This window comes from Perca fluviatilis, chromosome 9, assembly GCF_010015445.1.
Source record: "Perca fluviatilis chromosome 9, GENO_Pfluv_1.0, whole genome shotgun sequence".
NCBI lineage: Eukaryota > Metazoa > Chordata > Actinopteri > Perciformes > Percidae > Perca > Perca fluviatilis.
The window spans coordinates 28084851-28195322 of record NC_053120.1 but is presented as its reverse complement, the minus strand read 5'-3'; the positions used below and the strand labels follow the sequence as shown (position 1 = coordinate 28195322).

At 39.7% G+C, this 110472-nt stretch overlaps 9 protein-coding genes and 1 long non-coding RNA gene across 21 annotated transcripts; 4 read left to right on the top strand and 6 right to left on the bottom strand.

Annotated features, from left to right (window-relative positions):
- Positions 1-3192: 3192 nt before the first annotated feature.
- chaf1a (chromatin assembly factor 1, subunit A (p150)) lies at positions 3193-15855 on the bottom strand. The gene is made up of 16 exons (XM_039810323.1): positions 15551-15855; positions 14083-14130; positions 13083-13720; positions 12404-12466; positions 11997-12241; positions 11765-11846; positions 11596-11664; positions 11126-11343; positions 10573-10738; positions 10214-10294; positions 8686-8784; positions 8143-8392; positions 6236-6392; positions 5769-6090; positions 5493-5577; positions 3193-4112 (listed from the first exon to the last, which is right to left on the bottom strand). The coding sequence occupies exons 1-16, from the start codon at positions 15615-15617 to the stop codon at positions 4000-4002; spliced, it is 2703 nt and encodes a 900-aa protein (XP_039666257.1). The 5' UTR covers positions 15618-15855; the 3' UTR covers positions 3193-3999.
- Positions 15856-17894: 2039 nt separating this feature from the next.
- Positions 17895-23537, top strand: scamp4 (secretory carrier membrane protein 4). 2 transcript variants are annotated; one of them, XM_039812121.1, is made up of 7 exons: positions 17896-18008; positions 18642-18668; positions 18838-18966; positions 19107-19263; positions 20812-20913; positions 21595-21712; positions 21860-23537. In XM_039812121.1, exons 2-7 carry the CDS (start codon positions 18662-18664, stop codon positions 22037-22039), a joined length of 693 nt encoding a protein of 230 aa, XP_039668055.1. In that variant the 5' UTR covers positions 17896-18008; positions 18642-18661; the 3' UTR covers positions 22040-23537. The 2 variants fall into 2 exon arrangements, with proteins under 2 accessions (XP_039668056.1, XP_039668055.1); XM_039812122.1 differs by lacking the exon at positions 18642-18668 and having other exon boundaries at positions 17895-18008.
- A 2130-nt stretch (positions 23538-25667) lies between these two features.
- On the bottom strand, positions 25668-48670 carry si:ch211-129c21.1 (uncharacterized protein LOC563087 homolog). Of its 2 annotated transcripts, XM_039811751.1 has the most exons (15): positions 48538-48667; positions 40520-40694; positions 38475-38987; positions 36971-37113; positions 35837-35899; positions 35374-35472; positions 30835-30934; positions 30398-30508; positions 30061-30212; positions 29670-29842; positions 29242-29398; positions 28909-29131; positions 27729-27844; positions 27181-27400; positions 25668-27086 (listed from the first exon to the last, which is right to left on the bottom strand). In XM_039811751.1, the coding sequence occupies exons 3-15, from the start codon at positions 38581-38583 to the stop codon at positions 26317-26319; spliced, it is 2436 nt and encodes an 811-aa protein (XP_039667685.1). In that variant the 5' UTR covers positions 38584-38987; positions 40520-40694; positions 48538-48667; the 3' UTR covers positions 25668-26316. The 2 variants fall into 2 exon arrangements, with proteins under 2 accessions (XP_039667685.1, XP_039667684.1); XM_039811750.1 differs by lacking the exon at positions 40520-40694 and having other exon boundaries at positions 48538-48670.
- Positions 48671-48997: 327 nt separating this feature from the next.
- LOC120564865 lies at positions 48998-58054 on the bottom strand. 7 transcript variants are annotated; one of them, XR_005640167.1, is made up of 7 exons: positions 57951-58054; positions 54587-54705; positions 53905-54261; positions 53436-53492; positions 52811-52945; positions 52457-52521; positions 48998-49567 (listed from the first exon to the last, which is right to left on the bottom strand). XR_005640167.1 is itself a non-coding variant. In XM_039810108.1 (7 exons), the coding sequence occupies exons 1-6, from the start codon at positions 57965-57967 to the stop codon at positions 52488-52490; spliced, it is 492 nt and encodes a 163-aa protein (XP_039666042.1). In that variant the 5' UTR covers positions 57968-58054; the 3' UTR covers positions 48998-49567; positions 52457-52487. The 7 variants fall into 7 exon arrangements, 6 of the variants coding, with proteins under 6 accessions (XP_039666042.1, XP_039666039.1, XP_039666037.1 ...); XM_039810108.1 differs by having other exon boundaries at positions 54132-54261; XM_039810105.1 differs by lacking the exon at positions 52457-52521 and adding an exon at positions 56251-56299 and having other exon boundaries at positions 57951-58050.
- A 22-nt stretch (positions 58055-58076) lies between these two features.
- fsd1 (fibronectin type III and SPRY domain containing 1) lies at positions 58077-68042 on the top strand. 2 transcript variants are annotated; one of them, XM_039810101.1, is made up of 13 exons: positions 58077-58190; positions 59049-59144; positions 59249-59380; positions 60240-60341; positions 60598-60620; positions 61083-61204; positions 62732-62941; positions 63035-63133; positions 63288-63435; positions 63561-63643; positions 64883-65134; positions 65846-65934; positions 66419-68042. In XM_039810101.1, exons 1-13 carry the CDS (start codon positions 58176-58178, stop codon positions 66527-66529), a joined length of 1482 nt encoding a protein of 493 aa, XP_039666035.1. In that variant the 5' UTR covers positions 58077-58175; the 3' UTR covers positions 66530-68042. The 2 variants fall into 2 exon arrangements, with proteins under 2 accessions (XP_039666035.1, XP_039666036.1); XM_039810102.1 differs by lacking the exon at positions 58077-58190 and adding an exon at positions 58255-58367.
- A 49-nt stretch (positions 68043-68091) lies between these two features.
- On the bottom strand, positions 68092-83738 carry LOC120564863 (signal-transducing adaptor protein 1-like). 2 transcript variants are annotated; one of them, XM_039810099.1, is made up of 14 exons: positions 83665-83738; positions 74961-75075; positions 73136-73207; positions 72892-73011; positions 72742-72798; positions 72461-72612; positions 71687-71818; positions 70721-70790; positions 70311-70413; positions 70035-70124; positions 69389-69463; positions 69198-69248; positions 68930-69106; positions 68576-68770 (listed from the first exon to the last, which is right to left on the bottom strand). In XM_039810099.1, exons 1-14 carry the CDS (start codon positions 83718-83720, stop codon positions 68724-68726), a joined length of 1317 nt encoding a protein of 438 aa, XP_039666033.1. In that variant the 5' UTR covers positions 83721-83738; the 3' UTR covers positions 68576-68723. The 2 variants fall into 2 exon arrangements, with proteins under 2 accessions (XP_039666032.1, XP_039666033.1); XM_039810098.1 differs by having other exon boundaries at positions 68092-68770; positions 68930-69248.
- On the top strand, positions 75962-80759 carry LOC120564868. The gene is made up of 3 exons (XR_005640168.1): positions 75962-76110; positions 80282-80350; positions 80548-80759. It is a non-coding gene; the product is annotated as an uncharacterized LOC120564868 (long non-coding RNA).
- LOC120564867 (ras-related protein Rab-11B-like) lies at positions 83084-92837 on the top strand. Its single transcript, XM_039810113.1, has 5 exons — positions 83084-83237; positions 85684-85879; positions 87645-87838; positions 88658-88738; positions 92103-92837. The coding sequence occupies exons 1-5, from the start codon at positions 83198-83200 to the stop codon at positions 92246-92248; spliced, it is 657 nt and encodes a 218-aa protein (XP_039666047.1). The 5' UTR covers positions 83084-83197; the 3' UTR covers positions 92249-92837.
- Positions 92838-96517: 3680 nt separating this feature from the next.
- On the bottom strand, positions 96518-104618 carry march2 (membrane-associated ring finger (C3HC4) 2). Of its 2 annotated transcripts, none has more exons than XM_039810095.1 (5): positions 104239-104618; positions 100886-101169; positions 98924-99128; positions 98411-98620; positions 96518-98054 (listed from the first exon to the last, which is right to left on the bottom strand). In XM_039810095.1, exons 2-5 carry the CDS (start codon positions 101065-101067, stop codon positions 97896-97898), a joined length of 756 nt encoding a protein of 251 aa, XP_039666029.1. In that variant the 5' UTR covers positions 101068-101169; positions 104239-104618; the 3' UTR covers positions 96518-97895. The 2 variants fall into 2 exon arrangements, with proteins under 2 accessions (XP_039666029.1, XP_039666030.1); XM_039810096.1 differs by having other exon boundaries at positions 98933-99128; positions 104239-104615.
- A 120-nt stretch (positions 104619-104738) lies between these two features.
- Positions 104739-109433, bottom strand: LOC120564862 (ras-related protein Rab-11B-like). The gene is made up of 5 exons (XM_039810097.1): positions 109280-109433; positions 107986-108181; positions 107207-107400; positions 106989-107069; positions 104739-106885 (listed from the first exon to the last, which is right to left on the bottom strand). Exons 1-5 carry the CDS (start codon positions 109317-109319, stop codon positions 106740-106742), a joined length of 657 nt encoding a protein of 218 aa, XP_039666031.1. The 5' UTR covers positions 109320-109433; the 3' UTR covers positions 104739-106739.
- Positions 109434-110472: the final 1039 nt, after the last annotated feature.

Genomic DNA, 110472 nt, shown 5'->3' with positions numbered 1-110472 from the left:
AGGCGAGGTACGGTAAACGGTTCTATGGTAACAGCGTGTTGGACCAATCGGAGACGTTGCTGTTATGCTTAGGATTGTGAGTAGTGTAGTTTTTCTCCATAAGATCGCGGATAAAACATGTTTTTCTTAAAACAAGGTTGATTTCATACAGATTTCTAGCTTCTACAGGAGCAGAAACCTTCGTTTCACAACCACATAGCTCGGGGTCAGTCTACCTCAGATGGTATAGACATTATGACTGATATTCTAAATCCTTATGGAGAAAATCAATGTGATTTTTACTTCCGGAGTCGGCTGTGGGCGGGACGCGAAATTACCTATCCCACTCTGGCCACGCCAAGACCCGCCCTACGAAGCAGCTCGATTGGTTGGGGTTAGGCATTTCACCTCGAGTGGTTTAGGTTAGGATAGCTGATTGGTCAGGGGATAGGACCTGAACAAATGGGGTTACGTTACCTTGCGTTCTCATGGACGCCTGGCCAAAAAATGCTATTGAAGGACAGGTCTTGGCGTGGCCATAGTGGGATTTGTAATATTGCCGGCCAGACTGTTGAGGTCTATGTGCGCAGTGCCGTGAAGTAATTCGTTACATCGCAAGAACTGATATTACGCGATACTTCCGACGCTGAGGCCGGCGGGAAGCAATATCTTTTTTCCCCACTATGGCCACGCTAAGACCCGCCCTTCAATAGCATTCACACACTATTGGCCAGGCGTACATGCTTACATGTACAGGTCCTATCCCCTGACCAATTGGCTATCCTAACCTTAACCACTTGAGGTCAAATGCCTAACCCCAGCCAATCGAGCTGCTTCATAGGGCGATTCGTAATTTTGCCGGCGGGAAAGGGTGTTTTTTCCGCTCACAGGCGCCAGGGGGGTGTGAGACAACCACCATTCAACTTGGAAAAAAAGTCATAACCATTCCAATGACTCCGAAGCTGTTCAGTTAAAGTTAAGGCAAATTAAGCTAAAAAAAAACTGCATAGTTCCCCTTTAAAATTGAGGTTCAAAACAGACATGATTTACAAGTGATAGCCATGTGCTGACAATGTGATGGTGGATTCTATACAGAAATATTTTCTTGTATGTTACCAATTTTTTCGGGATTATTTAAAACTTTATAAAACACTAAAAGATGCCCTAAATGTAAAATGACACAATAACAAAAAAAACTTGTATTATTTTATCCACACTACTAATTGCAGAGGCTCACTGCAGAAATGTCATGTAACCCACCTGCTCTGGCATGCAGGCAGGCATGAATTACATTTCTGCAACATGGACGTGTTGTTTTGATAACGGTAGTTTTAATTAATCTTGAGTCTTGTATTTTGTTTGCATCAAACACATTTCCTTGAGATAAAAAGGGTCTATATGGTGGGAGTACATGAAAATGCAGTTCATGGCACATACGTACCAGTCCATTGAATGCAATGAGAAATCAAAGTTTTAATCCCATGATTGTGTTACAGTTAGTGTTTTAGATCAACCCTTTCCCTCAAAACACCCCCACTGAAGGTTAATACATTTATTTTGGTAGTGGTTTTGCTGTACATTAATCTATACCAGGTAAATCTGTAAAAGCTAATTATAGTCGCTTGTGGTTGGTTAGGATGACAACGACCTACCTCTCATTGCTTATCTGTTTAATACATCCCAAGTGAGTTGTACACAAATAGATCTCAAGTGTTTATAACTGAAAAAATGTTCACCACTTTAAACCTGTACTATTAGTGGCACACCAAAAAACACAACACGTAACTGCCGGGTTATAATTTAATGTGCGTTTTTTGAGGCCAAGGTGGCCATAAGCAACATTTCTGCACTTCTCTGCCGTCTCGTTCAGCCTGTCCACCAGTATTCAATGGAAGGGCTTAAATGGTTTATCAGCATTGTAACCTTATTCAAAATAGTTAGCAGTTGTGATCTGTCCAGATGGTCTGACTTGTATTCTGTTGCTTTTTAACCTGCCTGTACTAGAGATTGCTTGCATTGCGTCATTACTTTTGTTTAATAAAAAGAATTATGAGGCAAGTCAGTGTTTCACTTCAATCTTTACCTGAAGGAAAGCTGCTTTACAACTAACACACAACATAGTGAATATACAAGAACCATTACAATGCTTACTTCCCCAAATAGCCCTTTGACTGAAAGATGTTTTGTGTTCTAGGGTATTTAAATGTTTTATTGAAAACAATGCAAGACTTTCAACACTTGCAAATTAAACGAGGTTTCAGTGCATGACATTTGACACGACACAAAAAGACTGAACTTGAAAAAAAGGTAAAATTTGGTCTACTATCTGAAAATGAACACAATTGACAGCATGACATTAAGTGTGGACAGTCTTCTAAAGTGGAAAATGGTTCTACTGTATGATTAGATTATTTTTGAGCTTTTCTAAGCTTAAAGTAGTTTGTTGTTACTCTACACATCAGCAGGAACACACCATTTCCACCATGGATCCCAGTGGTGACTGCTTTGTGTGAAAGCTTCCGTGTAGCCGGCCCTGCCCCACCACACTCACCGTAATACGAGTGGCAGAGGAAACCATGAGATGGGAGATTTCGAAACAATTGTATAGACCTTTTTCACAGCAGACATGTTGACATGTCCTAGTAGGAGGAGAAGCACAGGTGTATTCAAACCCATTAATGATGGCTGCATTCCACTTAGGAGAGGTCCTGGTATTGTACACGCTGATTCACTGAAATAGCTTACTGGGACACTTGATGGAACTGAGCCATCGTTGAGGTTATCAATCTCAGCCGTGCTTTTCCTACTGTGACAAGTCAAAATGTCTGCTGTGAAAAAGGTCCATAGTCCTGGTCCTGGAGCAGTAATCCAGCAAACCAATCAAGATTTGTCACAGGACCTTAAAAAAAATTTAAAATAAAAAGCCGACCTTTCGCATCCCAAATCACTTGAGCAGCTCTTTCAAGAAAAAAAAAAATATATATATATATATATATATATATATCTTCCCTTTAATTAGTACCAAATGTCAAATTGCCAATATTGCAAGATGCCTTTACTAAATATTGACGTCACGGGTTGAATACTTCTTGTTGGACAGTCTTCGATTGTGGTAAAAAAATGACCTTATTACACCTGCAGTAACTGTTGTTTTCACCTTAGGCACTACAGCATCTCCTATATTCTTAAATAGTAGGAGGAATGAGTGGAATATAAAAGTGCGGTACTTTTATTCATGTTTAATGAATTTATCCTGTTCAAGTATTCTTGAAAAAAATACAGAAAATACATATTTATAAAACATTGTGACAGTGGACCTAACTGTACAAGTACAGATCTAGCAACTACTCCAGTGAGTTGTCAAAGTTAGAAATTGCAGAATAAATGCACCCATTGAAATCAAAGGGAAATGTACAGAGGACTTCAGCCTCTCATTTCCTTACTCTTAATTCTGGTGAACTATATACATTTAGACTAGAAGATATCCAATAATGTCATATATTCAACATTTCAAGAACCGTAAATAATGCTGTTTTTGATGTCTTGGATGCTTCTTCTCATGAACATTGGGCATTTCAATGTTGCTCTTGCTCGCTCTCTCTGTTCAACCCAATCTGCTGTAGTTAAAGCAGCGCCAGAGAGACTTTAAAGAGACCCATGTTGAACACACCTGACTGAAACTTCAAGGCAAAAATCAATCAGACGGATAGTTAATTAACAATGGACAAAACTGCCCTCAATAATCAAGTCAGACACTCCTCATTGCACAACATTTAACAGGCAAGATGACTCCCGACTCCTTTAAAAAAAAAAAAAAAAAAAATTAAGGTGAGAGGGAACTCATAATACTGAGCAGAGGCCACCAGCTGTGAGTTGCCTGTACCAGAGTGTGCTGCTTTGCTGCTCCATCTTGATTGAAGACTTGATTCTGTCTTGGACACAGTAGAGTTCAGAATCAGGAAGGAGATATTTAGGAGGATAACGGGGTAGCTTGGTGAGAGGAGACGGCCTATCCTGTCCTCAGGCAGTGGCGAGTGTAGGAGCAGCGCAGGCCACGGGGAGAGCAGCTGTGTCAGAGGGGGTGACCTCCATCAGACAGTCTCCCTCGCTGGAGGAGTTCTTTCTCGTTGGGACTAGAATAATAGTAAGAGTAATAATTAATTAGGTATCATTTAGATAATGAATAAATTCATTAAAAAAAAAAAAAAAACCTGCATACATTATAAACCGGATACTATCAAGAGTTCGAACCTTAGGGCTCCTGCACGCTGCCTGCGTGGCGTTTTCTGTCTTTGCACACCAGAAGCGTGTCTGACGCGGCGCTGCTGCTACACGTCTTTCTCATTGATTAACTGGACTCAAGCAGTAGTATACTTCATGTTAAACATAAATATATACTGATGGGATTACAGCAAAGACAACGTCAGCAGTATTGACGGCAAAATAGGCTACAGAATATTTGGTTCTAAAATAAAATCGATTATTTTATTTTATTTTTTATTACATTTATGTCAAAACCTAGAGACTTTCAAACATCAAAATGTCATTTATTAAATGCATTTGTGTCAAAATTACATATAAACTTCTTTTTATATTCTTTTGCCTGGAAACATTTCCAATACGAATGCGTGTCGCGTGACAAATATACGTTGGCCTATTTCTAGCATGAATGCGTGTGCAACGTCTAACCTGTTAACATGGGAACCAAAATAAAAACGGACACGCCACGCAGCTGACACGCTCACGCCACGCAGGCAGTGTGCAGGGGCCCTTAGCCAAACTTTTAACTGGAATCTGCCGGAATACTGCCATTGTATCTGTATATTAATAAAAGCTCGCAGGGGCGATTAGCGTAGCCAAAGATACTCTGCACAATAGTACACTTAAGATGTGCTGGTAGGCGGATTTTTTTTACTTTGGACAGTCTCCCAGTCCTTGTACAAAGACATGACAGGGGTATCAATCCAAATGTCTAATGAGAGGAACATGGTTCCCCAAGTTTAGGCAATTGTGCAGAGATGTTATTGTGGCTGTTTGTTTTATACTTGTACTCTTCATTACGCACTACTATAACATTTCTTTCTTTTTTCCCTGGTGTTTTGAACCCACCTCCCGACAGTAGGTGGATTAACTAATCAGCTTGCTTGACATGCAAGTCAGCCGAACACATTATTGAGATTTTAGGAGGTGCACATTGGCTCCTCCTCGACCTAAAGTTAACCACAACACCCTTTTCTGCGCACGTTCAGAGATGTATACATGCATCGCCACAGAAGCATACGTACATCAAGCTTAACTCTCAGTAAACAAAGTGAATGAGAGTAACTATTAATAACGATGACAACACAAACATATCTGTATTAGGAAAATATGTCTAATTTATTTTGTATGCGTCTAGCTGGTCTAAGTAATATGAGCTTGGGCATGAGTCTTAAAAATCATGAAAAATTGTTTGAATCTGAGTAAACATTACAAGTTGACAATCAACTTTTTATTGCTCCTGTTTAACTCACTATTCTGTGTGGTGATGATGACACAGTCTTCCTCGTCGTCTTCCTCAGTGTCAGCTTGAAAACCGTCTGCCTCTGTTGCTTCCATCTGCCAAATACAGGGATTTAAGACCATTTGAGATCATAACAGGCTACAATCAGCATGTGAAACGCTTATTTCCATGAGATGATAGTCTTTGAAGAAAAAAATAAATAACAAAAAGGGTGCGCAAAGAACAAAAATATGGCAGTAAAGTCTGCATGGTAAGTTAAAAACATGTTAAGAGTGTGTTTCTCTACCTGCTCAGGGTCAGTACATCTCTTCATGAACTTGGTGATTGACATGCTGCCTGTGCTCTTTCTTTTGTTGGAGGATGAAGACGTGGTGGAGGAGGTCTGTGGTGTAGTGGGAGAGTTTCCCTGAGAGCCAGTGGCTGCCTGGGGTTCTTCACGGGACTCTTCTCGAGCTCCTGTGGTGAGGTAGGTCCACTGGCAGGGCACAGGAAGAGCCTCCTGCCCAAAACGGGACAGGACCTCTGTGTGCACATACCAGCAGCAGCGTCTGTAGGTTGATCGCTTCTCATAAACAGCGTTGCTCTTGATAAGGCGCTTCACCTGTATTCTGATGAGAAAGGGGGATATTAGAAATAATGGACATGGCATCAGTGACATCACCCCCTGGTCGTTGTGGTCAGTAATTGATGAATATTACTTAGATATTGATAATACTGTGTTTTGTTTTTTATCACCAAATAGTGTGGCTTCACCTGGTAGGGATGTTTTCTGCTGGGCTCTGAGGGCTGGACAGTTCAGGAGCAGATGACGAGGAGGAGGTCTGCTGACGACAGAACTCCTGAAACTCCGTGATGATCACTTTGCTGCTGTTGAGGTTACCGTGCAGCAGAGGCAGCAGCTGGCCGAGTACTGTGGTAGAAACCGCATTAGGTTTTTTTAGAATGCATTATTAGCTCATGAATAAGACAGTGTTTCCCACACAGACTATTGTGTGGCGCTCCGCCTCACTATCAACACCGGCCGCCGCACATTGCGCTTCGTCATTTTATTTTTATTTTTTTAAACACTATTTAAAATACGTTCTTCTGCATTTCCTTTCCCTGCTCTCCTCCGTCTCTCTGTCACTTGTATCTCGCTCACATACACAGCTCCTCCCACCATGTGTTTTTTTTAAAGCCCCCAAACATCACCTTCCAGGTACCGCGGCAATGGTTATGTTTAAGGTTACGGTGAGGGTTAGTTGTCCCACTGTGCACACAGCGTCTGTCTCCATCAAGGAGAGGAGACGGCTGGCGCAATTCACGAAAGGTTGGTATCCATCTCGTGAACATCTTTACACAATCACACATTCACAATCACTGACCCGACTCTTAGCAAACAAGCGATTGTGCCCGCTTTAGAAAGTTAACTAGTCGCAAGTTTGCGGTAAAATTCACGTGAATCAAATAAACGTATTATAAATAATGTTATGTAATTTTTTACTCTTACACTGAATGTTTGCTGCTTCAATCCAGCTGAGTATTGAAAAGTATTTTCCGCGACTGAAAAAGGCAAGTGTTGAGGATAAGGACCAGCCTGAACCGGAGGTATCAGTCTGAAACTCAACAGTCCGACCAGTGGAATTAATTATGTTATTAAATTTGTTTTACAGTATTTTCAGGCTTCAACCAGTGAAAGACAGGGGAGAGAAAGAGATAGATTTGTTAGGCATTGAAGTAGGAGATGAGGTCTCTCTCTCTCTCTCATTTGTGGGAAACACATTAAAGTAATTGTTAGAAACCCTAAATAACTAACTATACAAAGTATCCCAACTTCCACAGAATTTAATTTGATTCCTCTATACAGAGGGTTATCATTTATACAGGTGTACTTTTTCAACCAAACTGCAAATGCTTGTTATTAACAATAAACTCAGATTATCTATAGAAAAAAGGGCCCAATGAGATTTGTATAATTAGAATTATTATTATGTAATTATAATAGTGACAAATGATAGTGATTGTAATAGTCATAGGTGGGTTGTAATTTAACCAGTGTCTCATACTTTAGCACCACCATTCCACTACCAAAAGTGGATAGCAACTATTTTAGCATACATTATACATAACTGTAGTACACATCTTTGGAATTTGTAACACCATAATACACAGGATTTCTGAGAAAAATCACTATAAGTTACCCCCAATTCAGATATCCCACATCAAGACAAACCAACTTAACATTTTCAAGACAATGTGAATTGGATAAAAAAAATGTCTGGTCAAATACTCAATATACAAATTGAAAATGTCAGGGGGGAAAAGCTGCAACTGGCACTGTAAAGTTTTAAGAGAAAGACAACCCACAAAAACTCCAGGCATTCACAGCCCAACATGGCATCATGACTTTGCATAAACATACATGCCACTTTCCTAAAGCCAAATGGTGTGTTATCTGTACGCGTTTTGAGCGATCCACGTGTAGGTCTACGCTGTATACAGCAGATGTAAACATACACCACGTGGCGTCTTATCGCAAGAACGTGCCGTACTATCGCGAGAATGTCACACACGCGTAAAAAACGACACCTTTAACACGACTGTCGACTCCCCAATGGATCATCACCTATGGTCATCATTTTCCAACTTGAATCAAAGTGAATCACATCACACACACTTACATTGTGCTTCTCTCTGACTCTTCCGTGAAAGCTCCTCTGGGCTGGGGCTGGTGTCTGCCTTGGGTAAAGGCTCGACCAGACACAGAGCAAAAGGCTGGAAGAGCTGCAAACCAGGTCCTTCTCCCTCCCAGACGCAGCCCCTCACCACTGGGTCCAGCACCTTCATCTTCTTCTTGGTGGACATCAGCTCATCCCACTCCCTTGCTTTCACTTTTTGACGTAGTTTCTGCTTCTCCAGGTCACCACCCTCCTGGAAGGTTGAATGTGTATTAATAGTGGTGCAAACAGGAAACAAAACGTACAAATAGTATTTAAAAATGAGAAAATTCCAGTCTGTCAGATTAAAGTTTCGCTCCCTCTGATCTTAGATTTTCTAAAGCCTGTAAACTAGTTTTCTTTCAGACCACTTGAATTACAATATGCTGAAAGGTTACAATGGAATGTTTGCACAACAATGCCCAAAATATACTGCCTACCACAGCCTTTAGGAGACCCAATGAAAAATGTATTGAAAAACAACCAATATAGCAGCTCCCTTCATACCTCTTCTTCTAGAGCCCCCTCATCATCTGAAAGGTAGCCATGAGGAACAAAGAAGCCGTCATCATCATCATCATCTTCACCTCCTTCCTCCTCATCTTCCTGAAATTGATAAGTTCAGTCTTTTTAAATAAAAAAAACAACAACTAAAATCATCATCATCTTCTCTCATACCAATTTCCTTGTTGGGAAGATGCAAGCTAAATATGATACTGAAACAGTGTGTACTTTGTAGCCTGCACAAGTTAACAAAAATTCTAAAAGCCAATTTCCCTCTATATTGTTTTTGTTCAACACTCTTAAAATCCTTAGTGATAGGCTTTAATTATTCAGATATTACATTTCATTCGACTACTTGGTGTGATGCAGATTCACTAACAAAGGTCAGCCATACTTAGAGTAAAATCACTTTAAAAGGTACCAATTCAAACTCAAAGCTTTTAAAGAGTATCATGCCAATGTTGTTGCATTTTTTAAGTATTCAAAAAACATTTTTTTTTAGGTTTTTTGTTGTCCAAGTTACATTAGTATTACATGCAGATGCAACCAGGGACTGTTTTAATCAACTCTTTGTTGGTTTTGATGTGTTTAAAGTTCTAGAGTCGGCAGCCAAATAGCAACTTTTTCAATGGACCAACCAAGTCCTCACTGTCCTTTTCAAAATATCCATGTTTGGCAATTGGTTATTCTATAAAATGGTCACTGCTTACAAGTTCATTTTCGTGTACTGATAGAAATGGAAACTGGTGGCTGCCTGAGACATGGGAAATCTAAAAGTGTATGCTTTGGTTGGCAATAGTGCTGATTACATACCATTTGTAGATGCAAGTGTACATAGAGGTACTTCTGCATGTGTTTTAAACTATAATACAAGACAATGATGTAGATATTATGTAATGGCAACAATTACATTTAAGCATGATTCCTTATCTTCATATGTTTTTATTTGTGCTTTGCATTTTCTCACAATACTGAAAGAGAGTTTACCTCATTCCCACATGTTGTTTCTGATTCTGCTTAACAAACTTAAGCACAGACATCAAGTCTGGAGACAAATACGTATGGGCTTTGTTTGAACCGATAAAGGTACAAGGTCACCCTAAAACTATCTCTAGTTTTCCCATGCCAGTTGAGATGTAACTTGGGGGGGGGGGATTAGATAAAGTGGCTCCATGACGTCTCTTGAGATTTAGTAGTATCTAGCAGTGTTTTTATCTTTATATTGCCTGTGAGGAAATGTAAAGTCAGAACATGTGTGATTGTCACTCCCTTTTACTCATTGTGCATATAAGCTCAGTGTTTCTGTTCACTCATTTGAAGAACCTTTCCACACTGAGCTGATGTGTTTTTTGTGAAACTGTGTTCCTCCTATATTTGCAAATATATCTTAATAAAATACAAAAACCTAACTTGGTTTAGTCTTCGACTGTCTTATTTGTTTCACTTAACTAAACTTTGAAAACTTTAATCCTGCTCCACTACATAGAGGAAATGTTACATGCATGCGTTTTGACCCTTCAATGAAACTCACCCCTTCACTATGTGACAGGGATTCTCCTGGTTCTTCTTCCTCCCATTCTTCATCACTGTCCACCTCATAGTCTAACAAATCCTGTGGTGACAGAAAACAGTGATTAGTGTCACAGCTATGCAAATACAACACTTGGATATAGTCAAAAAAATTCAAGCCCAAATCTTTAAAGTAATTGAAAAAGTTTAGCTATGTAATCTGGGTTCAGTTGATACAGACTTTTGGGTTACATTTAAATTCATGTCAATATAATCCATTTCATCTAGCCTTAAAAAAGTAGGTTATCTTTAGTACAGTTGGAATCTCTTGAAGGGGGACTAGTAAACCGAACAGATTAATGCCTTTCAAATTAGTTTTACCTTGTCTTGTCTGATGGGGCATCGAGGTGAAATGTGTAAACTCTTCTTACTCCAGGTGCCCCAGTAGGCTGGACGGTAGTTTGCATGGAACTGCAGAAGCTTCATGGATCCATAACGTTTACGATCTGGCACACCATCTGGTGGCCCTTCTACTGTTATACACTCACTGAGAAAACAGTAGATATTTTATAAAAGGATTAACAAAGCTTGATAAATGAGAACAGCTGAGAAAAAGGACGACTGATGTTTTAATGAAGATCTAATCACTATAGAGAAGCTATAATGTTTATCATTTTATCAGCTATGATGTTTAGTTGTGCATACTGTACATACAGATTTTAAATCTGGTGGAAAAGGGCTCCAGAATCAGCCGATACACTGAGTTTGGGAGTCGGGATTCAATGGTAATTTGATTCAGCTCATACTGGTATTTCCTAGTAATTATATTAACGTCATGTATCATTATTTATCAACAAAACAAAAAAATAACACAAAACCGGACACTGGCAAAACAGAATGCACAAATTTGAATTGCCACTATTACCAGTTTTACCTGAGTGAGTTTCTCTTTCTGGGTTTGGTGGGTCCTGAGCTGCGGGGTCCCTGACTGATCCAGTCTTTAAGTCCATTCAAGTTATCCCCAGGGTTCAACAAAAAACGGTCCAGTTCCTCCAGAACAGAGTCCTCACACTGAACGCGACATAGTGGTGCCAGAGCCATGTGTTCTTTTATCTCAAATGGTGCAAACTTCCCACATGCAGCTGCAAGTGTCTGTAACAGCAAAGTTGCAGTGATGTATTATATAATTCAATTGACTATCTTTAGTTAAGTAGGGTGTAGAAGTGACAACATGTGTTGCAACTCAAGCAAACAACCTTTAAGCTAATTTTAGTTATGCAGTAAAAGTTATGTTAAGATAATTGCAAGCTCCAATGAGCACTGTAGTTATGAACAAAACTGTTTGTAGAGGGATAAACCCACCTGAATAACAAAAATAAAAATTATAGTGTGATATCTACTAACCTTTGGAGCCTGTTGGATCTTGGGTTTCTGCAGAAAACGTGTAATTTCAGCTTTCTCAGCTTTGAGGCGCTGTAAACAGATACACAACCGGCTATTCAGTAAAATGGTCCATTACAAATTGGAAACACAAAAGTCCTAGCTTCTACCTAGCTCTACTACATAAACTTACATCCTTCTCTTCTTTCAACCGTTTTTCTTCTTCCTTAATTTGCTTCTCCTCTTCTTTTTTCCGCTTTTCTTCAAGCTTTGCCCTGGAGCAAATTTAAGCGAAACACTTAGCATTAAAAAAATAAATAAAATCTATGTGTATGTAATTGCATTTTTAACCAACTCTGACTTGGAACTGAAAACATCAAAACTGGATAATTCTTGACCTAAGAGCAACATGAACCAGTACTCACTCTAGCTTTGATTTCCTTAGCTCCTCTTTTGCTTTTAACCTGTCTGCCTTTTCCTTCTCCTCCTTCTCTTTTTTCTCTCGTTTCTCTCGCTCATCTTTTTCTTTCTTCTCTCGTTTTTCCCTTTCTCGCTCATCCTTTAGTCTGCGGGCCTCTTCTTTCTTTTTCTCTTTTGCAGCTTTGGCCTCTTCCTTCTGCCGTTCTTTCTCCCGTTGCAGCAGAAGTCTCTCCTCTTGTTCTTGTAAACTCTATAAATTGCAAAACTTTCATCAGTTTCTCTCTTCTACTTATAAATGACAAAGTTTGTGAGAAGTACAACACATTACACATCAGGTTGTATTTAAAACTATGTAAATAAATAGACACCTAAAAAAACAGTGTACTTGCAGTGTATATATCAAAAGTCCCACCTTCAATGAGCGTCTTTTGATCTGTTTCTGATCTGATGGTATCTTGGGGGTGGTCTTTGGCTCCTATATGGATAGGGAAACATTTTAAAAATAAAACTGATAATCATTGTCAATTGTGTTTGACAAAATGTCATCAAACCTTATCACTGATTAGCATTATAGCTGACGAATTATTGCACTGGCATTGTACTATACAGTTTCACAAATATTCTTGTGAGCGAATATCTACAATATATAGACATCCTCAAAAATTATCACATTATTAACAGCGGTACCTGTCTCAGTTTAACAGATATTTGACTATGTCTAATGTGATAAGAGGAGGGGGGGAAATAATCTAAAGCATTAACTAATTTTGATCAATCAATTGTTATGTTTAGAAATTATGATCAAGTAAACATGTTACAAATGTTATTAATAGTAGAAAGGAAATGCTAATCAAAATCTCTAATCACTAAACCACTAAGAGCTTATAATTTAAAAAACTACTACTTCCATCACATTTTGTATTACCATGCTGTAATTTGTGATAAACCATTTGTGTGTGTGTGATGTATCCAGATAAATTACCAAACTCTTAGGAATAATGATAAATGTGATGCAATGATATTGCATCAGTTAATACTACACAGCCCTAAGAGGGATTTAATAAAAAGCAAGCAATGGGAGATGTACATACTGTAGGTGTACTAGTGGGTGTAGGGTCATCAGTCTTGGGCATCTCTGGTGAGCTTTCAGATGTGGAGCTGACAGATGAAGCTGACAGCATAGACCTGTTTCCTAAACTGGAAACATTCTCTGACTCATCCTGCTCCTCTGGCTCACTTTCAGAATCCTGCGTTGTATCAAGCTGTGAAATAGATGCCGTCTGATTACCATCTTCTTCCTCCACATCTTCTTCCTCATCCTGATCTTCGCTGTCTACTGTGCAGTCTGAAGTGTCTGTTTTAGGAGTGTGATCAACGTTGTTGGATTTCCCAAAAGATGCAGTTTTGTCTTTGCCCTGATGCTTGTCTTTTGTTGGGAGACAGGGAGAGGCGGGAGTAGGTGACACAATGCCCTTTACGGGAGATGAAGTGTTGTCCTCAGTCAGATCTATAACCATGTTCTCATCTGAGGGGACAGGGCGCCTACGGCTCAGGAAACCATCAAGGGGACCGCGACCATTAACCAAGGGTGGTCCATTGTGAACAGGGAGTGCAGAGGACTCATTCTCCCTGTCTGAGACTCCTGATTCAGGGCAGGCATGTGCACAGGGGCGTTTAGGCAGCTGGTTCTCTTTAGGTTCAGGGTTCAGGCGCTTGAACGGTAGACGAGCTGAAGGAAAAGTAAAAAACAAACTGTGTCACTATAATGGCTGTTGTGTTGTATCTGTCTGCATAATGAAGAACAGATGATGGATCTATCACAAAGATGTTCATCAAAATGCAATCTGAGCGCATCAAAAATGAGAAATATTTGTAAAAGTTCATGAATGTGTTAATTGATCAAAATAACGTTAGTGACGACACAGATTTGAAGGGTTTAACAAATGTAGGTCTCTTGCAGTAGAGGGCAACTATAGCCATATGAGAAGGCAAAGCAATCATTAATAGGCAATATAAATGTATGTTATGTAAGAAATGGATAGTATTCAAATGATCAGTGACATTTGAGTGTCAAAAATTAAACATATTTACCTTGGATAAGTTTCTTCTTAGCAGTCTTACTCGACTTACAATCCATGCCTGAAAAGAACAAATAACATAATTATATACTTTACGGCAAAATTTAACTTCGAAATAATGTCCGGGCTGTTATATTGGTCACAGCAAATCCATCAAGAACAAGTTTCGACAACCGTGGAACTGATAACAACTGAAGTTTGTTTGTAGCTGATGAAAACACAAAGCGGACTTAAAATAACAACAACTGTCAATAAAGCTTTCGGTTTACAACTCATTTGAATTATTATCTTCAAAATAACAACAACAACAACAACATAGGCCCGGAGCACACATTTAATGCATTAACAACCAAGCCACTTTTTTACGGTTAAGACTCCGCTTACAGCAACCTGATATTAGTTTACTACTGTAATAACCCCCATGCCATAGTATATCGAGCAATCACCCTGTATTGATGTGAAAGTCTATCGAACAGCATAAACGCACAGAGTATTATTGGTTAAGGTGTTGCATTAAATGTCCCATTAGTTTGCAACGTCGGTGTGCTAACGTTACAGTGTTACAATACATTTAATGGTTGTGTTTGGTTTGCTCTCCCGCCAACCGGTGTGTTAGTAGGTGCTGTAGGCCCGGTCGAGTCCGCAGAGCAGACACTTTATAGGGCTGTCAGGCAAAGGGTGCATGCCCGACAACAATACTTAAAACTTCGCACTGGGAAGAATTTGTTGCATTTACGTTAAGTTACTATAACCACAAGAAACGTGGGTCTGTGAAAGAACTAGCTAAGACAACAAAGCAGCTCTGGAGTTCCACCTCAGAAAACAGCTTTCATGTGAGGTGCTACTGTTAACCAACTCACGAATGCTAATGCGACTAGCTTGTCTGCTAACCTAACAAAATGAGCTACTGCTAGGCACCTCTCGGGGCAGAGCCTATGGGCCATAGCTATGACATAGCAACGGTACGTTGTAGCCAAGTTTGCCACTAACGTTAGGTCAACAAGCTAAAGTCTCTCTAACCGTAACTTAATGTTAAGGCCACAGCCTTGTGACGGGAGAACCATGGTAGTTTGAGGACTAACCTACTTTAACATAACGTTAGTGGTTCTCATTTGACGTTCAAGTTACCGACTTAGCGTTGGTAACATGATAACATTAGCAAACCGGGGGCAGCAAGTTAGCTGTACATAGCTATCTGTAATGTTTGGAAAGTTATCGCTGACTTAATATTAATTAGTTAACGTTTGCCTCGTAACAATGTCACTAACTTAACTAGCTAGCTAGCTAACGTTAACTGATGTCGGTAGGAAAACGAGGTTGCAAAATCAGCAGACATATTTGTCTTTGTCATCATTTTGTGGACACTAACTTGTAGTTCAAACTAAGCTGCGTCCATAATATAATAACAGACATTTAGGCAAGCTGATAGAACCATCTGTAAGCTTGCTAAAAAAAATGGCATTAGCTAGCATTAAAGTTACCTCTTCTGCGGGGAGTCGATGCTGCCAGATGTCCGTCCACAGATGGGTGGTTTTCCGCCGCCAACATCCCAACCACTAAGCCGGGGCTCCTCTAGTTTGCGATATTCTACGGTAAAACGGTAGAGGTTGCGAGAATGCCCCAATAACGAACCAAAATAGTATGCGGTTATTTAAACGACATGTATTTCTTATTTATTTCACATAAAACATAACGCATTCTCTTTCCGCATCTCCCACATACTCCAGTGTACCCCGCTGCCTGTCTCGCGCTCCCTAGTCGGAATTGGCGGGAGTGTGTCACTTGCATCAATAGCCGTCGCTGATTGGTCAAAGGGAAGTCTCTTCTCACCCGGTGGAGGCGTTTGTTTTTAGCATCTGCGTTGCACGTTGCCGTTGTTTCGTATAGTAAAGCGTCTTGGAACATAATGCAATAGCACTAGAGTTTGAAATGTGGCGTTATACTTGAAATTTTCCTTAGAAAGACGAAATGTTGTGAGCTCATATCATTCAGTGGTCTAAATCTTTTCTTTAATAAACATACTATCCACCCTGTTCGGGACACCCTGTGCTATAAACCAAAGGATGTCAGCTGTATTTTACAGGGCACGCCTTCTGTCCGATGTTGGGCTTTGTGATTGGCCGCGGAGTTTGACTTTCAGAAGTCAGGGTTGCCATGTTGATTGTGGGATAGTAAAAAGAAAGGAGTCAGAACGTCAGATTAGGCTGCTGCTTTCTGGACGACTGTTTACTCAACAATACTTATCATGCATAGCACATGTTATCCCCAATACATTTGTAGATAATGTATTCTAATACTACTTTTACACATTTTGAAAGTCTAAAAACATGGATATGTCACTCACTCGCTCTCTCTCACCACCCATAGTTTTGTTAGTATCAGTGATATATGTTTATTTACGGCAAAAAAATTCCACATGCTCCAAGATGATAATGGCCTGTCCTGAACTGTTTTTTTCTTTATACACAAGAGATACAAACATATATATAGATAGTAGAAATCAAGAACAATAGAAAAGACAAGAGCATATTATATATATTACATTTTTTTATGCCAGAGTCTGTGTTATGTGCATCATATTAACATAATTTAAATTTAATCATCTAATTGAATGGCTTTTTTGTTTTTTAGATATGATGGTGCTATAACTGCTGAAATTCATTAATAAAGTGCAAGAAAGTTGGCTTGGTCCCTGACCATTAGTTGTATGGTATACAGCACGTTATTTTCAAATAAAATTAAACAATATAATTATAATATAGCATCACATATTTATTCCAACATTCATCTGAAGTATCTTTTTTAGAAAGTTGTCTACATCCATCCAGAACATGACAAATACTCAAATACTCTTCTTCTAGGATCCACGGGTGTATATAATGTTGGAGTCACGCGTTTCCCGTTTACCGCTCACATTAATCCTGGGACTTGTAGTTCTTTAGGCTCCCGAGTGCGTTGAATATAAACATATGAGAACTACAAATTGTTACGGTGGGGCGCAGCCGCAGTATGTTCGATAGGGTCAAAGCCGGTCTACGGAAAGCAGTTCCACTATATGTCAATGATTCAGCCCCATTGTACCGAATTTGGTTGCAGTTCCACCAGAGTTCCACTGGGGGTGATCGCGGTCCAGTCCAAAATGAATGGGACTCTATGGAGCTAGACGGCTAAATGTGTCTCTTTCACCCGATTGTCGTTGAGAAACCTCAGATTTGATTGTAGTTTTTGCAAGTTCAACATGGGTTATAGGTCGAAAGTTGAATGAACGAGTACTTATGTCCTTTTGATTTCTTACAGGGGGAGTCGTTGTTGCCCATAACACGCTAGCATTCTGCTAATGAATGCTGATTGGTCAGTGAAGGTCTGATTACGCTCGGAGATCCCGCTTGACGGCATCCGAAGCAGAGCCTGAATGTCAGAGTAAATATTTCGGCGTAGTCTTTAAAACATCAGCAAACCTCTTTCTAGCATGTGTATTAACAGGGAAAGCCGAACCTGTTAGCTGTGTTGTCGATGCCTCGAGAGAAAAAAGGAAGCGACTCAGAGCTTGCCGTAAAGCAGTATCTCCGGCCGTATATGTGTATGACGTCATTGACATTTTAAAAGGCTTTTTAGAACAAAAAAACGACTTTAAAGAAATCTAACATCCAGCAGTGTGTATTTTCTTTGCCTCCCCTTTCGAATGCAGCATTTAAATTACTAGACAAAAAATTATATCCTGAGAAAAGTGGATTTTGAGGGGTATAGCTCCATAGAGTCCCATTCATTCTGCACTGGCCTGTGAGCTCTCCCTGGAACTGCAACCAGTCCAGAAGCCGGAAGTAACGAGGGAGTGGGACTTCTTCCTATATTAGAAATTCTTTGATAGGGTCGAGAAAGCGCATCCTGAAAGATTCTTGCTGTTGTCGACGGTAACGTGAGGAGATAAACGCTATCCCGGTAATATTGACATATCTATTTAACGCTTTACGTTGACTCGTTAGCTGTAACAACCTTTCACTCCTCATCAACTGCCAGCCAAGTTACCTAGTCAAATGAAGCAACAGCGTCAACGTTATACAAAGAGACACTAAGCTTACCTCTGCTTCTGTTAACGTTAACGTTACTGGGCTGCCGACGCGCTTTAGCTAGTTCTCTGACATTAATGTTACTGTAGCTATAATATCACACATAAAGTAAATACATGATAACTTCACACATGTATAGTTACAAAGAAAACTGGATAATTTCATGTTTTTTGATGAGCATTAGTTTGACCAAAGTTGGAATGTGCAGCCGGGGAAAGCCACCGGTTTACCGTTAGTCACTAAACTGGTTGACGGTTAATGATAGTATGCTAATCAATGTTAGCAAGGTTCTTTAGCCGTTAAGCAAATAAACACAAACTATACGGAGTATTATCTATTCTAGCTGTATAGCAAAGAGACACGTGAAATTGGTTTATAAAAAAAGTCTCCTGACTATACTACCTTAATTTCCTAAGGGATTAATAAAGTATATCTATCTATATATCTATAATTGTATCAAAATATGGGTGTTAAGTGCTTATTTCTGTATATTCTTATTATCCAGGAAAGAATTGGGATTTCAAAATGGCAGGTTTGTCACTTTTTTTTCTTTTTTTTTTTAAATCTATCTAGCTATCTAGCTATACACTCCACTTTTCCACATTCCTCTCTCCTCTGCCCTGAAATAAAGCATGTAAAATACTCAAATGTAAAATGGTAAGAAAGTATTATTATGATGACACTTTCCTTCCTCTTTTCAGAAAGGGTGAATAACTTTCCTCCACTGCCTCAGTTCATGAGAATAAAGCCATGCTTTTACCACAACATTGAAGAGGAAATTCCTGCACCCCACCAGCAGTTGGTTCGCAGAGTCTACACACTTTGGATGAGTGCGTGTTTTCACATAGACGTCCTAACTTTGTGTCATTTTTTTTGGAAGAAGAACATGCACTGTTAATGTGGAAACATTAATCACTATCCTTCCTCTCCCTTTCTCGTCTGTCCACTTTCCTCTCTCTCCCCCCCGCAGTGTATTCTGGCACACTGTGCATAAATGTGATCTCCTGTATTGCTTGGTGGGCTGGGGGTGGAAATGCCACAAACTTCGGCTTTTCCCTACTCTGGCTCATCCTCTTCAGCCCGTGCAGTTACACCTGCTGGTTCAGACCACTCTACAAAGCCTTTAGGTTAGTTCCCATCTAGTGAAAGTAAAAAATAAAATCTAAAATATAATATCAGACACACAAGTATGAGACATCACTTGTAAAAAAATACACACACGCATACGGGTAGAATACCAAACATAATTGGCAATGTTAATATAACAACAAGATTTAGGCAATTTAAAAAAAAAAAAAAAAAAAATCATATTGCAAGAGTAACAGAATTGAGGAAACAAAAATTGGTTTTAGGCCTAAATTTGAAAATTTCATCAGTCTGCCTTGCGACTTTGCATGTGGAGTTTATTTTAAAAAAAGTGGAGCTCAATGAGCTTTTGCTCTATTCCCAAAATATTTAAAGTTAAAGCTAGAAACAGTTAAATAACCAGCATCAAGAGAATGTGAAAGACGTAAGGGAGTATACAAAGCGAAGAGAAGACAAAAGATGTATGAGTTAGTCAATCCATTCAAAGCAGGATTTTGTAAATCAGCCTTCACTTGTATTGGTAGCTAATGCAAAGAGATCCAGAGAAGTGTTTAATGATCCGACTTCTTAGATCTTGTAGGGCCTCTCGCTGCTGTCATGGGTAGGCGAGAGAGAGAAGAGCATCACAGTAGGGGGAAGATGCGACTGACAGGAAGACCACATAGTAGAAGTAGGTCGATGGCGTTGGTTCAGAGACAGCCTGAGAAAACTCTGCGTCCGTGATTGTTATGAAAAGCTCTATTTAGCGCATTTGATGTCTTTGAAATTGACATAAAAAAATCCCCAGTTATAATTATGCAGTCAGCACCATTCCACAAGATCTGATACGGAATTACTGTCAGAGTGTTGGAATGCGTAAAATGAATGATTTATCATTCTGTAACTTAAGGAGTATGGATTTCTGTCAGATAATTAATTACCGATACATTACCTACCCTCCATTTTATGCCAGCTTTTTTTTCAACATTGTTAGGGTATCTGCAGGTCTTCAAAAGTCTTTTAAAATCATTGAATTTTGTTTTAACATTTAATACGCAAAACGTCAGGAGTAATGTCAGCTATGAAATGTGTTTGTGTCCGATTAAGGGCTGCCGGGAAGCGTCACACACCTATAAACTAAAAGTGGGATTGTTCAGACAGTGTTTGAGTCAGGCCTATTAAAAGCACTGTCACTACTGGGGACCACAGGAGCTTGGAGGTTCATCACCTCATAATCGACAAGGGTCAATTTTAGGAAAGACTTCAGGCCTATCTGGGTCCAGGCTGTGTTATTCAGTAATATCATTAGGAATTCTTGTTATATAATGCTGGGAAGTATTGGAAATGATGTGATATAATGATAAATGGTTCTAAGCCAGATCCCCTCTACTGATTTGATTTTTCCATTGTACTTTTAATACTTTGGACAGTATGATTTGTGAAACAAGTTTGAAGTTGTGTTCTATGTGGTATTAAAGACCAACATGGTAGCCACATGTTGACAACTAGTAGGAGGAAGCAGAATTTCAACAAAAATAAAGCAACTCTCGGCCTGTTTGTGTTCTGCTGTATCACCCTTTTTTTTTTTTTTTCTTCATGTTTTTTCATAGGGCTGATAGCTCGTTCAACTTCATGGCCTTCTTCTTCATCTTCTTCCTTCAGTGTGTCTTGGCCCTCATCCAGACTATAGGTATCTCTGGTTGGGGAACATGGTGAGTTGAACCAAATCCGCTTTGAAGACTTTGCACATGTGAACTGCCAGTTTTATTTTTACCAGTGAGTGGGTTTATAAGGGCTTCTGTCAAATGATCAAGGCCGCTGGAAAATGTGTTTTCTATCAGACTTGCATTTTCACTCATGATGAATCGAGTAGTCATACACTATTTGCAGCTTTTTTACATTTTTGTTTCTATTAATTGCTGTTTCTGACTTGGCAATTAAATGTAAATGGTGGAGGAAAGCTTTTAGCCATAACCTTAAAACTAGGTGAGGCATTCTTTAGGTTACGGTATGTCTAATATTTAGGTACAATTGAGTTGCAGAAAAACTCAACTCCGTAAACACTGAGGTTTCTAAATTCTGTGTCACACTCTTACTCAAAATAGTTTTTGAAGTGTTTTTCTTAAAACTGTTCTAAAAGATTATTCACATTTGTACAAACAGGCTGACCTTAATTCTGAGTTTTGAATAACACTGTTCACTCATGATACAATGTCATCTAAATTCAGTTTTACACCGATCATCACAGTAGGCTGTTAGCCCCTGCATCTGTTTCCTCACTGCTTCGTGGCTGATTAGTAACTTGTAAATGTTTGTATTAAATCCACTTTGCTAGTTGCATACTGTACATGATACACTAACCCGTACTACTCCATCTCACCAACACATCAAAGCGGCTGGATTGCAACAGTGATGTTTTTCAGCACAAATGTGGGCTCCGCTATAGTGATGCTTATCACAACTCTGCTCTTCACTGTGGTGACTGCTTTAATGGCACTGGTTCTCATTAAGGTGAGTGAACCCATACGCTGAAAACACACATTTGCATTTCGATTTGATCCCTCACAGTGTATAAACCCACACCCAATGCTGGATGGAAACGGACACAAATGCACATTACAAACTTCTTTTTTCTCCCGCTTTTCTTTCTTGTGGCAGGTGCACAGAATGTACCGTGGCGGCGGCGGTAGTTTGGAGCGCGCTCAGGAAGAGTGGAGCACCGGGTTGTGGAAGAGTGCACCAGTGAGGGAAGCAGGGTTTAACGCTGTTGCCCAGGGCCCAAGCTTGCCCCAGTACCCTGCCGCAGTGCCCAGCTATCCCGACAACAGTCACTGGTGATAGCGGAGAGTCGCCTCTAGATGGAGACAGATAGCTGGTCGTTTCTGTGGTGCACAAGAACGCACTTCAAAAGCACCAGCATCTCTCTCTTACATCACAAAATGCATAGAAATGTTTTTTTTGAATGAGAGGATTGGATTGCTATGAAAAAAATGTGTTTCCACTAAAGCTCATTACTACACTTGTCGTAGAGGGTTATCTACAAACTATGCCATTCCATTTCAACTTTTGTTTACATATAGTTTATTAAAAATGAATAAGAGAGAGAACTACAAATTTTATGCTCTAAAGTCTTGCGACTATGCACGTGGAAACGCGAAGAGAGTGAACTGTTTCAGGATAGCAGTATGTGAAGGACGTGTGCCTTATGGATAGAATGCTAGAAACCGTAGTGTACTGAAGAACAGGGTGTTTTTTTTCTTTCGCAACAAGAGAACGTCTGCAAACTGCATGATTTTTAATCTGGTGGAATTCTTTTCTGTGTATGAGTTGTTTATTTTTAATACGCTGTGCTTGGAATTTCCATGCTTGCCTGCTTCGGCTGTACTTTCTTGAAATGCGCCTTAATACTACTCACAGATTTTGTATGAGAAAAATATCTTGCTTGACTTTAGCCTTAACAAATGCTGTTTTTTTGTTAAACTGGACTTATGCTTCAATGAAGCAACATGTGGAAACATTTTTCAAGTTGTTGTGTTGGTGCGTAATCCTCCTCTGTGATTTCTCACTGAGCACTGATGTGCCAAAAACACTTCAGCCTCTTTCCATTATTTTTGAAACTGGAAAAAGTCACACCCAAAGTATCGCGTTGTACTCAGTTTCTGTAGTTCCAAAGCTACACTGTTTGCTTTTAGTAGTCAGCGCCCGGCCCTGAAAGAACCTTATCTGCTGTTGTCGATGTTTTAGTCCCTTTTACTTTCCCACAGATAGATTGAATTTCTGTGTTTGGTGACTGCCGTGTGCTTGCATGCAGCCTATCATGGGAGTGGGACTAAACAGGATTCTCTTATTTCAAATGAACTGACCTCATGTAACCAATACAAACAACTCAACTGGCTGGCTGAAAGATTTACTGCAAATGGATCAGCGGTGAAGTGAAATATTGCATTAGAGTAGTCACAGTGTGTTTAAAACATGACTGATATTCAAAGTGTGAACTAATTTAATGTCATTCCAACAAACTTTGGGAAATAATCTTATTAAACCCATTGAATGTGGCTTTTTAATGCAGGTAATCTACTGTAGCAGCCCAAATTTTACTTTTGGCTTAATGATCCAAAAAGTCTATATGAAGTATATAAGCACCGAGCGGCAGTAAAAGCTGCTTCACCGGTTGATTTATTTTCATTTTCTTGTTACAAAAGTGTCCTTCATGGCCAACTGCCAAGATTATTATTTAGATTTTTCTCTGTTATTTGATAAGTGACCAGATAAAATGGATAGAAGTTGAAGTAACCTTCAAATATTGCAACATTTCAATAAATACTATTATTCCCAACGTGTCTGTCTGTCCTAGGATACATTTTAATGGTTGGAATTTGTGATGATAATCTGAAAAACAGCCACAAAAGTATGGAATATAGCAGATCAGATCTGTGTTTGACTTCAGAACTCAAAACTGTACATCCTACTATCCAGTCGTGTTCAGTAATCTTAGCACATCCGGTTTCACGGTACGATGGTTAAGTGTTAAAGGTTAAATTTACTTTACTTTACTTACTTACTTTAGAAGTTAAATATGTCCTCTGTGGCATTAGACAACTATTTCCAAGCTCTGTTAAAACAAACCGTAGCGCTGCACAGATTAATCGATTAGTTGTCAACTATTAAATTAATCACCAATTATTTTGCTAATCGGTTTGAGTCATTTTTTATGAGCAAAAAATTAAAAAATAAGAATTCTCTGATTCCAGCTTCTTAAATGTTTACTCCTCTATGACAGTAAAAGGTATATATTTCAGTTGTGGACAAAATACATTTATAGACTTCATTTTGGGCTATGGAAGATCAACATTTTTCACACAACTAAAACACCTAATCGATTAATCGACAATGAAAATAATCGTTAGCCTGAAATACAAGGCTTCAACGTCAACCAGCTGCCAGCCGGTTCTGTGTGCCACTTGGCCCATGTGTGGTCTGGTTGTCCATTTTGGGGCCTACTTTTGCGGTGTTTCGTTTTCTGTATCTCGTCTCCTTAGTGTAAAATATCTTACCCTGGCAAAGAGATGCTGCTGTCGTATTGATTTATTCAGAAAAGTAAGTAAGAACTGTTCAAAGAAACTGTGTGCGCGATAAAGAAGCCTGTGAGCGGTAACGTACCAGACAGCCTGAACTAAAAGTAAGAGCTCATTAAATGTCAGGAGGAAAAGTAGGGCTAATGAACTGGAGAGAGGGCAGCTAAAAAACTTCAACAACTCAGTATAAGCTCACTGGCTCTTTTTTTTTTTTTTTTAGAACAAAGAAACTGAAAACAATCATTGGCAAGTGGTTTGCCTTAATTCCACAGTGTGTGTGTGTGTATGTGTATGTATGTATGTATGTGTGTATATATATATATATATATATATATATATATATATATATATATATTATATGCCCATGCTAGGCATGAAAACACTTTTTTCTGCATCAGCAATATTCTATTAATTTATCACCTGATAAGGTCAATATATAACCTCTTCCTTATAAACTGCTGAATAATTGAGCAGAGACCCACTTCAACCCTTTCATTTCTACAGTACTTGTTTGAGATAAAACATAAAGCGGCTCCGAGCACTGTTAATGACGGAGTGTGAAAAACAGCAGATTCAGGCTACGTTCCTGTAATTTAGTTTGGTCTCAGACTTTTTCGACAAAAAAAAACACGCCTGAGGTAACTGAAGTCGGTGTGTGTCTTTCTGTTGATATCATCCCGTCACACAACCCACAGGAGTATCTGTTGGAAACCTCAAGAAAGGAAGCGTGTCAGTTGAACTTCCAGCATCACTTACACATTCACTGCTCAGCTGTGTTAAAGAGAAGGTAATCATTACTGACAGCTAGACAGTCAAACTCCCAATAAAGTTTTTTTAATAATCAACAAGGGCAGCATTTTTCAAAAGGTTGACACCAAAAACCCAAATTATTATCTGTGCTGTCTCTGATGCAAAAAGTTAATTCACTGACGCCCACACTTCTACATTCCAATGACACGCTAGTTCACGCTCAATGATGAATATATAACGTTTACTGTTAAGTGAGTGAAATAATCTCATGTTTTTGTTATGGAAGATAAAGGTATGGAGTTCACTCAGAGGTAAATCTGTAGTCCATTTTTTTAACAGCAACTCTGAAATAAGCAGTAGGCTATTGATCAATCATTAGTCTCGCTTTACCAGACCTTCCTCCACGGCGCCGCGGAAGAGGGTCTGGCTAGTCCACGCAGCATTCCGGGATGGGAGAAAAACGTGCTCTGGTTTATTGGCATTTCTTTACACCAATCACAATCGTCTTGGGCGGCGCTAAGCACCGGACAGAGCCCCGGTGCCACTCCAAAATAGCCTCGGGAAGGAACTTGTTTTAGTGGAACGTGTGTACGTTCAAAAGTTGTTTTAGTCGTGCAACAGAAAACTCAGATAGTCTAGCTAGCTGTCTGGATTTACCCTGCAGAGATCTGAGGAGCAGTTAACCATAGTCCTCATAAATCCACCGGAGTTTAGAATTCCAACACAAAGAAAGTGGAAGGTGATGGACATCCGGCCGAAAAGAGTCAATCATTACCCCCACAGCCAAAGACCGGACAGTATGCTCTCTGGCTGATGAATGTTGTCTTGAATAAAACAGTCCATAAAATGAAATCTGCCTGTAAATTAGAGGTCAAAGTGTTTGCTACTTGTTCACTGTTGCTGACACTATTTACAAGATCTTATTTACAGTAGTATGATTGCTGAAATAAAAACTTTGTTCATAATAAATAGTAGTTGGAAAAAAAAGCTCTTACCTGTACACAATATATTACACAGTGTATATGATTGTACAAAAAATACATACAGTATATAAAAAAAATGACTTTTCAACTAATTCCTGGAGTGAAATTCCACCAGAAATCCTGATAAGTCTCATCATCATCATCCAGAGAACAGAAATGATAGACAGTGGAGGAAATTGGCAAGGAGAAACATGACGCCAATCAAAAGAATTTATAATGTGAAGACCTTTTCTACAGCAGCACATCTATAGGAAGATAATTAGTGCACTGTTGTAGGCCTTTGGCTGAATTCTATACCTCAGCAGAGTCAAATCTCTGACTCATCATTTATGTATCCCAGCCCGTCCAGACTTGAAATGTTGGCCATAGGTGTGAAGTGGTGCTCCCCGTTCCCTTTGAAGTCAACAGCAGAGTGATTATTATTGGCACTGCAAGGTCTTCCAGACTCAGGCCCCAGGAGCTTAATCTCTGAAGTTCTATTCGGGATGTGCATGTATTCGGCTGACTGCCTTTTCCGCTCGCTTTCACTGGGGCGCTGCGCAAACTTGAAGCATCCCCATCGTCCCTGACTCCAGACCCAAAATAAGACCCCCATCAGGGAGATACAAAGCAGCGAGAGCAGAGCCACCGCCACCTCTAAATTAGTTACCCTGCTAGTGTTGCTTAGGCTCTCGGGAGACAACGGGTCCTCGCTGACCACGTCTGGCAGAGGTACCAGCCCTGGTGTAGCTGTAGTCAGACTGTGAATAGAGTTTGTGGAATTTGTCACCTGATTGCCAGGAGTAGTGTGGTCCCCCGCTCCAGCCCCAGAGTAGAGCTGTAATTGATAAACCGCCGCAGTCCGGTTGTATGCTCTGCCGTTGATCAGCTCTACCGAGTCACAGGTGTACAGGCCAGCGTCCGATTCAGAGGCACTCAGGATGAGGAGGCCCCCGCTGTAGATATAGTATTTGTTGTTGGAGTGAAGTGTTTGGTCAGAGAATCGCCACAGGACCTGCGCCAAGTTGGAGTGGAGCTGGCAAGGCAGCTGGATATTGTTTTCTGGAACTAGGGTAACGTCCACAGCTGCTACTGGATCTAAAAAAAAAAAAAACACAGACACACATGGGGTTGGTCTCCCCGCACACTAATGAATAAGACTGGGCTGGGAAGCTGTTTGTTGTAAATGTACCTGGCTGGGGACATTGTGCGACGTTTCCCTCCTTCAGACTCTGTATTGCATTACTTGAGGGGGGTGATAAGCTGTAGACTGAGGAGCACTGCTGGGTGTCAAGGTCCCAGGCACAGTAAGGATCCCTGGCCAGGATGCAGTCCACACAGGTGTCGTAGCGGCTGCAGTTACTGACCGGCATCTGGATAGCACCGAACTCTGATCCTGCATACAGTTGGCCCTATGTTTATATAACACACACACACAACACACACACACACACACACACACACACACACACACACACACACACACACACACACACACACACACACACACACACACACACACACACACACACACACAATTTCATCTTTATTACCACTGAAGCCTCTCTACTGCCTGTCAGAAGCACTATAGTGACAACATATTTAAATTGAGATATAAATGCAAAATAAAGCTCATTGTACAATATTTGCCAAGAAAAAACATCAGTAAATGACCATAACCTATGATAATGATGAGCTAACAAACCGTATTGCCACTGTATTGAACCTGTTAAGAGTCACCTTGCTGGATGAGAGGCGCAGAATGCTAATAGCAACTGGGTTTTCATACAGTTGAATTTCCTCAATGATGAACATCTCTCCAGCGTAGCTGACAGCCTTCTGAACGTAACCGTTTTCTATCAGGAGACAAAAAAAGGGCCATACAATACCCACATAATAAGCACATTACACAAAATGTGTGTCTAAAAAGGTACTGATTAAACACATGTTGTGGTGGCTTTAAAAGTTTCCCATTAAAAAGATCCCCAAAAGACATTTTCTCAATCAGATTCTTACTATAACCAATGGGTTCCTACGTGAAAAAACTATTTTGTGTCCAAGTCTGAACAGTTTTGTGTTTTTCACAAGACAATCAGAATTTGAATAAAAACAAGATGACAGTTGTGGGGTTGTTTGCTTACGTTGTCAGCACTGCCGATCAAACTGGAACAAACTACACAGTCCTAATTTAAATAAATAAGTTAAATTTGTAAGTTTTAAACAGTTGGCTTTAACCCAACATTTTACATTATAGAGAATTTAAGAGTTAAAGGTCCCATGACATTGTGCTCTTTGGATGCTTTTGTACAGACCTCAGTGGTCCCCTAATACTATATCTGAAGTCTCTTTCCCGAAATTCAGCCTTGGTGCAGAATTACAGCCACTAGAGCCAGTCCCATAATGAGCTTTGCTTAGGATGTGCCATTTCTGTGTCTGTAGCTACTGAGGAGGAGAGAGGGGGCAAGGTAGAGGGTGGGTGTGTGGCCTTGACCAACTGCCACTTTGCTCGTTTGAAAGCCATGGTGTCTCTCTCTCATGGGTGAGCTTATTCTCTGGGCGGGCAAAGCAGAGAAAGGGGAGGTAACCTTGCTCCTTATGACCTCATAAGGAGCAAGATTCCAGATCGGCCCATCTGAGCTTTCATTTTCTCAAAGGCAGAGCAGGATACCCAGAGCTCGGTTTACACCTATCACCATTTCTAGCCACTGGGGGACCATAGGCAGGCTGGGGGAACGCATATTAATGTTAAAAAACCTCATAAAGTGAAGTTTTCAGGGGCTTTAAGTTTAATCAACCAGAACAATCATTCAGAAAACTAAACTGAGAAAGAAGCTTATAATAGCCCCAACATCTGATCAGGTCTACGTTCATCTTTGTAAAATTATACCTACTTTGTTACACATCCCATTCCATAGTTTACCTGTGCCAATGAACATGACGGCGTATCTCTGTCTGTCCAGCGCCAACACATTGTCCACGACAATCCGAGTCAGCAAAGCTCCCCTCTTGAGCAGAAGCGGCCCTCCCGTCAGCGGGCGAACAGCCTCGTCCATAAGGGGGCGGTCCCTAATGAACTGGAGGGTTTTGTCTGGAAGGTCCAGAGAGCGATTCATACCCATTTGACGTGCCACACTATTGATGCACTGAAATACAAAACGTCAATTCAGAATTGTGGGTTTTTCAGATTTGCTTGTAGGCTTTAATATCCAGAAGCACTTCTGGCTGCAACAAACGTCTTCGTCTTTAGACTCACCGCTCCTGGTCTGGGGACTGGCACCTCTCCAGTGTACATCACCCACTTGACGTGAGATGTCTCCACAGCGACGGGTGTCTTAAACTTGCCCTCATTAAAAATATCTCGAATGGCCGACACACTATATGCACATACTGCAGAGACTTGGGACAAGCTCCTGGAAACCAAATCAATCAAATCAAACACATTTATTCAAGCAAACTGCCAAATGTTTGTGGAGAGTAATTTAGAAATGTCAAATGTCAAATAAAAAATATGAACTTCTAAATGCCTTATATTAACATATTGTATCAGACAAATGACAAATTTATTCTGACCAATAATTGTGTGAATATAGACACCTTTTTCATTAGCTTACTTCCTACCTTGATGCACATCAACACCCGCCCTAAGCCATAAAACTACAGGATTTGATTGTATGTACTTACGACTGCGGAGTGAAGACAGCGTAGAAGACGCTCTTCCTCCAGTCGTCGTCCTTAAGCAGGAAGACATCCTGGACAATGGGGGGCAGGCTGGGTTCAGGGAGGGAACAATCCAGACGAGCTTTCAGGAACGACGTCCATTTCCTCTGCAGTGTCCGCTGGCCGCCCATATCCCCCTAAACACAGAGACAGAGGCACTCGGTCATGTGCAGTTCTGCAGACATTCCTCTCAACCACAACAATCAGACCAGCGTCAGACAGGCGGCGTGAGGCCAAACACAAAGTTTGCACATTTTCAAACAGCAATGTTATTAAACCTACTCTCTCTCTCTCTCTCTGAAAATGCCAAAGGTCTTGCAGAGACTGCAAGTTTTTATATAGTACTTAATTATACCTTGCAGACACGGGCCACTCGGGACACTGCAACTTTGCTGTAGAAGTCGTACTCCATGGCATTCTCGCTGAAGAACATGTACACCTTATCATCATCACCATCCGGACTACCAAAACTCTCACCCACAAAGTCCATGTAGACAAAGTTTGGCTCTGAAATCACACAAAAAAAATGAAATAAATGCTTAGGACCGATGCAGAAAAATCTAAAAACGTCCTGCCTCAGTTAGATTAAAGCATTATACATAAGTAATGTGGCTGTTGCTTCAACTATACACACCTTTATATAAAACTTTAAATGGGCAGTTGTTGTTTTTTTTTCATGAGGAGGAACTCACCACTGAGCCAGGAGCTCTTAAACGCAGTGCGGAGAGCCAAGTCTGAGCTGCGCAGAACCACCGGCTCAGAGCCCAAGAAGTTGATGGATGTAGCAGAATACAGGTCATTTCCTGTTGGACAGGAACAAGAGGTGAGGAAAAATTCCTGGAAATCCATTATTCATATTAAGCTAGAACAATATCTAATTTATATGTGCACTAATGGACACAGCCGACCTGCTTGTTCTGACTAATTAGTACATATTTTGAGTGAGCAGGTAGCACTAGTGGAGATATTGGGTGACATTTGTAACTGCATTCGGTGCTCATGTCTTGTGGCCTCGTATAAATTTGCACACAGTTATCATACGCTGCTCTTTTCTGTTGGCGCACTTTGAACACTCGGCCGCACTCTGTGCTTTGTTCCCGTTGGCAGCAAATCTGACTCAGACACTCACCAACCATGAGGGAGGAGTATCTCTGGAAGGGATCAAAAGGACACTTCCCCTTTCCCTCCTCCTGCTTTCCCTCCAGCCTCAGCTGTCCATTAACAAATGTCTGTCGGAAACAAAGGCAGAGGGAGAGAGAGAGAGAGAGAGAGAGAGATAGAGAGAAAGAGAGAGAGAGAGGAAAAATAAAGACAAACGCTGCAATTTTATTGAGGAACAGTATTGGGACTAGCATGCTTTAGCCAATGAACTCCAACTTGCATATATTTACATTATGACTCACCATTTTCCCAATTATATATAAGACAATACAAGTTTTTAAATTGATCTCCAACCTTCAACACGGCAATTGTTTTATATTCTTGTTCAAATGATATCTTGCTAAATAATTATTGAGATAGACTATCCCCTAAAGTAAACATATACCATGTTATTTTTTATATAAAAGTTGTGGTTCTGAACATAGAAACCATTTAATTTTCCTTGGTGATGCGTTCAGAAGACTCAGCCCTCTGAGATTTGAGTTCCTTGCCAAAATACACTGCATTCATAAGCTAATGGATGTTGTTGAACAATCAAACTCAACAAAGAAAATAAATAAGCAAACGCCATTATGAAGCGATAAGCTTTTTCTTTTTTCGCTTTAATCGCAAGCAAGACGCACATTAGAAGAAGGAAATGTAAACCACGGCCTCTTGCTGAGAAAATGTGTTGACTCTGTATTACAAGACAAGGGAGTTTTCTTAATTGAATGCAATTGGAGTTTTTCAGAACAAGCACAGTGGTCATTAAAGGAACTGCATCTTAAGGCCTTTGTACTTTATATTACCTGAAATATCCATCCACAATGATTGCGGTTTGGCTTAAAGGATGAGTCAGGTGATGTTCTATATTTCTCTTTTCGTAAACTAATTCCATGAAAAATATGATATAGCTTATGAGCCACAGGCCTCCATTGTTGCCCAAAACGCATCAATGAGCCACACTGTTGCATTGGCTGACATGTTGACATTGACATTTTGAGTCAATTTTACATATGCTGTCCTGCAGCTGTAAATACTCACTAAAATAAATTGTAAATAAATAATAAAATAGTCCCCAACAAATGCACTATTTACCCTGTACGAGAAATGTCTACTACAGTGATGAGGCGTTTTAGAAAATCACTGAGACTTAAAAAATAATAAATAAAATAAACTATACTTTGTAACCCGTTTCTATAGACTTTTCAGTAGGAACAAATGGGCTTGGAATGCCACATACAGGGTAGTGAGGTAGGGAAGTATAGGTTTGATCTTTTCAATGGATTTGCTGACAATAAAAAAAATATAGAATGCCAACCTCATCCTTTAATCATGCAAAACCACCTGTATGGACCTTAAAGAAGCATTACTACCATTAGTTTAAAGAAATACTTTGGATTTTTTGAAGTGGGGTTGTATGAAGTATCTTTTCATAGTCAGTGTGGTACCTACAGTAGATGGCGGTCGGCACGCCCCCAGTTTAGAGAAGCAGGCAATGTACTGCTGTTGACGGGGGGCAGCAGCTAAATGTAAAAAAAGGCAAAATCTGTTTAAGTATATGCTATATTTCGAATCCATCCATATTCATCTATGCTCTCTTCAAAGCCACCAGACTCCTTTGACAAAAACTGCAATTTTACCTTGCAGAACACTGGAGTTGCTGGTCTATTGCTGCCTCGATCGGTTAGTACAGTAGGAGTCTAACTTTGAAAAGAGCAATACAACGGCTTCAGTTCCCCGTCGTAAAAGGCGCTGTTTGACAGCAAGTTAAAGTGGTGAATATAGGGTACACTTTAACAGATATTGATTTTTTTTTAGGTGACTAAAGTATGTTTTACTATGTGGCTATGTCTACAGCAGTAAATTGCTTAGCTCCCGTGTCAAAGCGCTGTCTGCTTCTCCAAACAGGGGGGTTGCCGACCGCCATCTTCTGTAGATAAAAAAACTGACTATGGATAAGTATCTCGTAGGACAGACAGGAGCTAAGGAAGGTACAGCCGAACTGCGGGAGAAACTGAGGGAGTGTAAAGACCCCTACAGGAAGAAGCTGGAGGCCAGACTGCAACAGAACAATATCAGGGAGGTGTGGACGGGGATGAAAGAGATCACCGGGTGTGGGGGTAGAAGACGACAAACACCAGGCAGCCGCGAGAGAGCAAACGAGCTGAACTGTTACTGTAACAGGTTTAGCTCACAGGCATCCCCTGCCTCCTCTACCACTCCACCACCCCCCCACCCCCCCCACACCATAACTGCCTCCTCCCGTCCCACACCTCCCCCCTCACTCCCATGTGGTCTGCCCACTCCCACCACCACTACAGCACATTTCCTCTCCCCCCACAGACACTTCAAGCATCCCACCCCCCACCCCTGCTTTTCAATCACACCTGGCCAGGTGAGGGGACAGCTGGAGAGGCTTCACCAGCCCAAGGGTCCTGAAGACCTGCGCCAGCCAGCTCTCTGCTGTTCTCCAGCATCTCTTCAACCTGAGCCTGAGCCTGCAGAGGTTGCCGCTGCTGTGGAAGACGTCCTGCCTTCTCCTGGTCCCCGAGAAGTCTACTTCATCAGGCCTCAAGGACTACCGCCCAGTGGCTCTCACATCCTATGTGATGAAGGTGCTGGAGAGGCTGGTCTTGGCCTACCTGAGCCCGCTGGTGAGATCTTCTCTGGACATTCTACAGTTTGCCTACCAGCCTCGTCTGGGAGTGGACGACGCGGTCATCCTTCTTCTGCAGCGAGCTCATTTGCACCTGCATGGCGGTGGCGGGTACTGTGAGAATCACATTTTTGGATTTCTCCAGTGCATTCAACACCATCCAGCCACTGCTACCAGGTGAGAGGCTGCAGCTGATGGGTGTCGGTGCGTCAACAGTCGCCTGGATCACTGACTACCTGACAGGCAGCCCACGTCTGGAGTGTTTTCTGTCTGATGGTGGTGTTGAGTGGTACAGGGGCTCCACAGGGGACTGTGCTGTCTCCTATTCTGTTCACCTTAGACACCACAGACTTTCAGTAATTTAGAGTCATGTCGCCTACAGAAGTTTTCTGATGACTCTGCAGTCATGTCACCTACAGAAGTTTTCTGATGACTCTGCAGTTGTTGGGTGTATAAGGGATGGACAGGAGGAGTAGGACAGAGCGCTGTGGACAACTTTGTGGAGTGGACTGGTAAGAATCACCTGCTGCTGAACGTGAATAAGACCATAGAGATGGTGATTGACTTCAGTAGGAAGGGAACGGCTCCGCAGACCCTTTGCATTCTTAAAGCTTATTTTTTGGGGGCTTTTTTCCCTTTATTTCAAAGTGACCGTGGATTGACAGGGAAGGTGGGAGAGAGATGGGGGATGACAAACAGCAAAGGGCCGCATGTCGCATTCGAGTCCGGGCCGCTGCAAAGGCCTCAGCCTACATGGGACGCACGCTCTTACTGGGTGAGCTAGAGGTCGCCCCGCCCTTTGCATTCTGGGTGGAGATGTGGACATGGTTGAGGAGTACAGAGGTATCAACATCGGCAACAGGCTGAACTGGAAAATCAACAGCACTGCAAGAAGGGGTTAAGCAGAATCTATTTCCTGAAGCTGAGATACTTCAACGTGTGCAGCAGAATGTTGGAGAGATGTTCTACCAGTCTGTTGTGGCCAGCACTCTGTTCCTCCTCCGCAGTCTGCTGGGGCAGCTGCATCGGAGCCAGCAACACAAACAGATCGAACAAACTGATCAGGAAGGCTGGCTCCGTTATTGGCTGCAAACAGGAGACATTTGAAGCTGTGGTGGTAAGGAGGTCACTGAACAAACTGTTATCCATCATGGCTAACCCCGACCAACCTCTCCACCCCACACTGGTCCAACAGAGGAGCACCTTCTCTAAGAGGCTCCGACAGCTTCGATGTCGCACTGACGGCTACAAGAAATCATTCCTACCACAGGCAATACAACTTTTTAACACTTCATCACGGAGTGTTAGATAAGACTCATATACATCACTATACATCATAACTGCACTAAGTGCAACTTGCACAGGTTTACTTACATATTTATTAATACTATTTAAGTAGTTGTACATTTTTATTCCTAACTTGTATATATGTTGTACATTCTCCAGTATGTATTTTTTTGAATTTTTTATCTTCATTGTTGTGAATATTTGTTCTTGTATTCTATCCTATTTATCCTTTCATGTATATTATATCCTATTATTTCGTGTATATTCTGTATGTGTGCTGTGTGTCTGATATGTTGCTGCTAGAACAACCATTTTTGGGATCAATAAAAATCGATCTATCCATCTATCTATGTATCCATCTATCTCATACAACCCCACTTCAAAAGATCCAAACTATCCCTCTAAATGGGAGCATTGAAGCCAATGAGGAGTTTATAATCAAAGTAAAGGAAAAGGGTTTGCAAATGATTGGAATGACTCAAACCACCACCACCATCGCCTCAGCTAATCAACAGAGATCCTGCATACACAAACAATTTACTAAATCCTCTAAGCCAACTCCATATTCTACAGTTTACTCACCATATAATCACAGGAGGGGCTAAAAGCATTTGTGCCACACACAAACATTGTGGTGTCATTCACTTTGTGCAGGGTTCGAATGTAGTTGCGGCATTCCACCTGCAACGAGATCCAGCAGAGAGAATGCCAAGGTCAGAGCTTTGTTAGTTCAGCCGCAAAAACACAAACATGCCTCGCACATACACCGACTGCACCGGCTGCCTGGGGTTGAGCTGGTGACCGAAAGGTCAAGGCTGTGTACATTTTCTACTTGGGCCTTTATTTGGGCATTCAGTATAAAGCTGAAAGCAAAAGCACTTCAAAGAAAAAAAAACTTCTGTGTAAAGACTATAGAGACTAAAGATATAAATGATCTACAAATGCACAGATATAAACTGCATGGGGAAGTAAAATGCTTTTAGCCATCCTTTAAGAAGTAAAAGTTAGCGTACGCAAGCTCTGTTTGGTAAGACGTTACACAAACCTCAGCATGTTTTCCTTTGTACCAGCACTCCCTCTGCTTCTCCTCGGTAACTCGCCAATACACCTGCATCAACAACAGAGGGAAAGTGTCTTGTCAAAGCACATAAGAATGGTGTCGCAACCCACAGCACGGCAGTGAAGCTGTAGCCCGTTTACCCTAACACATCTGGTTGTTTATCCAACGTCAAGACCAGTCAGTTCATTGCAGGCTGGGACACCTGTCCCTCTTCACTTGTGACTGTTAGCTGTCTAACTACAATTTGAAATCAACAGACTGCTGTCTCTAAAGTTCAACAAGATCATTATTCATTCACATTCCTCATGCAAATAGAAAACCGTGTTGAACTGGGTGCTGATGTGAGAGCAGTTCATTATGCAATCTAATGCGTTTCTGTAAGCAATCTTCAGCCAAAATACACTCTCTGAAAATAGTGAAAGCGGGCAGAGAAAGAATACACCCAATGGAGGCATGAAGTGATTATGAAATGTTAGTGAAATGTGCTTGTGACCAAGATAAGTCTGAGGGGTCATGAACTGATTAAAAAGGTACAAGAATGTCATTTTTGTTAACTTCTGTTGCACAATTTGTTTTTTTCTAACTTTCTTCAATTTTTGCTTTATTTCTTGTGAAATACTGGATACACTCACTTTGTCAATCTTCAAATAATCCTTCATATTAGACATGCTGAGGGAAAAATCTTAAACTGAACTGCTCATAACTTACATCTACACCACCACGCCCAACTGTGATGTGGGCTCACAAATAGACTTGACCTAATTTTAAGAAATTATAAACCAAAATCGTATAGAAACATCTGATATACTGTAATCCATGATATGGAAAGACAATTCCGGCCTTGAGTGGCTTACTGGTTATTTGATGAAATGCCTTCAATCACCATAACATATCATTAATGTTCAATAAATCTTCAATTTTTAATCTGCAATAATTAAAAGTTAATGAACAACAATTTAATCTAGCAAAAGAGGATTTGCATGTTAATATGTAACTGTTCTGCAGGCATGTGTGTTTATGCTTTATTTTACAACGGCTTCATAACAGAACACAGCTGGCTGATCAGAACAGAGTGGCAGACCTTCATGCTCTAGAAACAGATCTTTCACATGTTCTTACCGCAGCCTTTTTGACCGATACGTTGTCGATGTCCAGAGCATATACGGCTTCTCTGGCCCCCAGCAGCAGCACACCCAAGTCGTCTCTCATTAGCATGGTGGAGTAGTTGAAGATCCCCTCTTCTTTGAACAACTTCAGCTCGTCTAAAAAGATAAGCATCTGCATTACTTACTAGATTTTAGCTGCTGTGACTCTCTGCAGTTGGCAAAATGCTCCAACAGCAAAAAAAAAAAAGCAAACTCATTGAAATGTAATAAGCAGTGGTGAGGTCTACGTGATATGCAGGTATCACGCAGTATACCCACTAAGAAAGCTCCAGGATTTCCATATACCCACTTAAAAATGCTCAATGACACACATACAACATACTTTCCATTATATTTTTGATATATTTTGTCATTTGTGTTCTTTTTCTTCGCATAGGCTAAATATAGGTATTTCCACCGTAAATTGGTGCATAAAAGTGTATCCAAATACAGAAAATTAAGTTGTTGAGGCTCAAAACTTCCCTGGGGGAGAACACCCAGACCCCCCACTATGATATGTCCCCCCTTCCCCAAAGGCAGATTCTGGCCCATATATACAGTAGGCCATATATATTATATATTATAATATAATTATATTATGGGATGCACCGAATCCAGGATTCGGCCGAATATTGGGCTTTTGACGGGGTTCAGTTTCTGCCGAACCATAGAATTTTTAACCACCAAACCGAACCCTATGCTGGCACTATGCGCGCTACGCTGGTCGACGTAATGACGCTGATGTTTTTTACGGGAAGCTGTTGACGTAATAGGTGGACCATTCAATGCAGTAGGCTGTGAGAAAGGGAAAATGGAACTCGTGAGCAGAAAAAGTGTAGTTTGGCAGTACTTTCAGTCAAAAGAAGGGGATTCAAGTCGAGCTACATGTTCAATTTGAAATGCCGATTTGTCTCGTGGTGGCGAGGACCCTAAACAATACACAACATCGCTGCTGTTAAAACATTTGCGTATGAAACATCCGAAAGAATACGAGTTGTGCATGAAGGAATCTACAGACAGCAGCCAAAAATGCAGCAACTTCAGGTACGGCAAAGGAAGGGCAGTCGCAGCTAAAAACTGGTGTTAACCATTTGTTTACTCCATTAATGTGTTTACTGTGTTAATGGACTGAGGATGGGAGTAGGATTCGGTATTCGGCAGAATCTTAACCAGTGGATTCCGTATTCGGCCGAACCCCAAAAATGGATTCGGTGCATCCCTAATATATAGTATACCCACTACAATACATTAGACTACACCACTGGTTATAAGCTTGTCCCAGCCAGCACATAAACTAAAGTTAAAGTTGCACTGCTTGTTCACACACAGTGGTTAAAATATTAAAATGCATTATTAAACTGACACAAATTCTGGTATTTACTGGTGAAATCGAATAGTAAATATTCCAGAAACCCTGTACCAACACACGCATATCCCACAACATATTAGTGGGGAAGCATTGTGAATGTGTGACTTACTCTGGTAGGGGACGGTCTTTCGTGGGACACAGTAGTGAGTGTTGAGTGCACTAAATGAAACATGAAGCATCAATCCACAGACGATGCTCAGGGCTGAGAGAAAAGACATGGCTCAGAGTCCAGGTTTGTCTAAGTGCGGAAGAGCTGCACAGTCCAGCTCTGCCACCAAAGCACCCGATCAGAGACAGAACATGGTCCAAGGTTTCAGTACAGATGTTGCCGCTGTCACACTGTGGTGATGTCACTGTCCTGGACATGTGCCACTCTGGCACAAGTCATCCTCTGAAGGCAGTTCATAAGTATGTTTAACCAGGTCTGTGGGGGGAGGGTGCAGCTCAGCCTGATTTCGGTTCAGTTTGAAGTCGGTGTCTTGCGGGTTGTGTATCTATGTCGGCGTTAGCCTCCAGCGCAGTGCTAATGAGCTACTGGTGTCCTCTCTTGAAGGAGGAGCAGAAGCCATGCTGCCCAGCTACTGGTGATGAATACTGGAGGAGATCATCTTGATGGACATATCTAGGAAAGAATTATTAAAGATACCCATGACATGAAAAGACAAAGTGGATAATATAATAAAAATTTTTTTTAATTACCTCATATAATTATCAAAATGAAAATATATGCAGTCAATTGACAATAAGCAGGAATGAAAGATAGACATCAGATGATCATTCATATCTTTCACCAGAGAACTGACCATAAGTTTCCTCCTATAAAGGGCCACTCCAGCAAATTAGCGTTGCACTTTCATTAAAATGGGGGACTCACAACTAGGGCTGGGCAATATATCGATATTATATTGATATCGTGATATGAGACTAGATATCGTCTTAGATTTTGTTGTCTTTTACTGGTTTTAAAAGCTGCATTACAGTAAAGTGATACTTTACTGAACTTACCAGCCTGTTCTAGCTGTTCTATTATTTGCCTTTTCCCCACTTAGACATTATGTCCACATTACTGATGATTATTTATCTATAATCTAGATATTTTGTTAAAGCACCAATTTTCAACCCTAGAATATCGCCACAATATCGATATCAAGGTATTTGGTCAAGAATATCGTGATATCTGATTTACTCCATATCGCCCAGCCCTACTCACAACGGTCAAAATCGACCAAAATATCCTGACTTTCAGTGCATTGTATGACACCAACAACACTGGATCCTACAATTCCCATAATGCAATGTAAAGCAGTTTTCATTAGACTCTCCCTGTCTGTTATATGTCTTTCAATCTCCAGAGTTCACCCAATTTTGTATCAGAGGCTTACTGTTAAAAATAGTGGTTAGATTTGTGTGCAAATCATTGACAAATATAACCTTGTTGTTACATCAGAAAAGTCTAGCACCACTTAGCCAGAACTATGAAAAGTCATAACTGTAAACTTCACAGAGGAAACTGATGTCAAGTGAAATGCTGCCATGCTGCCCACCAACCCCCCACTCTCTCTTCCTCCCCCCCTCTCTGTCTCTTCCTGTCCTCCTCCCTGATAAGAACCTGCTTCCTCTGGGCTCAGTGGCAGCGGGGATCAGTTCAGGTTTGGGCATGCATGCAGATCACACCAATTCATTGCTTTAGCGCTCCATCCCTACCCTGGGATTCAAGCTGAATTGAGACCTACCACTTCTTTGGCGAGTTTCTTTCTGTTTTGACTAACTGAGCAGCGCAGCCTCATTCAAAATTCATCAAGGCACTTTTTCTCAGAATAACACACAAAGCATACTTAAGAGCAGACTCGCAATGTAAAAACTATACTCTTATCTTTTTTTGGTGCACACTGCTCAAAAAGCAGCCGCACCACACAGCTGCTTTGCAAGTGTTGTTTAGATTTTTTTTAGCTCGCAGAGAAGAAAATACAGCAAGATTTCACAGAGACGCACAGATCCTTTGAGACACACACCACAGAGCCCTCGCCTGTTGACAGAAAGCAAAAATGACAGCATCCAAATTTCCTCGAGAGACAGCCAGGTACTCGCTCCCTTGTGCCTCTGAACAACCTCAGTTTTTAATGTGCATTTCGCAACAAACTGCCATGCTCCCACCTTGTTGTTACTTGACACAGCGGGACGAGCTGCTGCATGTACAGGACTGCTCATCTGTTGTCAGAGCACCGATGTCTTGCATCCTTTCCCCCCTCAGGCTGTGAGGGTGGGGGGTGGCGTGGGGGTTGGGGGGTTGTGGTGGTGCGGGGGTGGGGCTGTAGGTTGAGCTCTACAGCTGAATGAAATGACTGCAGGTTGTTTTTCACAGCATTTGACAGATACTTCCAAACAGTGCAGACAGACAGGTATGACTATAACAATAAAAGCGTGCAGCAGTTGTCCCTGTTTCTCTCCTTGGTTTATCCATGGTCACACTCACACACTGACATGTGAACGTGTGGCCAGTGTGTGTGTGTGTGTGTGTGTGTGTGGGGGGGGGGGGGTTGGGGGGATGCACAGCTGAGGTTTTTACAGTTAGTAAAGTTATCAGTCACCAGTGGCACACAGCTGCTTTTTCTTTTCTAGTCTTTTTTTTAGCATGAGATTTCTATCGTTAAAAAATCTTAACCTCTTTCAAGCAATTTAACATGAATGAATGAAATAACACTTGACATATTATCTATCACCTTACACTGTAAATGTATTGGCGAACGGTGAACATTTTAGCAACCTATTGACACATCCAGCAGACACCGAGCAACAATACCATTCATTTAGAGTTGTTTGTTTGGCCACCTGAAAAACATAAGTCAAATATTTACTCTACTTCAGGTCAACTCCACAGGCAAAAATGTGTCTCTTTAGCTGATAAATGCTAGGGCTGCACAACATATAGGTTTTTCATCGTCATCGACATCTCAACTCGCGCAATAAACGCATTGTGAAAGTAGAAAAAAAATATAGTAGCAACTTATTAAGTTACATTCTGTCTGTAGGCACTACTTCGTTGTCTGATTGGTCAGAATCTGCATGTATGCGAGTGAGGTTTATTAAACTAGTGCTGCAGTACTACACTGCATTGTTGAAGGAGAAAAGTGTGACAAGATGAGCGCAGACGAAACTGGTGCCTAAAACAAATAGCACATCAGCCATCTAGCTGTCATATTTTGGATACAGAAGAGATGTCATGGCACAAGCACAGGTACTGTGCAAAACTAAGGAACTGAGTACACTTTAATATCTCTTTATTTATTGCAAGTAAAATAGTTATTGACAAAATTCAACAACATTGCATATTTTCCTCATATTCTGCAGCTCTACTAAATGCTCCACTTTCTTCACCAACTTTGACTGTCTGTCAGTCATTTGGTGCTGGACAGGAGGCTTAAAGTAACTTTATTCATCTGCAATATGGCATCATGACTTTGCGTAAACATACACGCCACTTTCCTAAAGCCAAATGGCGTGTTATCTGTACACGTTTTGAGCTTTCCACGTCTAGGTCTACGCTGTATACAGCAGATGTAAAAAAAAAAAAAGGTTGGGTTTAGGAAAAGAACATTGCAAAAGTCTTTAGTAACACAAAAAAAAAAAAAACACGACGGTGACCAACGTCACACGCTTAGGAAAACAATAAACGGTTGGGTTTAGGAAAGAAACATTGGGGAAGGCTTAAAAAAAAAGAATGACATCCTTTCATACTACTCGCTACGGCGAAAAGTCACACGTAATATAGGTCAATGGCGGCTGAGCGGCGTTGATAAACACGCTAAAAAGCAATTATGTGTATTGATAACGTGGCATACGAATTGGCGTGTCAAACACACCACTTTATGCGATCAGTCTGCTTTATTAGAATGTATTTACTGAATAAAAGCTGCATGCTGCGGCTGCCTAGCAACAAGGTTGCTGCGAGCAGTTTGCAGGCCAGAAAACCAAAACAACTAGCTAAAAGAAGCTACAACTTTCCATAGAGCTGAGGGAAGTTGCCGAGCTCGGTGTTCTGGTTTGTCACTATGAGGAACACCCTTCACATTGCACATTTGATATGTTGCTCATAAAAAAAATGGATTAGTGCAGCTTTATGATTTCCATATAAACAATGAGGGATGGACTTTACTTTATCGGTTATCAGGTAAATAAAACGCCGATACAGATAATCTGCAAACTGCCAAAAAAACATAATCGGTCTATCCCTATAACAATGACAATAATAATGCATTGGATGAAATAAATGCATGGATAAAAGTTATTTTTGGATGGAATGATTAAGATCCCATGTGTACGTGTCTATGTCCTCCACCTTTGCTGCTTCTTTGTTCTTTTGAATGAATCAGGAAGGACCATCCCATGGACCTTTGAACCCATTTACCTGATGGAGGAAGGCTCACGTCATTGCCAAAATCTATTTGTTAATTGTGCACTAGCATTGATAGCTGCAGACTTAATGGCATTTTACAAAGTGGCTTATTTATTAATACAAGTAAATCATTAATGAAGGCTGGTGGATTTCAGCAGATTGTGTATAAAGGGTCCTTACATTATATATGATTCATAAACCATTGAAGTTTAGAACATATTTGTTCTCTCTTTCAGTACTAGCGAGCATAATAATAATAATAATAATAATAATAGTAATAATAATAATAATAATAATAATAATAAACCACCATCAAGTTAGGTGTGCTCTCCACTGAGGCAAAGGGTATGTTGTGAAATCCAGCTCTGTCTTTTGTTTATGCGGGATCAATGCTGATTCCTGTACAGCCAGCAAAACCTGTAGGGCTGTCGTTACTCATTACTCATGACAGGCACATTATAAAAGAAGTGGAATATTTATTAATGGCATTGTTTATGACAAAAATAGGACAGTATCTGCATACAATGAAGAGTCATTATGAAACATTGTCTACGTGGTTGCATGTAAATACAGCAACCACAAAGTCAGCGTCAGGGAAGATGAGCTTCTACAAAAAACCAGAACAACCACCAAGTGTGACGTAAATAGTTTCTCTTTACATCTCCAGATGTTAATGTGAAAATGTATCTCCCACATGCACTTTTACGCCAAGCAGAATCCTGAAAAGGTTAGCACCGTGGCGGTGGGTTTTCACTTATAAAAAACTGTGGGTTGCAAAGGCTGCACATAAACTATTACAATAGGTCCAAGAAGCCCTCCAGCGCTATCTCCAAACACTCCAACCACTTGAAGCATGAGGGTATTTATAGCCTGTTCAGGAGCCTCCACCACAATTCTCTACGAGGGGTTCTCACTACGACTACATGATGCGTACAATTTACAACCTCCAAAACAGCGGTGTCTGAAACATGCACAGAAATGCGCACTGTTGTCATCACTGTGAGTCATAACAAATCCAAAAAGTCATGTGAACAGTCAAACAGCTGGAGTAAGCCCTGACTGCATAGGACCGGGTTCTGGTGTGTGCGTCTTTATTTGTATGACTGCACTACGCTGTGTTGTATGGGTGAGGCCTCCTCTGGCTACCTGAGTGGCTGACTAACTGGTCTACAGGTTTGATGCTGGTTGAGTCACTGGCTGACTAGTTTGTTGCCAGTGTGCCTGTTTTCCAGCCTGTGTGCCTGCTTGGGCTGAACGATTTGGGAGGGGGGGGAAATCGATGAAGAAAATACAATTTCTCTGCCAGATATTGCGATTACAACTCGATTTGCGATTATTTTTTTTCAAAACGTTCAATATTCACTGTGTAATAGATAAAACGTGTCATGGAGCACATTAACATGATACACTATCAAAACTGCTCTATATTCTTATGCAAGCATGAAAACATAGATATGAATTGCCAGCAATAAGTGTTTTTCTTTAAATAAGCATGGAACATTGAACAGTCAAACACAGAACATTTATCACAAAACTATAGTTATAGTACAAAAACAATTCCAATAAACAAATCAGCACTTTCCTGTAAACTGAAATGTCTGATATGCCTCCGTTCAATTATATAATATACATATTGCACCTTCTCCAATCATGTTATATAAAGTAATAAAAAATAAATGAAAAATCCACTGAAAATTGGACATTTCTGTAAACAATCTGTGATATGTAACATTATTCCAGCATTTATCTTGTGAAAAAACAGTAAATATAATAATAAAAACAGGACTAAAAAATGTTAACCCAAATGTTACACTAAACATATAACTAAATAAACACATTTGATTAATCACGGTCTTAGTCTTGCTTTGCAAGACCTTCCTCCACAGCGCTGCGGAGGAGCGTCTGGCTAGTCCACACAGCATTCCGGGATGGGAGAAAATGTATTGCCATTTCTTTAAACCAATCACATCATCATGGGCGCCGCGCCGCTAAGCACCGGACGGAGCCACGGTGGCACTGCAAAATAGCCTCTGAAAGGATCTTGTTTTGGTGGAACATGTGTACGTTCAAAAGTTGTTTTAGTCGTGAAACATAAAACTCTGATTGGATAGATAATCTAGCTAGCTGTATTTTTTGGGGGGGGGTTTATTTGATTAGTAAAAATAACTACTTTTCCATCTGCAGTCCCTAGGCAGGTGACATAGGACTAACATAGACACAGCCAGCAGTCATACAGCACTCACTATAAGCGGAAAGTAACGGACATCCGGCCCGAAAAGAGTGTGATCCCGCGGAATTCCCAGCGGCAACAGAGGATATATATTGATATCATCTATATAGAATATCGCCGTCTTCACAGTTAGCTAATCGCATTCTTTAAAAATCGCGATTTTGATTTGAAAACGATTAATCGTTCAGCCCTAGTGCCAGTCAAGTTGTATGCTGAGTGGCCCACTGACAGGCTGGCTGGTGAGCGTGCTGTAGTACACTATTCCATCACAGGGGCCTTATCAGGAAACCGGTTGTGGGAGGCTGCTCACCTTTGACACTCCTTGTAGTGTCACAGACTGTGTTGTGAAACATTCACTGGAAAACAAACCCCAGTTCAGCAGCGGGTTATATTTTTGCAAGCTCAGACGGCTAAGACAAGCCATTATTTTATCATAATGACAGTGCTTGGCCACCTTTTGTTTGCATGCAATGTTCAGGAGAGTTGTAATTAGCTGAAAACAATACTTCAAAAAATAAAATGCTGTGTGTGTAGTTTTTAAGCCTTTTACCACATGCATCGTTAGGCTAATGGATAATAACTAAGCGAACAACAATATAAAAAAAAATGCAACAACCTGTTCAATGAGAGGTTTTCTCTCTGCTCTGACAAATCACTTGTCATTAATGAGACAAGTCTGGCGGAGTGTAAATGCACGCTTGAACACACACATACACACAGAAAAGAAAAAAAAACACCCAGGCAAGTCTCAGCAGGAGCTGGGGCACAAAAGGAAAACATGAACACCCAAACATCTCTGCCTACCTGTGTTGTGTGACAAGTTTACTGACAGATGGGAACACCCAAGAAAACTAAATGTGGTGAGCACTTCAGTTTGGATTTGAAATCAAAACCAATGAACTGATTTAATAACATTGTATCCAACTTCATAGAGTAAATACCAGGGCTGCTGCAACTAACCATCATTTCAATATGTATTTATTATGGGGGTTATGTTCTTGATCTTTTGGTCTATAAAATGTCAGAAAACAGTAGAAAGTGACCACCATAACTTCTAAAAAGCCCAAGGTGATGTCTTCAGAGGACTCATTTTGTCTGAGCAGCTGTCTAAAACCAAAAGATATTCACTATACATAGCCATATTCTACTGCTCTTCATACTATTAATCCTGCACATATACTTATTGGTACTACTCTTATAATGTTACCACAATGCACATAGCTGTACATACTGCACATATCTGTCTATATGGTTCATTCAGTATACCCATATTTATTCTGCTTTTCAGAATAAATATATAAATTTTATATATTCTGTTAATACACTGCATATATCTATATCTATATTATTCTTACTACTAGTATAATGTCACTGCTACTACATTGCACATATCTATACATGTAGTTCATACATTGTTCATATTACATAGTTATATTTATTGTGCTCTTATAACACTGCAATATATTTCTTGTCCTTGTCCTTGCACTTTTCTGCTTTTTTCTTTTGCACTTCTGGTTGGACGCAAACTGCATTTGGCTGTCTTTGTACTTGTACTTTGAACAATGACAATAAAGTTGAATCTAATCTAATCTAATCCTGAGAAAAGCTTCACATTGGAGAAGCTGCACAAAGGAACATTTGCTATTTTAGCTTGAACCAGTATTCAGCTATTGAAAATAATTTCAGCTCTAGTCAGTATATGAATTGTATTCAGGTATATATATATGAATACATATATGCCATTTTCTACATATACACACATATATATATATATATATATATATATATATATAGGTAGAAAATGGCAGCATAACCATGGAAGCACCAGATATGCATATAAAAAAATAAAAACAAATCTTAAAAATGCCATGTCTGGGGTGGCTACCCAGTAAGAGCGTTTGCCCCATGTTGGCTGAGGTGCAGGTTCAAATCCTACCTGCTGCCCTTTGCTGCGTGTCTAACCCCATCTCTCTCCCCCTTTCATGTCTGTCCACTGTCACTATAATAAAAAGGGAAAAGCCCCAAAAAAATTATCTTTAAAAAAATCAATGTCAGCCTATCATATGCCATAAACAGCTATTAAACTGATTTTTCCTGCTGTGGTTCTAACTTATCTAAGTCACTTTACTGACCATCTGAGTCTATCTGATTATGAGCTACTAGAAGACAAGCCTTCATATGTTCAACAACAGCAGTAACACCCTTTATTTAACATGTGCGTCAGCGATGCTGCAATTTAAAGCACACTGTTTTTCACCTGTGTAGAAGACCTGTGAAAAACGTTGTCAGTTGTCAGGCTCTGTTTTTTTTTCCACTGTTGCTGGTTGACATGTAAACCCATATGAAGCAGGAGTTCAGTGAACATCCAGTGAGTTTCGGAGTCTGTTTAACACTTAATATCGAGGGGAAACAAATTAGATTTCTTTTAACTTTTGGAGTCACTCCAAATACTGTGTACAAATAAGTAAGTAAGTAAGTAAGTAAGTAAGTAAGTAAGTAAGTAAGTAAGTAAGTAAGTAAGTAAGTGTGTGTGTGTGTGTGTGTGTGTGTGTGTGTGTGTGTGTGTGTGTGTGTGTGTGTGTGTGTGTGTGTGTGTGTGTATAGCTTACAGTAAAAGACAAAGGAAACAGGCATCATGTCTAGCTCAGAGACCACAGAGTTCTAGTGTACTGTGTGGTGTAGCAGTGTGCAGCCCTGACACCCAGTGACCCCACTGATCTGCAGTATGACAGCTGAGCAAGTGCACTGACAGCAACTAGTATATCCTCTGCCCGCTCAGCCACACGCACGCATGCATCATGTGCTGTAATTCTCACCATCCGTAAAACTGCACACCCTAAAATATCACGTTAACCTCATACTACGCTATTCAGTTTAATTCAGTCACACTGCAGACAGAATGCAAACACAGGCAAGTTCAAATGTTCTGTTGGTTAATAAATAATGTAGCTCTATAGACTTTGAGCAAATTATTCCAAAATGATACACAAAATTAAAATGGGTCATTTCTACATGCACAAGCGGTTTCTTTTGGTGGACTATTTACTAAGAGATTTGCACATTTTAAACTATGGTTTGTCCCCGGGTTTGTAATGGAGACAATCTGTGCAGTCTACTTAAGTTTAATAAATACAGTTTGGCTTGTGGGTCCAAGCATTTTCCCCCACAGGATTTAACCACATTATCCGCCGCTTTGCCACTTGCCCTGAAGCTTTACCAGCAGCAACCCTTCAAGTGTCTCTCTCTCTCTCCCTGTCTGTCTCCCTGTCTGTCTGCGGTGGGGAAGTGTTTGCGCGGCAGCCTAAACGCATATCCTACTACTGCTTAGTCTAGCTTTCGGCTGCTATTATTAGATATATCCTATAATCTTAGATAAGACAGAGAAGTTAACAGTGTGTGCACCTCTCAACCCCACAGGTTGTCAAAACCAATTCCCACAACCAGCCCGAGCTCCGTGGAAAAAAAAAAAAACAATAAGCCTTTGGGGGAAAGAAACCTGCGCACAAACAAGTTAATAAGTCACATGTCATATTTCCGAATCAGACTCACCAGGAGTTTTCAGGATCTACATGAGAAACCGTTGAGACTGCTGCTGTATTTTTTTTTGTCTGCCTGGGATCCCGGCTCGGCGCTCTGTCCTACACCTGTAACGTTCACGCCGCGTCTGATTCCTGCAGGGAGCGCAGCGGTAGGCAGCGCCGAGTCACGTGACGTTTGATTACACCTTTCTTTAAAAAAAACAACAGCAGCCAATCAGCTGTAACCGCAAAACAATAGTAATGTCCCCTTTTGATTTGAACTACGTTTGCACTTGTTTGTTTTCTTTGTGATATGTATTAATCACATCCAAGGTAGGCCTACGTTGAAGTGCGAAATTGAATTGTGATATTATGACAGGATATCGCCACTGAGGCCTACTGTAGGCCTAACATACAAACTGTTCAGCAAAAAAACTCAATTTTCAGAATCTTAATATTTAACATTTTAATATATTAAAAAATAAGCACATAGTTGATAAAAAAAAACATTAACATCTCATTCCCATATGAAAGTCATACTAGAAATAGCAATTTACAATAGCACTTTTTGCTTATTTACTATACAAAGGCTGCTGTTGGCAACATGTTCTAATACTTTTAGGAGTTTAAATACAAACAAAAGAAAAGAAAAAAGACCATTTTGAATGTAGCCTATCCATTGATAGCCTGATCTGCCACCTAGTGGCTCATAATAGCTATTTATTTTACAGCAAATATCCGAAAAGAAGGCTACATACATTTCCACTTCTGTACCAGTCTGTACCACAAAAACACATGACACCAGGAAACATTATGATAATAAAAAAAGGCCGTTCATTTACAGGTAAAGGCCGTAGCTAAATGTGAGGAGGGGGTGTGAGGTCCATGATTTCTTCAATGTTTGTATCTCTGTTTGCCATCGTCGTATCTCCTGCCTGGACTTGGGTTCCGGAGGTTTTGAGAGGAAGAAGCCGTCTTCAGGTTGCCCACGGCCATCGCCGGCCGAGGTGAAGGTTGTTTGTTGGCCACAGGACGAGTGTTTGCATAGATAGGATCTTCTCCTGCAACAAGAAGCAAAAGCAGCATTCATTTCCGTTGATAGGGTGAATGTATTAATCATTATGTTTTGAATACTGCAATTAAATTGCAGAACAGAATCAAAAATGATATTTGTTTTGGTAGCCTCTTGATTCTTTGTCTAGTCTGTTTTTATTTTTTATTTATATGATGCTGTCTCAACCAAATCTCCCTCAGAAAAGATGTAGCCAATCCCTCCTCGGTGGGACTAGATACAATTAAAGATAAATGAAAACGTACAGCATTGAACATTTGCTTTGAAGATAGACGGAATGTATTCTGGGTAAAAATTGAAAAACAGGTGCCTGGGTAGCTCACCTGGTAGAGCAGGCGCCCATATATAGAGGTCTACTCCTCGGCACAGCGGCCGTGGGTTCGACTCCGCCCTGCGGCCCTTTGCTGCATCTCATTCCCCCTCTCTCTCCCTTTTCATGTCTTCAGCTGCCTTATATAAATAAAGGCCTAAAATGCCCAAAAAATAATCTTGAAAAAAAGAAATTGAAAAAGAAAATACAGTTGGACCCTGACATTAGTAGAAGGTAGTTTGTCATAATATATTTTTGCAATACATTGTTATGCATTGGAGAGAAAGCCATTTACTTCTAACAAAAAATGAAGCGAAAACACCTCATCAATTACATTCAGCAGCACAACCCTGTCACTCACTCAAAAATATTTAACTGATGTTCCATAAGTAAAACAATGAATCAACAAGTGCATCAATGCCACCAAAATAAAAATAAAAATATTTTTATAGTCAAGATGCTCAAAATGTAAAGAAACTTGGTCACTGCTGAAATTTCTACATTTCATTTCTCTCCCTGAAACGTTACGTGCAGCAACACAAATATAGTACTGTTAAATATCCAGTCCTCCTATAGTCAGCTGAAATGTAGCCGTCAAACAAACACCATTTTCAACAGAAAGTCCACATTTACAGACTTCTCACTGTTTGTGTGCAGTTCTCCACTGTGTCCCCCTGCCTTACAGTAACTGTAATGTAAAATACACAAAAAAAATAATACTCCTCTCCTGCTGTAAATCAGATATTCACACTTATAATACTCAACACAACATCCTCTGTATGTAGGTAGCATGTAGCCTCTGTCCTACTTCTAAGTGCTACATCCACTGTGACCAAACCACCACATTTAGGGCTGCTTATTCACACATCTTTCCCTCTGAATGTCCAGTGGCCGCTTTGAGGTGTCTGATGTGATTATTGTATCAACGTGAAACATGTAACGTGGTTTAAATCTGCTTAATAACAGCTCATGAGTTACAACTGTAAGCTAAATATCAAGGTAACTGAATTTCAAAAGACAGCTGCCACCAATTCTTTTGGTATAATGACATGAACATTTTTGAAACATTTATGTTTGAAAGGCCGTGAATGGTGGATGAATTAATCTGACTATCAATTCATTATTTAACCGTTTATAAAATTGTCCGACTGGCAGTCCACTACAAGAGACTATTTAAAATGAATATATTGAATGGATACAAAGAGGACTCGAGGTGATAGTATTGTATACTGACTGTTAGGTTCCTGGACCTATATATACTAAGTCTAGTATGGATGTGTTATTATTTGATTTACTATAGATAGACAGAAAAGAAGAAGATAGATGGAAAAGAAAGAGAACAAAAAAAAAATGTAAATGTGTGTGTGTATGCATGGGTATATGTGAGCTGTAGGTAGGTAGATATACGGTATACGTGTATGTAAAGAAGAATTGTGTTGAATTGTTTTGTATTTAACTAAAGGATAAAAATAGAGAAAGGGGGTAGGACTAGAAAAGTTTGTTTATGAACTTCTTCCTACTCCTTTTTGAACATGGGAATTTCTTATTTGAATTACTTATAATCATTTTGGTAGATTGTGCTGAGAAGTACATGTCCTCATTTATCTGTCATTTTATTTTTATATATGTAAGAATGTATATATATATATATTTTTTTTTTTACATGTTCAAATAAACTACTACTACACTACCCAAAAATATTTAGTTTACAATGATATAAAATCAGAAATACTTATTTTGTTGTTTTTTTGTTTGATGAAATGACTCAAACAATCAATTGATTTGTGAAATAGTTGCTGTCTGTCGAGCAATTTGCCGACTCATAGTTTCACCTCTGGGCAAAATTAATAAAAACGTGAGATTTCACACAACATTTTAATAATAATGATTTTCATTTGACGATTAAGGAAAAGCAACTAAGGAACACCGACAATAGTGGGTGTCTTAATTTTGTAAATGTTGACTGCGACTGAAAGGGATTCAATGAAGAAGAAGAAACATCTCCCTGTTAGAAAGCGACTCTTTAGTGAAACTCTATGTAGAAATGTATTATTAATGTGACAATTGTCAGTAAAATTGTCATTATGCCAGGCAAAGCAGTAAAAGTGGTGCGTGGTTGGTTAGGTTTTTTTTTTTTAGGGGGCATTTTAGGCCTTTATTTCCATTGGACAGATGAAGACATGAAAGATGAGAGAGAGGGGGAATGACATGCAGCAAAGGGCCACAGGTCGGAGTCGAACCCGCAGCTGCTGCGTCGAGGGGTAAACCTCTATATATGTGCGCCCGCTCTATCAACTGAACTAACCCGGCCACGTGTGGGATGTCACTTCTGCAAATTTTCCTCAGTGTGGGTCAGTCAGCTGCGACCAAATCTCACTTTATGTTCCTCGTGCACTGAGCTCTGCCTGGAAAATGAGGGCCTTGTCTTCCAAGACTGTGGGCTGTTCTAGAACTTAAAATCTTTCTACATCTTTACTTTATACCACACAGCAGAAGACGTGTGTCCTACACTGACATTTAAGATTGTTTCACACACTGCAGTTTAAACCACACAAACCACTTGCTTACTCAGTTTGCATCCACCGGCCACGAGTTGGGCTTATATACATGCTTCTTTTGTTCTCTCACTCAGACTATAGAGACACAAAGAAACACATCATCTCATCAAATCATTTCTTCTGTAAAATGCAAATTTGCAAAGGAAACCAGCAGTATTCATTCAGAGCCTGTTTGACCTGATTGAACTTTTCTGTGAGAGTGTTTGTTTCTTGCTCTCTCTTTTCTCAGGGTACCTTTTATCACAGTCCTGCAGCTTCGCTTGCCTTACAGAGCTTGTCTCTAATCTATAGACGTTCACTGCAGTGTCACCAGGAGGTCTAGATGATTATCTAAACCTTCCAACTAAAAACGGAAGACTGGTACCTCTGCTTCTGCGGAGTCTTCTTCTCAGCAAGACACATAGGACCAGCAGGACAATCAGGATGAAAGTAGATACCCCCAACAGGATCCACATCCAGCGGTCGATGAGCGAGAGTTTGTCTGCGTGAGGCACAGTAGCTGTAGGAGAGAAAAGTTTGTCTTGAAATGTGATCCCAATTATGTCAATTAATTAACCGTACCAGAGTGTGTATAGGTAGGCCAATGTGTGCACACGATAGTCCTTTATAATAGAGCGTTGAATCATTATCACAATGGCCAATGTACAAGAATAAGGCTAATATAATAGGGTTTGTGTGAGCACTTTAACCGTGTATTTGTCAAGCGTTCAACACAATGCCAGTGTGCGTGGAAGTTCACACCTCACAGAATGAAGTTGAACACCTTGAAATAGTTCTGACCTCCTCTCACCCCAGAGGGCTCTATAAGTAGAAGCCTGTCAGTTCACAGCAACGGCCACTGGAAAGTCATCCTCTAGCTTACTACCGCCAGAATAACACCTCAGACTGTGCTGGGTCCTAAAAAGGCATGGTGCATTATTGTTCATAAGAGCTAGGTACACACATGCACGCACACATTCATACATGCGTGCACACACATGCGCACACACCTTGTTTGCCTGTCACTAGGGTTAGTGACGGGTGCGTTGTATGTTCCTTGCTCTGCGCTGTCATGGAGGAAACAGAATGATACTTTCATTTAGCAAGCCAGAATAGGTAATGAATCCCTTCATGATATAATGTTTCATCATATTAAGCTTTTATATTAAGCATTAATAAGCAGCATATAAATAATAAATGGTTTACAAGCTTCTTAAATGTGGTTGTAAGCAGATAAGTTGTTTATTATTAACCCCTGCTGTAGGTACTAATAAGTAGAGGCTGGTGTAAAAACAGATAATGGTTAAAATATAGTAAAACACAGTTAATGTAAAACATGTCTTACAAACAAATACAACCAAAAAAATATATATTATAATATAAACCATTCATGAAATGTTTGTATACTGCTTCTAAATGTCAAATAGGAGGACTTAAGGTAAAGGGTTACTGTCTTTATCAGTGACACACAATACTTACAAATAATTACTTCTGTTCCGATGCTGTAATAAGAGGTTAGTGTGGGAATCTCTATTTTGACTTCGCGAAAGTACCATCCGCTGTCCTGGTGTGTTACATTTGATTTAATGCAACATTGCTCTTCGTCCCTCGGGTCCTGATTTGTTTGGTTAGCGGTGGAGGGCTTTACAGATTTGTTACAGAATTGGTGTGATTCATTGAATGAAGATCCAAACGGGTTGAAATACCATTTTACCCAAACTCTATGGGTCTTGTTCTTCAAACCACATCGGAAAATCACAGAGGAACCAAAAGCAATTTCCATGTTTTTTTGCGTTTCATCCAGAATCACAGGTGCTTGACCAGATATCCCCAGGGCTGCGAAAGACAAAGAGATAGATAGATAGATAGATAGATAGATAGATAGATAGATAGATAGATAGATAGATAGATAGATAGATAGATAGATAGATAGATAGATAGATAGATAGATAGACAGACAGAAGTCAGTCTTATACTTTGCAGTATCTGTTAACCAGAAAGAAAAAACTACGAACAGTAGTGTACAATGTTTCATTTTTCAGTCACTCTGCACACATTATATTTCACACACACATTTTCTGTTCATTCAATATTCTATTAAACAGCCTCATTTCATATTGTTATGGTTTGCCTGAATATTGTCAGTTTTTTATGGTCTTACCTGTGAGTAACAGCAGAGTCGACAGTTTCAGCCACATTTCCATTGTTAACTTGCGAGAGGTGGTCTTCTTCGTCTCCGACTTGTCATGTCTCTGCTGTTTGTCTGCACATATGACAGAGCTAGACACACACAAAAAAACTGTCTGTGTGGGTGGGAGGGAGGAGTTCTAGTTTTTTCTTCCTTTTTCTTCTTCTTCTACTGTGAGAAGTTTGTAAGTGCTGACTGGGGAGTGGGTTGTTCCATACAGTCTATGGTAAGGTTACTGACTGTAGTGGAGGTTGAATAAACAACAACTGAAGATGGAAAATAGTGTAGGCTTCAAAAAGACAAGAGAGATTCCTGACCTAACACTATTGTTCCAATTGCTTTTATTTTTAAAGACATCAAAGCACGCTGCTACTGCTACCTCACTGCTAAAAAATCACATCCTGCTGGGGCGCACACTTCTGCAGATAAGAGGCAGACAGGTCATGAAGGTGCCGACTGGCTGAATAAGAATAAGAACAGGGCACACGACGATGATATCAGGGGTTTGTGAAACCCTTGTGGTTTTTGGTGCAAGGGTGCTAAAACACATTTTACCATGTCCCCACAGCGGTGTACAAGAAAAGGAGCGCTTGGCTTCCTGTGACAGATACAACGGAGTATGATGGGGTAGATGAACTGTATGATTCAATCTCCCACCACAAGCTAGAAGATAATTGCAAGAGAGACGACAAAGATGAGAGGTTATAAAGTAGATGTCATTTTTCTTACAGTATAGTTTCATGCAAAAAAGTTGAGATGCAAACAGAAATACTGTAAGATTCAGGATGTATTCAATTTGTTTGCCATACAGTTAGTTAGTTAGTTAGTTTTATTTTTTTTTTGCATCATCATGCCAAACATTCGGCCCATCCCATATGGGATTACAAGACACCACTATTTAACAGACCTCTTCCGGTCTCGCATATACAAATCACATGGAGAAATACATGAATACTGTGGCTGGGTTAGCTCAGTTGGTAGAGCAGGTGCACATAGAGGTTTACATGAACAGGTTCTCTGTGACATGGTGCAACCATTACAGGCTAGTGGATTGTCCACTAGAAACACAATAGCAGCGAAACACTTTTGGCCAGACGTCATTCACAATTAATTGTACAGATGGATGTGTCATGTGTGTTTATGTGCTTTTTGTATTTTAATGTGGCAATGTTTAATATTTGTTTGTAAGCCCTTCTAGGGACAGGGATTGGAAACTAGCAATAGCTATAAATGCTGTGATGCTTGTACATTGGAGATTTGTTGCACAAATGTCTATGTCGTAGCATCTGTCCCTATTCAAATAAACATGAAATGAAAAATGAAATGAAAACAGTATAACAGGCAAGAAACATGATCAGAAATAAAAACACATACTACATTACATACATCAGTGGATGTAAGATATTAACAGGCCCAACGGAAAGTCTAGTGCAAAGTAAGAATAACGTGTCAGGTGTTTGTGACATTTTACAGTTAGGTTAAAAATCTGATATCTGTTTAGAACTGATTTACTATGTTATCTAGTATAACGTATTTTTAGTTCACTTGAAGTCAAAGGATCCAGTGTGATAATAAGTGTCTGTGTTTTATCTGTTTGGGACAGTGAAGACAAAAGGCCACAAGAAGAAACTTCTAACCTCAACCCATATGCACTTCTTTTTCACAGAGACTGAAAGTAGGTCCTGCCTGTAATGTAAGCAGAGAAATGATCATAAATCATTTTAATGGGACAGTAGTTTAGATTTGAGTGGACGCTGTGTTTGAAATATACCTCATCTATATTTTCAATTAAACTGAAAATACCGAACATTCACACTAGTATTATACTGTTGGTGGAATAAAAGGCAGGCCTACAGAGACGGGTCTTTTCTCATGATGAATCTCCTTGTGTGTTCTTGTATTTTATCTTGTCATTTTTTGGTTGTAATTTGTTTACAGCTGTGTCTCAAGCAAAGGTATTTTTGGGTGGTTTGTTCTATGTAAACATAATGAAATAAAGTAGCAATATGTTAAAAACTGATTTACACGATTTTATTTATATTGCTGCTATTGGTTACAAAGTTATGGTTAAACATATAAATGTACACATTTTCAATATTTATAGAACATAATGGTGTTGTTCTACTACTGGGTCTCTTCAATAAAAAAAGGAATAGATCTACTTTGCTTTTGCTCTTCCCTATGAAAACACAGCCTTAAGTCATTCTGGTTGTTTTAAAACATTTTGCCAACAATCATGCAGATACAGCACAGCAGACCGTGAATTGTACGATAATGCCGGAAATGTTATTTTGTTCCTTTTTTAGTCAAACTTTGCCTTGACAAACTTGTGAACAAATCCATATCAGCATGTCTGAAATAAGAACCAAGGAAAGCCCCAGTATATATATAAAAAAAAAAAAGACTCAGGTTCACTGATTGCTAGTTGCTTTTTGTTAATTAGTAAACTTGTCAGGGTGTTGCACCACTAAAGTAGGCTACAATATTGACTGGGTTTTACATTATTATTTACTGTAATTACGTAGTTTACATATTGCTCTCAGGGTGCATTTTCATATATGTGTGTGTGTGTGTGTGTGTGCGTGCGCGTATGTATATATATATATATATATATATATATATATATATATATATATTCATATTTGATTCATAAAATTACCACAAACTAACTGTCAAAGATACTGGGGCAATGTAGGCTATTAGTGTAGAAGTGTTGGTCGGTTTCTACAAAATATAGTGCTACCATCTACAGTGTGCTGTGTGCACTGCACCCGATGGGGGCAGCCTTAGTTTTAATTAGATAATTTTACACCCTGATTCCTTTTAGTATGAAATTGGTCATTTTCCCTTACATAACGTTAATGGCAATTTGAAGTTTTCATCAACATATTTGAAATTTTAGAAGCCCATTGCCAGTACGCATAAATATTTAAGCTCATTATGATACTGTATCTGCCTTTTAACTCTTTGTCGTGTTTTGTTCATTCTCACAAATACCAAACACCTTTTAATCGTGCTTTTATGCTGTAAAAGTATTTGTAATACTTGGTGTTGTTACCTTAACTCAACTCTTCTAACTAGCAACTTTTCTCTTCGCCCTTCAGCCAAAAAACAAACTATATTTTTGATAGATTTTTGTTTATTTAGATACACAGATTTTTAGTGTGAACCTGTCAATATGTTACATTATCTATTTTAATATTTTTGTTCGGAATAATGTCGGCTAAAAACCACGGTCGGTCGTTTGCAAAAAGCACGAAAAGCAAACATGAAATCTTCTCTTTACGGTATTCGCATGTACGTTTCTCCGACAGTACGTGAAGGCAGCATTACTCACCCGCGCAACAGAAACATCAGTACCCAGAATCCTCTTCTGCCGCATGCGCGCTATGCACTACGGCCCAAAGGCGTTGGTGGTTGGTGTCCGTCCGAAGATGCGTTGCACTCCGCCGGCAGCATCAGTACCAGCTCCGGCGTGCCAATAAATAAAAAAGCGGCGGACGAAGGAGAAATACCGGCGGTGTTTGCGGCTCGTGCGGCGCCGGTGCAGCTGAGCGGCGAGATGGGAGACCAGAAGGTGAGCCGGAGCCGGAGGAACAGGTGTCTCTGATGGGGGAAGCCGTTTCAGGGCGTAACGTTAGTGTACAAAGGAAGGAGGGGGACAAGCTGCAGAATTGGGGAGTTTGTGGATGCGGTACGGAGTCGTATTCCCCAGTGACGTTTTATATTTGAATCCGTGTTTTTCCGGTTGAAGGTGAGCTTTATCTTGAGCATGCCATCGTTGACTTTGTTATCGATGTATCGGCGTTATAGTCAGGGACGGAGGGGGGGGGGGCCTTGGCGCAGCTCCTCTCGCATCAACAAACATTACACAGTCTTCAGCATGAACGGGCTTGTTCACTGTGGGATGGTCAACTTTAGATAAAATATAACGGGAGTAGTAACATATCAGAGGTGTGATCCGTTTAACAGTCGACCTAGTGTGCGTCCAGTCCTTTTGAAGTCGGCTGATCAATGGTTGTGGAGCTGCATTATTAAATTATGAATGCGCATCCTTCCGCCCGTGAAGTGTCCTCCCACCCTGTGCGCTGAGGCTAGGTCCCTCTCTGATCCCATCCAGCCCTGAAGAACAAATGCTAATCATGTTTAAAAGGGAGCTCAAAGCCTTAAGCTCCATAGTGTCCTCTCCATCCAAACACTGACTAGCACAACCTCCACCACAGAGGATGCACGAGCCCCTGAAATGAGCTGGTCAAGTCAAGTGTTTGGTTAGAGGAGAAACATGCAGTCATTCAGCCCTCTGTGCTTTAAGGCCACCGATGGAGAATATTAATCTGTATAGGCTTTCTTTTTCGGTCTAAAAGGAGCAGTCTTTTTTTTTCAGGCATAACAAAAATGTTAAATACTCAAAAGTCAGATTTTGCCTTTTCTTCAGGAGTCTCTGCGTAAGATCACCCACACGCTGGCCATGAAGAATGAGGAGATTTCAAACTTTGTCTGCACTCTCAAACAGAGCCTCGACAACTTGGAGGTACAGAAACGTCCATGGCTGAACTAAAATGCACAAGGTATATTCATCCGGCTACAGAAAAGGTTACTTCCTGTATTCACTCATTTTTGTTGTGACACCACCAGGCGAACTCCAGCCGAGTCCAGGAGGACCTGGAGTCTGAGTTCACCTCTCTCCACTCTGTTCTGGACGAGATGAAGGAAAACATGGTGACACGCATCAAACAGGAGAGAGCCAGCCGCACATATGAGCTACAGGTAGCTGCTGTTGTCTCTGATTTTTCTTGGACTTGGAAAATAATAGCAAATTTATGTATTTTAATCGTTTTTATTTATTAGTATATTCAAGGTTATGCGAGAAACTTATTCTGTTGTTTGCATTTATTGTCAAGTAAATGAGCAAATGTAAAAAAATAAAACAAAATAATAAAAAAAATCATTTTCTAGCTGGATACATGGTTAAACATCGTTTTTTTTCTTACCAGCATATCAATGTGTGTATTTCGTGCAAAGCAATCCCCGCCAATCAGTCCCAAAACGTCCCAGTTAGATAGTAAATGCCGTAAACATATTCTTTGTAAACCTTAACAACCATTCCCCGAAAGAGCCAAGCAGGCCTCCCCTGTTGTACGATCCAAATCTGCTTGCCAAGTTTGTTGTTGTTTCCCTTCATCGAAGGGATTTTTAGGCAACACACAGAGCGGAAGGTGAGGGGATCCTGGAAAATGTACTTCCGTTGATCCAGACTACCAAATGAAAGATGCCTGATAAATGTTAGTCTATTTCTCCAAATTCCTGAGATCGCAAAATGGGTTTTTACGTTCCAGCCAAAGATATGTAATTATCAAATTAAAGTTCTGTCACCAAATAGCTGATTTTGAGTTGATCCAGTTTTTGCAGTAGTTTTTTACAGCAACTATTCCAGCTCACATGCACTGAAAACAAGGTGTTCTCTAATTCTCACAGTTCTCAGCCTCAGGACCAAGCCATGACTCTCAAATGATGTAACAAACTCCATGGCTTTTGCAGAGAACACAGTAATCCCATTATATTAAAGACGACTGCATAAGAATGGGCAGATGTACCCTTCTTTAACTGTGGCTTGGTAATTTTTCAGAGTCAGCTGAGTGCCTGCTCCAAAGCCCTGGAGAGTTCAGAGGAGCTGCTGGAGCTGGCCAATCAGACGCTCTGCTCCTCTGCGACAGACGGTTTCAATCAGGTAACTGACTCACTCCACCGCTTATGCTGCACTGTTCCCTCTGCTGCCCGTTGTGTGTTTATAACTCTATTTTCAATGACTGATGGTGAATTCCAGTGTCCATATTATACATATGATTTAATCTGTCCTTCCAGCGGTTATTTTTAACAGCCACCAGTGACATTTTGTGTTAAATGACAACATGATGGGCTGCAACTCAGTTTTCTCTTCGCTCCGTATCTCTCTCCTCTCTTTTTTTCCTGCTTCTCGTCTCCAGGCGGCCAAAGACATTAAGGATAGGTATAGTACTCAGCCATCCATTGCTTTCCTTTTGTCGTAGCGTCCTGTAAGCATTGAGCCATCTGATAATGTGGCATGCATGCTTTCAAAACATAGTAGCCAGTACCACACCCATGTCGTAGACAATAAGTACTATAGAAAACTAGAGAAAACTCGAGAGCCTTTTGTATTTGTGTTTCCCACTGTCTTCTCCAGTCTGTACCATCCTGTGTCAGCGCCCCCCCCTCCCTCCCTCCCTCCCTCCCTCCCTCCCTCCCTGGATGAACTCCCTCCCTAGCTCTGCTTTTAAATATTGATTAGGTTGATGAGTTACCAGTAGTACCAGAAGTCTAGTTAGTGGCCTTTCCTTAGTGAGCAGTATTAGAATCTCCTGTTTTTGCCTCTGATCCAATTAAATAATGGACAACGCTTGTTTCCACTCCGTGTGTTTGTGTGTTTTTGTGTGTCTCTCTTTGTCCACAGCGTGACAATGGCTCCAGCCTTTCGCCTCTCCCTGAAGGCTAAAGCCAGTGACAACATGAGTCACTTGATGGTGGATTTCAGCCAGGAGAGGGGGATGTTGCAGGGCCTCAAGTTTCTCCCAGGTCTGCTCCACTTTTAATACAAAGACATACAGACGGTGACTACAGCAGGGGTGTAATGTAAACAAGTACATTCACATCTCCATTTCATGCTGCGTCATATTCAGCTATTGTACGTTTTGCTGCACTACATATATAGGTTTTAGGATCCTATTAAAGCCAGAATTGTCTTTACAGATTGAACTGCCAAACAGTATATTAAGTAGTTTAAATTGGCTCCACCTCGACCAGTTACAATAATATAATACATCGATAATAATAATAATCCAGTTATATAATCTATATACAACAGTATGAAATGGGCCCATTCTACAGTATTTATACCTTTTGATACTAGAGATGGCCCGATACCATTTTTTGCTTCCCGATTCCGATACCTGAACTTGTGTATCGGCCGATACCGAGTACCGATCTGATACCAGTGTGTCATATATTTTATTATGTTTTAACAACTGTATACTACTATCCCTGTATGGATGTGATATGATTTCTATCTTTGTTGTATCTCTTTGTGTAACATGAACAAACACAAACAATGAATGCCACAGAACTTTCTTTTATTATCCAGTTTGACAGTCAGTTATAACGGGAAAAGAACATCAATAAACTACTTCAACGTAGATTTTCTTTAGGGCTTTATTACGTGGTATCGGATCGGTGCATAAACTCCAGTACTTCGCGATACCGATACCAGCGTTTTAGGCAGTATCGGTATCGGACCATCTCTATTTGATACTTAATGGTAATTTTGATAATTGCAACACGGGTGCAAAAAGAGTCGTCAACAAGTGCTGGTAAATGTTGTCTTATGTAGACAAATCAGTAGAAACAAATAAATCAGTAGCAACTACACAGGCATTAACTTTGAGCTTTAACTCTGGGCCTTTGTTTCAAACCACACACTATCACAATGTCTAATCACAGCAAAAACAATGACTGTGTGAAACGTGTTGCGTGTTGCATCGGTTTCAACAAACTCCACTTATCATTATTTTATATACGAATCAAATGACTGCATGTCATGTGAAAGGGGTCGCTCACAGCGATGAAACCACAGCGCATTATCAGCCAACTCTGCAGCTGTGTGAGGCTTTTTAACCTATTTCAAGGCACTGGTGTGGTTCGACATCCTACGTATTTACTGTAGGGCTCAGTCTCCTCGCTAGCAGCTGTTTTAAGCAAAAAAGCTCTGATGCAGCCGCTGTACGCTGCCTGTTTAGCACCAAACTGCTAAATTTATGCTCCAGATCCGATTGATGTGTAAATATACAATTGTTTGCTAACACTGAAGCTAAAGTGTATGCTGGGCTGTGTAGCTGTCAGTGGCAAAAAATAAATTTGATACATTATTCCCATGTAACAGCTCACATCATGATAAATTATAAACTTAATCCACTATTTAAAAAAAAAATGATGTCTCATTATTTAATATTTCACCAAGCAGCTGTTTCTGTAGTGAAATAAGATTAAGAACGTTGAGCAAGAGTAGAGGAAGTGGATTTTGGGTTTTAAACCGTCTTCTCTCTCCAGTTCCAGCCACTCCAGAGATCCAGGTCTCAGAGTGCCAGGTCTGCGACAACACGGTGACTGTAGTTTGGACCTTACCGGAGCCCGACAGCAAGATAGACCACTACATACTGGAGCATCGACGCACAAACCACGAGGGTCCGCCGCGCATCAGAGAGGACTACCCGTGGATGGTTCTAGAGGGGATACGAGAGATGGAGCACACACTCACCGGTAGGAGGAGCATTGAAAGGAGGTATTTGACATTTTGTTGTCTGAGCTTTGGTGAAGCGGACTCATAAAGGATACTTGTGTTTTCCTTCTCAGGTCTGCGCTTTGACACGCGGTTCATGACTTTCAGAGTGAGAGCGTGTAACAAGGCCGTTGCAGGAGAGTTCTCTGAGCCGGTCACACTAGAAACCCACGGTGAGAATACACAAACTAGGTTTTATATAAGGCTGTATTATTATTTCACTATGATTGACAATGCATGAAACGTCTGTGGGGTCTTTGTTGATAGAAATGTGAATGTTGGATCAGGTTTCTACATGTAAAGATCTGTCTCATTTTCCATTTGCAGCCTTCACCTTCAAACTGGACGCTGCTTCGTCCCACCAGAACCTGAAGGTGGAGGACTTGAGTGTGGAGTGGGACAGCTGTGGAGGAAAGATACAGGACATCCGCAAAGAAAAGACCCGAACCAACTCCCCGATGCACTCTCCAGCCAGGTGTGTATTATTGTGAACCGCGAGGTCTATAAACCTGGGCTTGACTTACTGTCGTTAAGAATAAATCTAAAAAATATGGGTCTTTTTAGTGTTTGTTGCCTACCACCTGTCTCATCTGTAACCAGGTCAGCCCTGATGTCACCTAAGAGAGCGCCGACAGCCCGGCCCGGCAGAGACCGATTTACAGCAGAGTCCTACACAGTGCTGGGTGAGAGAACACACACAAAAAACAAAGCACAATACATGTATTCCTCCATCTCTAGGAGTAAAACACCACCAGACTGGAGTTGTAGCTGTACAGTTATTGAAACCGAGCCATTCTGGAAGCATCATTTATTTCACTGCTAGGTTCAACCTCAGTGGGTGGAACAAGTAACTAAATAGCATTAGGCTTTCTTCCACTACTCTGTGAAAAGGGGACAACGTTAAAAGAGATACCTTTTAATACTATGAGCCCTTGAACACTTTCAAATGCATCTCACCTTACTGAGTTTGCAGGCTAGCTTATTAGCCTTGCTACACTAGCCTGTAGCTACCCAGGTAGGCTAGTTAGCTAGTCTGCTTATCTTCCAAAATTAGTTACACTCCTGAATAGCTAGGAAGGAATAGTTGTTTGCATTCATAATGTTTATCCATGTTTAAACTAGGGATGCAACGATTATAGTCTGAAGAATAATCACAGTTTCACTACTATTATGCATTAAATAATTTCACTAACGTTACTAATGTATGAAATCACATGAACACTGAATATTTTAGTGTGTTCTTTATTGCTGCCTTTTGAAACAGAAATAACAGTAACAGTTTTGAATGTTTTGAAATTGTGGTCAAGGGATAGGACCTGTACCCAAATGGGGTTACATTACCTTGTGTAAGCATGGACGCCGGGCAAATAAATGCTATTGAAGGGCGGGTCTAGTCAACACTCACGCTGACCGGCGTGTGTGTAGCGTGTGTGCGCACGCCAGCGTTTATGTTGTCAAGGAGGTTTAATAAGAACTGCACACGCTGCCAACGTTACACATAACGTGCAGTCAGTTAACATTGTAGCTCGGAGCTTTTACAATGAATTAACCGTGACATTTTAAAGCGCGGTTAATAGTGAAATCGGTTAATTGCTGCATCCCTAGTTTAAACCAGACTCTGCCCAACTTTTGCATCCTCCATATCCCTTTTAACCTGGATGGACCAGATTATTGTTTGTTGTTGCCATTTAAACAGTTTAATACATTTCAAACCCAACTCATGATTTTCATTGGATGTTTCTCATGTAAAACTGCCAACACAAAATGTTTTCACAGAACTGAAGTCTGATTGTCTCTTTCCAAAATAGATTTACTAAAAAAACAAACAAACATGTAACCTCCCCTCCCAAACTACACAACAGATTGTGTTGACAACAATATGAGTCTAGAAAGGAATTATCTGGGCTTATGTCTCATGACAGCTGATACGATGATCGACGCTGGCCAACAGTACTGGGAGGTGCGGTTCGACAAGGAGAGCAAAGCCTTCGCTGTGGGTGTAGCCCTGCGGAGCCTGGGAAAATTCGACCAGTTGGGGAAAAGTAGCGCTTCGTGGTGCATCCATCTGAACAACTGGCTGCAGCAGAGCCTCACAGCAAAGCACAACAACAAGGCTCGAACACTGGACTGTGCCATCCCAAACACTATAGGAGTCTACGTCAACTATGACGAAGGTAGGATAAACACACATAAAGTCACTGTTTGAGTGATCCCAGATAGAATCACTGTTGGTCTGTTAAATGTTGAGGATTTCTTCCCCCCTAAAACAAACCCTAATATGAAAAATATGTTGCAAATAATCAGGTTATATTTTATTGTCTGTATTCAGCGGCGATTATTGGTTTAGTGAGTCTGAATAAAAGATAATAGTACTTTTTAATATATATGTTTTAGTGCTGAAACAATGAAGTCAATTATGCCATTAGTCAATGGTCAGAAATTAATCAACAAACTGGTAAACAATCCAGGGCTCCATCTTCTAAGATGCGAGGATTTTAAAATGTTATTTATTAATTCAAACTTTATTTTACCAGGTAAGTCTCTTTGAGGTTATAAACCTCTTTTGAATGCAAAACCATGCCAAAAAAGCAGTATAAAACATTGCAGTCAAAGCAGATAAAACATAAAAAAAAAAAAGATAACTTCTGCTTTTCTGTGTTTTTATATCATTGTAAATTTAATATATTTGGGTTTTGGACTGTTGATCGAACAAAACAAGCAATTTGAAGACATTTTATAAACTAAACAATTCATTGATTTTTTTTTAAATTAAATATACTGTATTTGATATTTCAACACAATCAACAATGAAGAAACGGGTTAGTTGCAGCCCTACTTTTTAAATCTATTGTATATGTGTGATTTGCCTTCTTTATTCTCTCTAGGTGTTCTGTCTTTCTACAACTCCAAAACTAAACAGCTGATGCACACCTTTAAAACCAAGTTCCAGCAGCCAATAATACCAGCTTTCATGGTGAGAAACCTTCCTTTTAAGAGCCTATTAATACATCTGTTATCTAAAGAACTGCTCTATTGTTCCCATTAGAGCTGCAAAGATTAATCGATTAGTTGTCAACTTTTAAATTAATCGCCAACTATTTAGATAATCAATTAGTCGGTTTGAGTAATTTTTTTTTAAGACAAAAGTAGAAATTCTTTGATTCCAGCTTCTTAAATGTGAATATTTTCTAGTTTCTTCTCTCCTCTGTGACAGTAAACTGAATTATCTTTGAGTTGTGGACAAAACAAGACATTTGAGGACGTCATCTTGGGCATTTGGAAAACACTTATCCACATTTTTCACCATTTTCTGACATTTTACAGACCAAACAACTAATCGATTAATCGTGAAAATAATCAACGGATTAATCGACTATGAAAATAATCGTTAGTTGCTGCCCTGGTTCCCATGACCTTTTTAGTTTTTAAACTTTGGGATGTTGTGGTGCTCCCTGCAGGTGTGGAACGGCAGTTTTTCAGTACTGACGGGCCTACAGGTTCCCAGTTTGGTGCAAAGCGGCCAGAGGAAGAACAGCGGCACCAGCAGCTCCAACGCCAGCCTCACCTAGACCCATCCACTCAGCTCTGCTCCACCACAGCCACCGCTGCAGAACATCTGCCTCTGCCCTGGCTGCAGTCCAAGCCATACCATGCAAGAGTTACATCACTGGAGTATGATGGTCTAGCCTGTTCTGGTGTCTGTGTTGCATACCAACAAAAAATGCGTTTGGGGAACAAGTGTGTCATCTGCGCTGTCAGTGACAGAACTCTTCAGATGTATGACTCCGGCTATTGTTGTGGTTGTTGAGTGGGACGCATTAGTCTTACTAGTTTTTCTTCTCTCTACACATGTCATTTAGCACTGTCCCACTGCTGCTAGAGCAAAGATTTAGCGCTGGCCGCTGCCCTCCCTTCCTTGCCATTACCAAAACTGTCAGTCGTACTGTCAACGCAGCCAGCTGCAGGTGCAGGGTCGAGGCCTGTCCTGGTCAAGGCCTGTCCTGTCTGCTTTCTCCGTGTGCCTTCCTTCTCATTTCCAAATTGATAGGCCAGATCGGGTGATCCGTACCAACATTTTCTCCCTATTTCAATTTAAAAAAACAATGTATTGTGTCCGTGTCATTATAACCTGGTTGTAACGTAGCTTATTGGTAAATGATCACCTACTGAATCTGCCCTCTACCTACAGTATCAACCAACCTATTTAACCCAAATAACAACCTGCTCCTAGACAATGCTCAGTTCATTAAATCAGGATTTATTCAACTCTACTTTGCCATGAACTAATGGATAATAAGAACAACACATATCATGGATGTTGTATTTCTTGCCAAGGCACGCAGACTTAATAGTGTTTACTGCATTTCACTTCTTGTAGACGGGTCCCACACTTTGCGTGCAAGATCATTAAGCCTCCTGCTAAGGTTTTGTTAGTTTTAAATCAGAGTCAGTGTTTGCTGTAGAGCCAGGCTCTGTGCAGACATTTTAGAAGGGAGTTTTTAATCAGTGTACCTCCACGTAGAGGTAGGTCATCAGATATGGCTGGATTTTTGGAAATGGCTGTACTGTATTCATTCTATTCACCTGACTGCACCCTCATGCTTGTTTGTACAGTATGTGTGTGTCTATACCTACAGTAATAACACCACTTTAATTGCTAAAGAGGAATCCCATTACGAGTAGTGGACCGTCTGTAGTCCAAATATAACCAATAGCTAGCAAGTAGCCTCAGCTAACAAATTGTATTATGAGTTTTATCCAGGTTTGGAGTCCACCTGGGTGAGAGAGAACACAAGTGATAAACTCTGGAAACTGATGTTATGAAGTCCTTATTTGTGCACAGCCCGACCTCTTGAGTAGCGTCTGTGTCCTAAGTTACACACGGTAACAGTTTTGCTTCGCCATGTTGCTCCCTCTGTATGCATCTCATGAATAACTGTAGCCTGCAATGCTTTAAAGAAGCTGAGATTAATGTTAACTTTATTTTACATGCTGACTGATAATGTCACAATTTTATTGTAAATAATTACATTTTTTCCACTATAGTGTATCAGTCATTGAGGTAATAAAGGAGCGAGAGAATTTTGTTCTTGGATTTCTGCTTCAACAAATAATAAAACAAAGTAAGAAACAAATTTTGACTTGATTTAAAAAATAAAAACAGTTGTAACAGGAAATAGACAGGTACAGAACATCATAAAACTGATACTGCTGCAGTGCATGGCACATACGTAGATGTTGCTTGGTCACATGTATCTGATTGAATGTGACAAAAGCAAAAGAGTTACTTCACTGAAAAATTATATTTGAATACAATGGGTACAGAAACCCCAAGCCCACTCTAATTTCTGTTTTCTTTCATTCACATTTCACTGTATAGATGGGCAGTAATACATGTTTTACAATATATATATATAAATTAGCTATGTGAAAATATATACAAAAGAAACAGGGTGAGGATAATGTGACAGGTACACCCCTCGTTACACTTGATTCATTTGCTAATGAGCGTCTGAGATGGGGGAATCAATGAAGTGTTAATCTTCGGAGAGGCTTTACTGCCAACAGCCAGCTGACGAGGAGGAGCAGATCCCAGGCGCAGAGGAGGAAAGAGGTTGTTTGTGTGGAAAGCTACCATGTGTTGGTACATCTTGCTGGGACAGACTGGTAAATGGCTCTCTGTACTGGTGTGAGTCACTGGTTGTTGCTGATTTGTTTTTTTTCCCAGAGGCTTTGAGAGGTTCCCAGCAGCAGAGGACACTCTTAACACCTGGCCTTTTGTCCAAACTTGAGTTTCAGCTCCGATATTGCTGCAAGAGACCAGACAATAAGCTTTGATATTATTGGCATAACAGACACTAAAATGACACATAACAGCAAATATATGAACTGAGAAATATATCTGCACAAGCTGCTATTCAAATAAGGCCTCGAGGGCAGGGTTTGTCAGTGAAGCAGTTTGGACTTACTCGGTCCCAGAGGGTCTGTGGGGTTTCTCATCCTCAAATGCAGGCTGTTTGTGGAGGTAGAACCAGCCTGGGTGGTGGTGGTGGTGGAGGAGGACAGGGGTGATGTAGAAAAGGGCAATTTGCGAGGAACAGGAGCTGGAGGCCTTACTGCTTTCTTTAGTTTGTTTGTCTCCGGTTCTGTGGAAGACCAAAAATACACAATGATTCACGTTCGTAAAGGGAACAGTGGAGTTCCTGAGATGGAAAGATAAGACGGGGAAAGACTTACGTGCTACTGGAACAGCTGAGGAATCCTCTGTCTCGTTGTCTTTCTCCTCCACTGTTGGACACAAACATGAGATAGCAATGACAATGGAAAAATGAAGTCACACCAGTTTGTTGTGTTTGCAAGACAGAAGAGCAAATGGCAGGAGTGACAGGTTTGATTGATGGGGCTGTTGGCAGGAGAGTTGTACTCACGCTCTTCATTCTGATACAAATTATTTTCTTCAATTGGTGCTGGCGCTGGTTTAGGAGTCGGTACTCTTAGAGCGACTGCAAAACAAAACATGTAATTATAATCATTACAGGGTCGATATAGTGACTTAATTAAATGTAATTGCCAAGGTAAACAACAGTGCAGTCACAGTAATTAACACTGGTTGTGTGTAGGTTTTGAAAACGAATGTTTACACTACACACCTGCACTTTACGTAATAATGTGCAATTTCACTATTTTACTATTTACTCTAGTTTTCATTATTTTTACCATCTTCACATTCTATGTTCTTAGTTTAATATGTATGTTTTTATGTTTGCACCATAGAGTAGCACTTTTAATTTCGTTATCCAGAAAGTACATTTAGTAGGTTTATAACATAAAATACAATATTAAAGAACTATTCATTTATTTATTCGTTTTAACTGTTGTCAAAGTGGTTTACAAGAATCAACTTAAAGTCATTTTTTTGTGTGACTTTGACTTGTTCGAAAAAGTCCCAAGATTGCATGGAATGGAATTTTCTGATAACTGTATGCGTCAGAGGGAGTGGCATGAAGTGCAAACAGTTTAGTGGCTAGACGTGTACAGGTTCATGTTTGTGGGCTTTTGTATTATTGGCTGTACCTGGTTTGGAGGGTAAACTTGGTGGGATGAGGTTTGACGAGGCACGCCGAATGCTCATCTCTCCATTGTCATTATCAGTCCGAATAAAAGCTGTGAAAAATGCATAACTTCAATTAGTCATGTATACCTTATGGTAAATGTATATGTTTGGTTTATGGAATAATAATTACAAAACTTAAAAGGTGACCTTAAATACAAAGTGAGCAAAAGAAAAAGGCAAACAGAGAAGAATAGTGAAAGAGAAAGATTTTACAAAGTCTCCGTTTTTGTACGTACTGATGTTTTTATCATAGGCTTCCTCAATGATCAGAGGAATCAGAACTCCGTCCGTTTTTTCCACTAAATAGTTGATCACATCATGTAGCGTGGCACATGGGACCTGCACCGAGAACAACTTTTCTTTAGCAACTTAAGAACAATGAAATACACACAGGAAATAAAACATGTTGTGTTTTGCGATTGGACATGACTCAACCTCAATTACCACAATATCAATTGTTGAGTTTAATTATTGTCTATGTGTCATTAGTGCTGAGAAGGAAATTATGTAAAACACTCACACACATGAGTCATGTTACTGGCAGCGGAATGAGATTCCACAGAATATAGGTCAGGTATAGAACAAATGTGACTGTACTAAATTCCATGTGCCATTTCTATTGCCAACTCTGATTTCTAATACTCACAGGAACGTCCACGTCAATGGCGAAGCCCCCTTCAGGTTTACGAGTCACACGGTAGTGTCTGAACACGGAGCTGATGCAGGAAGAGAAAGGCATGCAATCAGGACACAGATAAAATGAACAGTAGCACTTTACTTAAAGGTATCTACATAAGAGTGACAAGACACTGTCATGAACACATGACACTGTCATAACACAGTCATGACACATGAACCCTAACCCTAACCATAACTATGCCATAAACGTTTATGACTTGTTTATAATGTTTATGACACTTTCATGACAGTGTCATGTCACTCTTATGTAAGATACCTTCAAGTGTAACCAAATGAACAAAGATTATAAATTGAACTGTCATTTGGTTATTTGTTATATTCTCTTCTAGAAGTAAAACTATTGAGTCCTGCATTAAATGAAGATACACAAGTAGTGTTTTAGCGTGTGTCAAAAGCCCTATTCGCACGGGATAAGTATTACCTGGTGACCTCCAGTCATTTGTAATAATCGCGGAGGTTGTCTGTGATCTTAATCCCGTGCGAATCGGTCATGTCTGTAATTTGTAAAGTAATAATTCCCCCGCAAATGACCTACCATATTTCGCCGAAAACGGAGGTCCTGTGATAATATTAGTCCCGTGCGAATCGGCATCTCTGTGATTTGGGGTCTAACTGGCTGCGTTGTCAATTATAAATGAAAAGTTTTGACATCATATCCGGGGGATAATGTCTGTAAATTTGAGTAAAATACAGACTTCAGTTATCCCGTGTGAATGCGCCAGACGAAATACAGACGTGTGGGGGTAATTTATAAACTACAAGAGGTCCCCAGGTAATACTTATCCCGTGCGAATAGGGCTTAAGTGTCTGATATGTATGTTCACCTATGTATTAGATCTGTGTGGGAGTGTGTGTGTGTGTGTGTGTGTGTGTGTGTGTGTGTGTGTGTGTGTGTGTGTGTGTGTGTGTGTACCCTTCAAGGTCCTGTCTGGTGCTGACAGCGAAGGTGGTTCCGTTACTCCCGGGCCTCAGCAGGAGGTTTCCCTTCTCGGCCTCTTTCTCAAGCAGCAGCTCTGCCTCCAGACGGGACACACGGTGGTAACAACTGCAGGACATCACAAAACATTAGACAAAAGGAAAAACTTCAGCCATCACTCATCTCAAACTGACTTTAGTAGTGACACAGAGATTGTATATAGGAGAAAGGGGTGGATTAAAATGCACAAAGTCTTGTCTGAGAGTCAAGGTAGCAGTGACTGAACTAAGCAGACACCACATCTGCATAATCAGCAAAGTCCTAATGAAATAAACACTTTGCCACCTTTTTTTCTTCTTTTTTTTTTTTTTTTTTTAGATGATTTTAGATGTTTTTTCTGAGACATTTCTGAGCACAGAAAATAGCATTTAATCCTTCCGTTTATCTGAAAACCTAAAAAGAAATCACCAAATATGAGTTTTCCCTGCACAGCATTGCTATGCAAAATTGTGTTAAAACGATATTAATCTAAGCGTAGACCTTTACCTATTTTGCTGTGGCAAAAGTTACAGAATTGAGGAGAACAGGGATTGAATCACTAAATAATAGTAATACTCAAGACCTTTTAAATGTGCTCCAAAATGCTCTTCTTAGATATGAATTTTGGTCATGTGTGTCATGGTTTCAGCCCTTTCTATTGGCCACATTAGGAATAACCGGTATTTTACTTGAGCAAGAGTTTCAATACTAAATAGTCTTGTTGATACTCACGCTGGCATGTCTGCTTGGAGGCTGGTGTAAGCACAGTGGGTGAGTTCAGCAGGTTGAGCGACATTTCTTTTTCTTTCCTTCTCCTTTTCTACTGCCTCTTTCAGCATGTGGATCTGGCCTGGTAGCAGGGTGAGGGAGGATGGTACCGACAACTGCAAGGAGACAGTTTCTGCTTTAAATTATCTGTGCAAATGAGGGCCTGATGTTAACTACAGAACATCGGTCATCTTAAATTTAAATCATAAAAAAAACTTTAATTGTTCTTGTAATACACCACTGACCTCAGCCACAGATTGGATATAGCCCTTCCACAGCTCCCGAGACTCTGCGTTAGAAGCCTGTAGACACAACGGAGGAGAGAAAAACTGTAAAATGAGGAATTGCTCTGAAAAAATGAGGATACTTTACATAAGTTAGGTTAATTTCCTCACAGTGAATTTGACATGTATGTCCTTCATCTGGAGGATGAATCTGGCTGCATCCAAGTTACGATCCTGGCTGCCGTCGTCCGTTATTGAGATAAATCCACTGAGATCCACTTTCTCTATGTACTGATGAACACACAAAGACACATGGAGTGACATATAATTCCTGTTGGCTTCACCAGGAAAGGTTTTGATCAATAATCATCCAAATATCTGGCTCGTATTAACCCAAATCTTTGAGATAACTTACACCGGTGTCTCTCATGTCATTGAAGAAGAACAGCGTGTTTCCACACAGGCTGGTCCACAGTTTTCGGGATGTCTGCACAAACACACAGAGAGAGACGTAATGACTAAAGGATAACATACCAAGCAGGGAAGAAGAACAGATATGGAGATGAACATTTAAAGAAGAACATGGGTTTTTATGTGTTAAACAGAATGTAAAGTGAGAAGATACTAAATTAACACAACAAGGAAATGCACTGTGCAGGTGACATTATTGGATCAGACTTTATGGGTCCAGCTTTTGTAACCAAAGAAACCTAAAGCAATGTGTGATGTTATCAACTGTTGTTAAGTGTTTGGATTGGTGGGACCTGACTTGTGAGTGTTGAATAATTCAGATGTTTGTAGGCCAGTTTCAGGTTAAAACCCCCCACTGAACTCAGAATAACTAAAATATAAGTACTGATCTGTAAAACTGGGACTTTGATGTAACTGAGCAAACTAACTTTTATCCAGGACTGGGATAGTTTTAAAGTGTCCTCAGAAAAAAAAAGTTTCACCTTTGATTTGACGTGCTCTCACTCTCTTATCAGGGAGGGCCTGACAGACCAGCACACATGATTCATTATCTGCAAAGCCTTTCCAGTTAGTGACGTTGCTTTTCTGTCAGTTCTAATCTTTATGGCACATTATGCGGAATAGCAGTCTGACCAGATGGAGACTGCTGAGAATCAAAGTCCTCACAATATATAAGAAACTATATGACAGGCAACGCCACCCACAGAAAACCCTAACACTTAACCTGCCTTTACCTGGTGCTGTGCATTAAGTGTGAACAATAACTTTTTATTTTTTAACCTTTATTTAACCAGGTTAGTCTCATTGAGATATAAAATCTCTTTTTCAAAAGAGACCTGGCCAAGATAGCAGAACAAGTTAGTTACATAAAAAAACAATTTACAATCACAAAACAAACACAAAAGAGGCAAAGACATCTCAAGTGCATTTCAATTAAATAAAAGTACAATTAGTTAAAACATTTGCACGTGTGGATGGACTGATGTTCTATGGTTTTAACATAACCTTTAAAATCGTTTAAGCAAACAGAACTAAATCCACCTGTACCTCAACAGGATTTACAGCGCACATACACAGTTAACAACAATGGCATATTATTATCATCAGCACTAAGACATACATCCACCCCATCTTAACAGGACTTGTAGATGAATAGGGCTATATTATTGTCATTGGGATATCAACTTGCGCAAAAAACACATTGCGAAGGACTGCGACACATCTTGAAAGACACTAAGGTTTTTCCTTAGGTAGTTGAAAGAGACTATCAATAGAAAACTGCACTTTAAAATGTTAAAGTTTTTTTTATGGGGACTTTTCTGTTCCGTTAATAATGTTCAATTTGTTCAATAAAAGAATGTTGGTAATACTTTCCTTTCAGTTTTTTTTATTCAAAAAGCTATTTATACTATTTGTTGTATTAAAGCATTATACTGAAAGCAGCAAAAAGGCAGAACTGAGTACATTATTAATATGTTTATCGCAAGTAATATCGGTATTGCGATATTCAACAACGTTATCGCATATTTTCCTTATATCGTGCAGCCCTAAAAACAACAAAGGGAGGTCTTTATTGGAACTTGCTTTTGTATTTCTCCCCACAGAGGTGAAAGGCCCATATTGTGTGGAGTACTCACTCAATTCTTTTTTAAAAGCCTTAAAGCCAGACAAAAGAGTCATAAGAATTAGAACTGTTGACAGTCCATTTCACCCGTTGCATACAATAAAGACAAACTTGTCTCTCACACAAAAACAATCTAATAAACTACCTTATCTTCGAACGACCTCTTCTCCAGGTATCCCTCATAGTAGCAGGTTGGCAGCTGGCTCCTCTGTCGCGCTGTTCGCATTGCCATCACGCTGGTCTCGATGTTTACAATGAATCTGAATTTACAAACAGATCAAGATACCAGCAGCATAACATCTCAGTGGTTTCTGCTTAATCTGCAGTAGGCTAGAGCCCTCTTGTATAATAAAGTGAGGCGGGAACCTGTGTGTCAGGTAGGCGGCAGCTCCTTGCCGCTGATTGGTCAATGTGTGGTGTGGGCGGGTGTGACCTTAGCCTAGACTGTAAATATCAACAACAACATATTACAGACAGTTCATTTCCTTGTTGTGTTAATTTAGTATATTATGTAACAATTAAGCGAAATGTCTATAGGTGGGACCTTTTTACGGTCACTGAGTGGGACTGAGGACTGCTGTGACGTAGTCGACATATTTCTCAAGATATGGAAATCACCTCTGGGCCTCACTGAAACTAAAACCAGTATTCATAACCAAATGTCATTTCTGTGTACCTTTTTAAAATGAACTGGCAGAACATGTTTATGCGTAAAGATTGGGCTGAAATTTTCCACAAAATAGGAATGGCGTCGTAGGTCCTCACGTTGTCGTTTGCAAATTGGCAGACACTTGTCTGGTAAAGCCCCAGACAGCAACCCAACATTGAATAAATATTGATTTTCCATCGGAATCATCATTATGGTTGATATTGAAATTTCAATGCAAAATAAATGTTGAATCACCATTACAATATCGATGAAACCTGACGTTATTAATGTTGATGGCAACAACATTGGAACAACATTGATCTGTAGTTATCTTTATGATTGATTAAGCATTGATATTTGGTTTACCGGGCGATATTGCCAATGTGTTGAAAAGTCATCGAAATATAGTTGACCGGGAAATATGATTGAAAATGCATTGATATATAGTTGACCGGGAAATATGATTGAAAAAGCATTGATATATAGTTGACCGGGAAATATGATTGAAAATGCATTTATATATAGTTGACCGGGAAATATGATTGAAAAGCCATTGATTTTTGGTTGACCGGGAGATCATCGGGTGGTAGACTAACTGCACCGGACACATCTCATTTCTGGACTCTTGGGGGGCGAATACGATTAGGTAAGCTTGCTTAATATGTAGCTAATGTTCGATATGAATGAATTGTACTAAATCAAATACTGTTACTCGTTAACATGATGGTTAGTGTCCATCATGCTTTTGGATTCTGCATCAGACAACTTTTAAAAATAGCTAATGTTAGCTAGCGTTAGCTAACATTAGCTAGCGTTAGCTAGCAGTAACAGTCTTAGAATATGGTACAGATGAAGTTGGAAATGTTTTGGCAAGGAAATTATTGGATATGACTGAATTTCCATTTGCAGTTGCATTATAGCTTTTGGATTTTGCTGAGGACAACGTTTTGAATTCGGTCATGTTAGCTAATGCTAGCTAACGTTAGTTAGCACTCTTAGCCTAAAAATCCATTTTGAACTGATGTTTGGCAACCGTGGTAAAGTTGGTTTTATATTGGACGTTGGATATTTTTTTCGCTTACCAAAATGCCATAAATATATTATGTGGCTTGACCCTTTACCTATTCAGTCAAACCACTTGTGATGAACTCAGCTAACCCCCCTACACATTGCACAAAGCTTCTTTTTTCAAAAAAAACATCCTTTAATTTTTTAAATATTTTTTTATGTAAAAAATGACATAAATTTATTATGTGGCCTGACCCTTTGACCTATTCAGGTCAAACCACTTGTGATGAACTCAGCTAACCAATCCTAACAATGCACAAAGCTTTTTTTCAAAAAAACATCCTTTAATTTTTTAAATATTTTTTATGTAAAAAAATGCCATAAATCTATTATGTGGCCCGACCCTTTGACCTATTCAGGTCAAACCAATTTGTGATGAACTCAGCTAACCACCCTACACAATGCACAAAGCTTCTTTTTTCAAAAAAACATCCTTTAATTTTTAAATATTTTTTTTATGTAAAAAATGCCATAAATCTATTATGTGGCCCCTGACCCTTTGACCTATTCAGGTCAAACCACTTGTGATGAACTCAGCTAACCAACCCTACACAATGCACAAAGCTTCTTTTTTCAAAAAAACATCCTTTAATTTTTTAATATTTTTTTTTATGTAAAAAAATGCCATAAATCTATTATGCGGCCTGACCCTTTGACCTATTCAGGTCAAACCACTTTTGATGAACTCAGCTAAACCCTACACATTGCACAAAGCTTCTTTTTTCAAAAAAACATCCTTTAATTTTTAAATATTTTTTATGTAAAAAATGCCATAAATCTATTATGGGCCTGTCCCTTTGACCTATTCAGGTCAAACCACTTGTGATGAACTCAGCTAACCCTCCTACACATTGCACAAAGCTTCTTTTTCAAAAAAACATCCTTTAATTTTTTAAATATTTTTTATGTAAAAAATGCCATAAATCTATTATGTGGCCTGACCCTTTGACCTATTCAGGTCAAACCACTTGTGATGAACTCAGCTAACCAACCTACACAATGCACAAAGCTTTTTTTTCAAAAAAACATCCTTTAATTTTTTAAATTTTTTTATGTAAAAAATGCCATAAATCTATTATGTCGGCCTGACCTTTTGACCTATTCATGTCAAACCACTTTTGTTGAACTCAACTAACCCTACCTACACATTGCACAAAGTTTCTTTTTCAAAAAAACATCCTTTAATTTTTTAAATATTTTTTATGTAAAAAATGCCATAAATCTATTATGTGGCCTGACCCTTTGACCTATTCAGGTCAAAACCACTTGTGATGAACTCAGCTAACCACCCTACACAATGCACAAAGCTTCTTTTTTCAAAAAAACATCCTTTAATTTTTTAATCTTTTTTATGTAAAAATGCCATAAATCTATTATGCGGCCTCGACCTTTTGACCTATTCATTTCAAACACTTGTGATGAACTCAGCTAACCCCCCCTACACCCCCAATGCACAAAGCTTCTTTTTCAAAAAACATCCTTTAATTTTTAAATATTTTTTATATGTAAAAAATGCCATAAATTTCTATTATGTGGTTCCTGCCTTTTGACCTATTCAGATCAAAACCACTTTTGTTGAACTCAACTAACCCTCCTACACAGCACAAAGCTTCTTTTTCAAAAAAACATCCTTTAATTTTTTAATATTTTTATCGTAAAAAATCGCCATAAATCTATGATGCCCTACCTGACCTATTCAAATCAAACCACTTGTGATGAACTCAGCTAACCACCTTACACAATGCACAAAGTCTTTTTTCAAAAAACATCCTTTAATTTTTTAATTTTTTTATATAAAATGACATAAATCTATTATGCCCTGACCTTTTGACCTATTCATTTCAAACCACTTTTGATGAAAACTCAACTAACCCTCCTAACATTACAAAAAGCTTCTTTTTTCAAAAAAACATCCTTTAATTTTTAAATATTTTTTTATGTAAAAGCCATAAATCTATTGTGCCTTCTCTTTACCTATTCAGATCAAACCACTTTTGTTGAACTAACTAACCCTCTTCCAGCGCACAATGCTTCTTTTTCAAAAAACATCCTTTAATTTTTTAATATTTTTAATGTAAAAAATGCCATAAAATCTATTATGTGGCGACCCTTTGACCTATTCAGGTCAAACTACTTTCAGACTAACCATACACAATGCAAATTCTTTTTCCAAAAAAACATCCTTTAATTTTTAATCTTTTTTATGTAAAAAATGACATAAATCTATTATGGACCTTTTGACCTATTCATTTCAAACCACTTTTGTTGAACTCAACTAACCCTACCTACACTGCACAATGCTTCTTTTTCAAAAAAACATCATTTCATTCGGCCCTTCTAATGAATGTGTAGGAGGGTTAGTTGAGTTCAACAAAAGTGGTTTGAAATGAATAGGTCAAAAGGTCAGGCCGCATAATAGATTTATGGCATTTTTTTACATAAAAAAATATTTAAAAAATTAAAGGATGTTTTTTTTGAAAAAAGAAGCTTTGTGCAATGTGTAGGAGGGTTAGTTGAGTTCAACAAAAGTGGTTTGAAATGAATAGGTCAAAAGGTCAGGCCGCATAATAGATTTATGGCATTTTTTTACATAAAAAAAGATTAAAAAAATTAAAGGATGTTTTTTTTGAAAAAAGAAGCTTTGTGCATTGTGTAGGGTGGTTAGCTGAGTTCATCACAAGTGGTTTGACCTGAATAGGTCAAAGGGTCAGGCCACATAATAGATTTATGGCATTTTTTTACATAAAAAAATATTTAAAAAATTAAAGGATGTTTTTTTTGAAAAAAGAAGCTTTGTGCATTGTGTAGGGTGGTTAGCTGAGTTCATCACAAGTGGTTTGACCTGAATAGGTCAAAGGGTCAGGCCACATAATAGATTTATGTCATTTTTTTACATAAAAAAATATTTAAAAAATTAAAGGATGTTTTTTTTGAAAAAAGAAGCTTTGTGCAATGTGTAGGAGGGTTAGTTGAGTTCAACAAAAGTGGTTTGAAATGAATAGGTCAAAAGGTCAGGCCGCATAATAGATTTATGGCATTTTTTTACATAAAAAAAGATTAAAAAAATTAAAGGATGTTTTTTTTGAAAAAAGAAGCTTTGTGCATTGTTTAGGGTGGTTAGCTGAGTTCATCACAAGTGGTTTGACCTGAATAGGTCAAATGGTCAGGCCACATAATAGATTTATGGCATTTTTTTACATAAAAAAATATTTAAAAAATTAAAGGATGTTTTTTTTGAAAAAAGAAGCTTTGTGCATTGTGTAGGGTGGTTAGCTGAGTTCATCACAAGTGGTTTGACCTGAATAGGTCAAAGGGTCAGGCCACATAATAGATTTATGTCATTTTTGTACATAAAAAAATATTTAAAAAATTAAAGGATGTTTTTTTTGAAAAAAGAAGCTTTGTGCATTGTGTAGGGTGGTTAGCTGAGTTCATCACAAGTGGTTTGACCTGAATAGGTCAAAAGGACAGGCCGCATAATAGATTTATGGCATTTTTGTACATAAAAAAATATTTAAAAAATTAAAGGATGTTTTTTTTGAAAAAAGAAGCTTTGTGCAATGTGTAGGAGGGTTAGTTGAGTTCAACACAAGTGGTTTGACATGAATAGGTTGAAAGGGCAAGCTGCATAATTGATTTTTCGAATGTGTCGAATATCCAACGTCCAATATAAAACCAACTTTACCACGGTTGTTTGGCAAGGATGTCAGAGTATTTGTTGCTCTAATTGTGTTGTAATGTGTTTGTAGAGAGGAAAATGCCAGGCGGAGAGGGAAGAAAAGAGATCACCTGCCGGAGGGACTGAAGCAAGTAAAAAGGTAACCTTCAATTTTGAAAAGTGATTTGAATTTAGGGAAAACATGATAGGCTAGCCTACAACACTGGACAAATTGCCTTATATCCGATCATTGAAAAATACTAGGCCTAGTGAATTTGTTTCCAAGTGTGTATGTGTGGGTGTTCTGTTTAACTTAAAGGCAATTTTTTTGCATTGTGCTTGTATTTTCTGTTTTAGATGCTCTTACACAGCAGATGGGGACAGCCGCCGTCACCCAATTTACTTTTGCCCATGCTGTGCAACAGTTGCTGCGCTATGCGTCAGACCGGGCAGGATGGACTGTGGACGACAAAGCAGTCAGACGTCAGAGGACCATGAACTGTAACTATGCTAAAGAGGACAAATAATGAAATAAGAGGCTAATAAAATGAATTTGTTTTTACCTTAAACAGTGTGGTGTGGTCAGTGTTTTAGGCTAGGCTATAGGCATACAAGCTTTCAAATGTTCCATCACTTTTTAACATCCTGGCTGTAGATAAAGCAGGATATTCATTATAGGCTATTTAATTTAGAGCATTACATTTTCGTATGCCTAGCAATACTTTTCTATGGCTTAATAATGATTGAAATTCCATTGAAATCACGTTGATCCTTAGTTCAGTTGAAATTTCAACATTGTTTCAATATTCCTGATAATTGAAATATTGAAATTCCGTTGACCTATGGACAGGATTTCAACGTTGTTTCAATATTAAAACAGGGTGCAAAATGATGTTGAATCAACATCAGAATTTGATGTTTCAATGATGTTGACAACGGAATGTTGATTTAACATAGTTTCAATGACTGTTTGCTATCTGGGGCAGACCAACAATTTTTTTGTTGTTAGCTTACACAAATCAATAAGCAAGAGAGTGCAGTAAATTATTATCTAATGAAAGTATGATATCAAGTCATACAAGTCATAGTAGTAGATTATTGCACTGTGTTGCATTATGGATGTGTTACCTTGCATGGTAGCTGGTCAAATAGGTCAAAGGTCAGATTACCTGTTTTGAACAATGGATGCCAACAATAGACACAGAGCAAGGGGAGGAGGAGGGAGAGACAGGGGACAAGGAGGAGGAAGAGGAGGAGGAGGGAAGAAGAGAAAAGGAGAGCCATCTCTGATGAAATCAGGACCACACTTATTCATCATGTGATCAACCACGGATTGATCATGAGAGAAGCCCATCTTGACTAGCTTTACAGTCAAACCTTCAGAAATGAGGACAGGCATGCAACTATCTAATGACTATTTCAGCATTATAAATCAATCTGACTTTGTTTAGCAAACAAGCACACACAACACACACACGCACGCACGCACGCACACGCTCAAACACACACACACACACACACACACACACATATTCTTTATTCTAAAAATGATACCTTTGGTCTACAAATGTTTGTAGTTTTGTTTTCTTGTTTCATGCTGCTGTATACAACACTGTGCTATAGAACAAGTGTACGTGGTGTATCCAAAAATGTACTATTATGAAAAAAGTGTTTGCCATTTGATGCAAACGCTTCGTTTTGAGATGTGTTTATGGCATTTTGAATGCAGTGTTTCATTTTGAAGCAGATGTGAGCCATTTTGCATTTGTGTGTGTGCAGTTTTGGGAATTGTGTGTAGAGTTTTGAAAAAAAGGAGACATCGTTTTGGAAATGTGTGTAAGCAGTTGGAAAAAACTAATGTCAAGATGAAGAGATGGTGGCTCCCTCTGCTGGAGGAATTCCTGGTGGTATTATCAACATAGGTAAATCTAAAACAATGATTGTCAGTTTACAACTAAGCAGTGCAATACGCCATATTTAAAATGAAGATATGTGAAGTTTAGTATCACAGTTTTGCATCCCCAACCGGCACCGTCAGACACCGCCTACCAAGAGCCTGGGTCTGTCCGAGGTTTCTTCCCAAGAGGGAGTTTTTCCTCGCCACTGTCGCACTGCTTGCTCTTGAGGGAATTACTGGAATTGTTGGGGCTTTGTAAATTATAGAGTGTGGTCTAGACCTACTCTATCTGTAAAATGTCTCGAGATAACTCGTTTTATGATTTGATACTATAAATAAAATTGAATGGAACTGAATTGCGGCAATTGAATTTACATTTCCATTGCAAGTTGAAAATGTGGGAAGTTATATACCTTTCTAATCATTCCAACATATTTATTTTGCTGCCTAAAGACTTAGTGGCTAGTCAGTGTACCAGTGAATCTAGCACGGGCGGAGTTTTGTCTATTCATCAAATTACTTTTAATAGATGATACATGAGAACCAGGGATATTTTTTTATTTTCTTATTTGGAGCATGCCTCTCAGCAATCAGCACTAAATGTGTGAGAAAAATGCTGAAGAGCCAATTCAACATGGAACAAGTTGCGTCAACGATAATGTAGAAATTGCTTTAGGCAAGGCAAGGTAAGTAGTAAAATGTCTACGTTACTTTGTCCTTTTACACCTTTTAATTCTAGAATCACCAACGCAGACGTCTACAAGTCAGCTAAAATAAAATAATAGTAAAACCTATTTATTTAGGCTATTTAACTATATTAACTTATTTATATTTATATATGTGTATTTACTTTTAATTATGTATTTTTGCCATATTTATTTATTTTAGGAGGTAGCTAATTCATAGACATATTTATTTATTTAATATTGAATAAAATGGCATTCCATAACGTACCGGTACGTCACTAACGCAACTCTACCTCCCAGAGACTTTGCTCTTCCTACGCAATGTTCGCATTGTCTTCTGTCATCTTGGCACAGCACCCTGGTTAGGGCAGGGAACATATTTTCTGTCATCACCGCAATCTTTGAAAGGTGATCGTATCAAACAATGGGGAACAGAGACGACGAGTATGATTTCTTGTTCAAAGGTAAGCGGAACAAAAACTGCTTATAGATAACCTTGTATGATGTCATTTAGCAACGAAATCGGCCGAGCTGAGGTTAGCATGGATGCTAGCTAAATGTGCTAAACGTCAGTGGTCAGTTTTAAATTTCAGCTGGTGGTGGTGGCAGCTTACTGTAGCTAGCCAAACTGTTTTCTTAGCTAGTAACGTTTTTTCGAACTCGTCATTCCGAATCAACTTAACGTTTACTTTTTCTTAAGATGTGTTATCGAGTATTAGTGTCAAGGTTTGTTATAAATCACTTGTTTTGCTTAATTTATCTTAAAGAAAGTAGGGCGTGTGGTGAGTTAACGTTAGCCCTGCAAGCTAGTAGCAAGTCAAACGGATGGTGCTATTACTTCTGTAATAACGTTATTCTAGGTTATTGTAATTTAAGAGAAGTTGTCCCTACCTATAAACACACTTTAAAAGCACCAACAGTGGCGTATTTTCTTCAGGCGGTCTCATGAAATCCGGTACATTAAATAGAAAAGGAAAACAAGAGTTCCCTTTGTGGCGAACTATTGAGTGGTCTAAACCTGTCGCCTGAGGGAGGAAACTCGCTCCTTATAGTAGGAAGGAAGAGGAAACTCTTGTTGCTTCAGGTAACGTTATGTCTTAGCTACTTTCCCAACCACCATTTTGCGTTTGATGGCTAAGGGCAATATTTCTAAACCACACAATTGTAGATTTGGCCTGATTGGAGTACTGAGTCACAGGTCACAATGGTCATTTTACACCTTGGAGTTCAGTTTCCTGATAACATGTTGCTGACCTTGCTGTCTTAATTTGAAGTGGCATTCTTCTGAATAAGAAACAGCTTATTATTGTGTTATGTCTCTCCACAACATGCATCACATGATGGCGTTTAACTAAGTTATACTGGATTACTGTATACTATACATACTGTGTTGGATCTCTAAAGATGAGAACCTGTCACTTTCAGCTTGCAGAGGTAATTACAGTAACCATCTGCTCCAAGAACTTTCTCTAAAAGACTGATTCACAGGCAAGCTTTAGTAACAGTAAGTGCTGTAGTTAACAGGGGGGAGAGAGAGAGAGAGAGAGAGAGAGAGAGAGAGTGTAATTTTATGCAAAATCACTGACTGAAGTTTAGATGCAGGGATTTGAAAGAGTTTACTGAAGAGGGAACAGAAACACATAGGCTTTATCACATGGATCTACTGTAGTATGGTATGGTATGGTATGGTATGGTAGTAAAAGAGGCCCAGGCCAGTGTGACAGCTTGAAACTGATTACATACTGTATACTGATGACTCGTTACAAATACACAGGATCAGAGGCCTTGAGAAACTGTGGAGTCAGATTTCCCAAAGAGCAGGCTTTTGTCAGGTTCTTCCTGCATTACTCCCAGCCGGGCAAAGTCTGATAAGGTTTTGTCAGTACGAAAAGGAAAGCAGCAAAACAAGTCAGCACTTTCACTTTGCCTGAAAATAGCAAGATAACCTGACTATAGTGCAAACTTGTAATGATAGTTGTTTACTACATTTTGTGTAACTGTCTTAATGTCTGTACATCCGCAGTAAAGAAAAAAAAATGTATGTGAGTTAATTTGCATTGGCGTTTATAAATTAAGGTTAAAAGATGGCAGTTTGAGAGAGCCACATTTTTGTTGCACAATTACCAGAATCAGAATCAGAAACAGCTTTATTGGCCAGTAGGGCTGTGCTCAATTGAAGAAATTCTTAGTCATTCAATTGTTTTCGACTAATCGATTAGTTGATTTAATCATTTTCTCCGCAAAAGCACCACTTTAATTCTTGTGTTTACCAGAGATGTGCTCGTACGTTTCTTGGAAATAAGTCATTCAGCATGAAAAAAGCATAAACATGACTAATCGACTAAAGAAATCTAAGTTAACTAAGACCAAAACGACCGATTAGTCGACTAATCGACTAAGAGGGAGCAGGCCTATTGGCCAAGTTTGTGTAAACAAACAAGGAATTTGACTCCGGTTAATCTTTCCTCTCGAAGTACAACACTCACTTAACATATAAAGAATAAAAACAGAAAGGACAGTAAGAAATATATAATTAATTTACAAAAAATACGGTTAAGTATGCAGTATAACAATACAATAGATTTACAAAAAATATACAATAACAATTGAAGAGAGGGATATAATAGTGCAATATCAGTATAGTCTGAGATTTAAGATTTAAATATAAATACAGTGCAAGACAGTTCAGTGCAATGGTAATATATTAATAACAATATTGTAATTGTAAGATTGAGATATACATGAGGTATGATGAGCAGAACAGTGTCGATTGACTTTGTTCAGTGTTAGGGTGGGGGCTATTTCTGAGCGTTCAACAGAGTGACTGCTCGGGGAGAGAAGCTGTCTTTGTGTCGGCTGGTTTTGGCCGACACCCTGATAAGTGTTTAAAAAGTCTCGTTTTGTTTACAGTCGTACTAATCGGAGACTCTGGCGTGGGGAAGAGTAACCTGCTGTCCCGCTTCACAAGAAATGAGTTCAACCTGGAGAGCAAGAGCACCATTGGGGTGGAGTTTGCCACCCGCAGCATCCAGGTGGACGGCAAGACGATAAAGGCTCAAATTTGGGACACAGCTGGACAGGAACGCTACAGAGCAATCACCTCGGCGTGAGTATTTTCTCTGTGTTTGTGAACTAGTGTATATGAATGAAATATTGCACTGGAGTGGCACGATATCGACTAAATGTGATATTGCAATATTGAGCTTGAATATTGCGATATCAATATTCATTTCGATATTCATAAACATGTATAAAAACACAAACGTTATGGGATAAAACATCAAAATAGATTAATAGAATAGATAAATAGAATAGCATGGCGGCCCATCGGTTAGCAAGAAGGTTCTGGGTTTGAATCCAGGTCGTTCCGGGCCGTTCTGTGCGGAGTTTGCATGTTCTCCCCATGTTTGCGGGGGTTTCCTCCGGGTGCTCCGGTTTCCCCCCACCATCAAAAAACATGTACTAGGTTCTCCAGTCAGTGCCCTTGATCAAGGCACTGGCTCAGATCTGGAGTTGGTCCCCGGGCGCTGTGATTGGCTGCCCACTGCTCCCTTGAGGGATGGGTTGAATGCAGAGAATGAATTTTGCTACATGTATGTGTATGTGACAATAAAGTACCTTTACCTTTTAAAATAGGTTATTCGTACAACAACCGTTATTTAAACTGACAGTAGAACTGGAATAAATAATTAAAGATTTTTTTCCCCTGGATATTACTATGCGCAGTGTCTTGTGGTAGTTTTTAAGGTAAGAAAAATGGTTGATTGCGTGGCCGTTTAGCTCAGTTGGTAGAGCAGGCGCACATGTGCGGAGTAGAGCTGGGCAATATATCAATATATCGATATCGTGATATGAGACTAGATATCGTCTTAGATTTTGGAAATCGTAATATCGTAATGTGTCATAAGTGATGTCATTTTCTGAACTTACCAGACTGTTGTAACTGTTCTATTATTTGCCTTTACCCACTTAGTCATTATATCCACATTACTGATGATTATTTATCAAAAATCTCATTGTGTAAATATTTTGTGAAAGCACCAATAGTCAACACTACAATATCGTTGCGGTATCGATATCGAGGTGTTATATCGTGATATTTGATTTTCTCCATATCGCCCAGCTCTAGTGCAGAGGTTCATGCCTCGAGGCAGAAGGTCCAGGGTTGGAATCCGACCTGTGGCAGTTTTCCTGCATGTCCTCCCCCCCCCCTCTCTCCCCTTTCACATCTCAGATTTCCCATCAAATAAATGCAGAAATGCCCCCCCCCCCAAAAAAAAAAGAAGTAAAATGGTTGATTGTATTGCCTCTTACGTGCTGTACCAACATATGGTATCTTTTGCATAGTGCATTAACTTGAGCAACATCTGTTGGCTTAAAGCCAAAGTACTTCCACGCTGGCGAGGAGGCGTTGTTTTTGGCCACTAACGTTTCCTCTTCAATCTCCATAATTTCCTTGTCTCCCTAAGCCACGCTTGTGTTCTTACTTTTCTGTCTCTTCTCTCCTTTCGCTCCACACACTCGCTTTGCAGTTTGCACTCTCTCTTTCTGTCCCTTCGCTTCCCGCTTCTTTCGCTGTCTCTATCTCCCCCTTCACTCACGCTGTCGAAGTGTGCACGTGTGACAGGGCAACTGGCCATTGATATATATATATATGAAATATGCGGGCTCTAAATTGATCACAATGTACCGCCACCGGCGCCTCTCTCCACAATACAAATGGAATATCGCATACTCTTCGGGACATTTTCCATATTGATATTGCACAACGCGATATTGCGAAAACGATAGTGAGTCGATATATCGTGCACCCCCTACCTTGAATAAAGACGGTATAGTTATTGTATTCACCTGGTTTATGCTGTCACCAGGTACTACCGGGGTGCAGTTGGAGCTCTCCTGGTTTACGACATCGCCAAGCACCTGACATACGAAAACGTCGAGCGCTGGCTGAAGGAGCTGAGGGACCACGCTGACAACAACATCGTCATCATGCAGGTCGGAAACAAGAGCGACCTGCGCCACCTCAGGGCGGTGCCCACTGATGAGGCCCGAGCCTTCGCAGGTAAATCACCAAGCGCTGTGGTAATGAAGCAAGCCAAGCCAAGTCTTGTAATCTGTAAAATCCTTGACTTTGTACATGTTTAAAATTTGAGATGCACCGATAAACCGGCCGGTGACCGGAATTGGCCGGTTTTCACGTACTCGGCCATGACCGGCGACCGGCAGGTCAGTCTGACATATGCCGATTTCATGCCGGTCAAATGCTACAAGTAACTGACAACATAAGTTAAACGAGTTACAGTTCTCAAGGACGCACACACGGACGCAGTCTCTTCTTCCTTTCTCTCGACTTTTCCGCCGTGTGTCGCACGTACCCGCTCGCGGTGTGAAGCGCGTGTCGGCGCTATTCTCGCACATGTAGGGAACCTCGTGAATTAACCTGCAACGTGTCAGCTGTTTGGAAATTCTTCAGCGTGTGTGCAAAAGATAACAAGTTTGCAATATGCAACACCTGCAAGGAAAAAGGAGGGCGTGGAGGGACGACACCAAAAACCAAAATCACATTTCTTTTAGTTGGATATTGGATGTGAAAAGAAGGAAATGGTTGTAACACTGCACTTTAGATGGGTGTGAATTTCCCACACCGGGAGTAATTTATATAGTTCTATTTTATAGTGATCCATTATCTGTTCAAAAATGTTTCTATGTTCTATTAAAGAAAAGATGCTGTAAAGTGGTTAGAAAAAAATGAAATCGGAATCGGCTAAAATCGGTATCGGCTGGCCTAACTCAATGAAAATCGGAAATCGGAATCGGCCTAAAAAGTTGTACTCGGTGCATCTCTAGTTTAAAATGTATCTTTCTTCTCTCCCCACATTAGAAAAGAACAGCATCTCATTCATTGAGACATCAGCGTTGGACTCCACAAATGTAGAAGAAGCATTCAAGAACATTTTAACAGGTAGGAAAGAGCAAGGCTCAGTGCCATATCTTATGGGATGTGCTCTGACTGTTGCACATCTGTCATTTGCAATATAATGTCATTAGGTAGTATAGGGTTTGGTACAATGAGCCAAGATTGGTATTGTTCTTGTAACAAATGAACAAAGAAGCAAGAGGTTCCAGCCTAAAGTGTTCTAACTTTAACAGGTTCTCTGAAGCCTGTCTGCTGTTTAGTTGATGGTGGTGACTGAATAATAAACAGGGGGTGGAAGTAACCAATTAACTGTCATTATTGTAACAAAGTAGTATTTTTGTAATTACTATCTAAAAATCAGCTATTTTGCTTTTACTTTTTTTTTATTTCAAGTATTCTTTCATTTAATAGTTATAAATGTATATTGTTCCATTCGTTATGCATTAATTGAGGGATCATATCAATATATTTCCTCAGCATTTAAGAAAAATAACACCGTATTGTCAACATTTTAACTGACCAGATTTTAAGTTTTGATAAGTAGATTTTTATACAAGTAAATTCTCTTTATATCGTCACCTTTTTAAAGGAGAATTACGGTCGATTTCAACACGTAGCTCTTTTGTTTGTAAATTTGGGGTGCTGTCAGTAGCGAGAAAAACGAAAACAATCGGTGTTGCCTACACCATGTTATCCTCCTGCTAGCGTTAGCACCCAGGAGGCTGAAACAGTTTTACGCTTTTTTAGCGTGCTTTTAGCCTCTTAAGTACGTGCTTTTAGCCTCTTAACATGTTCAAAATGTCATTACAAGTGCCTACCCATGTGAAGGGATTCCTCCTGAGTGAACACAGTGAATCTGACTGCAGTCGATGTTAAAGAAATGCATAAAAGTCGTGCTAATTCAGCTCTGTTTAGTTCCGGTGTTGAGACGGCAAGACGAGTGCTTCGGGACCGTCTACAAAGTACAACACCGAAAAGAGATACAACAAATATTTTCAAAAGTAGGCATATGCTTATTTTTTTAAAGTAAGTGCTGTAGTACAGCTAGCAGGATACAAGTTATAATGGAGGTACGTTTGGAGACACTACCTTATTTAATCATTAAATTAATAAATATATTTGTTGGATCTCTTTTGGGGTGTTGTAGTTTGTAGACGGTCCCGAAGCACTCGTCCTGCCGTCTCAACACCGGAACTAAACAGAGCTGAGTGTAGGCGACACCGATTGTTTTCGTTTTTCTCGCTACTGACAGCACTCCATATTTACGAACAACAGAGCTACGTGTTGAAATCGACCGGAATTCTCCTTTAAGTTGATATAACGCACCTTTCTAAACAGTTGCCTGTTTACACATCCAGCAGTTACGCAGCAACATTATCGTCCATTCAAAATATTGTGCTCTTTCCACCCCTAGAAATAGAGGATGATGCTGACTCACTGTACCATTATTTTAGTGCCAGTACCAGCACCTCACAACAACATTTTGTGTACTTTTTACACATTAGCTTAATGTTCTACTTATTTTGATATGGGGACTGCACGGTTTTATTTTGGTACACATTGGGGATCAACACCAGTGCCACAGCTACCTATACTGAGAGGTAAGACCATTTCTAAGAAGCTTTAAAGGTCCCATGACATGGTGCTCTTTGGATGCTTTTATATAGACCTTAGTGGTCCCCTAATACTGTATCTGAAGACTCTTTTATATAGACCTCAGTGGTCCCCTAATACTGTATCTGAAGTCTCTTTTATATAGGCCTTAGTGGTCCCCTAATACTGTATCTGAAGTCTCTTTTATATAGGCCTTAGTGGTCCCCTAATACTGTATCTGAAGTCTCTTTTACATAGACCTCAGTGGTCCCCTAATACTGTATCTGAAGACTCTTTTATATAGACCTTAGTGGTCCTCTAATACTGTATCTGAAGACTCTTTTATATAGACCTCAGTGGTCCCCTAATACTGTATCTGAAGACTCTTTTATATAGGCCTTAGTGGTCCCCTAATACTGTATCTGAAGACTCTTTTATATAGACCTTAGTGGTCCCTTAATACTGTATCTGAAGACTCTTTTATATAGACCTTAGTGGTCCTCTAATACTGTATCTGAAGACTCTTTTATATAGACCTCAGTGGTCCCCTAATACTGTATCTGAAGACTCTTTTATATAGACCTCAGTGGTCCCCTAATACTGTATCTGAAGACTCTTTTACATAGACCTCAGTGGTCCCCTAATACTGTATCTGAAGTCTCTCTTTTATATAGACCTTAGTGGTCTCCCAATACTGTATCTGAAGTCTCTTTTATATAGACCTTAGTGGTCCCCTAATACTGTATCTGAAGACTCTTTTATATAGGCCTTAGTGGGCCCCTAATACTGTATCTGAAGACTCTTTATATAGACCTCAGTGGTCCCCTAATACTGTATCTGAAGTCTCTTTTACATAGACCTTAGTGGTCCCCTAATACTGTATCTGAAGTCTCTTTTATATAGACCTTAGTGGTCCCCTAATACTGTATCTGAAGACTCTTATATAGACCTCAGTGGTCCCCTAATACTGTATCTGAAGACTCTTTTTATAGACCTTAGTGGTCCCCTAATACTGTATCTGAAGACTCTTTTATATAGGCCTTAGTGGTCCCCTACATGTATCTGAAGACTCTTTTATAAGACCTTAGTGGTTCCTAATACTGTATCTGAAGACTCTTTTATATAGACCTTAGTGGTCCCCTAATACTGTATCTGAAGACTCTTTTATATAGACCTTAGTGGTCCCCTAATACTGTATCTGAAGACTCTTTTATATAGACCTTAGTGGTCCCCTAATACTGTATCTGAAGACTCTTTTATATAGACCTTAGTGGTCTCCTAATACTGTATCTGAAGACTCTTTTATATAGACCTTAGTGGTCCCCTAATACTGTATCTGAAGTCTCTTTCCAGAAATTCAGCCTTTGTGCAGAATTACAGCCACTAGAGCCAGTCGCACAATGAGCTTTCCTTAGTATGTGCCATTTCTGTGTCTGTAGCTATTGAGGAGGAGAGAGGGTGGGGCAAGGTGGGGGGTGGGGGTGTGGCCTTGACCAACTGCCACTTTGCTCATTTGAAAGCCATGATGTCTCTCTCTCTCTCATGGGTGGGCTAAATTCTCTGGGCGGGCAAAGCAGAGAAAGGGGAGGTAACCTTTCCCCTTATGACCTCATAAGGAGCAAGATTCCAGATCGGCCCATCTGAGCTTTCATTTTCTCAAAAGGCAGAGCAGGATACCCAGGGCTCGGTTTACACCTATCACCATTTCTAGCCACTGGGGGACCATAGGCAGGCTGGGGGAACTCATATCAATGTAAAAATGGGACCTTTAAACTAATCAAGAACATCGCTGTGTGTTTTTCTTTCTTGAATGCAGAAATCTACCGCATCGTTTCACAGAAGCAGATAGCGGACAGATCTGCCCACGATGACTCTCCGGGCAACAACGTAGTGGACATAAGCGTCCCCCCGACCACTGACGGGCAGAGGGGCAACAAACTCCAGTGCTGCCAGAGCCTGTGATGCTCAACCCCCATGACACTCATCCTCCAGCTCTCCACATCACCTGTGCACTTTTTTGTCTTTTTCCCGTTGCTCCGTTCACGGCCAACTCCCTTGTCACTCTATCCTTTTTGTTTTTCCTTTCTACCTTTCATTCTGTTTTACATAGACTTTTTGAACTCACTCGTGCTCTTCTTTTCTGCCATGACAGAACACTTCCAGAAAGCCTTTATGTCACTTGGTTCGTCGAGTTGTTTCCATGGAGTCAATGTGAAGGTTCCTGCGATGCAGGGACCTGGGCATAAAGCCCGTGAAGTTGTTTGAACTGATGGTCTGTCGTGTACAGCAAGGTTTTAAAAATGCATTTCAATGGTTACCAGTAGATGGTGCTGTGTAAATAAACTACAGGCAGTTAGTCCAACCTGGTGAAGCAGTATTATGCGTTTGACAGCGTGGTTCCTCCGACCTTCTTCTTACATCAGATAAATTATCATGCCAAAAATATCCTCATTATGTATTTATTGAAGAATATTTGGCTTAAGTTGTCATCGTTTTACTTTTAAATTTGAAAACTGTAAACATTTACAATAAAATCCTTGACAAAAGTTAACTGTTGAATTGATGTATTCTTTTTTTTTTTTAAATCAGATTTTTAAGAAAAAAAAAGATTGAGTCTTTGTTTCATCAAATTTCTGGAACGTAAATACATATACTCAATTACTGTACCTGGAATGCAATTTTGAGGTATTTGTATTTTACTCCACTACATTTCGTATGAAAATATTGTTACTCCACTACATTTATGTGACAGCTGTAGTTACTCGTTACTTTTCAGATCAAATTTTACCAATAAAATGTGATCAGTTCATAAAATGATTGAGTGTATTAGATTAAACTCTCCAATAGTTAGCAAAATGAGCTCCACCTTTTAAACAAAAAAATGGGGTCTTCTGTTTAAAAAAAAAAAAAAAAAAAAAAAAAAAGAAAAAAAAGGGAGGGTTTGTTTGGTGGGGCTTTTTTCCTTTTTTGTTTTTTTTTTTTTTTTCTTAAAAATTTTTTTGGTGTGTTTTGTGTTTTTTTTTAATTTTACTTTTTAAAAAAGGGTTTTTTTTGGGGGGGGTTTTTTTTGGGGGGCTTTTTTTCTTTTTTTTTTTAAAAAAAAAAAAAGAACAATAAAACACCAGCCCCTTGTCTTTTTTTTTTTTTTTGGTGGGGTGTTTGTTTTTTTTTTTTATAAAAAAAAAAAAAAAAAAAAAAAAGAAAGGTGCTTTAATTTTGAGAATATGTGTTGCGGTGATAGGGGGGGGGAATAATTTTTTTTGTTTACAAAAAAAAAACACAGGGAAGGGGTGGGGTTTTTTTTTTTTTTTGTTTTGGGGTGGCGGGTTGTGTTTTTGTTGTTTTTTTTTTTTTTTTTTTTTTGGTTTTTTTTGTTTTTTTTTTTTTTTTTTTGGGTGGGTGGAGGTTTTTTGTTGTGTGGAGATCATTTTTGTTTTTTTTTTTTTTTTTTTTTTTTTTTTGTTTTTTTTTTTTTTTGTTTTTTTTTTTTTTATATTTTTATTTAAACACCCTCCTCTTTGTGGGAGTTGGGGGGGGGGGTGTTTGCGGGCCCTTTTTTTTTTTTGTTTTTTGGGTTGTTTTGTGTAAAGAGGTTGTTTTTGTGAGGAGGAGAGGAAAGAAAAAAGAAAAAAGAGAAAGAGAGTAACAAGAAGGCCCACAAAAAAAAAAAAAAACAAAAAAACTCATTCTTCCCCTTTTTTTTTTCTTTTTTTTTTTTTTTTTTTTTTTTTTTTTTTCAACCAGTAGTTTGGTGAAGACATCTTTCTTTTTTCCACAGCACACCATAAACACTGTAGTATTTAAAAATGTAAATACTGAAGAATGGTTACATAAATTGCAAACAACGCATATCAACATACCCTCCAAAAAAAACAGACATGTAGAAAACAAACACAACACAACAGAAGTAACATTTACATGTTCATTGGTGTAATAAACAGCAAAGAAAACAATGATTTAAAAATCCCTTTTTGGATTTGAATTGTGGAAGCTATATGAAGTAAGTATTTTCATTATGGTTCAAGTGTAACAACTCTTTGGAGATACGAGGATCTGCAGGGAGCCGAGAGGAGGAGCAGTGTTGCGTACATCATCTTCTGCATTAACCGACAACTTCTGTAACCGACAAACGGTTTGTGGTCGCTTGCTGAATAACTGCACCTCAGCGCTTTGCATTGCTTCAGATCAGATCCCAACACGTGGAGTAAAGCCTCGTTCATGACAAACAGTAAACACATGGATGATCAAATGACTCATAAGCTTGTACAGCCCCCCCGGGTGCGTCGTAATATTGCAGGATATAATCCTTTGTTCTGGGATCGGTTAAAAACACAAACAAACTTATTAACTTGGGCAGTATGTGGGACAACCCACCAGGAGCTAAAGTACCAAAGCGTAAATGTTGGTGTAGACAAAACGGCCAGGGCAAGGAAATAACCCATAAGCACCCAGTGGGTGTGAAAGTTAAGCCACAGTGTCAGCAGTCCAAAAAGAAAAAAAGATGGTTGCACAACAGCTCACTTTATGGTGTCAATTTCCCACGAAGCAGAGCTACCGAGATGCACCCTGTTCCTATGACTAACGTTTTAGAACGAGCCCGTGAGCCGTTAAACTTGTATTGTCATTTCAGATCACAAGGTTCTGTAGCATGAAAATACACACGTCATTTGAATTGATGCTTATTGACAGCCAGTAACAGAAATCTGCTCTGAACAGGTATGAAATGGTCTTTGACGACTCTTTTGTGACTATGCCACACCTACACACGCCCGTTTAAGTAAAATACTGTTTGGTCAAGCCTGACTGTTATAAAGTAAATACATATAACATAAAAACAGGAGTAATAACACATTTGTGCATAAAATCCAGACGTTTGGCCTCTGCACACTGTAGGCAACGTACTGCATGTGTTTACAAGGTGACAATACTGAATGTCTCTGGATCAATGCCTTCACTCTGACATCTAGAAGAAGGTTAACAAAAAGCATATTGGAAGAGCAAATCACGATCAGTATGTTAATCATCATTAATAAGTATGATAATCAAAAGTGTGATCAATCAGTAATACAAATACAAATGTCATTCCACTGAATAAAGAAAACCCCAAAGCCAATCACTTTCTTGAAGACTAAAGTTTAGTCTTAAAATGAACAATAATCAACCAGTCGAGCTTTAGACAAGTTTTTAAGTTTGCCTTAATACTTTCAATGCTAAGGTTATTTTGCACAGTTAAAAATCAAACACTTACAAGTAGTAATATCTGCACAATAATACTGAACACCCAAAAGCCAATGTGTTCAGTCCATGGCCTTCGCTTGGTTTTAACAATAATGTTCTCGACACTACATGTTTTGACATCTTAGGCGTATCTCCCTTTTAACAGACCACATTGTGTTCACATGTCAATAAACCGTCTTCCCATGATCTAAATTAAGTGAGTAATAAACCATGTTCAAAACAGGACCATGTTATGACCCGGAAACCAGGCAGACACTGCGGTTTGTGTTTTCCGACTGAGTAACAGCCACTGTGAGTGACTTGATTATAAACTGCAGCAAACTATATACACACACCAGAGAGAGAGAGAGAGAGAGAGAGAGAGAGAGAGAGATTTGTCTACTCTCCCAAACAACCAATACAGACCCAAATGGAGTCTGGTCAGTAATATCAAAACATAAGGAGGGCAAGTTTGCACCCCAAAAAACATTGACATCCATAAAATGTGGATGTAGAAAAGCACATAAGCACATGGCTTCCTTGAAAGAAAAGAGAAAACAAAGCTAAAGTCAGATTAAGCCTTAGTGGTGCTTGCATAATGTACCCACCATGAAAGTCATTGTTGGTGGGTAAAGTGTTTGTGCGACTGGCGGAAACCCCAAAACACCAGCGCAGAAAAGGTTTTTTCCCCTCATCAAGATCAGAGACGATGAGGTTTGACCATAGCTTCAGTGATAAATGCTTGCAGGAAGTCTCCCTGATTCTTGGTGCGATTATGGAAACAACACACACATACAGCGATGTGTATTGTTTTTAAAAGCTTGAAAAATGAAAATAGCATGAATTAAAGCTATAGTGTGTAGTTTCTGCCGCCCTCATGAGATATTCTAAGTAATGACAACAACACTGTCGGCGCATCCTCATGATGCAAGCCTTCTGTGACCGTCCACGCAGTTGCTAGTAGCCAAGGAGGACACAGAGGATTTAAAAAAAAAATAAAAAATACATGACGGACTCTTCAGAAGCGGTAATTATCTTCACTTGAGATTCTGCGCGGGAAAGTCACCGGACGCCCCAATCTTCTGAACATAGTCCTACTGAGAAATACAGAGAGATTTGTGTGGCGCCGATAGTCCTAATTAGCTTTGTAGCAACTCATTTGGCAATGGCTTGAATGGAACGGACGATCGTTAATATCAAAAAGTTACGCACTAAAGCTTTACTTTAACAGACAAAGTCAAATGATGCTTTAGTACACTGCATTAGCCAACCAACACCACTTGTGGAAATGTTCCCCTAAGAGCCATTCTGATGAGGTTTTGCATCGATCTATACAAGACCTACTTGCTTAGTGCTGATAATACAAGAACCTCTATGAGGACACGGTTAAACCCTACTTCAGTAGCAATAGTAAATCTTTTCATTATTCAGTTTTTTTAAACCACAAAAGGAATTTTACAACACACTAACAAAATAAAAAAAAATTAAAAAATTCTCCCCCCAAATGATTAACAGTGCTTGCATGCATAACTGTGCATGTTGGGAAAGGTCTCTTCGTGTACTGTGAAGACCTCGATGTCCACAGTGTTTTATTGCACAATCTCTGGGTTTTACTAATTCTGTGCCGCCACCCAATGTTGTATGAGATGTAAAAACAGAGGAAGGATTAAAAAGAAAACCTTGAAAGAAGTCCAATAGGCTTGTGCCAAAACTAAAGTTTCATCTCAGACAACATACTGGCATCTGAATTGTGAATAAATCAAAGAGCTATGTTTTTTTTTTCCAGATTAATATGGCATCACACAATCGAAAGAGCTCTCCCCAATGGGCAACGTTTTGCAGAGAATGCAAGGCCTATGTAGGTAAGGGCATGCCCAGATATGACATGTATATAGCAGTTTACACACTTTCATCATTGCAGCACAACATTGAACGGAGCTGCTACACTCCGCAGTCATCTGTGGACCATCGATGGGTTTGTTGAAACCAAGCCGAACAACATTTAAAACATTTCACAGTCCACTAAACAAGTTAGTTTGGTCATGTCTTATTCAGCTGTCACTGTTATTTAAGGTTATATCCATGATGATGTCCCAATGGGTCTGCAAATGCCTCTGCACATCTCCATGTGCTGTTGCGTTCCTCAGCGCCTTTGCATAAGCTTGGTCACCCAGACTCCATTTAAACATATTTCTGCACCCACAGGAGGGCAGATTTCTTTTTAAAAAGTAATGTGACTTAAGTACTGATGGGGCAAATACATTTCTTTTGTGTGAAAAGCAACAACAACAAAAAAAGCCCACAAGTGCTTCTTTAAAGGCTTGGTTGGCAGGGGACATTCAGCCCCTCGCACATAAAAGACACCATTATCACCAAGCATCTCCATTTGGTCTCATACTATACTCTCATTGGCGGACTTCTTCATCAGTTTGGTAGAGAGCAAGGAATGCTGGGAAGAGTTAGACTCCTTGGCTTCAGGAATGAGCAGACGTACTTTCTGATTTGTTCTTCTCCACTCAGAGTACAGCTGACAGTGGTAGCGGAAAGATACCTGCACAGACAACCAGGTAAGAGAAGAGGTCAATTATACACATGAATTTTTAGCTGATTAGTGCCACCTTCGTGCCAGCATCCGTGAGACTGCTGAACGAACAATACCCCCCCCCCCCATCGCTGCAGACTTCGACCTATTCTCCCGACCCACCCCTCTACTCCTACACAGGGTTTTTAGTTCTTTGTATTTATTTATTGTTGTGTATGATTATTGACTATGTATTGTTGTATGTTGTGTCTGAATGGGCCTAACCACAAATTAAGTTCAATCACGGGAAAAATAAAGTTATTTTGATTTGAAGATGTGCGTTACAATAGTCCTGCAGTCTAATCTGTATGTGAATTCATTTTTACCAGGGTCCACAGAACATAGATGGTGAAGAGGGCGATGGTGAGGGCGATGAGGCCCACGGCCTGCAGCCAGCTCCCCAGTTGAAGATGGTCCTGAGCGCCCCTCAGGCACAGCCAGCCCGAAATGGCTGCTAGGGGCGTGATGAACAGAAAGCACACCATGTCACAGAACAGCGTCCTCTTCTCATTACGAGGGCCGGGGTCGTGCAGCCACTGTGGCATAAGAAGTAGGAAGCAGAAAAATGGAGAAGAGGGAGAATATAAACAAGCGAAAGAGAGGGAACGGAGGGTGGGAGGACAGGTAGGTGGAAGAGAGATCTTAAGTCAATCAAGTACAGAAAAGACGTAATAGCCGAAAGAGGAGGAAAAAAAAAAGCTTATTCTCCTTTACACATTTATATATGCAGTCATTCACAAACAGCAGCTCAACCCACGCAGAATGAACAAAGTAAAAAAAAAAAAAAAAAAAAAAAAGGCAAGCAGAAAGATTGATGCAGACGAGCAAAGGGCATTGACCTTTGTTACCTCTGTGAGAGGCCTCGGCCGGCGCTCGATGCTGAACTCTGTGTGGCAGAGCTCACAGTAGCTGGTGTTGGAGGAGGACAGCCACTTCTCCAAGCAGCTCCTGTGCACCGTGCCCAGGGTGCCTGTGCAGTTGCACGGAGACAGGAGGCCCTCGCTGCTGCCGCCTTCGTGGCAAATACGGCAGATGGGACCATCACTGAGACAAAATAAAATATAGTTTAGCCAAATGCAGGTAGAACACACACAAAAAAAAGCAGCACATCAAAGACACTCAACTGTGGACCACATCAGAATTAATTGGTACATTTAAAGTAGAGATGGCCCGATACCATTTTTTTTGCTTCCCGATACAGATTCCGATACCCGAACTTGCGTATCTTCCTATACCGAGTACTGATCCGATACCAGTGTGTCATATATTTTATGATGTTTTAACAACTGTATACTACTATCCCTGTATGGATGTGATATGATTTCTATCTTTGTTGTCGGTCTGGCTCAGGTTAAACTCTTTGTGAAACATGAACAAACACAAACAATGAATGCCACAGAACTTTCTTTTATTCTCCAGTTTGTCATGCAGGAAAAAGAACAGAAATAAAACTACTTTAACGTACATTTTCTTTAGGGCTTTATTACGTGGTATCGGATCGGTGCATAAACTTCAGTACTTCCCAGTGTTTTAGGCAGTATCGGAGCCGATACTGGTATCGGACCATCTCTAATTTAAAGCATTTTCTGCAAGTGGAAGAGAGAGCAACGCATTAAGCGTCTTCTCCGTCTGGGTTGCTTTGTCAATCAGCAGAACACAGGTGTGACACAGGGGACCCGAATCACATTACTCACAGTCTTTAAAAGAAACACGCCGACTTATTCGGAATTTAGCATATTCACTGTAACCCCCAGAGTTAGACAAGTCGATACATACCCTTCTCATCTCCGTGCGTGCTGTAAAGCTGTCTGACATCTCCAGCGGCATTAGCCTATCACAGAACAGGCAGGCGAATGGTTCCAGTAATCCTACTGCTCCGAATAAGTGACAAAATAACGCCAACATGTTCCTATTTACATGTTGTGATTTGTAGAGTCACAGCGTGTACAAATAACAACATGAGACACAGCAGTCTTCTAACCGTAAACAAACCGGGAACTATATTCTCAGGCGGAAGAATATAGTACTTGGGCGGAGTGATATGCTCACAGCAAGCCTGTCTCAGAATATAGTTCCCAGTTTGTTTTACGGATAGAAGATGGCGGTGTCTCATGTTAAGTTGTTTTTTGTACACGATGTGACTCTACAAATCACAACATGTAAACAGGAACATGTTGGCGTTATTTTGTCACTTTTGTCACAATTCTGAGCAGTAGGCTAGTTGGAACCAGTTACCTGCAGGATCTGTGCTGGGCTAAGCTAATGCTGGAGCCGCCCGATCAGGCTTTACATGCGCCGCAAAGAAGGGAGGTATCGTACTTTGCTTCTCGGGGTTACGGTGAATAAGCTAAATTCCCAATAAGTCGGCGTGTTCCTTTAAAATTGCAGGAAATGCAGAAACTTCAAACATGAGAACACATGTAGATCAGATGACCGAATAGGGAGGCTACAATAAATGCAATAACATTAAAAAAATAGACACAAAAATACAATTCAATAAATACATAATAAAAGCACTAGGTCTTTTCACAGACATCATTTTTGACATGTCACTGTAGAAAAACAACGAATAAATAAATCTCATATAGCTGCTTCATATTCTGGGCCCTGGTACTGTGTGTGCTGGATCACTGTCACAGTGTCACGGCTTACTGGAACACTTGAATAGAACAGAGCCATCGTTAATGATATTAGTAACATCTGTCTTTTCTTTACAATGACAAGTCCAAATGTCTGCCTTGTATATAAAATGACTAAAGAGGCAGTTGCGTATTTCTGTTCCGAGTGTAAGGGAGTCTCACCTTTGCGCGCTCATAGGTTTGAGCACAGAGGAGAGCAACCGTCCATCCATGGACGTGACCTGGGTGACGTAGAGCGCCTGGCACCCTTCACCACCCGCTTCCTCCGCGCTCTTCCACAGGCCAGCGCTGCTTGCGCAGTCACACAGAGAGCCAGGCAGGTGGCAACACCCGCCTGTCGTCATGGTTACAGTGAAGGTGAGGATGGAAAGGGTCAGGGGCTGAAGGTTGACTTCAGGAGCAGGAAGCACAAACTCTGCTCTCCACAGGTTGGGAGTGGTTGGCTTCTACAAGCAGAGAAAGAGACAGACAGATTGAGAATTAAAGTATTGTACTTTAGAGTTTTGAGGGACTCGGAAGTAAAGTAATTCAATTTTTACGCCACTTTATACTTGTACTTCACTACATTTCAGAGCCATGTATTGTACTACATTTATTTCAAAGCTTTAGTTACTTTGAATATTCAGATTATCAATACAAATAACAAACTATGATGTATTTTTACTATATAATTATACTATGTAAGCTACCCAGCGGTATATAAAAGTTTCAAATTAGCCATGCCTTTACCAGCTACAAAATTAAAAGAGATCCTTACACACTAATGCATCTATACATAATCCGATATATTATTCTGAAATGGAAACAATACAATATTACAAGACAATTGTAAACAATTAAGCCATGTTTCGACCGCAGGAACTTTCCCCTGGATCTAGGAACCTTCTGAGGAAGCGTTTTCGACCGCAGGGACAAGGGTTTAATTTAAGTTCTGGGGGCTTTATTTCTTCCCCAAAAAAGGTCCCTGTAGTAGTCCCGGTAAGTACTTTCTGAAAGTACAGGAACCTTCGGGGTGGGGTTTGCACGGATGACCGTCGCTGATTGGTCAAACACACAGCACTGCTGCTTCAACTCGCCTTCTCTTCAGTCATAAAACAAGGAAGGACTCTTTTGATTTACATACAGAATGCAGTATAATATCATTCAACTGAAGCAAGCTGACATGACATGTATACAAATATAACAGAGTAAATAGATATGTGAAATGCCACTAGATTTAGTCATTTTAGGTCAACACAATATTGTGATAGTTAGCTTTAAATTACAATATCCCGTTTAGCTGTTCCAAGATGAGTGAAATTAAATTTCGCGTGAAAGCAATAAAAGTCGGACCAACAGTCATATTATCAGCAGTATAACAGTACTGTAAAAAAAAAAAAAGTATATTTGCACAAAGCAGCTGCAAATCCATTAGAAAAGCAAGTGTGATTGTCAGAGGCAGTGCGTGTAATGTGCAGCAGACTGATAAACAGCTGTCTCCACTCAGATAACCCCTGACTAAAGATAAGAGGCACACCGCTAAATTTGCTACGGTACATTTGTCTTGCTTTTCCGAAGTTATCCTGTACAGTGACAGACCAATGGCAAATGGAATTGTTTTTCCATTTTGACGAGACAATACAGTTATGATTTATTTACATGACAAGACATTCTAAAAAAATAACAAAGGATGTCATGATATGATATAGAAGAAGCTTCTTTCCTCTTGAATCAATTATGAGATTCTTAACTTTTTCACGATTCCAAATGATGTTAGCACAGCTACATTTAAGTGAGTAACTTTAGCACACAAACATATTGTATGCAACATAAGACAGTGTTCACATACTGACTGAGCCTACATGTGATCCTTAATACCAGACTATTGGGTAAATACTGGGTCACTGGTGCTCATACAAGGTCAGTGGCTGTATACACAGCACTATTAAACCATAGCATTACACCCAAACTAACATAATAAATATATAATCCTATGTACTGTTGTTGTGTTGTTTTTAAACAGGAGGTTTAACATGGCAGATGGTGCTGAAATTCTTGTGTTAATTTATGGGATTTTGTGTCTATATTCTATCACCTTATGAATAAGACTGTACACTCTAAAATCATTTTAACACAACATCTGATCCAATTAAATCCCCCAAAACAGACCTGCAATGATTATTATAAGATAAGATATACTTTATTGTCTCCATGGGGATATTTTGCTTGGGCAAATAGTGCTACACATATACTTGTGAAGGAAATAATGTTCTATATTGTTGAAACTATATAGACATTCCCGCACTTGGTCCATTAGATATTGATATAGTGACATTTATAGGTTACTCATTATATACTAGTTGTATGCTAATTTTACAACTATTGCAAACAACTATGATCTAATACACCAAAATAAAAAGGATCTAAATATGCAGCCCTTAACACTGTAAAACATTGTTACAACTGTTACATTAACTGTAACAAATCCCAAATATAGGCTAATCTGGCTCACACTTTAAATTAACAGAGCAAGGATTGCAAATGTTTGGTGAAGCCTGAAGGCCTGAACTTGAACTTCATTATACAGGTCCCTGGTCAGATTACCTCTTAACCCATTCAATTCAGTATTACTAGGCTACTGCTCGGTATAATTATTTATGCATACTGACACATCATGGGGGCACGATTAAGAGGCACAATCCCCGACCCGGATAAACAAAGGGTAGCCCCAAAACAAAGACAACAACGAAATCTATTAAGTTACTGTTTCTGAGTGGTGTACTGTGTGTTAACACAGGAATTAAACAGACCAACGTATTGCCATTAGTCAGTTAAGAAACAGGTAATTCATTTAATTGTTTTGCCAAACGCTACATGTGAATGTGACTGTGACCTGGTTTTTAACAATTCTAGTTCAGTTAATAAGTGCAGCTACATTACGCTGTGATACATTTACACATACATTTGTCGTTTTCATTTTCACGGTTTCATAACCGTCACCACTGCATCCAGCTGTGATCCAGACTATTGTCTGGAACAGGCTTGTATCATGTCAAAGCAATGGACCTTTTTCCACAGCAGACATTTTGACTTGTCACAGTAGGAAAAGCACGGCTGAAATTGATAACCTTAACGGTGGCTCAGTTCCATCAAGTGTCCCAGTAAGCTATTTCAGTGAATCAGCGTGCACAATACCAGGGCCTCTCCTAAGTGGAATGCAGCCATCATTAATGGGTTTGAATACACCTGTGCTTCTCCTACTAGGACATGTCAACATGTCTGCTGTGAAAAAGGTCTATAATATATTGACTTGGCGGCGGCATTCATTAGCAGTGTATACGTTAGCTATGTTGCAGTGACATATTTAAGACATTGGCAGCAATTATCCAAGTTATTTCTTTTTAAATTAATGTCAATTGCCCAGCAAATAAGTCAGCTGGTGCCCGTCACAGCTGTGTTGTTTGCTAGCTGCCAACTGTCAGTACCTACACTACTGCTAGCCGTCCGCCTGGTGTAACATTTAAAGGTCTACTCACCCAGTCTTCTTCTTTAGAGACGTTTCACTGCTGCAGGCATTACCGCCCTAACAACCTCGTGTTTCCTTCTCGTTTCATTTTTAGCTGTTATGTGTGAAGTAACAGCGCTGAACAAAGTGCCACTCGCTAGCTAGCTAGTGATATGCTATTCGGCGCTGTGCTAGCTAGCAGCCCTCAGCTGATAACACAGCAGACCAGGCTTCCGCTTTCCCAGAGCTTTAAATATCCCCCTGAGGCTCATCATCAGCTGTCAGCCTCTGCGGTGGAGACAGGGCAGACGAGTGCAAAAACACAAAGCGGACGAGGTAAACTGTGATTGTGAATAACAACAGCTTGTCCAAGGGTGGGGCGCACACCGAAAACATCTCATGCGCAACACGCCAGAAGACATAAACCGACAGGACCATATGATTTCTATAAAGCATTAACAATTTAAAACAAACACGGAACTCTTTCAAAGACTTGACAGCACAGACAGAGACGCTTTACAGCACAAAATGCTCATTTCTTTCCACATTTTATTTTACATTCCTGGAAATAGCAGGTTTTACAACTGCATAGTGAATATTATTTCTTAATTATGGAGAGCTACTTAATTAACCCTTTTCAGACATGCCAACCACGTTGGATTGAACAAGCAATTTAGAATTTTTTTTTTTTTTTTAAACATTTTACATATTTCTTTTATGTAGTGCTAAAATGCATTCACATTGACAATATTTGTTTGAATAAGGATGAAGAATTCTAAAACCAAATATGCAATATTTTAGGGAGCCTGCCGATTAGATGCTGTAAAACTACTACTAAAACTTTGAGCACCTAGCCCTCATATGTGTAGATTTTCAAAGGTAGGTGATGCCTAAGTTGCTAAACAATAGTGGTGAACACAGCATAAAGTTATGGGTACACTGAGTGAGTAATGTATCCAAAAAGAAGTCTGTCTCCTATATGTTCATGTGGATTCGGTTTATTTAAGCTTCAGTATTTTCTGTGTAATGCGAACAGTAGCAAAACAAGTTAACATTTGCCACCTTGACATTTTTGAAAAAATGTTAAATATCACGCACCAATGTATCGAAACAATCACACCTGAAAGCATTTCTCGCAGATGAGTGAAAAGAGAGGCATTTCAGCCAACCATATTAACAATTTGCATTTCTGATTTTCAGTTCCATTTTCTTAACTAGCTGGAGTGTAAGTGTTACATTTTTAGTTCATTTTCCATGTAAATGTTTTCAGATTACATCTTTATCCATTTCCCTTTAACAGATAACATTAATATGACAGCAAAGGGTGAGTGCATGAGGGGAAAATGCTGTACACAAAAAAAAAAAAAAAAAAACACCACATGTAGTGCATTTTTCTTTTTCTTTACAACCAACAGGAAAATGTTACCCGATAAAGATGTTGAGTGTATTTTAAAAATATATGGTGATTTGTTCCACTGAAATGATTGGCAATAAGTGCAAAAGACATTTTCATTTTGAGATAGCCTGTTTAAAAGTGAGGAACACAAGGCTTGATCCAGGCTGATACTATTACACAATATCAATAATAATAAATCATACACCACAATTTATAACATTACTTTTTGCTATTTAGCATTAGACATTGTTTTGAAAATAGCCTGGATTGGTTCACCAAATACAGCAATGAAATGCAACCTCAGCAGCTTTGAACACACTTAAATGAGAAAACCCAAAACAGATAACGATTGCATCCATCTCCTTTGGTATCTTTGAGACACACACACACACACACACACACACACACACACACACACACACACACACACACACACACACACACACACACACACACACACACACACACACACACACACACACACACACACACACACACACACACACACAAATTTGTTTCACACTTGCCCACATTAAGTCAGACAGTCACAGCCAGTCTGTTCCCTGTGCTCATGCTAATATAATGCCACGGTGGGCACATGGCTCAAAGAGGAAAACTAAAAGAGGCAAATAGAAACTCCAGACAGAGTACACATCAATACTCCAGTGGTACCGCCTTAGCGTCTCCTCTTCTACACCCGTATTGCATGATAGGCAGAATCAGGTCAACCAGACATCAAATTGGGATTCCACTGTAGCAGATCGTGGCAAAAGTCTGTATCACTGAAAGCCGAGAACAGGAAGGAAGCAGTGATACACAGGTCTACTGATCCCTCACCACTCCTTCTACAGGAGCAGGTCAATAGGACCATAAAGGCTAGTTAATTAAAAAGAAGTTAGCTTCAAGATCAACATCATAAGAGCTTTACACTCTCTCCTTCTCCAGGTTATTATGAGGCTGTAAATGATTGCAGACAGGATCTTCTGAATCCAAACAAACAAGAAGAAACCAGCAAAAAAGGAATGTCAAATACCCGTGAGGGTATTCTGATGACAGCAGTATGACATCTGAAGTAAACCAGAGATGAAGAGAGGAAAGACCGACAGAGAGTCGGACAGGAAAAGAAGATAAGAGCGTCACAGGCTTTGGCAGCAAGGGAGTTTGTTGCCCCTCTGCCCGTCTGTGGTTGGGGGGAGGCTTATGTCCACTACATTGTTGCCTGGAGACTCATCATTTCCAGATCTGTCCGATATTTGCTTCTGAGATACAATACGGTAGATTTCTGTGAGAGAAAACAGTGACTGTGTTCAGAAAAACCTAATGTTACATTACCGGGAGATTCCCAGTAAGCTGCATGTTGTATTTTAGTTGATCACTTTCCCTACCTGTGAGAATGCTCTTAAAGGCTTCTTCCACATTAGTGGAGTCCAAGGCGGAGGTTTCAATGAATGAGATAGCGTTCTTTTCTGAGGACAGAAAAAAAAAAAGTGTTTTACACATTAAAGCAATTTGAACGTACGTTAACAACGGGCAGCCACCCACACACACCCACCCCTATTTTAAATGCAATACTTTTCCATAATAGAAACCTTTAATAATTTACCTGCGAAGGCTCGGGCCTCATCAGTGGGCACTGCCCTGAGGTGGCGCAGGTCGCTCTTGTTTCCGACCTGCATGATGACGATGTTGTTGTCAGCGTGGTCCCTCAGCTCCTTCAGCCAGCGCTCGACATTTTCGTATGTCAGGTGCTTGGCGATGTCGTAAACCAGGAGAGCTCCAACTGCACCCCGGTAGTACCTGGTGACAGCAGAGCAAAGAAATTGATGAATCAAAAATGTGCGGCAATGTGCAAATTTGATCCATTTATCCTCGTATTTCAAATAATTTCAGGTAGAAACAATTGAAATGGCAGTTTCTCAAGTGAATTAACGTTATCTGCAGGTTTACTGCTATAATACATGTGAAAATGAGTATGTATGTATGTATGTATGTATGTATGTATGTATGTATGTATGTATGTATGTATGTATATATATATGAGTTGTAAAATTAATTGATTAAGTGCTTTGTGATAGGTATCTTAATTGAAATATATCTGTACATAATCCAATACATGTTATGCTACCATATACTATGTTATATATACACCATATGTAGAGATTACATAAAAGAAACTAGGAAAAAGCCTTTTTAGAGTTCATTTATTAGAATTAAAGATTTAAGGCGGGATTAAAAAGAGGATACTGACTCTATGTGCTGAGATCCATAGGCATGAAATTCAACATCCTAATGGGCTCAAACAGCCTTAGCCTTTAAATAAAAAAACAAGACTATCACAAAACCAGTAAATACTGCAGTCAAATAAAACAATAAAAAACTGACGCTGAGGTGATTGCTCTGTAGCGTTCCTGTCCAGCTGTGTCCCAAATTTGAGCCTTTATCGTCTTGCCGTCCACCTGGATGCTGCGGGTGGCAAACTCCACCCCAATGGTGCTCTTGCTCTCCAGGTTGAACTCATTTCTTGTGAAGCGGGACAGCAGGTTACTCTTCCCCACGCCAGAGTCTCCGATTAGTACGACTAGAACCAAAATACACACAGCAAAACAATAAATAAAAAACATTGAACAGCAGCCCTGCAGTGTTAGTTTCACAAACTATATTTTATTACAGCGCCGATAGATAGCAATCATGATTGCTTGCTCTACAGCACACAATTTTACCTACTTGAACACTGAGGTACGGTGCACATTTAGTAATGACTTACAGTAGGTCTTAGTTTTGAGTTTAGTTCCTATTTTATTCTTGTTGACTGTTGACTATTATTTATGGCTTTCATTGGATGTTGTTTCATTGAGTGTACTTGTCTTTCTCGTTTAGTGAATGACCGGTATGAGACTTAAATTTCCCTTAGGTATTAATAAAGTATCTATCTATCTATCTATCTATCTATCTATCTCTATCTATCTATCTGCTGTAATAAAATACTGATTGAAGGTGAAATGTAAAAACATGTATTTTGGTATACTACCTTACATGTTTAAAATAGTGCATGACTACTTAAGACGTTGGCCGGAGGACAGCTCATAGTGTGATCGGGAGCAGCTTAGATCAATATTTCAAGCAGGATTTATTATGATCCTTGTTTGACGACGTCAGCAAGCTAGCGTTCTGACGTCAGTCTTAGCTATAAAGTTAGCTAGATGACTTGTAAAGGGAACCCATTTTAAAATAAAGCTTCTGTCTTGGACGACAGAGGGCGGCTGTTGAAGAGCTTGTGGTTTGAAGTACACTTGAGGTCGTCTCAAGTGACTTTAACAAGGCTGAGTAACGTTAGCTACCATGTTAGCAAGCTAACGTTAGCTTACTTATTTAGCAACTCATTTGCCTAACGTTAGCAAGTCACTAGCGTTAACTGCCATCACTGGACTCGCCTATTGGTTCGCGAGTATAGCGTCTAGCTACTTAAGACCAAGTGTTTAAGTAGCATTACACAATGCTAGGCGTACTTATAATAGCGATTACAGGTTTTGCTCAGGTTATCGATTGCCACTTTGCTACTAGTAGAGCTAACTTTAGCATTGACGCTGGCTAAGTTGACTTCCTCAGTTACTGTCGTCGAACTTTTATAAAGATGACTACCACGCTGTCATTTATTCACAATTAAAATAGAAATTACCTTTGAACAAATAGTCGTATTCGTCATCTCGGGTTCCCATTGTAGAAGACTAGTTTTTGCACTTTTTAAGTACTTTCCCCACAAACAACAACACTCCTCCTCACCGGCAGCTAGAAGACACCGCCTTCAAGGAAGAGAACGAGCACGTGAGTTTAGGAACTTCGTTTTCGACCAATCAAAAATGTTAACACGTTGACTGACACGTAAATTAACCAATCATCTGCTTTCTTTGACAATGCAGACGAATCATCGCGCACATTAGAGAACAAGGTGAGGCATTACACCCTTTGTTCTCCAAACTTTGACGCCCAGTGTCTTCCTATAGATTGAGCAATAATATAATAACCAAACCAGAACACCAAAGGGAGAGAACACCAGAATCAGTACACTAAGAATGTATTTCAGCATTGTGCATTCTTTTCTTTTCTTTAAATTTTACTCAGGAGCACAGCCAATCTCAAAACAAATGTTATGATATTATTTGGAAATATCAGATCATCTACATCCAACCAATACAATAGGCAATGTGATGTATTAATTGCCCCTAACTATACAACATTCCCACTGTTAATAAAGCACGATATTAACTAAGTCATGTTGTTCACTTTGTACTTCCACCTTTTTTACAGTGATCACATTTTTAACACATACAGACCCAGTAGATTGTCATATGTGCAGGTTGTGGTCACTTTTACATGAGTGGAACCATTGATGAGGCAATTATTTTTCAGTATTCTTCAAATTACAGGGAAGGCTGGATTTGAGATTTCTCTTCTGGCATGCTGGTTGTCTGATCTGTGGCAGAGCTACCCTCTACTGGTAGGAATGGACACTTGATGGTCTCTGGCTGTGCTAGAGAAAAGTAACTTATCATGAATGGTTGCGAATGGCCTCAAATGATCCGACCTTACCAACTCCCACAGCCACATTTTCCAGATATTAGAACAGGTCTGGATAGCATTCATCTGTCCAACACTTTGGGCGAGAGCAAGATATCTTAACAGCTAGTGGCCAAATGAACATGAATCTAGACCTTTAATGTAGCACCACCATCAGGCCAACATTTCTAAATCGAATAGGCAGATTGTCATGTTCATTAACATCCCACAATACTAGGGTGTTTCTTGGAACTGAAGAAACACAACCTAGAATGCGGCAAATATGACGGAGAAAGTTAAAACCACATACAGCAG

Coding starts and splice junctions, on each gene's coding strand:
- scamp4 (XM_039812121.1), top strand. Junction 19,264..20,811: donor CCACTCTACAAAGCCTTTAG/GTTAGTTCCCAT, acceptor GTTTTTTCATAG/GGCTGATAGCTCGTTCAACT. Junction 21,713..21,859: donor TGGCACTGGTTCTCATTAAG/GTGAGTGAACCC, acceptor TTCTTGTGGCAG/GTGCACAGAATGTACCGTGG.
- si:ch211-129c21.1 (XM_039811750.1), bottom strand. CDS start 38,583: ATGTCTTTTCTCTCAGCCCTGAGCATCGTCTGTGGATTGATGCTTCAT. Junction 35,900..36,970: donor TATCGGTCAAAAAGGCTGCG/GTAAGAACATGT, acceptor TTGTTGATGCAG/GTGTATTGGCGAGTTACCGA. Junction 29,399..29,669: donor GCTGTCTTCACTCCGCAGTC/GTAAGTACATAC, acceptor TTTGGTTTCCAG/GAGCTTGTCCCAAGTCTCTG.
- march2 (XM_039810095.1), bottom strand. CDS start 101,067: ATGACGACAGGCGGGTGTTGCCACCTGCCTGGCTCTCTGTGTGACTGC. Junction 99,129..100,885: donor AAACCTATGAGCGCGCAAAG/GTGAGACTCCCT, acceptor ATTTTGTCTCAG/TGATGGTCCCATCTGCCGTA. Junction 98,055..98,410: donor TCTATGTTCTGTGGACCCTG/GTAAAAATGAAT, acceptor TTGTCTGTGCAG/GTATCTTTCCGCTACCACTG.
- LOC120564865 (XM_039810103.1), bottom strand. Junction 54,262..54,586: donor GACTCTGCTGTTACTCACAG/GTAAGACCATAA, acceptor TGTCTTTCGCAG/CCCTGGGGATATCTGGTCAA. Junction 52,946..53,435: donor CCTAGTGACAGGCAAACAAG/GTGTGTGCGCAT, acceptor TCTCTCCTACAG/CTACTGTGCCTCACGCAGAC.
- chaf1a (XM_039810323.1), bottom strand. CDS start 15,617: ATGTTGGCGGCGGAAAACCACCCATCTGTGGACGGACATCTGGCAGCA. Junction 11,665..11,764: donor GGTTGAAAGAAGAGAAGGAT/GTAAGTTTATGT, acceptor ATCTGTTTACAG/CGCCTCAAAGCTGAGAAAGC. Junction 10,295..10,572: donor GCCCCATCAGACAAGACAAG/GTAAAACTAATT, acceptor CTGTCACCACAG/GATTTGTTAGACTATGAGGT.
- LOC120564863 (XM_039810098.1), bottom strand. CDS start 83,720: ATGAGACCGCCTGAAGAAAATACGCCACTGTTGGTGCTTTTAAAGTGT. Junction 71,819..72,460: donor CTCCAAGCAGACATGCCAGC/GTGAGTATCAAC, acceptor GATGTCCTGCAG/TTGTTACCACCGTGTGTCCC. Junction 70,791..71,686: donor ACCAGACAGGACCTTGAAGG/GTACACACACAC, acceptor TTCCTGCATCAG/CTCCGTGTTCAGACACTACC.
- LOC120564862 (XM_039810097.1), bottom strand. CDS start 109,319: ATGGGAACCCGAGATGACGAATACGACTATTTGTTCAAAG. Junction 108,182..109,279: donor ATACGACTATTTGTTCAAAG/GTAATTTCTATT, acceptor TTTTGGTTCTAG/TCGTACTAATCGGAGACTCT. Junction 107,070..107,206: donor TGAGGCCCGAGCCTTCGCAG/GTAAATTATTAA, acceptor TTCTGTCCTCAG/AAAAGAACGCTATCTCATTC.
- LOC120564867 (XM_039810113.1), top strand. CDS start 83,198: ATGGGGAACAGAGACGACGAGTATGATTTCTTGTTCAAAG. Junction 85,880..87,644: donor TACAGAGCAATCACCTCGGC/GTGAGTATTTTC, acceptor TGCTGTCACCAG/GTACTACCGGGGTGCAGTTG. Junction 88,739..92,102: donor ATTCAAGAACATTTTAACAG/GTAGGAAAGAGC, acceptor TCTTGAATGCAG/AAATCTACCGCATCGTTTCA.
- fsd1 (XM_039810101.1), top strand. Junction 62,942..63,034: donor GATGGAGCACACACTCACCG/GTAGGAGGAGCA, acceptor TTTCCTTCTCAG/GTCTGCGCTTTGACACGCGG. Junction 63,436..63,560: donor CCGATGCACTCTCCAGCCAG/GTGTGTATTATT, acceptor ATCTGTAACCAG/GTCAGCCCTGATGTCACCTA.